Source organism: Sinohyriopsis cumingii, chromosome 10, assembly GCF_028554795.1.
Source record: "Sinohyriopsis cumingii isolate HCF-2022 chromosome 10, ASM2855479v2, whole genome shotgun sequence".
Lineage (NCBI taxonomy): Eukaryota > Metazoa > Mollusca > Bivalvia > Unionida > Unionidae > Sinohyriopsis > Sinohyriopsis cumingii.
In genome coordinates this window covers 88,345,232-88,457,748 of record NC_142970.1, presented here as the reverse complement: position 1 = coordinate 88,457,748, position 112,517 = coordinate 88,345,232, and the positions used below count along the sequence as shown (strand labels likewise).

General features: G+C 36.3%; 1 protein-coding gene and 1 non-coding gene across 4 annotated transcripts; both read right to left on the bottom strand.

Moving 5' to 3' along the window:
- Positions 1-11,332: 11,332 nt before the first annotated feature.
- LOC149790553 (interphotoreceptor matrix proteoglycan 2-like) lies at positions 11,333-80,787 on the bottom strand. Of its 3 annotated transcripts, none has more exons than XM_089972617.1 (11): positions 80,681-80,787; positions 48,773-48,866; positions 45,906-46,976; positions 40,358-40,473; positions 38,841-38,899; positions 35,560-35,729; positions 34,513-34,690; positions 29,452-29,631; positions 26,822-26,981; positions 25,871-25,975; positions 11,333-15,413 (listed from the first exon to the last, which is right to left on the bottom strand). In XM_089972617.1, exons 2-11 carry the CDS (start codon positions 48,813-48,815, stop codon positions 15,384-15,386), a joined length of 2,112 nt encoding a protein of 703 aa, XP_089828743.1. In that variant the 5' UTR covers positions 48,816-48,866; positions 80,681-80,787; the 3' UTR covers positions 11,333-15,383. The 3 variants fall into 3 exon arrangements, with proteins under 3 accessions (XP_089828743.1, XP_089828744.1, XP_089828745.1); XM_089972618.1 differs by having other exon boundaries at positions 25,928-25,975; XM_089972619.1 differs by lacking the exon at positions 45,906-46,976.
- Positions 76,766-76,881, bottom strand: LOC149790554 (U5 spliceosomal RNA). Its single transcript, XR_016424054.1, has one exon. It is a non-coding gene; the product is annotated as a U5 spliceosomal RNA (small nuclear RNA).
- Positions 80,788-112,517: the final 31,730 nt, after the last annotated feature.

The window sequence follows — 112,517 nt, the reverse complement described above, 5'->3', positions numbered from 1 at the left end:
TTATTTTGCTTCTTTGAATTAAAGTCCCACGAATTTTCAGGGGTCGTGGAGACCCAGACTCCATTAGCCAGGGCTTCCATACAACCTATAAAGTTGACGAATGTTTAAACTGGAATAGAAAACTTAAAAAGCCGACCATGTGTGATCTGTTTTCTTACACAAAATCTTCGAGGCTGCAAGATAAATTGTTAAAATGCATTCTTCTGGACGTCGATTGTGTACATCTACTGTATTTAACCATTGTATGGGGCTGCGATTGCTCTTGATCTGCCGATATAACTTTTTCAGCGTTCATGAGATTCTCACACGGAAACCATCGGCCATGATCGGTGGAGAAATAGCCCATTTAAGCACAGTCATCAGCATTTCTGAGAAACAGTGCATGTCTCACGCGCTTTTAAAGTAATTGCATGTAGTTACACAGATTCTAAGGCGTATTTGGTCTCGATTGCTATTTAGAAATACATTGAGATCATATTGGAGCGGATGAGTTCGAAATTCACGTTGCTATAATCGGTATTGCTTTTGCTAGAGTAAATAGGATACACCGGGAGAAGACCTAAACTTATTATTTCTCTCTAGGGTGTATTTCTCGGTTTTTCTATGACTGGAAAAAGTAACATGATTGTATTGCTTAACCCCAATGAACACGAGATATGAGATGCAGAGCCATTGTTTTTGCTTTCAGCACTAAAAGGGATATGTGAAAGAATGCACCTGGACGTCAACGGAAATTGGATGTGAGGACAATAGTCACCCGTACCAAAGAGCTTTGATGCACACTCATTTTTATTTGACAAATAGCAGGTAGCGACAGATGGCGATAAACAGTTTGGTATATAAATGAAAGATAATAACATTAGAAACATATTCATATAGTATAAGGTGAAATTATTCGGCACACAATTCCAGGTCGCACGCTTTATTGACCTTCTTTACAATCCTTACATCGGCATAGTCAAGCATTCTAGCGATGTAGCTGTCGAAAAACGTTTATATCCAATTCCAAGAAAGCCATACCCGTATCTGATATTGACTTGGATCGCATTACATATCTTCAAAATCGAGTGACGAGCCGATTTGCAAGAATATACTGTTCGAAACACTTATATTTAACACCATTTGGCAAATAGGAATTCCACATTATATTAGACCGATCTGATGGTGGATCTGGTGGTTCAGAAAACAAAGACTTCCATTGACCTTAGGTAACTGCATACCCTTACTCATGTCGGGGATTAAATTATTTTATTTCCATTTTCGATTTCAATGTCTTTTCATAATTCAATTAACCGCTTTTTTCTTCTGTTTTGTTCTTTTAATACATCCTAGTCGATGTAAGAAAGATATATGTCTGCTTTTAGTTCTGACGAATAACATCAGACGCTTTATATTGACATAAATATAGTTTCTTTGCAGACAGAAGGATTTATTTGTTTCCTTGTCCTACTTTAAAGCAAAACAGACTTTAAAGTGTCTTCAGCGCCTCCCGCCCAAAAATCACCAACCCAGTGTGTAAAATGTAACAATGCTTGTTAGTGTAAGGGAATAATTGACCGTTTAACAAATACAAAAGCTGACGATATCCGACCGATTTGACTGGTTTCAATCTTTACTCCTTAGAAATATTAAATTGTGCGACTAGTTACAAAACAGTCTAATAGCTTTGAATAAACAACAAATCGCTATTTTGCCTTCAGAAATGTACAGATATCGAGACAGATCAAGATATTAATTGTACATTCACAGTGCACGTTTTAATGTTGACATACGTTGTATCAAAAGCCCGCCTGACTCTCTCTCTCTCTCTCTCTCTCTCTCTCTCACACACACACACACACACACACACACACACACACACACACACACAGAGGAGCAGCAGCAACTAGAGATCACTAGCCATCCATTTTTAATATTTGTATAAATCATATTTAGAATTGCTACCTTTTTTCCCTTGCAAAAGTAAGTCTTTGGATTTATTCATATTTTCTCTAATTTATTTGGATGATATATATTTTTCGTTGGATGTGAGATGATTCTACTGATGCTCGAGCAACTGTAGTCAGGTAGAAAGATTTACATTCGTTCTCTTTCGGCGTCTAGTGGTCATTAGATTTCTGACATGGCCGTGTGTGTGTGTGTGTGTGTGTGTGTGTGTGTAATTTGTATTGTGTGAATTACTTTCGTCCGTAATTGACAGTAGGAGCTATGCCCTGGCTGACTAAAGTCTTATTTTATAAACAAATTTTTACGGAGCTACGTTTTGTTTATGTTGTTGTTCTAGGATTTAACGCAATTTTTCAGCACAAGATAGGCTATAAATGGCGGCCAGTATAACTGGTGGAGGAAGAACTCTGGAAAACCCAGAGAAGAACCTTCGACCCACGAGAAGCTACTGGCAGGCTTTCCCACGTACCCACGCTAGCAGATCCTTGGACTCGAACCCACGCAGACAGAGGTGAGATGGCAGTGATCCGGAACGGTGAGCGCTTTAGACCACTCGGCCACTCGGGGCCCCTGTTTTGTTTATGATTGTCGATTATATATTAAGATTGTTCGAACTGTAGGTAAACATGTTTATTTGGATTTGATTTCAGGAACGTCTGGCGTACCTGCTGTTTGCCATGTTCTTTACTTAAGTTTTAGGAATAGACCTGATAATTGGTATGTATATGTAATTTAATCAATAGTTTGTTAGTTTTGAATAATTTTTATTACACGCTATTGTAATGTAATATTGTTTACTGGATTGAACATTGTTTGAAATTAAGTTCAGTTCTGTTTAATTTTTTTTTATATATATTGATAAACACTTAATAATAAAAACACTCTAGTTTTTTACCTTGATTCATAATCAGTGACAGCATTGGAAAACAATGTTTTTCATTCTTTCACAGAGTAAGAATTATAAAGTTAAGTCAAAGCCATACCTGGACGACGTGATAATTGTCATTATAAAAACTTGTATTCCATCCAGGAAACTGTTTTGCGTTTTATTTTGTCTTGTAACTGATGTTATGATCAGAATTAAGTCAGCCGTGCCTTAACACTTGAAAGGTCAAGTTGTTCTATGGTGTGTCCAGTTTGGGCTAATTATTTTATTGTCTTCAAATTATTTGAATTTCATTTGATTCTTTTCCCTGGAAATACATAAGTGCTCCTAAACAATTATTGGACAAAGACATTCACTGACAGCTATACGGAATTCAAAACTGAAATAATATTGTCTGTGATTCAACAAGAAACTGTTGACATAAAAGCACTTCTCAGGTTATAGCCGACGTCATTGTTTTCCATTTTGTATTTCATCGGGATTCGAACTCAGTTTCATTCAGGACGTTTTGTTACTAGGACTTCTATTTTTTAATTCTTGGATTATTTTGGAAATTTGATTAGTAAAACCAAGTTCTTTTTTCTCGTTTTTTACTTGATATTCTAAGAAAATAAAATATTTGTTAAATTTTATAAAGCTTGTTGTCTTCACTCTCTCTTGTTACTTCTTTGACGAGCATAGATTCGTAACAATAATATTGACAACTTTGAGTACTCTAGAAATTAACATTGGCCTTCATCCTTGTCCTCATATTGTGACTTAGGTTTTTATATAAAGCAAAAGTAACAAGACATTATCTAATCCTATCTTAACATCCGATGTATAACCAGTCTTTTAGTTGTGTTCAGTTGTTAATTGGAATTGCAGTGTCCATTAGTACTTTCGTACTAAATCACTATTTTGGGATTAGTGTGAATTCATTCACAAATAGTGCATATTATATCCTTATGATACATCAAGAATGTCAGTACATAAACATTATTCCAGGTTATTGGTACATCAGCACTTTGAAGATTGGAATTCGTTCGGAACACCACTGGAATTCATTTGAATTCTCTTTACTTTTAGATTGGTGATAAAGCTTTCGGGATTATTTGGGACTTAATTCACAATGCTGTAATTTATTTTAAAATTTTCACCTGGAATCGCCGGGAAATAAATTATTTGTTGAATTTTACCCTCCTTTCTGTTACTTAGTCTAAGACCAAAGAGTCGTACCGATGTATGAACGTTGCAATATGGGTCAACAATTCAAGCAGTTTCATGTACGAGAGAAAACTTTAAAACTTTAAATTAAACTAAAACCCTCACGAAAAACAAATAAAAATATTCACCTTTTAAACAAGCAATAAGATAATAATACATGACCGTAGTTCATTTGTGTTTTGGAGTGGTACCATTTCACTGAAGTGAACTCTTCAAATCGTGTCGTCACACAAATATAACATTAATATCACTTGCGTCCGATCCCAAGGATTTATATTAAAAAAATCTGAAATATGATAACAGCAAAGAAAAGAATAAAAACTAAACTTTTATTTAGTACAGCTTACAAAACGTCCGCCGTAAATAGCACCCTTTGTGTATATCTGCACGCATAGTTTCCTAGTTAGCTCCACTCCTAGAAGAGATTAATTTGTAAGCTCTTTGTATTACAAACAGTATATAGCAACTTTAATAATCGTGGTTGACAATCGGTGAATCAGTAATTTAAATAAAAGGCAGGTAGGGAAAACAATGAATTACAGACCTTTAATGCCAGGAACCTGAGACTTACATATGCTTAATTCTTCATTAGTTTAGAGGGGAAAGGGATGAAAGAAAAGATGAAACAGTGGAGTTTGAAATGTATTACTTCACATTATTGAGAAATCAAAATGAATTATGCCGAGGTTTAATCCGCTTTTCAATAAAATGTTTCAGTGTGTCTATATAAACTTTATGATTCTATATATATTGCCCTCCTTAACCCTCGGATATGTATCTACCCGACGTCCATAGGAAGGAAGACTTTAAAACTTAATTTAACTACTAATGCTCTGCTATATTTCTCTACCTGTTTAATCATCAGTTAAGGGAGAGAATCCGCAGTTAAGGGAGAGCAGTGACAATAAATATATAGCGTTTATGCAAAGCAATCGATATTCCTATCATTTGCATGGTATTCTCCCATAATTCAACATGCAGATTGTAATATCTTTAATAGCTGAAGATAATGTGCAACTTCTAATAAACAGGCAGCACAAGAAATCGAACGAAATGGTTAGATTTGTACAAACCTTTTATTTATTAAAAAAATATCTAACTATTCATGACTTCGCATCTATGTCTTGCAAAATATTAATATTTCGGAACATTCCTTGCAAGTGGTCAGTAATACTTCATTTTTCATTGTAAGAATCATTTATGTAACATCTGATCTCGGCTACAATATAATTAAACACAATGGTTTTTTTTTTTTTTTTTTTTTTTTTTTTTTTTTTTTTTTTTTACATGGATGAATAAGCAAAATATCTGTAATTTCAAAATAAATTGTATCTAATGGCACCTACTACATTGTAGCTAGGGTCTATCCTATAAGGAGGCAATGAGCTGAGCTGACGGTTCCATCACCTATTACACGCCCCCCCCCCCCCATCCCACCTCAGAAAAATATAGCGCAAATAAACGGAACGTTTCAAGCAATTAGCTTTCTTTACAGTTAGATGATTCAGGCCTATGTGTGTTTGTAAGAAAACTGTCATTGGCTTCCTGTCGGTCTGTGGTTCTTACCGGGATTTTCCCGGGTTCTTTCTTCCTCCGCCAGTTATACTGGCCCCCATGTATAACCTATCGTGTGCTGACAGATGGCATTACACCAAAACCAATAACATCTAAAACAATTAGATGATGAAAACGCTTAAAATGCTTAAGTTTCCGGGAGCTTCTCTCCTTGGACACACAAGATGGATTCCATCCCACTGACCTCTTACATATGTAATGGCAGCTATATAGCATCATTTATAAATGTTACAAGAGAGCTTGCACAAAGTATATAAGCAATGAATATTAAACATTTATACAACATAGTATTTATTACAAGACTTAATTTGCCTACTAATAAGAACAAACAAACAATACCAGTTTTTGTCACAGTTGTAATGTGGGGGGGGGTCTCAATCGACGATTTACCATTTAATAAACACATACAGAAAATATGAATCATCTTTAAAATTTACAAAACTCTGAAATTAAATTGTGCAAAAAACAACTGATTATAAAGTATGCCACATCAGAAAGCTTCCATATCTAACATAAAACGAGGCCATGTACTCTTATGGATTAATTTTTTTCTTCTTCGTTTTCGTTTTTAGACATTTTGTACTGATTCATTCTACTTCTTTGTATAACAGATGATGATGTTTAGCCCATTCATCGTAACAGTCGTTAAAGTGTCATTCCCATAAAGTGATATTCATCGCATTATATACTGCGTTTTGCCTCGGTGCAACTTATGAAAGATACCAAAAATTAATTTAACGCTATCACTAACATTCATAAACTATCTTATTACGGTCAATGAAGTTATATTTAAGCTCTTGCAAGGACATAACAGAAACTGTGTAGTTGATTTTGATTATAAGAAAAGTTTCCAGTTTTGATTTGCAACAACAGAAAGGAAAAGTATAGTCCTTTGTTTCGTTGGTTTGCTTTGTTCAGTTTTGTTTTGTCCTGTTCTCTTCAGTTATTTTCTGTTTTGTGTTGCTTTTCTTTTGTCGTGTTATATTTGTTTTTAAATAGGTTTGAATGTATGACTTTCGGTTTGTATCAATAAACATAATTCATTTAAATTCTAAAAGAGCGAAAAAGCTAACAAAAAATGATTTTAATTCAAGATAATGATTTTGAAATAATAATAATAATAATAATAATAATAATAATAACAATAATAATAATAATTAATAATAATAATATTAACTATATAATTACATCATCAATAACATCAAGAAACGAAATAGAAACAAACTTGCAAATAACATGAAATATCGTTGTTTAGAAATTGGGACATCCTGAATTTCATAATATGCTTAAAAGATAGCAAGGAATTGACATTGCAAATTATGAAAGACATAGTGAAATAAGAAAATTCATACGTTCAATTATTGTTTTGCATTGCAACATACGGCGATCAATTTTTCTGTGACACTGATACCACATATTATATAGGTAACAAACAAAGCTGCCGATGAATAAAAAGACCCTTCATTGGAAGGCGTTGTACCAGATCCTTTAGACTTGTACTATGCTTTAGACCAAGGGTCTCAAACTCAAACCACCCAGAGGGCCGCATAAGAGCATTTTCGATGGCCCAAGGGCTGCACCACTTTTTTAATCTCTCATGACATAGTGTGACGCCAATCATTCTGCGGGCAACATGATACGGCTTAGCGGGACACGTGCGGGCCGCGTGTTTGAGACCCCTGCTTTAGACATATACAACCTTTTAGATATGTGTAATTATTTTTTGTCTAAGATTCTTTTAAAAAAACACAGTTTATGACTGCATTTGAAACACAGCGTTTAAATACATGACAGATTTAAAATTTCGAAACTTTGTCAAGTATCTTTTCTTTTAAGGAATGATTTGTAAGCATTAGCTTTAATTTTCATAGTAGTATTTTTTTCTCAGTACCGTCAATCGATACTCGTCAATTAATAACTGATACCTGATAATTAATGGCTACTTAAAAGCAAATTACTTTATTTATGTTTAAATTATAATTATATGATTTTCTTTTTCAATACGGTTATATAACGTTGTTGATGTGCATATGAAATTTGTCAGAAATCGAGTAATTTTGTACGATGTACTGAACAAGCGATCAATCCGCTATAGATTCAGAATAAACAGAGTACGTGGTGTAAGTGTATTAACCGAAAATGGTCCTGACAACTAAGTCGGGGGGGGGGGGAGATTCGTCATTTTGCATTAACTAAAGTATTAACGAATAAACATTCTTAATTAATCAATGTGCCATAAGCTACGTGTCGGTTCTTGTGAATTCGGGATTACAAATCAATCAATATCATCGCACCAATGTACAAATTCCCAAAAGCCGTGGCAAAATGGGAAGGGAACAGTGGGGCAAATTACCCCGACACGGTACCTGGTAAGGTCAAACACGGTTGAGTGCATTTGAGTTTAATTCCAGATATAAGAAAAATTCAAGACCTAAGAATTGTTAGATTCATTAATTCACACACAATGGGTCTCTGATCATAGTTACGTTGGGTACATTTGTTGTTGAGTTTAATTATAGTAGCGTTCGCACAATTGTGCATGTGCCACTTTTTTCTGACTGCACCGCAGCCTGCTAGTCGTTCCTGGGGAAGGGGATGGTGCCACCTCCCCCAGGCTTTTATGGATTCAAGGAACCCTGATAGTTTGGCCTCAATCTGTGGGTCCATAAAGGTCCCTACAGTTAAATGGTTGGCTGTCATTAGTGGGAGGGAGAGCTCGGGAACGGTCCTGCTTGCTTTACATCGCTGGTTTCTTGTTGCATTTGCTTTTTTTTTTTTTTTTCTTCTTCAAAATGTTCTAAAAGGAGGGGGGATGTTCTATGCTGTTTATAGAGGTTCTTAGTAGATATCATGTATGAAGAGAGATTTTCAAGATTATTATGGTATTACTAGTTGAGGTGTTTAGGGTGTGTTTCCTACGTTATGTTATTTATAAGTTTTTAGATATTACCTCTTTAAGTTATTTATTAATTGATGTTTTTAGAGATTGAATGTTATTTATACTTTATTTAGCAAGAGACCGGAGTCCTAGCCGATTACACGGTTCGTTAAGGACATTTAGGACAGGAATCCTAGCTGATTACTCGGTTCGTTAAGGACATATAGGACATCCGATTTTGCGGTTTCCTTAGTTTTTTATAGGTGCTTCGTAAGTGAATTATTTATTAATACTTTTATAAAATTGAATGATATGTTATGGTTTTTTATGTGGTGGCTTCTACATTTATTTAGCTAGTTACTGGGTCTTTTGGTTTTGTGGGGATAGTAATTATATTTTGTTCCTAAGTCCTGCTGAGTCTATGAATTGATTTATATTTTTATATGCTGATTGTTTATTTTTATTAGAGTCCATAAGTAACTCTGGGTATGTGTGTGGTAATCCAATCTCTTTTTGGTTTTTGATAAATATTTTCCGAGCGGGTTGATATTTTGGGCATATATTGAATACGTGGTGTAGATCTTCGGTGGTGTGGCAGTTAAAGCAGTTAATGGTTGCTGGTTTGGGTCCTATAAACCATCCAAAACTGCTTGCTAGTTTACTTTTTCCAGTTATTATCCTGTTTATCGTTTTCTGTTCTAAATAGGTACCCTTAGGTAGCTGTATGTTCCTATCTACGTTTTTTGGGTTTCATGGTGATTTTTCCCTTTTGTGGAGGAGTTCCAAAAATCTTGCCATGTTTGGTCTATATATGTTTGTGCGAAGCTTATCGCTTCTGTAGAGCTATAGTTAAGCTTGATAGAGTTTTGATCTCCTAGTTTTGTTTTTGCAACTTTGTCTGCTGTTTCGTTGCCAGAGATTCCAATATGCGACGGTATCCACATGAGCTCGACTAATTGATGTGCTGTGGTGATATCGTCGATTAATTGGCATGCTCTGTCGAGGAATTGTTCCCTAGAGTGTGTATTGCGATTTTGGATTGATTTGATAACGCTTAGGGAATCGCTTATAATGACTGCTTTAGGTATTTAGTTGTCTTTGATCCATTGTAGTGATTCAAGTATAGCCCAGAATTCAGTGGTGTAAATGGAGCAATAGTCAGGTAATCTGGATCCCGTTTGTATATTGAATTCAGGGATGACTATTGCTGCTGTTGTTCTTGGTGGGTTGTTTGTTTTTGATCCATCGGTATATATTTTAACATAGTCCGGGTATTTTTGGTTGATTTCGTTTACCAGTACAGGTTTTAGTAAGTTTTCTTGTCCTTCTTTATTGCCTAATTTGGTAGCTTCAATGTTAATCCTTGGTGGTTTTTGTAACCATGGTGATTTGTTCTGGTCTGTATTGTTTGGTACCTGTTTTTTTAGTAGAGGTATCTTTTCTCTTAGTTCAAGGATTACTTTGCCACTTGGTGTGATGGGTATGATTTTGGGTTTGAAGACAACTTTACACTTATTTATAGCTATTTTGGTGGGATGGTTGCCTGGGTGGGTATCTAATCGAATCGAGTATCGGAGGAGTAGTTCTTGCCTACGTAATTTTAAGGGTAGTTCTCCTGTTAGTGTTTGTAGTTCTTCTAATGATTTTGAGGGGAGTGTTCCTGTGCATAATAGCAAGGCTTTTCTCTGGATAGTGTCAAGTTTTTGTAGTACAGGCTGCTTAGCCGAGTTATATGCTTGGCAACCGAAATCCAGTTTTGATCTAATTAGGCTTTTATATATTGTGAGGAGGGTTTCCTGGTTGGATCCCCAGTCAGTCCCTGTGATGTTCCTGAGTAAATTGAGATCTTTGTTACAATTCTGGGTGAGTTGTTCAATGTGCTGTTTCCATGTGAGGTGGTTGTCAAAGAACATTCCTAGGAATTTTACTACTGTTACGTATTTGATTAATTGATTTTGTACATAGAAGTTTGGATAGACTAGGTTGTTATTTCGTTTGGGGGTGAATATGATTGCCACAGTTTTTTCATGAGATATTTTGAAACCCCATTTGTCCGCCCATCTCCCTATGTTGTCTAGGCTCTGCTGGATTTCTTTAACTACTGTGTTATTAGCAGGATTTCCATTCCTCCATATGCCACTATCATCTGCAAATTGTGACAAGTTTATTTTTGTGGAGGCTACATTGAGGTCAAGGTCGTTTACCATTAGGTTAAATAGTAACGGACTTATTACACTGCCTTGCGGTGTTCCATTTTCAAGTGAAAATTCTTCCGAATGGGTGTTGCCTATTCTTGTGGTAATTTTCCGGCCTGTGAGGAAATCGCTAATCCAGTTGAACAAGCGTCCAGTTATTCCAAACTGGTTTAATTTGGCCATTAGTCCATTGGTCCATACTAGGTCGAACGCTTTTTCTAGGTCTAAAAAAACCGCTATGAGGTTGCGATCGGTTTTCCTATGTGCGTTAAAAGCGAGTTTGATGTCTGTTTCCAACCTGAGAAGTTGGTCAGTTGTGGAACGTTGGGTACAGGAGTGGAAGAACATATGAAGACGACGCTCCAGTCCGGCAACCCGAACCCCGCTCGCCTCCCCATCAGACTGTGAGTAAGGCATGATTGAACTATAGCTACTTGCAGCTTTTTCGATAGACCGACAGACATACAAACATACAGACAGACTGATAGATAGATATATAGATAGATAGATAGATACTTTACGAGACTGTCCGTCTCAGGAACTCTTAGCCAAGCTGTTTCCATAACCCGATAGGGAGAGAGAAAAAGGAAGAAGAAGAAGTTCAAGCTCCCTTGAAAGAGGTGTCACTTTGACAAATTTCGTTGCTACTGAATTCAGTCACGTTTTATTAACGCACACCAACAGACACTCATCGTATAAAACGATGTTACTGTTCTCTTCAAAGACATTATTGCTGTAAAATTTATCATTTTTAATAAAGGTAGCACACTTGAAAATCAATCGGGTTGAAGGCTAAACAAACAAAAAAAACCTGCATAGCTATTACGTGAAATTAATTTTCATGAGCCAATAATTATCTGTAGATTATAATGTACGACACTGAGATCTTCTCATGGTACAAAATTCGCTTGTGTGGCCAATATTGAGAATGTAATACAGCATGGTAAGTATTGAGTCAAAGACCTTATTTGTCATTAAGCTGCTTTCTGTCGCTATTACATCAAATGCAATGAAATAAATCGCACTATACATTGAACATATTAACCATTCAAGTAATTTCCATTAAACTGAATATCATAAAACATCACCTTTCATTTTTGAGAGTTGAAAAAGTTATATACAATTTCGAATTCAATCTAAGCAATGTACATGTTCATCTTCAAAAATGGGGCCCCGAGTGGCCGAGTGGTCTAAAGCGCTCTCCGTTACGGATCACTGCCATCTCACCTCTGTCTGCGTAGGTTCGAGTCTCGGATTCGGCCAATGCGGGTATGTGAGAAAGCTTGCCAGTAGCTTCTCGTGGGTCGGTGGTTCTTTCCGGGGTTTTCCCGGGTTCTTCCTCCACCATTAATACTGGCCGCCATGAATAGCCAATCGTGTGCTGAAAATTGGCGTTAAACCCCACAACAACAACAACAACATCTTCAAAATAAAGACCGTATAACCGTTAGCATTAAAAGTTTACCAAACTTTGGCAAAAACTATTTCATAAAAGGTTTTAGAACACTGCCATGTTTTATGGCTATTCCATAAAATCAAATTTCATAGTAATCATCTGATTTTTACTGGCGAAATATTGTCACTTATTTATTAACTTATTAATGAAATGTGTGTGTGTCCAAGGACTTACAAGCGGGACTAAAGGAATTGAATACAGAGACCATATTGAGATGACAGGGTGGCCATAATGGTGTTGTGTTTCCTTTTCGGGGAGGGGAGGGGGTGTTTGTATTTTTTTCTTATTCACTTTTTGGAGGGGACGCCTTACGACAAATAGGTTTCAGTACCAGTACGCTTTACTATTCCATATCCATTAGGTATATATTACATATTGACAATTGGAGAAAAAATGTCAACGCTAAATAAGCATACTAACATCTACTTGAATATCACATGAATGTTATCCTGTAAAACAGATCTTCTAAATTGTCATGGTTTGTTCCAGGTCAGCTTATGTTAGGACAGCCACGTTCCCTTAAAAATTCCTAAGTTTTGAGTTTATTTTAAAATAGTTGTGACCACCTTGTAGAAACATGTCAGCGAAATAGTGTTAAACATATTCCTTACTGAACGGAATTTATGGGCACGTTAGGTAACCTTAGCTATAGGTCCTTTTTACAGATGGTATAAACTTTTGATTCAATTCAAATACATGGGTCATTACATCGCACGATACACAAATATTATTTTCAAAAATCCATATGAATTACAAGTCGCTTAATTTTAACCTTTTTTTCAATGCAGAACGAAGTTGTTGTTGTTGCTGAGTTTAATTATAGTGGCGTGCGCACAAATGTGCATGTGCCACTTTTTCTGACTGCACCGCAGCCTGTTAGTCGTTCCTGGGGAATTGGATGGTGCCACCTACCCCAGGCTTTTATGGATTTAAGGAACCCTGATAGTTTGACCTCAATCTGTGGGTCCATAAAGGTCCCGTACAGTTGAATGGTTGGCTGTCATTAGTGGGAAGGAGACCTCGGGAATGGTCCTGCTTGCTTTACAACGCTGGTTTCTTGTTGCATTTGCCTGGTGTTTCTTGCGATTTTATTTTATTTTTTCAATTTTTATTTCTTTTTTTACCTTTAAAATGTTCTAAAAGGAGGAGGGGATATTCTATGCTGTTTATAGAGGTTCTTAGTAAAAAATCAAATATGAAGAGAGATTTTCAAGGTTATTATGGTATCACTAGTCGAGGTGTTTAGGGTGTGTTTCCTACATTAAGTTATTTATAAGTTTTTAGATACTGCCTCTTTAAGTTATTTATTAATTAATGTTTTTAGAGATTGAATGTTATTTATAATTTATTTAGCAAGTGACCGGAGTCCTAGCCGATTACACGGTTCGTTAAGGACATCTAGGACCGGAATCCTAGCTGATTACTCGGTTCGTTAAGGACATCTAGGTCATCCGATTTTGCGGTTTCCTTAGTTTTTTTATAGGTGCTTTTGTAAGTGAATTATTTATTAATACTTTTATAAAATTGAATGATATGTTATGGGTTTTTATGTTGTTGCTTCTAAATTTATTTAGCTAGTTACTGGGTCTTTTGGTTTTGTGGGGATAGTAATTATATTTTTTTCCTAAGTCCTGTTGAGTCTATGAAGTGATTTATATTTCTATATGCTGATTGTTTATTTTTATTAGAGTTCATAAGTAACTCTGGGTATATGTGTGGTGATCCAATCTCTTTTTGGTTTTTGATAAATATTTTCCGAGCGGGTTGATATTTTGGGCATATATTGAATACGTGGTGTAGATCTTCGGTGGTGTGGCAGTTAAAGCAGTTAATGAATGCTGGTTTGGATCCTATAAACCTTCCAAAACTGCTTGCTAGTTTACTTTTTCCAGTTATTATCCTGTTTATCGTTTTCTGTTCTAAATACGTACCCTTAGGTAGCTGTATGTTCCTATCTACGTTTTTGTGGGTTTCATGGTGATTTTTACCTTTTGTGGAGGAGTTCCAAAAATCTTGCCATGTTTGGTCTATATATGTTTGTGCGAAGCTTATTGCTTCTGTAGAGCTATAGTTAAGCTTGATAGAGTTTTGATCTCCTAGTTTTGTTTTTGCAACTTTGTCTGCTGTTTCGTTGCCAGAGATTCTAATGTGCGACGGTATCCACATGAGCTCGACTAATTGATGTGCTGTGGTGATATCGTCGATTAATTGGCATGCTCTGTCGAGGAATTGTTCCCTAGAGTGTGTATTGCGATTTTGGATCGATTTGATAACGCTTAGGGAATCGCTTATAATGACTGCTTTAGGTATTTGGTTGTCTTTGATCCATTGTAGTGATTCAAGTATAGCCCAGAATTCAGTGGTGTAAATGGAGCAATAGTCAGGTAATCTGGATCCCGTTTGTATATTGAATTCACGGATGACTATTGCTGCTGCTGTTCTTGGTGGGTTGTTTGTTTTTGATCCATCGGTATATATTTTAACATAGTCCGGGTATTTTTGCTTGATTTCGTTTACCAGTACAGGTTTTATTAAGTTTTCTTGTCCTTCTTTATTGCCTAATTTGGTAGCTTCAGTGTTAATCCTTGGTGGTTTTTGTAACCATGGTGATTTGTTCTGGTCTGTATTGTTTGGTACCTGTTTTTTTAGTAGAGGTATCTTTTCTCTTAGTTCAAGGATTACTTTGCCACTTGGTGTGATGGGTATGATTTTGGGTTTGAAGACAACTTTACACTTATTTATAGCTATTTTGGTGGGATGGTTGTCTGGGTGGGTATCTAATCGAATCGAGTATCGGAGGAGTAGTTCTTGCCTACGTAATTTTAAGGGTAGTTCTCCTGTTAGTGTTTGTAGTTCTTCTAATGATGTTGAGGGAAGTGTTCCTGTGCATAATAGTAAGGCTTTTCTCTGGATAGTGTCAAGTTTTTGTAGTACAGGTTGCTTAGCCGAGTTATATATCTAATTAGGGTTTTATATATAGTGGTTAGTTTATTGATTTCACATTAGCCTTGTCAAATAGATTTTTTTTAAAAGCAATATAATATTATTCCAAGTATTGCTCATTAACGCTGCAAAAATGTAATCACAAGGCAAGGTTATGCAATAATAATAATGTTGCAATATCAATACATGTTCTTAACAGGAACCTTCTTGGTCTCCATAATGCCAAATTCACACACATAAGCATGGAATCATATCTGTCTGTCGCAGCGAAATAATGTAAAGGACACATATCACCGTTTACCGGAATTGCGGTCTCGTGATCTCAAACTGAAAGAAAAAAAGGAATATAAGACTTTATTACACCGAAAATAGTTCTAAATTCATTTCCATAATTTTCTTTTTAATTTCTTCTTCATTCGTAAAGATTTTCATTTGATTTTATCAGATAATTCTGTATATCAATATCAACAATAATAAAAACACAATTAACAACAATATTAACAGCGATATAATTGTAATAACAACAAAAGTAATGTTGATATATGTAATGTAATATACACTACATCTGATGTGGAAGGTTTGATATCAAATGATTTCGATACGTTTGAACAAAAAGAATCCTGCTGAAGGTTGAAATCAAGCATGCGAGAAAAAAACAAAGCGAATACAAATTATATCAAAGGTGTGGAGATTGAGGAAACAAACTCCGACAAAGATATTTACAATTTTATATTTATTATTGACATCTGTGACTCACTTCACATATATTTGATTTTCGTATTCAAATTAAAATTTTCGAAACCAAAACAGGTCAAGTCAACATCTTTAAGAATTTTTACTTGGTCGGTAAGCAAGAGGCGAACGCTTACAAACACAACTGCAAAGATAACATAGCGTGTTAACGTTTCGTCAACATGTCAGGAGGACCTTCCCAAGAATAAAGTTTTTAGAGTTTTAATCTTCCAGCGTTACCAATGTAACTTAAATCATTATAATAATAATACTACAAAGAATTTTGTGCTTCATATTATAGACAGATCCAGTTTTTATAAGAACAATACAAAATTAAATATACCAGTTCCAAATAGTCTCCAATAAAACTAGAAGAAGGAAACTTTAAAAAAGAACTGCATCATATTTATTTCAAAAGAATTATATATTTTTTCTTACACTTTCAGAATTCAATGGCATCAACATATTTGAAACGTCGTTTTTGTCAGTCTGTTTAGCGTGTAACAAATGTGAAATATTCACATGTTTTATTAATCCGCTACGGATTAGTGCAAATTTAGTATAATCCATTTTCAATTAATACATCGCATGAATGTCTAGTATATACTTTATCATTTAATACAAGGCAAGAATGTCAAGTATATACTTTGTCATTTCATACAAGGCATGAATGTCAAGTATATACTTTGTCATTTAATAAAAGGTATGAATGTCTAGTATATACTTTGTCATTTAATACAAGGCATGAATGTCTAGTATATACTTTGTCATTTAATACAAGGCATGAATGTCAAGTATATACTTTGTCATTTAATACAAGCCATGAATGTCTAGTATATACCTTGTCATTTAATACAAGGCAAGAATGTCAAGTATATACTTTGTCATTTAATACAAGGCATGAATGTCTAGTATATACTTTGTCATTTAATAAAAGGTACGAATGTCTAGTATATACTTTGTCATTTAATTCAAGGCATGAATGTCTAGTATATACTTTGTCATTTAATACAAGGCAGGAATGTCTAGTGTATACTTTGTCATTTAATACAAGGCATGAATGTCTAGTATATACTTTGTCATTTAATACAAGCCATGAATGTCTATTATATACCTAGTCATTCAATACACGGCAATAATGTCAAGTATCTACTTTGTCATTTAATAAAAGGTATGAATGTCTAGTATATGCTTTGTCAATACAAGGCATGAATGTCTAGTATACACTTTGTCATTTAATACAAGGCATGAATGTCAAGTATATACTTTGTCATTTAATACAAGGCATGAATGTCAAGTATATACTTTGTCATTTAATACAAGGTATGACTGTCTAGTATATACTTTGTAATTTAATGCAAGGCATGAATGTCTAGTATATACTTTGTCATTTAAAACAAGGCATGAATGTCTAGTATATACTTTGTCATTTAATACAAGGCATGAATGTCTAGTATATACTTTGTCATTTAATACAAGGCATGAATGTCTAGCATATACTTTATCATTTAATACAAGGCATGAATATCTAGTATATACTTTGTCATTTAATACAAAGCATGAATTTATAGTATATACTTTGTCGTTTAATACAAGGCATAAATTTCTACCATATACTTTGTCATTTAATACAAAGCATGAATTTCTAGTATATACTTTCTCGTTTAATACAAGGCAAAAACGTTCAGCATATACTTTGTCATTTAATACAAGGCATGAATTTCTAGTATATACTTTGTCGTTTAATACAAGGCAAAAACGTCGAACATATACTTTGTCATTTAATGCAAGGCATGACTGTCTGGTATATATTTTGCCATTTAAAACAAGGCATGATTGCCTAGCATATACCTTGTCATTTAATACAAGGCATGAATGTCTAGTATATACTTTGTCATTTAATAAAAGGTATGAATGTCTAGTATATACTTTGTCATTTAATACAAGGCATGAATGTCTAGCATATACTTTGTCATTTAATAAAAGATATGAATGTCTAGTATATACTTTGTCATTTAATACAAGGCATGATTGTCTAGTATATACTTTGTCATTTAATACAAGGTATGAATATCTAGTATATGCTTTGTCATTTAATACAAGGCATGAATGTCTGGTATATACTTTGTCATTTAATACAAGGTATATACTTTGTCAATTAATACAAGACATGAATGTCTAGTATACACTTTGTCATTTAATAAAAGGCATGAATGTCTAGTATATACTTTGGCATTTAATACAAGGCATGAGTGTCTAATATATACTTTCTCGTTTAATAAAGGCATGAATGTCGAGCATATACTTTGTCATTTAATACAAGACATGAATATCTAGTATATACTTTGTCGTTTAATACAAGGCATGATTGTCTAGTATATACTTTGTCATTTAATACAAGGCATGAATATCTAGTATATACTTTGTCAATTAATACAAGGGATGAATGTCTACTATCTACTTTGTCATTTAATACAAGGTATGAATTTCTAGTATATACTTTGTCACTTAATACAAAGTATGAATTTCTAGTATACACTTTGTCGTTTAATACAAGGCAAAAATGTCGAGCATATACGTTATCATTTAATACAAGCCATGAATATCTAGTATATACTTTGTCATTTAATACAAAACACTAATGTCTAGTATATACTTTGTCATTTAATTAAAGGTATGAATGTCTAGTATATACTTTGTCATTTAATACAAGGCATGATTGTCTAGTGTATACTTTGTCATTAACACAAGGCGTGAATGTCTATTTTATACTTTGTCATTTAATACAAGGCATAAATGTCTAGTATATACTTTGTCATTTAACACAAGGCATGAATGTCTAATATATACTTTTGTCGTTTAATACAAGGCATGAATATTTATTATATACTTTGTCATTTAATACAAGGTATGAATTTCTAGTATATACTTTGTCATTTAATACAAAGCACGAATGTCTAGTATATACTTTGTCGTTTATTACAAGGCAAAAATGTCGAGCATATACTTTGTCATTTAATACAAGGCATGATTGTCTTGTACTTACTTTTTCATTTAATACAAGGCATGAATGTCTAGTATATACTTTGTCATTTGATAAAAGGTATGAATGTCTAGTATATACTTTGTCATTTAATACAAGGCATGAATGTCTAGTATATACTTTGTCATTTAATACAAGGCATGAATGTCAAGCATATACATTGTAATTTAATACAAGGCATGAATGTGTACTATATACTTTGTCATTTAATACAAGGCATGAATGCCTAGTATATACTTTGTCATTTGATAAAAGATATGAATGTCTAGTATATACTTTGTCATTTAATACAAGGCATGAATGTGTACTATATACTTCGTCATTTAAAACAAGGCATGAATGTCTAGTATATACTTTGTCATTTGATAAAAGATATGAATGTCTAGTATATACTTTGTCATTTAATACAAGGCATGAATGTGTACTATATACTTCGTCATTTAAAACAAGGCATGAATGTCTAGTATATACTTTGTCATTTGATAAAAGATATGAATGTCTAGTATATACTTTGTCATTTAATACAAGGCATGAATGTCTAGTATATAAGTTGTCATTTAATACAAGGCATGAATGTCAAGCATATACATTGTAATTTAATACAAGGCATGAATGTGTACTATATACTTCGTCATTTAAAACAAGGCATGAATATCTAGTATATACTTTGTCATTTAATACAAAGCATAAATTTCTAGTATATACTTTGTCATTTAATACAAAGCACGAATGTCTAGTATATACTTTGTCGTTTATTACAAGGCAAAAATGTCGAGCATATACTTTGTCATTTAATACAAGGCATGAATGTCTAGTATATACTTTGTCATTTAATACAAGGCATGAATATCTAGTATATACTTTGTCATTTAATACAAAGCACGAATGTCTAGTATATACTTTGTCGTTTATTACAAGGCACAAATGTCGAGGATATACTTTGTCATTTAATACAAGGAATGATTGTCTTGTGCTTACTTTGTCATTTAATAGAAGGCATGAATGTCTAGTATATACTTTGTGAATACAAGGCATGAATGTCTAGTATATACTTTGTCATTTAATACAAGGCATGAATGTCTAGTATATACTTTGTCATTTAATAGAAGACACGAATGTCTACAATATACTTTGTCGTTTAATACAAGGCATGAATATCTAGTATACACTTTGACATTTAATACAAGGCATCAATGTCAAGTATATACTTTGTCATTTAACAAGAGGTATGAATGTCTAGTATATACTTTGTCATTTAATGCAAGGCATGATTGTCTAGTAGATACTTTGTCATTTAATACAAAGCATGATTGTCTAGTATATACTTTGTCATTTAATACAAGGCATGAATGTCTACAATATACTTTGTCGTTTAATACAAGGCATCAATATCTAGTATACACTTGGACATTTGATACAAGGGATCAATGTCAAGTATATACTTTCTCATTTAAAAAAAGGTATGATTGTCTTGTAGATACCTTGTCATTTAATACAAGCATTATTGTCTAGTACATACTTTGTCATTTAATACAAGGCACGAATGTCTGGTATATATTTTGTCATTTAATACAAGGCATATATGTCTAGTATATACCTTGTCATTTAATACAAGGCATAAAAGTCTAGTATATACTTTGTCAATTAATACAAGGCACGAATGTCTAGTATATCCTTTGTCACTGAATACAAGTCATAAATGTCTAGATATACTTTGTCATTTAATACAAGGCACGAATGTCTAGATATACTTTGTCATTTAATACAAGGCACGAATGTCTAGATATACTTTGTCATTTAATACAAGGCACGAATGTCTAGTATATACTTTGTCATTGGATACAAGGCATGAATGTCTAGATATACTTTGTCATTTAATACAAGGCACGAATGTCTAGATATACTTTGTCATTTAATACAAGGCACGAATGTCTAGATATACTTTGTCATTTAATACAAGGCACGAATGTCTAGATATACGTTGTCATTTAATACAAGGTACGAATGTCTAGTATATACTTTGTCAATTAACACAAGGCATAAATGTCTAGTATATACTTTGTCAATTAATACAAGGCATGAATGTCTAGATATACTTTGTCATTTAATACAAGGCATGAATGTCGAGCATATACTTTGTCAATTAATACAAGGCATGAATGTCTAGTATACACTTTTTCATTTAATACAAGGCATGAATGTCTAGTATATACTTTGTCAATACAAGGCATGAATAGCTAGTATATACTTTGTCATTTAATACAAGGCATGAATATCTAGTATATACTTTGTCATTTAATACAAGGAATGAATGTCGAGCATATACTTTGTCATTTAATACAAGGCATGAATGTATAGATATACTTTGTCATTTAATACAAGGCATGAATGTCGAGCATATACTTTGTCAATTAATACAAGGCATGAATGTCTAGCATATAATTTGTCATTTAATACAAGGCATAAATATCTAGTATATACTTTTTTCATTGAATACAAGGTATGAATGTCTAGATATACTTTGTCATTTAATACAAGGCACGAATGTCTAGATATGCTTTGTCATTTACTACAAGACACGAACGTCTAGATATACTTTGTCATTTAATACAAGGCATCAATGTCTAGTATATAATTTGTCAATACAGGGCATGAATAGCTAGTATATACTTTGTCATTTGATACAAGGTATGAATATCTAGTATATACTTTGTCAATACAAGGCATGAATATCTGGTATATACTTTGTCATTTGATACAAGGCATGAATACCTAGTATATACTTTGTCAATACAAGGCATGAATATCTAGTATATACTTTGTCATTTAATTAAAGGCATGAATGTCTAGTATATACTTTGTCATTTAATAAAAGGCATGAATGTCTAGTATATACTTTCTCGTTTCATAAAAGGTTTGAATGTCTAGTACATACTTTGTCATTTAATACAAGCCATGAATGTCTAGTATATACCTTGTCATTTAATACAAGGCAAGAATGTCAAGGATATACTTTATCATTTAATAAAAGGTATGAATGTCTAGTATATACTTTGTCAATACAAGGCATGAATGTCTAGTTTATACTTTGTCATTTAATAAAAGGCATGAATGTCTAGTATATACTTTGTCATTTAATACAAGGCATGAGTGTCTAGTATATACTTTGTCGTTTAATAAAGGCATGAATGTCTAGTATATACTTTGCCATTTAATACAAGGCATGAATGTCTAGTATATACTTTGTCATTTAATAAAAGGTATGAATGTCTAGTATATACTTTGTCGTTTAATATAAGGCATGATTGTCTGGTAGACACTTTGTCATTTAATACAATGCATGAATGTCTAGTATATACTTTGTCATTTAATAAAAGGCATGAATGTCTAGTATATACTTTGTCATTTAATACAAGGCATGAGTGTCTAGTATATACTTTGTCGTTTAATAAAGGCATGAATGTCTAGTATATACTTTGCCATTTAATACAAGGCATGAATGTCTAGTATATACTTTGTCGTTTAATAAAAGGTATGAATTTCTAGTATATACTTTTGTCGTTTAATATAAGGCATGATTGTCTAGTAGATACTTTGTCATTTAATACAAGGCATGAATATCTAGTATATACTTTGTCAATTAATACAAGGCATGAATGTCTAGTATATACTTTGTCGTTTATTACAAGGCAAAAATGTCGAGCATATACTTTGTCATTTAATACAAGGCATGATTGTCTTGTACTTACTTTGTCATTTAATACAAGGCATGAATGTCTAGTATATACTTTGTCATTTGGTAAAAGGTATGAATGTCTAGTATATACTTTGTCATTTAATACAAGGCATGAATGTCTACTATATACTTTGTCATTTGATAAAAGGTATGAATGTCTAGTATATACTTTGTCATTTAATACAAGGCATGAATGTCTAGTATATACTTTGTCATTTAATACAAGGCATGAATGTCAAGCATATACATTGTAATTTAATACAAGGCATGAATGAGTAGTATATACTTCGTCATTTAAAACAAGGCATGAATGTCTAGTATATAATTTGTCATTTAATACAAGGCATGAATATCTAGTATATACTTTGTCATTTAATACAAAGCATGAATTTCTAGTATATACTTTGTCGTTTATTACAAGGCAAAAATGTCGAGCATATTCTTTGTCATTTAATACAAGGCATGAATGTCTAGTATATACTTCGTCATTTAAAACAAGGCATGAATGTCTAGTATATACTTTGTCATTTAATACAAGGCATGAATATCTAGTATATACTTTGTCATTTAATACAAAGCACGAATGTCTAGTATATACTTTGTCGTTTATTACAAGGAAAAAATGTCGAGCATATACTTTGTCATTTAATACAAGGCATGATTGTCTTGTACTTACTTTGTCATTTAATACAAGGCATGAATGTCTAGTATATACTTTGTCAATACAAGGCATGAATGTCTAGTATATACTTTGTCATTTAAGACAAGGCATGAATGTCTAGTATATACTTTGTCATTTAATACAAGACACGAATGTCTACAATATACTTTGTCGTTTAATACAAGGCATGAATATCTAGTATACACTTTGACATTTAATACAAGGCATCAATGTCAAGTATATACTTTGTCATTTAACAAAAGGTATGAATGTCTAGTATATACTTTGTCATTTAATGCAAGGCATGATTGTCTAGTGGATACTTTGTCATTTAATACAAAGCATGATTGTCTAGTATATACTTTGTCATTTAATACAAGGCATGAATGTCTACAATATACTTTGTCGTTTAATACAAGGCACGAATATCTAGTATACACTTGGACATTTAATACAAGGCATCAATGTCAAGTATATACTTTGTCATTTATCAAAGGTATGATTGTCTTGTAGATACTTTGTCATTTAATACAAGCATGATTGTCTAGTACATACTTTGGCATTTAATACAAGGCACGAATGTCTAGTATATATTTTGTCATTTAATACAAGGCATATATGTCTAGTATATACTTTGTTATTTAATACAAGGCATAAAAGTCTAGTATATACTTTGTCAATTGATACAAGGCACGAATGTCTAGTATATCCTTTGTCACTGAATAAAAGGCATGAATGTCTAGATATACTTTGTCATTTAATACAAGGCATGAATGTCTAGTATATACTTTGTCATTGAATACAAGGCATGAATGTCTAGATATACTTTGTCATTTAATACAAGGCACGAATGTCTAGATATACTTTGTCATTTAATACAAGGCACGAATGTCTAGATATACTTTGTCATTTAATACAAGGCACGAATGTCTAGATATACTTTGTCATTTAATACAAGGCACGAATGTCTAGATATACTTTGTCATTTAATGCAATGCACGAATGTCTAGATATACGTTGTCATTTAATACAAGGTACGAATGTCTAGTATATACTTTTTCAATTAACACAAGGCATAAATGTCTAGTATATACTTTGTCAATTTATACAAGGCATGAATGTCTAGATATACTTTGTCATTTAATACAAGGCATGACTGTCGAGCATATACTTTGTCAATTAATACAAGGCATGAATGTCTAGTATATACTTTTTCATTTAATACAAGGCATGAATGTCTAGTATATACTTTGTCAATACAAGGCATGAATAGCTTCTATATACTTTGTCATTTAATACAAGGCATGAATATCTAGTATATACTTTGTCATTTAATACAAGGAATGAATGTCGAGCATATACTTTGTCATTTAATACAAGGCATGAATGTCTAGATATACTTTGTCATTTAATACAAGGCATGAATGTCGAGCATATACTTTGTCAATTAATACAAGGCATGAATGTCTAGTATATACTTTGTCATTTAATACAAGGCATAAATGTCTAGTATATACTTTTTTCATTGAATACAAGGTATGAATGTCTAGATATACTTTGTCATTTAATACAAGGCACGAATGTCTAGATATACTTTGTCATTTAATACAAGGCACGAATGTCTAGATATACTTTGTCATTTAATACAAGGCATACATGTCTAGTATATAATTTGTCAATACAAGGCATGAATAGCTAATATATACTTTGTCATTTAATACAAGGTATGAATGTCTAGTATATACTTTGTCAATAAAAGGCATGAATATCTAGTATATACCTTGTCATTTAATACACGGCATGAATATCTAGTATATACTTTGTCAATACAAGGCATGAATATCTAGTATATACTTTGTCATTTAATACAAGGCATGAATGTCTAGTATATACTTTGTCATTTAATACAAGGCATGAATGTCTAGTATATACTTTGTCATTTAATACAAGGCATAAATGTCTAGTATATACTTTGTCATTGAACACAAGGCATGAATGTCTAGATATACTTTGTCATTTAATGCAAGACATGAATGTCGAGCATATACTTTGTGAATTAATACAAGGCTTGAATGTCTAGTATATACTTTGTCATTTAATACAAGGCATAAATGTCTAGTATATACTTTGTCATTGAACACAAGGCATGAATGTCTAGATATACTTTGTCATTTAATGCAAGACATGAATGTCGAGCATATACTTTGTGAATTAATACAAGGCATGAATGTCTAGTATATACTTTGTCATTTAATCCATGGCATAAATGTCTAGTATATACTTTCTCATTTAATACAAGGCATGAATGTCTAGATATACTTTGTCATTTTATACAAGGCACGAATGTCTAGTATATACTTTATCAATTAATACAACGCATGAGTGTCGAGCATATACTTTGTCATTTAATACATGGCATGATTGTCTAGTATATACTTTGTCATTTAATACAAGACAAAAATGTCGAGCATATACTTTGTCATTTAATACAAGGCATGATTGTCTAGTATATACTTTGTCATTTAATACAAGGTATGAATGTCTAGTATATACTTTGTCATTACTTTCAATATTCAATTTCTCCAAAAGAGATTATTGATTTCCTGTTTTACCTTGGTATTTACTCCTATGTAATCATATGTGTGTTTTTGTCCGATTGGATCACTCACATAATCCCCAGACGGAGTATCAATTTCCTGGTAAAAGAAACCCGTGTTCTGAAATAAATAAATAATTAAACAAATTTATAAATAATTTTCTTGACAAAATTAAATTACAGTCAAAATTACCTGCTAGACATTTCTTTCTTGCAAAATAGAAACAACAAATCCTAAACTGCCAAAGGGTGTGTATGTGTGTGTGTGTGTGTGTGTGTGTGTGTGTGTTTAATGATGTAAATGTATCCCTATGATTCCTTAGAAAAAATATACATAATTTTGTTTGATCAATAGGTACTTACTGTTTGTTAAGTGTTACTAATAATTACGTCAATGAAGAGGAAGTTCCACAGTGTGATTTATTTGAGGATATAATATGTATGTCAGCTGTGCGTTTCCAAATAATTAAATTGCAGTACAAATTATATGGTATTTCAGTTTGAGTAAATTACCTAATCACTTGGATTTATATATGCTAATACGTTAAAATAACAAAGGATATCAATGATCAAATTTGATTTTGTTACTGCTATTTTTTTAAATCTTTAAAACATTAAGGAAAATCAAATATTTAATATCGTGTCACTCTGCTACTACCGTGTAGAAAACAAGACAAAAGCAAGCGCAGGTGAAAATACAAAGGTATTACTGTTAAGAAATCGGAATTTGATATAAAATTGCCTGAGAAAAAAACAAAAGCATCTACTAATATATCATGTAATTCATAATAATTTAACATTCGTCCATGAAATATATAGTTGGAAATTTCTAATACGTTACGACTTCCAAGGAGCAATTAAAATGTAGGAAATCAAAACCATCTGCCCTTCAATTTCTACTTAGGAACGGCCATTTTGAAAGATGATTCCTACATTAGACAAATAAGAATGATAAAAATAAATATACTTCTTGTCCGTGGTCGCTGTCAGGAATGTATCTGGGTGTTGCCACTAAGTCACGTGATTCTATGCTGTTTCCTCTACCCATGGGAAGGCCATAACCGTACTGTGGCTGGTAAGTACTGTCACGAGGGAAATACTTGCTGTAGTTTGGCAGGTTGTCCAATCTAGTGAATGTAAGATTGCAATTTAAGAATAAACGTATACGTCCTCTCTCTCTCTCTCTCTCTCTCTCGCACACACACACACACACACACACACACACACACACATATAGCAAGTGGCGAAAATAAGTGCACCCAAACAAATCCTTCACAGTAAATTCCAGGTAAACGACGTATTTACTAACTTAACATCCACTGAGATACTAATAAGTACGTATGTATACATTTGCATACAAATATAGGAAATATAGCTTTGATGGTTCTTTGCATACACACCTTAAAGACGTCTACGCCATTTCCGTCTTAATATGGATGCGTATGCAAGGCCATCTGATAAGCCGAAAAGACATGAACACAAATGACACAAAGTTTTGTTAACCTTAAGGCTTTTTCTTGAAATATTTACGTATTTTCAAGGTGAAAATAAGTTTTAATTTATTTTTTGTTTATTATTTATTTTCTATTTCGTTCCAGGAAAGGGATGGATGTGGGCTGGTGTACACCAAATGCATTATTATGCAGACTGGTGGAATTACTTTTTAATTCTTCATAAACGTGATGTATTTGTAATAGCTCATAAACAAAGCTAGTTTTATCTTAAAACTAGAATACGAACTCTTCATAAATACAAGTGAAAGTGTCAAAACTATATATATATATATATATATATATATATATATATATATATATATATATATATATATATATATATATATATATATATCACATACATTAAAAATAGCATGGTATTTAAAGTGTTGGTATACAGCAAACTGATATACTAATATTATTGGTATATCAAAGAGATTGTGATCCGCCCATGGCGGCAATAATACGAATATATAAACACTCTTTCAACTGCAGGCCTAAAGATCAATGATGAATTTCTACTCATTCATAAATCATAAATGACATATAAAAATATTGATAAAATGTATTAACAGTCCCTGTTTTCTAACTGAAATTGAAATGGTACACAATTCCATCGGAATCCTTTCCTTTTTTTCTCCATTTCCCTCTCCCCTCTCGTGCGTAAGGGACAAAAACAAAAAGCATAAATCAGGAGTGAGAAAAACGAAAACATTAAAACTGCACTTGTGCCAAGTAACCTACAGTAATCAGGTTTGTCGTAACGGTATGTTTACGCTTTCCTTGGGATTTTTATACAGTGTTCATAGTATCAATGATACATAGTTGCTATCGTCAGTCGACACTAGGCCTACATGTTAAATTTGTCGGTTACGAGATACACATACTATAGCGTATTTAATGCTTTGTTGTTGTAGTTTCTTAAACCTATTATAATGTTCTAAAACTCGATTATTAATTATTAAATATAAAAATATCCAAATGGTCGCGCCGTCACTACTAGAGTGCTGACCACACCGGGTGACATTATCAGAGGGGGTGACACCAAAATGATTGTCTATAACGTTTCTGAAGTTTTGTCAGGGAGGAGGTCAATGTGGGTGACACCATGAATTACCGCACTGGGTGATACCAACCCTAGTGACGCCACTGAGCGAGAGAGAGAGAGAGAGAGAGAGAGAGAGAGAGAGAGAAAGAGAGAGTTGTATAGTCTTTAAAAATGTTAATTAAGCAGAATTATGACTTAGATAACTGTCAATATATTAAAATATTTTAATTACCTCTTGTTGCTTCGTCATTTCGTTTAGTTTCTATTCCACTTTAATTTCCATACGCCACTAGGTAAATGCCTGAGAGTTCAGGTTCAGTGTACAAGAAGCTAAGTGTTTTTAGCGCACTACTTTCTTCATGAAAACAATAATTCTTGTTTAAATCAAGAGTTTGTCTTATATTGATTTAATAAATGTAAATAAAATTAAAAACTCAAAAAGAAAACAATCAACTTATTAATTTGCATATGTGACTCTGAACAACAAGAAAAATCATAAAACTACATTTTGTAGCGGACACACTTGCAGGGATGTGAGGAGTTCATTCACTCTGTCAATACACATTTACCCGGAACATATCGTAACGCCGTTCAGAGTGCAGATATGTGTATTTGTATGTGATATGAATAACATATATGTATAGTATGTAGGCTGTATCAATGATACAGAACTCGTTTTATAAAAATGTATACATCTCGTGATATATCATTGATACAGCGTACATTATATATATATATATATATATATATATATATATATATATATATATATATATATATATATATGCCTGGCTATATCAATTGAAAATGCATAGAAAATCCTCAGGAGCATACCAAGCTATGCATCTTGAGATCTTGAGTAGGCCTACCCATATCCCTTGATCATGCCTGACTACGCCTCTTGGGTACGCATAAGCTGAGGATGCATAGCTTTGTTCCTTTAATATCCCTGGCTAAGCCCTTTGAGTAAACATAGCTACGCCTCTCAAGTATGACAGATTGCAAGATACTGACTGATTGAAAATGAACCTATCATTCTTTATATATTATACTTACGGAACATTATCTAGCTGTTCTCTATTTCTCCTCATCTTGATACAGATGAGACAGACGATAAAAACTGCTGCAATAAGCACACCTCCACCAACAGCTGATGTTATTATAATTAATGTGGATAAAGATTTGTGCTCACATCTGTCACCACTGTACACATAGCCATCATCGTTCATTGGACACCTGAAATGCATTAATCAGTAGATAATGAACGAAAAAATGGATGAATTTATTGTTGTTTTTGTAGGGTTTAACGCCATTTTTCAGCGCAAGATAGGCTATACATGGCGGCCAGTATTAATGGTAGAGGAAGAACCCGGGAAAACACTGGAAAGAACCACCGACCCACGAGAAGCTACTGGCAAGATTTCTCACATACACACATTAGCCGAATCCGAGACTCGAACGCACACAGACAGAGGTGAGATGGCAGTGATCCGTAACGAAGAGCGCTTTAGACCACTCGGCCACTCGGGGCCCCAATAAATGGAGGAAGAAAGGAAGGAGTGGAATTATAGGCATGTACGATTAATGATTCAACGTGTATGCATGGGCACACGCACATGTGTGTGTGTGTGTGTGCGTGTGTGTGTGTGTGTGTGTGTGTGTGTGTGTGTGTGTGCTGTACAACCACATGAACATTACCAGCAGTGACATCTACGCTGATATGGGTGACACATCATCGAGTACCTGAAAAGCAATCAATTATTCAGCTATTGAGCAAAAAAGCTTTGAGTAAATTCAAGAATGAGTGTTCGGGAACAGCAAAATAAACCTACAATGTACAATGTATTCGTTATAAAATGCCAACAAAAGCATTAAGAAAGTCAGAGAGATCCACCGCGATGTTGTGGAAAAATGATCTCAACATGTACCGGGAATATCTTCGCGGAAAATCTTGTCCAGTCGATGAAATATCGCCGCTCGTTTGTCAGAGACAATTGAAGGTTCCATCGCCGAACAGTAGCGCATTGATTGTCCTGGAATATTAATCCAGTCTGAGGTCGTATTTGCATCGATGGATCATACAGGGTCAGTAGCATGGCTTTGTCCCCTTTCAAGATCCCCGATGACATATATCTCTAACGCTGGTGGTTGCGTAAGTAAAGCAACTCGTGTGAACACAACGGTTTTCTGCCAATCGCGTTAGCTGATTTTAACCCATCGTACGTGTGGTTTCATTAGTCAACGCTGCTGCGATTTATCTAAGCCGCTTAACCCACATGAGAGACCCTTTGTGGTTGCATTATTAATTCTTGATGCCCAGATAATTGTTCTGCAAGCGTGCGGTGGAATTGTTCCACGATGCATTGATCGCTATGTACATTAACATGTCCAAGACAAACCCGCACATTGTGTTTTATGAACAACGCATCAACAGCTACTAGAAATTCTTTGCCTGGGTCTAACTCGAGAAGCCGCCGCCATGTTAGCGTTCCATGTATATGCATACATTTGATTGCCTTTGCGCCTATTGGGGAATCTTTGGACGTCAGCTCGTCTTAATTGTACCTGCTAACACATGTACGAAGGATAACGCGTATTTGTGTGCAGAAGAAACAAACTACTGGCTTTGGTTAACTTCGTTGTGGGTCATTAAATCCAACCACCTGCGGGAAATCTATCTCATGGAGCGTAACAAAATTTATCAGAACGCTTATTTTGCAGCGTTAGCTAAGTTTTCAACGAGGCTTCGCCTTTCCAGTACTGGCACGGATTTTGGTTTATCACGGAAATTGTTTGATCGGAGGCTACATTTTGGCGGGCTTGTTTAGTTTTTGCTTTATTTTATTGTATTATTTTTATTTTATTTTTTGTATGAAGACATCATCTCCTATTAAGGGCTTTGTCCAACGAGTGCAGTCTTAGTCGTTTTGACTCCTTTGGTGAGCATCTAACTAGTCTTTCTCTGATGGCCGGTCCCAAAATTGCGTTGATGTCGTGGACGAGATCTACGTGAGCACGCTGATGCTCACGGATATCGTTTGATGTTTAGTTCACGAGATCGTGTCACAGCATGCAGCAGCGACGTGGTTTACATGTTCTTCTCCGAGCGCTTGTTGTCATTGCAATTTCGTCATAGATCCAGCTATGCTCCAGGATCGTAACTATATCCAGAAATGGGCCTGTCACCATGATATATAACCAAGGTGTTTCGTCATCCCGGAAGTGATATCACAGTCAAGTTAATTTTGTTTGGACCCGGCTTTCTTCATGAAACTGAAAGTTCCCACGAAAGTCGTAAATAATACTGCGGATGCTTGTGATAACCCCTTCGCGGACCACATGATCGCTCTTGTTCCTGTTCATGCACTTCAATGCTGTAGTTGCTTGTACTCGCCACAGGTTATTACGACGGTACTGTTCAATAGTTATCATGGCAACTAACTACTCAACAAGGTATAGGCTCACCATGACATGTCTGAGTTGTGTTTCAAGCCAGGGAACGGGTGCGTGGAGGACAAACAAGTGACACTATGATACTGACCTGTCATGAATGCTTGAGGTTTCTCTGTGGTTCATATGTCGTCAGGAACCCTCGGGAGAAATTTTCCTTGACTGGGATGCCAATCACGTCTTCCGTGCTATATCACAAGTTGTGGTCTTTCGTGTGATGTGACCAAAATGTTTGCACGTGTGTGCATGTTTCCTTATAAAACTTTACTACATTATAACCGTTTTATTACTTTTCCCTGTACAAGCAGTCTGTGGCCGATATTTACTTCAAACCACATATAACCGAGTACCACTTCTCTTATTATAGATACATATCTGAGATTCTCTTATACACGACTCAGTTGTTTGAGGATTCAGAATGCCGAATGAGTGTCATTTACGCGTCATTTGGAAGCCCATAATTATTTTCAAAACATGCTATTGAACTTGTTTAATTTCCAGATAATAATGTCATACCAAGAAGTTAGGGTCATCTTTGTGATAAGCAGCTTGCAGTAATATAAAGCGCTATAAGAAATGATTTTATGGTCAATCGGAAAATTTATCCGAAAAATCATACTGGAAACTCAAATACAACGTGTTCAACGCAATGCTGCTAACAAAAGATAGTCCAGGTAACACTAAATGTGTCAACGTCACATGTGAAGCAAATACAAAAAAATGGCAGAACATTTGTATTCCTCGCGGTGACTCCAACGTTGTTGGTTAATGCGGATCCCATGATTGCAAGAGCGGCTGAGTTATGTGACTTTTCAAATTGCAACCTGGATGGTTCTGATTAAGACCTTCCCTAGATGGTCCTAGAAAAAAAGGAAATGGCCATTGATTACTAGAGCAGACTTTGGGCTATTTTCGTCGGTTTTGGACTCTCCTTTGATGATTGCGGTGGGTCCACTGATGAGTTTTAAATTGCTGATGATTACGAAGTAAGTCAAGCGCTTCAGATGCATTTCTACGTGTTAATGATACGCCGACGCGTAACATATATGATGCCAACTGGCGCGTAAGGGCAGTATCCAGACACAAGTCAGTTTTGGATCTGACCAGATTTGCTACCAAATGGACATAACCTCGTTTATCAGCCGGGCTGTTGATGGTGTTGACCCGGGATAGCTTGTGATTTTTCAAGACAACTGGAAAATTACAACACGAAATCATCAAGTGATTGTTTGTTCAACAACAAAGTAGAACTCTTCGACAAATCCACGGCGACAAAACTCCCCGTCGTTTATTTCACATCACCAACATTAACTCGCCTCGCAAAAGAAAACACCAGACTGATATTCAACAAAGATGCACTTGTGGATGTAACATTTCTTGAACAAATGCGTGAATGATCGTTGGCAACCCCAAGCAGAGGCGTACTCCATGTAGTTCTAGGTAAAACTGAAACTTGTACAGGTTAAGAAAATGCTTGGTTGAAAGTGGGTGTGCTGTAGTAATAGACGAGGAACAACAATTGCGAGATGAAATCACCAAGAAACCGATTTACTTGCAAAGTACAAACGCGTGTATGTTGTCGTTATTTCTGGAATCTCCGCCGCAATCACCGTTGACATAGGGTTGTTGGAATAGCGACTACACCAATGATCATAGGTACGCCTCTCGCATTTGCTGTCGTGTCTATGTAAACTTTTACGAGATTGACTGGCAACGCAGGCGAAATGAATTTGCTACAGTTATATTCACGAATACGTTTGTATTCAGAAATGATCGCTGTGCTGCAAAGTAGTATAGCTACAACTAGTAAATCAAGGATAACACCATTACGACCGCGGAGTTCGAGACGGTACTAGCCGAAAAGGAAAGCTTTCCGCGATTTCGTGCGTCGATACTAATAGCTAACAGCGGAGAATAATTGAAACGGGCCATTGATTTGCATGCTGTACGAATCAAAGTAAATAGACTCGCGTACATGGTTTTGAAAGGAAACCACGAGTGTAGTATTGTTAGTAATCTTTTCTAAAGAATACTATGATAATCATACTATGATAATCCACAACTGAAGTAGTTATCACCTATGCGTTTGTGTGCCTGCGAGGCTTCACCGCGGCAGCATCCACATCTGTAGTAGGGAAACATTCATGAGCTTTAGATGGGATTTACCATAAACAGTAACAACAATCTATAAACCCCATATCTTTTGAAACAGACATCAAAACTGACTATGTGAGTTTTGTCTGTGATTTTGTCTTGTTTTTTTTTTTTTTTAATGTATCCATTGGTATATTGGATGTTAGAAGGCAGTTCTTATATGAAATTCCAAACTTGATAATCAACCAATTCAACTAAAAATATTTTTGGAATGGTTGTTTCAGGAAATGATTGGCCTACCCCGATCTTTTGTATATAATAGGGTGAAAATGCAATCTTCTTGGTTTACGGTTAAACAGTAAGAGGTAAGTCGGTGTTTGTCATCACTGGGTCCATGTCTTTTTTATTATCTGAAATGATTGGAAATATTTCACTATTGGGAAATAATTTGCGAGATGTAAAGAAACTTCAATCACGAACATTATCAAATGACCCCAACTACTTTTTATCAAAAACAATACATCTAAAGTGTTGTGGCCGAGGACATAAGTAAGTACAAAATAAGATTTGTACCTGCATTTCGGAATGATCTCATTTTGGTGGTCTATATAGCAGGTACCGTGCACACAAACCTGGCTGTCACATCTGTCTGAACAAAGAACGCTGCCTGAACTCCAGCAACTGCATTTAAATCCATAAGGACAAGGTGGAGGAGTTGAGTGTTGGCATATACTAAGACTCATCAGGGCATCTGCAATATTGAGAAAGAGAAGTACTTATTCTTTCTAATTACAGATTACTCGGGTTATACAACTGAAATCAGTAACATGTACCATTTTTCTGTTCTCAATTACAATGATCAATATGACCAAAAAGCAAAATTTGCGTGATACACATGTCAAACGTGTGCCATACAATATGGAATGTCCTTGCCACGAACTCGCTTAGTTTAAACTACCTTTTACGCCCTGGTCACAATCTTTGTAATTTATACTTGTAACAGGTCTGGATGACACGAGTAACATACAATCGATCTCTCTCAAACCACGGAACTCCAAAGGTCCAGTGGCTTGATAATTAGTAGGATTTAATAGCTCCAGTCTCGAACCATCTAGTCAACTCATCAAGAAAATGTCAAACCTTGGGTGACATATTAGCGATATCGAATCAAACTACATGTAAATGGTAATAGTAAAACAAGCGGAAAGAAGACTACCTTATGAGATTTCACTGCATTTCTGTCCTGGACAGCGGAGCAACTTTTCTTCTTGTTACATTACTGCATGTCACACGATACATTACTGCATGTCACACGATACATTACTACATGTCACACGATACATTTGCTTCGTTCTCCGTAAGATATTTCCGAATCAAAATGTAATTTATTAGCCAAGATCACACATTAGTTACCATGAGATCAAATAAATGTTGGAAAAGACTATACACAAAATGAAGCAACGATTTGTTTTAGTTTGATTATTAATAAGTAGATGTGGGTAGTATCATTTAATCAATTTATGTATACGGCGTTATGACAGACAGTCTATCTTTATCTGTTTTATATTTTCTGTTGTTATTCTGGCATAAAGATATTTTAGTTTCCTCTCTCTTTCTTACCTAGCTCTTCTTGCATTGTCATTTCTATGTACGTGACGTTAACGTAACCTCCACTTATTGACAGGCTCTTGAGCTGATCAATCACAGAATCATTGATATAAGCCATGGCTTCTGCAAGATTGCTCGCGGCAGAAATAATAACAGAATAATTAGCATCGACCGACCCATTTCTGTAAAGATAATTATCACATTTCAGTTCAATAATAATAATAATAATAATAATAATAATAATAATAATGATAATAATAATAATAATAGCAATCTTATGACAGAATTGTATAAAATGTCCGATTGCTTCGGGAGTTTCAGCACGTAATAAATTCGAAAGGATATGATGTTATATATTTATAATGTTTGATGCATTTGGCAATTCACTGAAGGTCACACACTTTAATTTGTATGTTAATCGGAATGTTATTTTAAAAAATCGGATAAAGAAAATTAAAATAGAATAATGAAATTCAAAGATGACCAAATAAACGCAAATGGTCATTAGGTGTCCAAATGTTCGAAGGTATACATATAGAGGTCGCGACACAATCAATAGTTGAATTTCACAGGACGGAATCTCTCCATAAAGGACTGAAAATATATTTGGATTACAACATAATATGCAGATTTATTTAGGTTTTGTTCCATATTTTAATCCTGGATGGCAGCAATTATGTCAAAGTAACAGAATCATGGAGACATGTTACATTTTAAAATTCCTCGGGGAAAGTTAAATTATGCACACGAGCCTTAATTCGATATGAGCGTTCCTATTTATTTATATAATGCAAATCAAACGGGTCATGTAGGCATTCAACACCGATTATTTCAGTAATAATAATAATAATAATAATGAGGACTTTGTATAGCGCCTAATCTTTACAAGCTCTAAGCACTTTACAACATTAGACAACACCTATAAGATAAAAAAAACATATAATTATATGATTACAAAAACAAACACCATGAAATTAGAAAACATTAAAAAAACATGCTGAGAATATTTAAGGTAGGAAACATTATTAGGTCTTTAAGTTTGTTCTTGCAGTCGAAATAAGAGAGTTTTGAGAGCTTTCTTGAATGTGATCATTTTGTATTTGAGTTCAATGGGTAATTCATTCCACGCTGCTGTGCCCTGGTATGCAAAAGAACGCTGTTCATATGACTTTGTTTTCATAGTGGGAATAATGAGTATACGATTGTCAGAAGAGGAGCGTAAGTATTTTGCTGGTGTGTACACATGGGTGAGGTCGGATAGATATGTTGGACTAGAGTCCGACAGTCAAACGTAGCACAGAGAACAAATTTTGTGTTTAATTCTGGATCGAATGGATAACCAGTGTAGTGTACATAGCAGCGGAGAGGTGTGCTCTGATCGTGGTACTCTAAGTATGATCCGAGCAGCTGTGTTTTGAACTATTTGAAGTTTCTGGAGCAGATATTGAGATGAACCTGACAGAACTGAGTTACAATAGTCCAGTCTTGAAAGTACTAATGAACACACAAGTGTTTTAGTGGCATCAACTGAAAGATATTTGCGAATTGAGCTGATGCGTCTCAGCTCAAGATATGCAGCCTTGTATATGTTCATGACATGTTGGTACAATGTGAGAGTACTGCCCAGAGTAACACCTATGTCTGGTACTGATTGTGTGAATTTAATGTTGGTGTTGCTGATATTTATTGTTTGAGGTAAAGTATTTGAATGAGAAAGTCTTTGTGTTGTGATCAGAATGTTCTCAGTTTTATCATCATTCATCTGCACCTTGTTACATATCATCCATGATTTCACATCAGAAATGCACTTCTCTACACCTTGGATGGTAGCATCAACTTCAGTTGGGTGGCTAGATTTGTATATTTGGGTGTTATCAGCGTAGAATTGGTGAGACACTGGATGATGATCTATGACACTTGAGAGCGACTGAGTGTACAGAATGAAGAGAACAGGTCCAAGAACAGACCCCTGTGGAACACCACAACATAGATCAAATGGGTTGGAGTGTATTCCATCTGCAGATACAATTTGTGTCCTGTTGATCAAGTAGGTCTTGAACCACAGTAAGGCTGTATCGTGAATGCCAAATACATGCTGGAGACGGTGAAGTAATATATCATGGTCTATTGTGTCAAATGCTGCAGACAAATCAAGGAGGGTGAGGACTGTAATCTTTCCGCTATCCAACGTAGACAGAATGTCATTGACTACTTTTAGAAGAGTAGTTTCAGTACTGTGGCAAGGGCGATATGCAGATTGTACATTGCTAAAATGACTGTTTGAATTTACATGAGATACAAGCTGGGATAGAACAACCTTTTCTTTAAAAACAATTATATGAAGTGTTGGTTTCTTCAGCAGAAGCTTTACATTTTTTAGAATTTGATTATACATACCTATTAGTGGCAAGTATTCACTTTATTTGGATTCGTATATATCCGTATTCGTTTGGAAAGTCATTATCTAGACGCTCCCGAGAGCTGTATACGGTAAAATCAGTTTAAAGTACGTATACATTTTTGGACGAATTGAACCTAAAGGTGTTTTCAAGTATAATCCGGATCGAATGCCGCGCTGTCTGATGTCACAATGAAAGCTACGCATATTGATAAGCAAATTCGTTCTACCCTCAATTGTGACGATTCTACTCGACTCGCACTTATTTTGACCCAAGTTTAGTACATGGCCACCATTGTAAAATACCGTAGAGATCGATAATTTTTCGTCGGGATGTTTCTTGATGACAGTTAAGATGCAGACCATTCAAAAATCAGGAATTAATAGAATTTGGCTAAATTGTATAAAAAAAAACAAGTTATATCTAACTTAAAATGAGTAAATGCGCATACATGACCCATGTGACTTGTACTCTAAGTTTAAATTTATTCTAATATTCATTCGCTTTTTAAATGCCGTTAAAATCTTTCCTCTGTAATGGAAAGACAGATTATGACCGGAATATATTTATTTCTCATTAGGAAGATACTCAATCTCAAATCGGTCTTTGACCTCAGTCTGAGCAAACTACTCTTGAGAAAAACACATACAATTCTCCCCTACCCATAACATTTCCGCTCCACCTAGTTCCAGGGCTGACTGTAACCTCGGTTATTTTTAAACCGATCCTGCTTTAACGTTGATCAGGGAAGTAAAGCCTATGTTGCAGATTATAGGTTCGTTACTATTATCCATTATCGAGTACTATATACATTTATTGTGAGAATGGAATAAATAGGTTTGATATAAATCAGTTCAAGCTTAATATCTTTTCGCAATCGGATATAATACTTACCTGAATTCATTGATTTGAATATACTTGAACCCTGATGTGTTCTTGTAAATTGGTGTCAACTGAAAGCATAATGTTCATACATTTATCATTATTATTATTATTATTATTAGTATTATTATTTCTCTTGTTGTTGTATGTATTTGCACAAACGACACGGATACCACTTAAGCATAATTCAAACCTAAGTGGAACAAACTCCATCCAGTGACCTTTACTCAGCTAAAAAATTATAAAGAAAATTAGAATTGTGTTTAGGTTGTCATGGTATTTTGAATCCTATTAGATTTGTTTTTGAAGTATCTTGCAGTCCTACAAACCCTATTTAGCGGTGACAAAATAAATGATGCAAGATTAAATATCCATGTCCAAGACGGGTAAAACACTTTCAATATTACAGGAAAAAATGTGAAAATCGACCTTGACCGAGTATATTTTGCATCATACCTATTTTTGGCCTACATGTCTTCAGCGCTTACTGAGCCGAAAAGCTTGTGCAACAAGGTTATTTTTTGTTTGTTTTTGTCACAGAGTATTATGCCCATTCAAATGACGATGGAGGAACAAAGAATAAAATACATGACCTGTTTATAATTCTAAGCGCCATACTAAAGTTAGGTTTCCATCACAAAGTCTTTTAAAAGATATAAATCGCAAACGGAAGTTCATGTACGGACTGACATGAGTAACGGTTTATTTGTCGAATTTGGGATATCTCAGCGCTTGTGATATATAGAAATCGAATCCTCTCTCTCTCTCTCTCTCTCTCTCTGTATATCTGTCTGTCTCTCTCTCTCTCTATCCCTCATATGTGCAAAACATAAGACATACTATTCCGAACATTCGTTATGTTGTTTCTATTCAAAGGAGGAACTTGCACTTAGTGTCAACATATTCGGAAATGTAGTAAAATCAGTCATTATGCGTTATTAAAGCATTATGTACAGCAAATTTGGCTATTCACTTCGCCAAAGAAGACCTTTATTTCCTCATATGTTATTAGCGTTTTAATTTATACGTTCTTTTTGTCATTTCCTGATGAAAGTTTGAAGTATGATAATGTTCATAACTATGCGTTTAACCTATAAATTCCATGAATTTTGGACCTTACTTTTTTAGATACATATTTTCAAAGTTACTGTGTAAGCCAATTGTTTTATTATTTAATGTGTGTAACAGTTACTAATCAGCAATTACAGCTGAAATGTAATAGGCAATTTCCTAGGTGTGGCAGACGGATAGATGGAATGTCATCAAAGTAAAGTAACAATAAATGTTGGCGTGTAATGTAGTGTCGCGAATGTCGTAATACACATTTACGCATCACACGTACCTTATGGAATCGGAACCATGATGGATTCTAAGTTTCGTTAATCTTTTAAATGTAATGTGTAGCAGACATTTGGAAGTTCGTTGCCGAATCAAGTATGTCTTATTTACAACAAAATAAATTGCATAAAGTTATGAGATCTAACAAATATGCAAAACGAGGGAGAGATAGAATCTGTAAAAAACAATACCTGCTCTGTGAAATCTGCAGATAATTTTGCGAAGCCTGGAGACGTTTTGTTGATGTACTCATCACTGAATGTTAAATTTACTCTAATAGAGAAATTCAAACCCAAAGTACGGCTACCTGCAAATGAAAAACATTTTGATTTAATTTTAAATCAAATGGTATGTATGTATGTATGTATGTATGTATGTATGTATGTATGTATGTATCTATGTATGTATCTATGTATGTGTGTATGTGTGTGTATGTATGTATGTATGTATGTGTGATGTATGTATGCATGATGTATGTATGTATGTGTGTGCGTCTGTGCATACGTGTGTGCGTGCGTATCTGTATGTATGCATGTATTTATGTATGTATGTATGTGTGTATGTATGTATATGTGTGTATATGTGTGTGTACGTATGTATGTATGTATGCATGCATGCATGCATGCATGTATGTATGTATGTATGTATGTATGTATGTATGTGTTTTTGTATGTATGTATATATGTATGTATGTATGTATGTATGTATGTATGTGTTTGTGTGTGTATGTATGTATGTATGTATGTATGTGTGTATGTGTGCATTCATGTGCGTATATATTTATAAGAAGTACACTACTTTTATTATCTACAGACAAGGTTATTATCTAACTGAAGGCCCAACACGAACTGAACATGAATGTTTGGGAACCAATATATAATAAATGAAGTAAACTATGATCATTCTACAGCTAATTTTAAGTCTAATTAGACTTAGCTAGGTCTTACTGGTTTTAATGTTGTCAGCCGTGATCAAATTCAAATTACAGATGGCTGTGCCTCATTAACTGATACTATAGTAAGCATGCATGTGCGATAGCTTTCGATAATCAGAAGAACATCGAAAATGCTCGCCTTGCAGAGTCCACTTTTCGTCCAACGTCCCACTCCACTAAGCACCACATCAGAGGTACAATATGAACACATTATAGCATGATGGGGTAAGCAGATGTAAAATATAAGTTCTAAGACACTTTCTTTCTTCTTTCGGATCTCTTTCATTGTGTTCCTTTGTTTGGATGGCATTTTCATTCTCTATTTAAAGATATTGCTAAATCTGAAACACTGAGTAATGATAAGCAATTAGTTTTATGGATGGGATGACGGACCATTTTTTACCTACTGTCAATGTTACTTTGGGTTTGAATATCTCAATTAAAGTAGATAAATGAAGAACTATTATACATGGATAGAACACGACTCGAATGGCAACTAGCAGTAAAACAGTATTTTGTCTGCACAGAGCATGGTCCCATGACAGCAAAAGCAGTCCTGTTTGAGCGTTTAGATCGGAAACGGGTGTAGGCATTTAATATATTAATAACTCTTAAGGATAAACTACTTTCAAAAGAAGGTTTCATGTCCATGTAGTATGGAAACAATACAATATAAAAAGGTGACTACCATGCTATCTATCACAAGACCAATGCGCTGCTGCTCGCATATATGTTTGAAAGTTTTACAGAAGTATCAATCAATCTGCTGCCCCAGGTGGATTTGAAAATTTAGTAACGTATCGATTAAGTTTACATGCATGGTGCCCCTTTAAAAATGACGGGCGTTAAACTGCTGCTAATTTCTAATAATGTTATCCATTGTGTGCAATGGGAAAGAAATAAGTGAACTCGTTGGGATTGGGCCACAATATGTTATGGTCATAGAAGTTAAAACAATAACAACAACAAGCTTCTTATAGAGGACCTCCGTATTGAAAACTGCCAACACTTTGATGTAACATCAATATCGCTGGTATTGGTTATTATTTTTATTATACTTTTTCTTCCGGTTTTGTAATATCAGAAATAAACATGTTACATGTCGCTGCAAAATCTAAAATATTTATGTTCGCACCATTGCGTGTTTGTGTGTTTTGGTTTTTTAACGTACTTTTAACAACTTTTCAGTCATATCGCTAATCACACCATTGCCAATGTATTTGTAATTAGTAAGTATCTCTTGAAATATAAAATAGGTTATTCGCTATTTTCTATTTGGTTCCGTAAAGCTGCAGTGTAATGTCCACTCGGGACAAAAAAATTAGGAAGAGCGATTTTAAAAGAAAGTCTGAACCTAAAAATAAAAAAATGTAAACAAAAAATTGTGATGCTGCGACGAGTTTTAAACTCACGACCTCTTGAATACTTTTAATTCTAACAAAAATTGGTCTTTAATCTGCATGATCAAATATTATAGTGCTTTCTTCTTGCTAATTATTACAATTTGCAACCAGAAATGTTATAAACACGTCTTAACAATTGTTCAGATCAGAGAAATAATAACATTTTATTTCCAATCGATAACCTTCTTTTTCCAATAAAACAATTTTAACTATATTATTAAACTTTTAATATCCATAATTGAAGCTGATTTTATGTGCATAAATTGTGTATCTCGCCAAAGACATGTTATGCATTATTATGACGAAATGCACAAGCAAAAATTAAGCTAAGAAAGCGTTTATGGTAATAAAAATTAGTAAAACATTTAGTAATTATAAAAGAAGCAATAAAAATCAAATTGTTAATGAAACTAGAACATACGTATTAAACACGTATTTCAATGTGGTTAAGTACATTAAAACTGAATAACCAATTAAGAAAACATTTGTGTCTGGTTACCAAAGATTATTTGATATTTTGCAAAAAAACGATATTGTTATATAAACTTTAAATCACACCGCTGTTCTCTAATTCTTCAATGTAAGAATTACTCAACAGAACATTATCATTGCCAGCTCTTGTCAGATGTAATTTTACAGTATGGCCTTTATTTGGATCGACATATAACATTTCCATTATATTAATAGTTTGGTTCTTTTTTTTTTCGTAGTTTACCTTTGTGTAAAATGAATATTTGTTCGGTCTATGTTATCTAATGGGCTATATATTTTTTGAATAGCAACGAATAGTACTAGTTACACACTGGATAGTACCAAATATGAAAAAAGAAATGAAGTTCTAAACATTAGAATCAATTTGGTGAGTACTTTAGTTCACTGGGGAAATATGCAACCTGGTTCTTTGGAACTGAAGCACAATCAGAAAATGAACAGTGAGATTATAACATTAGAATGGTCTGTTAGTTCAAGTCATGTGGTAATAAAACTGTGTCTAAATATTAATGTCAAGACTCTCGCATCAAATATCGTTGAAAACCAATACCAGTCGAAGAACAATTACAGAAATTAAATGATATTTGTTTGATAAAGGTAGTAATGTAATGATCGATAACTTGGATAGAAGCATAGAAAAGGAGGAAGTTAGACATTGGTTGTACTGATACTGCAAATGTATAGTCAAGCTTGGTAATAATAACAAATGTTGTAAGTCATAATGAACATACATATCCAGTCAATAGTTTAGATTCTAATGGTTTGATGATCCCATCTAAATAGAAGTATAGAATTATGTAATTATGTGACTGTGAAGATCTTACAGTCGTGCTTTAAGATCTAGCACTCTGAAGTTTTATTATATGTTGAGTCCAGTTGGGCTGAATTTTATTTCTTCAAAATATTGAATTCAAGTGATTATTTTATCTGGAAATGCAAAAGTGCTCTGTTAAAATTCTTGGATAGAGACATTCACTGAAATTTATTGTGAATTCAAACCTGGAATTATGTTACTGTGATTCAAAAAAAAACTGTAGACACATCAACACCCTATAAGCTATCACACATACATAATCACCTTCAATTTTTGGATTTGTTCTGGACTTATACTGAATTTTATTCAGGACGTTACATTATTAGGACTTGTGTCTGTAATTCTTTGATTATTTTGGGTTTAATTCGCAATACCGAAAGTTCTTTTCTTTCTTCTCATTTTTACCTTGTATTCTAGAAATATAAATTATTTGTTGAATTTTATAAAGCTTGTTGCTTTTCACTCTTTTCTGTAACTTATTTGAAACGCATAGACTTGTAACAATACCAATAATCGAAATTAAAGCAGTACAACTTTTGCAATCAAATCTGGTTTTGCGGAAACAATATTTGACGTCAAGCGCACAAAAATCAGAGATATTGAATTTCAAAAATCAACACTGCCTATATTAGAAAATGAAAACTAAATTATTCTTTCAATTAATTATTACCTAGCATATACACTATACCGTTCGTTTGAAGTTACCTAAATATGCCTGAACGTCTTTCGTATGTATTTGTTTTAAATATGATGAATGGAATTTCAGTACTTGTCCGATCTATAAAATAGATATACACTATACCGTTCGTTTGAAGTTACCTAAATATGCCTGAACGTCTTTCGTATGTATTTGTTTTAAATATGATGAATGGAATTTCAGTACTTGTCCGATCTATAAAATAGATATATATGGAATCCTATGCAATAAATAATATATGGATTGGCAGTTTTCATGCCATAAATATAAACTATAATAATAACTACATTGGTGGGTGGTATGGTATGCCTACTGGTAATATCACCAAAACCAGTTTATATGTAACATTGAGCATTATTCCTGCGATAAGACATTAATAAACAGTGCATGAAATCGGACGATAGTAGATCAAAGAAAAAGACAACCAGCGACTGTTTCAGGGATTATTGGCGAATGTTAAATATTGTTTCGGTAGTGGTAGTGAAGCATCCAGTCAAGTCTGTCTTCGGAGAAATAATAGAATTTAAAATTCTAACGAGTGAAAATAATGCAAAACTCTTACAAAAATATTTCGAACCGTACACGCGCAAAGACTATGATGAGAAATCATACTTATTTTATATAACTATGTATTATAATGTAGTTAATTAGTTTTAATATTGATTAAAATAATCCAAAGATACCAAACTCTATACTTCTTAGTGTTATGTTGGTCGGCACAAAATACAAATGGTAATTTCACAAACATATAACAAAATTTATTATGAAAAGATTAATGACACAATAAGAGTTAATACGCTCAGTCTTCACCAACAAAAGTATGATACGCTAAGATAAACTGTTTGATGTTAGAAAAAGAGGCTGGTAACAAACTTTTTAATCTCATCTCTCCAGAAATTGTTTTAGCGATTGAAGAAGTAGATAATGATACAAAATAATTATATGTGATGATATAAAAAATCTATAGCAATAATATGAATGTAAATCAATGTATTGGACAAAATATTAAATGTTTTGCTTTATTTAATGGGTTGGGTAATAAGGATAGTTGGAAAATAGCTGATGATGATTGTTCAGAGGATGTTAGCCAAACATACCTTCCTATATGTATGTTAAATGCACAAATAAGCAATTTAGTTTCATAATCTGTGGTTAAACAATTATGCAAAGACCACAACGCTAGAGGCATGAACTTGATGGGTTATTTATGCCTACGGTTATCTACTGGCCTGTTATATATATATATATATATATATATATATATATATATATATATATATATATATATATATATATATATATATATATATATATATATTCAGCTATTTTAAAGAAAAATTGCATTAAGCTATTGCATTCCTTAAACAAAATGTGTTGGTTTTTTTTTCGTTCAACTTACCTAGATCTACCACGATGCTATTCGGAGGCATAGACATAGTTGTGGATTGAAACCTCGACGGAGAAATTGTTGTGGATTTAAACGTCGATGTTGCGGTTGTTGCAATTGAAGTGGGCGATGAAAGTGTTGTTATTTCAGATGTAGGAGAAGAACTTGTTGTGGTTTCTGACGTCGAAGATGCTGTTGTTGTAGTTGATGCAGACAGAGAAAATGTTGTTGATTCAGACATCGATGGTGAAGTTGTTGTTAGTGATGCAGACGAAGAAAGTGCTGTTGTATCAGACGTCGATGTTGTAGTTGTTGGCGGTGATGAAGGCGAAGAAAGTTTTGTGGTTTCCGACGTTGAATATGCTGTTGTTGTAGTTGATGCAGACAGAGATAATGTTGTTGATTCAGACAGCGATGTTGAAGTTGTTGTCAGTGATATAGACGAAGAAAGTGCTGTTGTATCAGACGTCGATGTTGTAGTTGTTGGCGGCGATGAAAGCGAAGAAAGTTTTGTGGTTTCGGACGTCGACGATGCTGTTGTTGTAGTTGATGCAGACAGAGATAATGTTGTTGATTCAGACGTCGATGTTGAAGCTGTTGTAAGTGATGTAGATGAAGATAATGCCGTTGTATCAGACGACGACGTTGCAGTTGGTGTAAATATATGCAATGAAGTCTTTGTGGTTTCTGACGTTGAAGATATTTTAGTTGATGTTGTTGGTTCAGATGTCGGTGTTGTAGTTGTTGTAGGTGCCGTGGACCATGAAGGTCCATTTGTTCCATACGTCGATGTTGCAGTTGGTGGTGATGATGTAGGCGATGATGTTGGTGTTGTTGATACTGACGGAGATAATGCTGTGGATACAGACGTTGATGTTGCAGTTGATGTAAGTGATGTAGACGGAGTAATTGATGTTGCATCAGGCGTCGATGTTGCAGCTATTGGTGAAGATGTAGGCGAATAAATCGTTGTGGTTTCTGACGTTGAAGATGCAGTTGATTGAGTTGACACAGTAGATATTGTTGTGAATTCAGACGTCGAGGATGCTGTACTTGTTATCGAGTGCTTGCATGAAATCATGGCTGCATTCAGAGTAACATAATGAGACAGCTAACTTTCAAATGGCTAAACTGTAAGGTATTTCATAAAGGTATAACTTCTTAATCGTGTGGCTATCTACTATTGAATGCCTGATTTTGCTACAAAGTAAGAAAAATTATCTGTTTTTGGAACTAATAGAGAAATAACTTTAGATGATTACGGTATCGTAAAAATAATCATTATGTTTGACCAAACGCGGGGAACCGCTCTGGTGGCCTAATGCTTATAGCGTCCGCCTCGGATGCGAGAGATCGCGGGTCAAAACCCCGGACGAGTCATACCAAAGACATATAAAAGTGGTACTATCAGCTGCCTCGCTAGGTGCTAAGCATTAAGAGGTTAGTGATAGGACTGGTCGACCTGGCAGATAATTTAACTGGATGGGACATGATGCTACATTTCTGCGGCATGATGCCCAAGTGCTAGATATCACTATAAACTGCCACACTGCAGACATCATAGCGATATGACTGAAAAAATTGTAAGGCTACGTTAAAACTCCAAACCACACACACACACACACACACACACTCCATACGTGGAATAAACAGCGTCTTCAACAACTTTGCTCTTTGTAACATAAAAACAATCAGAAATATGTACCACTATGTCCAATCAGTGTGATGCACACTGACGACCACCAAATTTTAAACGTGTGAAATGTACTGGACTAACGCAAAAAGAGCTTAAAGAAGCACTACTGCATAATATGACAATATATTAAATTTCAGGATCCTTAACAGGAATTTTGTCCTTGTATCAACACACCTTCATCCCCATAAAATACATGTCAAATATTTTGGACCGGCATATAAAATTTAAGTCAAACTTAAAGAATTCAAACATGCCGACTTTGATGTTCAGTTTAGTAGATAGCGCACAGCAATACTGTTTACATATTCGAAAAGCTACGGCTGTTACCCTAAAAGCTCATGATTCCATGTAGCATTAATATTGTCAAAGAGCACATCCAAGAATGTTGGCAAAGAGGACAATTTGATTTATTCCCCTCAGATTATATTTAAATTAATATAATGTTTACATGGCCGACACTCCTTATGAGTTTTCTGGAATTTTATATTTCTTTTTCTTATTAAGTAGTAGTTTCCCTATAAGCCCATACGTATCGAAACAAACAACTAGTTGTCCAAAGTGTATGAACAAGCAATCACATGGAGCATGCAGTCTAATAATAGCAAACACGTGCTTTGAGTAGCTTAATTGGTACAATGGCGAGGATCTAAAATCCATTGCATTTCATGTCAAGTTAACCTCTGATGATAGCCAGTCACATATCGTCCATGTGCTAATAAATCAACAAACACCTTCATTAAAGTTCTCCAAAAGAGTTTCTTTGTGATTTAGAAATGGCAAACAGTTTAGCCACACCTTACAATGCCCTGGAAGGATTACACATCAGCAAGTCCAAAAATACCTTAGCATCGAATAAACTTATAACTGTATAGATATTAAGAAGTGCAAATAAATATTTAACTGCATGGCCTCCAAATGTTGAGCAAACGTACAATACAACCATCTATCTCTTCGCATGTCAATTTATCCTTCAAGGTGTCCGTTTATCTATCTATCTATCTATCTCTCTCTCTCTCTCTCTCTCTCTCTCTCTCTCTCTCTATATATATATATATATATATATATATATATATATATATATATATATATATATATATATATATATATATGTGTGTGTGTGTGTGTGTGTGTGTGTGTGTGTGTGTGTTTGTGTGTGTGTTGTTATAGGTGAGGATCTACTTACCATAGAAGAAAAACATAAGCTTGAAGTTATAGCAATAAGCCATCCTGATATTCCCTGGATCAAAAATTGTGTACTAGAATGACGGAATCGGTTTCTGTTAAAGTAAAACAATTATGGTTATGCTGAAGTACAAGGGAGGAATGATGGCTGGATTGATAGGCTGAAAAGCTATAACCTTAGGCATGGGAATAAAAGGGACGAATGTTACATAACTGCTGTGACTTACCAGGGGCCTTTAAGCAATCACAAATACAGTGGAGGGGGTGAACAGACCACTTGCTTTAAAGTCCATTTATGAACATAAAATCGCATACGAAAAGAAGAATGGGAACAAAATAGGTCAATAACGTTAAACCGAAGCTTCTAACCAAAACCGAGAGTTTCTTTAACTGGGTTAGTTTATTTTCTTACTTCATTTTTGTCGTTCGTGTTTTTCAAAATTTGTGTTTATCTGTCGGGACACTAATTTGTGGTCGCACCCACTCTATTGCTATACGTGTGTGAGTAAATAAATCATTATTATATCAGTCTCTCAACCAAATATTTTATCAAGACCTAGACGATATCGCGATCGAGGATCATGTAAATGTATTGTTATAAATCCGTGTGGAGCAAATTGTGCTTTTGAAAAGAAGCTTTTGAACTTAATCATGTCCATATCCCCACTACACCAGGTCTGATGAATATTTCACAAAGTATGTGTATCGACTCCATTAAACACTACTAAAATATTACAATTATCTCTGATCACTTTAGGTATTTGTGTATATCGCTGAGTAACACAAATCAGATCAGTATTTTTATGTCTGCCTCGAGAAAATATTCTAGGTGGATTTTATTGTTTGTCCAACATGACGTTGTAATATACTACGAGATTATTGATAAATTCATCGAGGTCATCTACAGATGGGGCTTCATCAATATCGGTGATAAAATCAATAATATCATTGCCGTCCTCGTCCAACAGTTTTGCATTTTCATTAAAAATCTTTAAGTACATCATAACATATCTGATCATCAACTGATGGAGCTACTAAATACAACTTATCCCATTTAAGTCGTATCATTATCAGATTAAGTAACAATTGCGTTTTACCAGACCCAGATGGACCTATGATAATTGCTCTAATATAATTTTGTAGCGCTGGATGATGTTTTACTGGCTCTTGCTTTCGTGTCGCTGAGAAATCAATGACATCTATGTTATACAAATATAATAAATAATATGAATCTATATTGTGTTCGATACAGAGCATCCACCCCTACAAATGGATTATCAACATTGATAATTAATCGCTACTTCATTAGAAAAATTAACAGGAACTCCTAAATACCCAGGAGAAAAACATATTCCACGATATAATTATTCTGGTCCTGGAACTCGACTTGATATCCTATTTGACAAGAACGATCGACCAAGACCTGGAGAGTATCCAATAAATGCAATTGATCAAGCATGTCACGTTCATGATGTAACTTATAAAAATCCAGATCTGCAACAACGACATATTGCAGATGTGAAATTGATTCACTTGTTAAATATCATAACAAATAAATCTTTCAGAGAATCATTAGCTATTTAGTTGGTAAGATCTGCGATGAAAGGTAAACTAATATTAGGAACCGGTAATTAATCAACCGATTATTATAAAATAATAGAATCGATTTATTATAGCCCAAAAGGATATTGGAGGGGTAGAGCAGCGATTAATAAACTCGCTGATGCAGCAAATGTTACACGTTCTGTTGCTTCAAATTGGTTAGCACGACAGGCAATATGGCAATATATATATTTACCACCACCTAAACAGATTCAACATGCACATGTTGATATCAGTACTCATAATGAAGTTCATCAAGCAGATATTTTATTTTTACCACACGATACTATTAAAATTGGTAAATACGTGTTGACTCTCGTTGACGTTGCAAGTAAATATAAGGAAGCAGAATCACTATCAACTAAAACAACCGCTGGAGTTGTATCTGCTTTGAAAGAATTTATCAACGAGGACCCTTGCGGTGGCCACAGCTACTACAGGTTGATCCTGGCAAAGAATTTCTTGATGCAGTATCATCTCTGATGTAAAAACATAACGTCAAAATCAGACGAGGACATGGTGCAATTCATTGTGATCAGGCAAATGTTGAGCGATTTAATCGAACACTTGCTGAGCGGTTATTCGGATATCAATATGCGAAGGAAGTAATTCAGAAAGATATGAGAACTGGCGAATGGGTTGCAAGATTACCAAGCGTGATAGCTGCGTTAAATAATGACATTTCTCGTGTAATTTCTCTGAAACCTATTACACAAAAAAAACATATATAAATACAACGACATGATGTTTCAAAACAACCAGTATTAGGTAATGTTACTGTAAGATATTTATATGAACCTGGTGAACCTGAAGGTGGTGAAAAAGAGCGACTGATCCAATTTAGAGTGTGACGACACATACAATTTCTAGCGTGGTAAGATCTACGGATAGACCTGCAATCTACGGATTAGATTCAACTGCTCCTCAACTTGGATTTGTACGTGAACCGTTACAAGTAATTCTGAAGACACACACTTACCAGCGCATTCACTTTTGTAAAAGCACCTCGACGTCGATTAATTCAAGATAGATCAGCATCAAATTTTCACGTGTGTGATCTAGACTACTATTAATTCTATCTACAGTAAATTGTCTTGTATTATTATTTGAATACTGCCACAACATTACTGTCTTACAGCTCGCACAATGATTATTTTGCTGTTGTTTCAGTGTCATGATAAATTCAGCATTGAGATCAAAGTCACGCTAATATTTTTTTGTCACACTGCTTATAACCAACCAAATTTTTCTTACTACATCATTATCAACAGATTCGTTTTTGCCGTCTTCCTGGGGTTTAAAATTTATGATAATTCTCCGCAATTGAGATATTCTTCTGACTCGAGACACTGCGAGATAAACTAAGTTTGACCATTCCATACGATCATCGACGATCCAAACATTCGTATGAGAGATGGTTAAACCATGTGATGAATGAATTGTAATTGCGTATACTAGCTCCATGGAGTTTTGTCCATAGTTAACGCCCTCTCAACAACACTGGCAGGAACTAAAACAATACCATTTAACACAAGATGCTGCTTCTCTGACGATCCTGGTATATCAACGTCGATATTTTGTCGTTGGGTATCGGCTGGTTGATAACACAATGGTACGAGTAGATTTTAAAAACTTTCTATATGTAACAAACATGATTCTTGTTGAAGTGTATCGAGAACTATCTTTCTACTTACAACTATCAAATCATTTGGTCTCCATAAATTCCAAAAATTGTTTATAGAAGTTTCTCAAATTATCTCGCGCATTATTTCACACTAAACTTTATTCGGTTGTAGTCTGACTAATTTCTTAAACTCTCTTGATTCTGGATCAAGCGCTCTGTGATCATCAGTTATTGCTTCATAATAATCTACAAATTTCCTCAGCCGTTTATGTGGAGACAATCTAACAAAAGGTAGTGGTTGACCATGATCGCCACACATTATCACAGCAGTATTTTGTTTTTGTCAATAAGTAATCAAAAAATATTTTTGACGTTTCTAATGAAACGGTGCATATTTCATCCCAAACAATAATATTTGGATTATATTTCTATCCCATTTGTTAATGATGTCCAAACCGCTCAAAATACTTAGAACACTCTCACATACCAAGAAAACTACCGGGATAACATGCAACCATATCAGCCTAGATAACATTCTTATAATCGTATCTGGTATGCCATGTTCTACCGTGACCGCATTCGACACAACTCGATAGTATATCATTGAGAAAATCAAACCTCGTAGGCTTCTACGAATTTTTCTCTCTAACAAAATGAGCCGCGAATGGAATCGTAAAACAATTACTGAACACTTTTCGTGCATGACATCTCATGGGTGTATTCAAACAAAGAATAAATGCAAATGTCTAATGATACGTTATACAACCCCTTGTAACAAAACTTGTGTAAACGAATGCTGCAGACTTCACTTACAAAGTGTACGGAGAGGGAGTTAAGAACATAAACCGTGTTTGAAATGTGGTGTTCGGATTAGAGGAAAAACGCAGTTGTGTGTGCAATGTGGTGGTGAAAGATACAGAGAACATAAAAGATATTATGATTAAAAAGCAACAATGATAATAATGACAGTCATGAAAAGCGCTAATGATTATCTAGCCAGGTTTTCAAAATAATCATTTGACACATAATCATTTAAACAAATAATATCATTATATAAATGGAGCAAAAAAAATTTGTAAGACATCCTATCATCAAGAATTATGAAGCATCTCGTGATGTGTAGTCAGGAACTGTCGACTAAAAAAACCAGTTGGTAATGTCTCTAATGCTGGTAATCTCATGATCAATACTAAGGGGAATAAACATGATTTCAGTCATAGGTTTGCCTACGAATTTTTTCGGGGCTAATTGAAGATGGTCTTGTGATCGATCATATTAACAGCAGATTTGTAAAAACCGGTAAAAATTCAAAACTTACAAAACCGTTAAGTCTGCAAATACAGAAACTGGCGAAGAAATAATATTTCAATCAACAAACACAGCTGGAAAATATTTTGATATTTCAATGCGCTCGGTAAAATATGTTGCCTATAATATTACCAGATCGACATTTCGAAAAAATACATTTAAAAAAACTAACTTTTCATTTTTGTTGAAGGGAGATAACTCTGTCAATCTAAGATCTCTCAGGTAGAGTAAATAAGTAGTTATCTCGCTTGTTACTGTACAATTGACCGCATTTTTTGTCATCGTAACTAATTCTATACAAATATTCAGTAATTTAACCATCCGTATGATAATTAGTATCGGTGAAGTAATATAATTTTGTAATAGTTCAAATTAGTGAAAGGATATTTACATTTTAATTTCCTCTCGCTTGACGAAGTCAAGGTAGACAATCAAACGCCCGCTTTGAAATGCAGTAGTTATTTTTTTAGTTCTGTTGTACATAAATACTTGTATTTTAAACCTGACCTAGTCAAATTCAGAAATATATACAATATATGATTATTTTAATACGATGTGTTCGGGAAAATGGAAAATAAATCTACGCTGTAGTTATTATAATAATCATTTGTAAGAAATCCAGCATAAGTAACACCATAATAATTTTTAAAACATATATCTGTAAGGTAATAACATAGCGCAGTGGTAACGTATCTGATTATCATACTCAAAAGTTGGCGTTCTAAACCTGTGACTAGTGAACGATCGATGGTGTCGATATTTCGCGATTTTTCATTAAAACGTGGGTGCTCCAAGCCCGAAACGGATTTCATGTACACCTCCTCACCACGTCAAACAATGTGGTGAGTGCGTTTTGCACTCTCCCCGGGGTTTGATATTGGCGGGGGGGGGGGGTGTGTGCATGAAATTGAAAGGCCTAGACAACCTCTGAATCTCTAAAATTTCGTTTCGTTGGGGGGGGGGGGGGTCTCCGCTGTTGGGGCCTCCAAAAATAAACCGTAACCAGGTGTGAGCTCTCAGTCTCACTGAAGGGTACCCCACACAAAAACATTCAGGAGGAATGTCAGCCAAAAAGAAAGGCCTCGTTGGGTGACAAGAAGACTATAAGAAAGATCTCACAAAAGGACCCTATGATAAGGCACAAAGGCAAATTTGAAGGACCTTATGAATAATAACCGCTCATCATGCTTCAGTTTATTTTTTGTTAAACATTACATTTTAAATTACATTAGATATATTTATTATATAATGAACTATAAAAATATAAATGTTATTATTTATGCAGTTAAAAAATTAAAATATGACGGTATCAAAATTGAACTTGATCCAGAAAAAAATTATTTGTGATTTTAAATCATTACAAACATGAAAATTCGAAGATAAATATACACTACTAGCAGAGAATATATTTATTAAGCTCATCCAGCAGTCTATGTTCCAATCTTTGCTTATGGTTAAAGATACAGAAGTTAAAAACTTCGTATCTCTCCTTGATTGCTTAGATTTGCTGACTACACGTCTTCGATATTTTTACTTTTACTGTATATTCATCACCGATATATGTTAGGGTTTATTTGCCATTCGTATAATTAGCTGACGAATATGAGAGAAAAAAGATTATTAACACGCGGGTGAAAAAGTTGGAAAAGTATATGCATGTACATTATTTTGCAAAAATATTAAGAAGGCCAGCAATTGTTGTTGCAGCTGAAACACAGATTGTTACAACTACTGGTGATGTCATTGTTATTGTTGATACTAATAAGCCAGTTCCATCAAAAACGGCAGACACCGAATACAAAATTATGTCAACAACAACTACACGTCTTCAATATTTTTACTTTTACTGTATATTCATCACCGATATCTGTTAGGGTTTATTTGCCATTTAGATTATACCCAATACGTTGAACGTTGATCGGAATGTTCATTATATTTTAATTAGATGGGAATTTGGCGACTAATTCAAGACACAAATAGTAAATCAAGCCGAGTGTCTTTCTTTGGATTCCACAGTAAATGTTTCCTCGTCGTTTTGCTCCAACATCAATAGCATAAATCCAGGAGATGCACCTGACAAAGTCAGGAGTGGATAAATCGTGAAATCCGTGAAACTTCTTGTTTTGTTTGCTTCCTTCACCCTTTTTCCTGAGACTAATTTCCATTTTGCTTCTTTCTTACTTGGTGAAGAATGTAATTCCTTCCTTTCTCTAATTTCTCTAAATTCCAAATCTTTTTCTCTTTGTTTCCGTTCTTGTTCAATCTCTTTAAGTCTCGACTTCATTTCTTTTTTTCTTTGTTTCCTTGATTGCTTAGATTCTTCAAGTTGCAACTTCATTTCTTCTTTTTGTCTCATATCCAGAATTGATTGTCTAATACGCTCATCTACTGTCTGGTTAAAAAGGTTAAAATTATTAACATCTTCCTTAGATCTGATTTGCTGACAAATAGAGACACGATATACATCCTTAATCCAATCGGGAGCTGTTAAAGTTTTAACATACCCGGGTTTTACATAGTTATCTCTATCACAATGTCCAAACGCGGCAATATCAAGTTATTTTGTTTGGGTTTTGGATATCGGCAATACCTTCAGGCGTAAATTTATCCATAATGTTAGTTTTAACTTTTGGCAGAGGTTGTGGGTGAATTTCAGGTTGTGGTTGAGGAGGTTGCTGGGGTGGTGATTGAACTATTTGAAGACGGTCAGCAATGTCAACAGGCAATATCGCAAGAGTTTTTTTGAACCGCCTGAGTTGCTGTAACATTTTTTTGGGTTGGTTCGATAATTGGTTTAAAACATTGTTCTTTATCTTCTGCATATTCGACTCGTGCTTCTTGGCGTTCTTGCAGTTTTCGTTTGAGATCATCAGTGAAACGGAAGATATCTGCTAATCGCTTCTAATCTTTCTCTAGATAATCTACTTGTGTAAGATTCCATTATTGATATAATAATGACTTAATTACTCACACAATTATAGCAGAAGAGAGGGTGCGACCACAAATTAGTGTCCCGACAGATAAACACAAATTTTAAAACCACGAACGACACAAATAATGTAACAAAATAAAATACCCCATTAAGAGAAACTCCAGGCTTTAGTTAGAGGCACTGGTTTGACGTTCTTTACCTTTTTTTCTCATTTTTTTTTCTTATGAGGTTTTATGTTCATAAATGGACTTTAAGGCAAGTGGTCTGTTCACCCTCTCTGCTGCTACAAATATTCCTCTCTATGTTCGACTGAACTTATTGTGTAACAGCTCTATTAAAAGTAATTCTACAATTCAATAACATTTCCCGTTTTATATCAGATTATTATCGGTAGAGTATCAACCATCAACCAATAAAATCACCAGAAGAGTCAGGCACATATGCTGATGAAAATTACCCAGATCTCTAATAAAACTTCTCAGAACAGCAAGGCAAGATTTCATTTGTTTCAAATGGTGAAACAGGTCTTACTCCCTGAACTTTACACTAAATATGCAGGTAATGTCAACGTCTCTGGTATAACTTGTCAAATCTGGAAAAGAAAACGATTCAAACGCACAAGAATTGGACCATGTTCTTTCACAAATTACATGACAGTTGTACAGCAAGTTATGTTTCTTTGTAAACCTGAATATTCAATTATATTCAGTCCATCTACTTGTTCTATGAAATGACTTAAAGTATGCATATCATTACTTACAAGCTCACATCAGTGAAGTGACTTTAAAATATCTGTTCCGCTTTGTCATTTTGCTGTCAACGTCAACTCGTACCGCCATGTTAAGATAGCGATATACTACTGAGTAATTTCAGACCCATAATCAAGGTCAAGTCATTATGTCAATATTACTGACACGCCCGTGATTAAACGAACAAAACACATTGCTTATCAAGACAAGAAACGAATATAGCGAACAAATACAACAGTTATCGATTATGAAAAGAGTAATAAAATGGTCCAACAATGACAAAAGCTGAGAACCGTACATTTGTACAGATTTTAGTGACTATATATATATTGGTGAAATCTATATAATAAAAATAATGTGATAGAACTAGTTTTGCACTGCTCATTGTCAGTTTGTTGCATTTATCCTACACATGCGATCCTTTACTGGATCTAGAGCCAATATTTGCAAGGGAAGACTGGAGGGGAACATTTGACATTGGGGAGTTTACACCATACCAGTGGGTAGGCGTCATCGCTGACATTAATATGAAATGGCAACATGGAACAGGATGCCTTTATATCAAAAGCACCGAATTCCATCCATAAATAAAATTCATGGTAGAAGTCTCTAATTCTAGACACAAAATGCAGATTTGTAGAAAATATACTTCACGCGGACATCAAAGTCATCATGATAAATATCAATATCTTGCCCCATACTTTTATCATCAAAACATTGCTTTCAGAACATCCCGTACAGGCAGGCACTGAGATAAGCAGAATTTTCTCCCGTGATGAAATATTTCATAGACGCTCTGAAAATATTTTATGAACGGAGGCTGATGCAAAAAGAACATGATAGCGGAGACAAGACAGAAGGTCGAACAAAATATAGGACTTCTTAAACTACAGAGAAAGGTAAAACGTTGGTCAGTTACGATCTAGCCTGACAAAGCAGCGAGGCCAACAAAAAAGAGAGTCACATCATTCAGAAACCCTAACCCATCGTGGAATTTGTGTGATACAATAAAATTAATCCTCTCGAACAAACCAGAAATAGCCTACCGCAAACCGAAAAGCCTCTGAAGCATCCGCGTAAAAGCAAAGGTAACGCCAATCACAATCGCATGCAGGCATATTTGGTGACTGTGACGATAAAAGGTGCAAAGCATGTCCAGTGTGAAAGAGACAACACGCTCTCTAGCACAAAGACGAGAGAGTAATTGAATACACATGGACCAAGCAAAACATGCAAAACAGAGCATGTAAATGATTTCATCGCATGCACCATTAACGGTCTTTAATATTACGGAACAGCCGAAAAAATGCACAAAACGATCCATGTTTAAAGATCTGATTAGACGGCAAAGAAGTTGGATATAACTCAGCAGAACACTTCTCTTCATCTAGCCATGCTTTCAGTGAAATTAGAAAAAACTTGCCATTGCCTATAGCCTCACACTGAATTCAAAAACCAGGAAAGAAAAGGACTCTTGTACAATACGCTGGCTATGATCATCGAAACCATGCGGTTTAAATCAAGAAAACTCCCAACGTTCACCCACACTCACTCAAAAAAAATAAACTAAAATTTAGAGCCCATTTGGTTCATTTATTTCATTACTTATTCATTCATTTACCTATCATTACAATTTCTTTTTGTTTTTCTTTTTGGTATAGTTTCCTATATTGCTGTTGTTGTTGTGAGTAAAGAGATAGTAAAGTCATCGAGATATAATCTATTGCTTCATCACTTTATATTGTTATGTATGTCCATTTCATGGATATATTTTTTATGACATAATAGTTTTTATAAGAGTCATTTAGTTAATGATATTGTATTGCCAATGACTTTCGAATAGGTTCAACTTTAAAGAAGATTAACATGTATAAAGCGAAATACTATTTTCATTCATAAATCTCAAGGTCGATTTTCAATTAAAGAACATTTCGCAATCCAAGGACTGTGGAAAGGTCAGACAATTCTAGTATGTGGACTGAAAATGAGACATTTATAAATAACCAAATTATTCAATGAAATCCTGGAATCGTATTCTAGTAAAAGCGCATTTAGCTTCTTAGTTTGGATTTTAAACAATGATTCGCATGTGGAGTTAGCACATAAGCACATTATATTTATTATTCGGAATACCTTTGGAAAGTATTCAGATTACCCGAAATCGACAGAATATTTTAGGAAATGTGGGAATTCATACCATAATGTAAGTTATTTTTAATTATTTCACTTTGTAGTTTAGGGGAATAAATTTATATTTTAAATCATACAATACATGTTGGTTTTGATCCTTTTTGTTACGTAGTTTATGCCCCTAGGATAATATGAAAAAATATACGGTGCTCTTGCTCTTCCTTTAGTAGGTCAATACCACTTAGGTTCCCTTTTATCATTAGATTTCAAACCAATAATGTGCGATATCCACAGTTTAAAAAAGAAGAATCTTTTCATTACATACATAACCATGTACGTTTTGTAATTTCAACGTTTTTGTGTGCTTTTCTGCCTGTCATGTTTGTGTGTTATATGGGTTTGCATAAACAAAAACTAAATGTTAGTAAAGAAAAGAGCTATTGCTATAAAAGACAAAAACTAGCTTTGTACTTCTGTTCTTTTTCAATGTTCTTAAGAATTACATTGGTCAGTCACTAACACGGAGTCCCTTGTTGCATTTTATGCTATCACGGTACTAATTGTTTTTCCATATACCTCAATGCTAATGTATTGTGAAATAAATTATACTTTATATCCTACCTCAGCATGCATGTCACACACTGTGAACAATGCTAGATTGTCAATTTGTCAAGGACAAAACTAGGCACTCCATTGCATTTAAGAGAGATAACTCTGCTGTAACTAGACAGGGGTAAGAGTTATCTAGTCACAACATACATTTTGTTGTTGTTGTGGGGTTTAACGCCATTTTTCAGCACACGATAGGCTATACATGGCGGCCAGTATTAATGGTGGAGGAAGAACCCGGGAAAACCCCGGAAAGAACCACCGACCCACGAGAAGCTACTGGCAAGCTTTCTCACATACCCACATTGGCCAAATCCAAGACTCGAACCCACGCAGACAGAGGTGAGATGGCAGTGATCAGTAACGGAGAGCGCTTTAAACCACTCGGCCATTCGGGGCCCCTCAACAAACATTTTTTTTTAAACAACATGTGATATTATGTTAATTCATATCTAGATCATATTTTGTATTTTTTATGATTTTTTTTTACAACATACAGTTTTAAAAGAATCATAAAAAATACAAAATATGATCTAGATATGAATTAACATAATCTCACATGTTGCCAAGAAGCACAACTTTGTTTATGCTTAAGAGAAAGGACAACTCTTACATAATGCACCCATCACAGCTAGTGTTGTTCTTTATTTCTGAATGCAATGTACCCTACACACTTTAAGCTCCACCTACCTGGACTTGCGCAAATGGTACCGTTATACCTTATCGGCACTTATGAGACGTACGCTAGTTTAATTGCATGAAATAAAGATGTTGTTGTGTTTCCCTTTCAGGCAATATATAACGCTTGACACGTTCTCTTTAATGACGATTATAATTGATAAAACTAGGAAGATCCGTGCTTAAATTGAAGCAACTGGTTTTGTCACGCTGGGCTCCGTTTCTCGCTTTTACATACTTCAAACGCTTGACATATTTACATTAATCAGAAACGTAGGTCATTGCGAGTATACGTTAATATACGTGGGTGCTAACATAAACGTCAAAGGTGAATAAATTTATCAACTCTTATGACCATAAAAACAATATTTTCCATATGCCCGTATTGATATCAAATGTGAACGCACCCATCATATATTTCTTGACTCTATATACAAATTTGTCTGTGTGCGCTATGACCTACACTTGCCGATAGTTTGTAGCACCCTCTAAGGTCAAGATACCCTTTATCGATAACTCGATAGGATTGGTCAGCGCTGACTCAGAATTTTGTACGTGTGATAATGAGTACTATGCAACAGCTGGGCTCGTAATAATGATAGATAAATGCAACTAGTACATGGTTTAAAATTGCTTCGCACGCGTATCGCCTCTAAATCTAGCTGCCACATAAATAATAATATAAATGATAATAAAAATAATAAGCACTCCCCCACCCCTAATAAATCTGCCGTCAATGATTCAATGAGGTCAAGGAGCGGAGAAGATAAATTATTTGAAACAAACTATTGTGATCGGTTATTTGTTTGGTTTGCTTGTTTTTTTTTTTGTTGTTTTTTTTTTGGGGGGGGGCATTTTAAATCACGTAATTTGGATAAAAATGTTGTTTTGCATGACTCGGTCGCATCTCCTAAACTGAGCATGCAGAGAAAGCGGAAAGAGATTAGGAAATCATAGAGAAAAAATCCTTTTATGGTACACAGTCATCTGTACAGCGATCGTGATAGGTAAATCATTATTATATTTGTCAGCCGTTCCCTTCGTCATATGACATAGACAGTCCGATATTGTACACACTGTTTTATCTGCATCTCGCCATACCATTTTCACACTAGAGTAAACCTGATAGGACTCAGGTCAGTTATTAGTTCCGAGTTAGTACCCACAAATGGCCCCAATTGTATTTCAGAATATTTTTCCTCTCGTCTTTTGGTTTTGATTATTTGCATATATTAGGCATTTCCGGTACTGATTTAAAGGATTGTTTTATGCTTTAAAATATGAGCATTATGGTGCGATTGTCTGTGAATAGGGACAGTGAATAATGAGTAATTAGATATTTATAGGTTACTGCATTTGTATGGGAAAATATGAACGAGTTTTGGGATGGAATACTGCACGAACTTGTGAGTGCGGTATATCCTTCCGACAAAACGAGTTCATATTTTTCCCATAGAAATGCAGTAACCTTTTTATTATTTGCTCATTTTTTTATTCTACCTAAGGTTTAATTATATAAACAAAATACACTACAAGAAACAACGTAAATGAATGAACGCCTTATTCCAAACTAAATACACAAGCGCAGATTTGTCATTACACAATGACATCATTATTAATACGCACATAACTCCGCCCAAATAAATTTGAACTTAGTCGCGCTCGACATAACTTTCGAAAGAAAATGGCGTGTCGAGTTAAAATTGAAAATTGCAGTCATATTGTGAATGAATGCGCATTGCAACAACTTTTCCATTTGATCTTAAATGAATATATTTTGTATTTTGTTTCGATTCGACGAAAGTTTGTGATTTTGTACTGGATTCATCTGTGCAAATTATACATGAAATAAATTGGATTGAAGTGTTTACGTCTGCAAATGTGTTTCTGTTTCTGTCATTGAATGTTTGAAATCATAACGTGGGAAAAATATGAAGTCTTTCAATTGCAATTATCAAAAGAACGCTATGGAATTTAATGCTTATTTCATTTTGAGTGCAGTAAGGAGGATGCAATTGAACTTATCATCGAAATTACAGCACAATTTCGAAATGTGTAATCCAGATTGAAAACCTATGACATGGCTCATGTATTTCGGATTTGCAGAATTAAGAAAAAACATTTTGAGGAAATTTAGGATGTAAAACTGTAAGTATATTTTATTTTGCCATTCTTATCTCCAGATGAAGAAGACAGTATATGCCTTGTTACTTGTATGTTATTTGTAAGGACCTAATCTTCCGTCTTTTATATAATGTAGCTAGCCTAAATACGTAACACTTTATCAACGCGGAATTGCCCAAAACAGCTTGGTTTTTTTGCAGTCCAAGAAACATGTTTTAGTTCATTCAGACACAAATTTAAACAACCACAACGTAAAGAGCCTCTTACGCGTGTGTATATGATTTGTTTACAATTCAAAAGTGCGTCTGCGTCATTGTTTGTTTACAATAGAAAGTAGTTCCTTTATTCAAGTGAATGCTATATGTGTATTGTCGCGCGCGTTCATTATCGGGAAATATTGAACGATTCTGACAATGTAAAGTTAACGGTGGAAAACATTAGCATATAATAATGATACTTACAGTTCAGACTCCCAAACAAACACCTGACAGCTTATAACAAGAACATCACTGTCAATTCATCTTTGATGATAATTTAGATTAATACATAATTTACATCGACAGTTCAGTCTGACAAATAATTATAAAGACTATAAAAGGAAAATAATTGAGATCCGAATCCTGTTAGTGTGTTAACCTTCAAATATACTGACTTTGAAAGTAGAACCTATAAATATAAGTCGTTTAAACTATGTATCCATGGTTCCTCTTCATTCAACGTTTCTGAAATATACATCTTTCATGGTGATATCTCAAATTACTTTAGGAACATTAGTTATTTAGCAAAGTATAGATAACAAAAGACAATGATATGTTCCTTTGTACTCTTCTTAACGAGCTTTCATCCAGAAGACCCCTTGTCTTAAAGATCATGTATAACGTCACCTATTTTGATGCCACTCACATCAGGCTATTTCGTATTGGTAAATACGCGCCAGAAAAGATAATATATTGCATAGCAATATCGATAGTACATATAAGACACAGGTTTTTTAAAATGAAAATACATTTAAACAGTCATTAAGCATTCCTAAAGTTTTTATATATTTTATTATACTCTTCATTTGAAGGAGATTTTGTCTCAGAAGCTAAAATAACCAAAATTGGGGAAATCGTGTTCGATTCATGAAAAAAATGCTTACTTACATTTTTTTTTAAAAATTGATTTTGTGTATGATGACTTTCAATACTTAATTGGGATTGTGAATATACAGAACTTCATTTTCAAATGTAATGTTTTTGGAACATTAAAACTGGTTTGCATCCTACATAACTCATGTCTCGAAAGTTCAAATAACCAGACAGAAGACATAATGTTAAAGGTGAGGACTTTTATCTGGAATAGCTCAAATAATCAGACAGAAGACATAATGTAAAAGGTGAGGACTTTTGTCTGGAATAGCTCAAATAATCAGACAGAAGACATAGTGTTAAAGGTGATGACTTTTGTCTGGAATAGCTCAAATAATCAGACAGAAAACATAATGTTAAAGGTGAGGACTTTTGTCTGGAATAGCTCAAATAATCAGATAGAAGACATAATGTTAAAGGTGAGGACTTTTGTCTGGAATAGCTCAAATAATCAGACAGAAGACATAATGTAAAAGGTGAGGACTTTTGTCTGGAATAGGCCAAATAATCAGACAGAAGACATAGTGTTAAAGGTGAGGACTTTTGTCTGGAATAGCTCAAATAATCAGACAGAAAACATAATGTAAAAGGTGAGGACTTTTGTCTGGATTAGCTCAAAAAATCAGACAGAAAACATAATGTAAAAGGTGATGACTTTTGTCTGGAATAGCTCAAATAATCAGACAGAAGACATAATGTTAAAGGTGAGGACTTTTGTCTGGAATAGCTCAAATAATCAGACAGACGACATAATGTTAAAGGTGAGGACTTTTGTCTGGAAGAGCTCAAATAATCAGACAGAAAACATAATGTTAAAAGGTGAGGACTTTTGTCTGGAATAGCTCAAATAATCAGACAGAAGACATAATGTAAAAGGTGACAACTTAATTTTGATTTATTGTAATTTTTACCATTATCAAACAAATGTAAACATACTGAATTGGTCAAAACAATCGAAATATTGAGACTCTTGAAGGCTGATTGAAATTGTTATATTAAGGATAATATTTGTTTATCATATAGATAGTAAAAATGCTACAATTTGTATGAAACAAAAGAAATAACTAGGAGAATGCTGATTTAGTTAAGAAATAGATCATAACGTTATGTTTCATGTACGTTTCCATAAATTGTAATAACAACAGAAGCACTACACAATATCACTAAGGACAGTTCCATATAAAACTGTACAAGGATGTACACCATTCCATACAGTGTTACTGATGCAGTATCAGCTGCGAGTCACGTTGCTATCACATCCTGAGTAGCATACAGGATGTCTATTACGGCACTAACTTGATTTCCCCCCTCACAATAGTTACTAAAAATTTGTATGAGGACTTACTGACCGGATAAAAGAGCATTAGTGAAAAAAAAAAAAAAAAGATTTTGCATGGCATGTGTGTTTATAAAATATTTACCTCAATTGTTTCTTTTATATTTCTAAAAGCTTAAAATACCTGTATTTTAATCCAGGACAACAAGGATGTGTATCATGCTGTTTCTGCACAACGATCCCTTTACTTACTAAAATGTTCTCTGATTGAAAATTGTTGTTTTTTGTCATGATGGAAATTGATCTCTAAATCAATATCATGAGTCAGCAAACGAACGGAAGTAAATAAATAAACAGCGTGTGTGTGTGTGTGTGTGGGTGTGTGTGTGGGTGTGTGGGTGTGGGTGTGGGTGTGGGTGTGTGTGATTAACATGTTACTGTGTGAGATACATAATCATCCATTAAGAATAAAAACCAGTTTAAAATATAATTCCTTTAATTTTTTAAAATCCTCCAAACAATGACTTTTCTATCGATGTCATCATATCCATAACTTATAAATCCACCTCTCTATTACCTACGTATGACTGTATGGTGAGATGAATGGTTTGGTTTGATGTTTTACGTCACAGTAACACAAGTTATTCAGTGCTACATTTTTTGGACGTAAGTGCCTTGACCAAGGACACATCACAGTAGCCGACTCCAACTGATCCGAAACGACATCGCACATATTAGATGTAAGTCGTGCACGGAAATCACTGGAGTACCGCGGCTCCTATATGTATGTATGTATGTATGAGTAGCAGAGAGGATGAACAGACCTTTTTGCTGGAACGTCATTTTTGGAAAAATAATGCTCCCTACGAAAACGAAAAAATAAGGTCAATAACGCGAAACCGAAGTCTCTAACTTACCGACAGTTTCTCTAATTGGTTTATTTTTTTTTCTTTTGTTACTTTATTGTTGTCGTTATTGTTTTTTAAAAAGTATGCATGCACATTTACCACCGTGACGCTGATATATCAATAATGGCACCAGCTATGGAGTTTTATACTGCTAGATTATTAGCTCAAGAGAGAGAGAGAGATATGGAGCAATTAAATAATTTCTTCCCGTTCGTGATTTTGTTGGACAAAACTACAAAAACGTCAAGAATTGCAAGTTTAATTTGCAATAAGATTACCAGGAACTCTTTATAGATACGCAAAAGGTCTGAGACTTCCAGGAACACTTCGTTAATTTTTGTAATGTCAAATTTTGATTTAATTGATGCTGCTAAGAAATTAAATATCAAACTTTTTTATGCGTGATCGGTTACCTTTCAAACCTAATAATATTAAAACAGGTATCATTCATCTCGATAATAGTACCTGCGCGGGCACTCATTGGGTAGCATACCCGATTGATCCACGTGGAATTGTATTATTTTATTCGTATGGGTTTTCTCTACCAAAAAAAATTATGAATTACGTGAAATCAATAAAAACTCCAGTCTGGTATTCAACATTACCAACACAGACAATAACCGATCCTCCAATATGCGGGAGTGAAGCAATTGCTTTACTCGATGCTATATCAAAATCAACATTATCACCTCATAAAGTCATGCATGATTCTCTGAATGATTTTATCTAAAGTAGATCTAAGGACAGCACAACCCCCATGTGATCTCCTAGACATTCTTGTAAGTTCAGAGGCACGAAATATTTACACAACACAAATCCCACGTGAACTCCTAGATTGCCAAGTGACATCCTAGCAAGTTCAGAGGGCACGAAATATTTACACAACACAACTCCCATGTGAACTCCTAGATTGCTAGACAACATTCTAGCAAGTTCAGAGGGTGAAATATTTACAGTAAATCTTAGATCAAAGGACGGCACAACCCCAATGTGAAGCCCTAGATTGCCAAAAGACATTCTAGCAAGTTCAAAGTGCAGTACATATAGTATCATATTTACAGTATATACAATCATAATTCTAAGGACGGCACAACATACAATCTTAACTAACTTAATTCAAAGGACGGCACAGTGCATATACGTTCAAAATTTCTGCACACACCCACCCCCCCTCCAAATCAAGCCCGGGAGAGTGCAAAAGATCACCTTCCACGTGGTGACTTGGTGGTGGGGGTGTTTTTGTCTGTTTAAGTTCGTACTTGGGGTTGGACCCCCAAATGTTTTAATGAAAAAAAAACCGCGGTTATCGCCACCTTTGACAGTTGTCAGTCACGGGATTTGAACTCCAAATGTCGAGCATGAGAGTTCTGCGCACCAGCAAGTACGTTCCAATGTTACAGAAATACGTTTCGGAAATTATCATAAAATTACCTATGCTGGATTGCTGCAAATCATTAATATGAATAAAAAACACAGCTTGGATTTGTTTATGTTCCTAAACACACTGTATAAAATAATTATAAAATTAATTCTGTCCTGACAAACTCACAGTTGAAAGACAATCATTTAAACTATAGACGTTTTCGCCCATAAGGAAATGTACGTCTGTTATTTTCTGCATAACAAATAGATCTAAAATTAGTTCAGGTAATGGTGTAGCTTTATTAGCTGTTTGTTTTTCTTAATTATAATCGCTGAAAAATAGAGATGAAGCAAGAGACCTAACAGATTCAGAACAATAAGGATATTGTTTCTTAAAAAGCAAACAAAAAACACCATTCGTCAGTAAATAATAGATTATAGACTCTACCTTCGCTGATAGTCAAGGGAAATAATCAGGGCACTTTGTCATCGACGAGGTCATAAAACATTAAATTACTCTGAAGTCAGATATTTTTGTTTGTATTTTATTGAAAATACCGATTGTTTATATTATTTGTAACGCCGATTTTCTTGTTGTACCATAGAAGAAGAGAAAATTAACCAGAATTGTTTTGAAATTTATTTAGAAGCGAATACTGTTATAACATATAGGTGATTACTGTTTAGTGCTCTACGTAAGCATGACAGAGTTATCTCTCTTCGTCTGTTTCGGTCTAACAATCTGAAGATAATAAAATAATACTTTTTGCTAATACTTTATTGAATACGCCGATTTGTATATTTTCTCGCGACTGTACTGAAGGCATGCAGATATCAAAATACTTACTACCTGCATTCATTGATTGTAATACTATTTCTTCACCAGTCTCTGTATTTACGGATTTAACGACCCAGGGAAATATTTTATATTTTCCAGTATTTCCAAATTTGCAGTACTCACTCTTTGTGATAGCTCGCAAATCATCTAAAGAGTTATTGAGTTTTCCTCCATCAATATGATCGATCACAAGACCATCTTCGATCACCCCCGGAAAAATTCGTATATAAATTTATGAGAGTAATACTTTATCTTCCCAACAGTAAATCTTAGATAACCATAATTACTAACTGTACCTACTGGGGTTTTAGTCGACAATTTCTACTTTCACCATCACGGGATGCTTCATAATTCTTGATGATAGGATGTCTCATAAATTCATTTTGCTCCATTTACATATAATATTATTTGTCTAAATAAATATTTTGCAAATCTACATAAATAGCCTTCAGTGTAACTTATAACTTTATTATTGTCGGTGTTATTTTTAATCATAATATCGTTTCAGCTCTCTGTATTTTTTACAAGCACATTGCACACACCACACAACTGCGTTTCTCCCTTACCTCCAACACCACACTGTAAGCACGGTTTTAGTCCTAAACTTCCACGACGCAAGCTTTGTAAATGATTTCCACAGAATTCATTTACACAGACTTTTGTTAAAGAGAGTTGGTGTGCCTATCATTATCCACTTTACATTTGTTCATTGTTTGAATCATTATTTAAATACTTGTCTTAATTATAATATGAAGACATCATCAGCGATTAAGATTAAACCCTCTTAAAATAGATTCAATCTTGACAGAAGAACCCCTGACTTACCAATGCGAGCTCTGGTTGATCCGACGAAAACTCTGATTAATATTATTCGAAATGCTAAAAACAAATTTCGCAACGATGATGCATCTCACGTGTGGTCAACATTTAAAATCATGCGTAACACTGATGGTGTCGCCGAAGGTGTTATCGATGCTACAATGAACAATGATCTAGCGAAAACGAGTATTAATTATCTCAACGATCAAATATAATTTTTCAGAATAAAGATTTTTGCATTAGCAGAAACAGACAATGATACTTGGATTATCCGTGACAAACGTGACTATGTCCTTTATAATGAAAAAATCGCCGTACTAAGTAAAAATTAGGAATGTTGACTGGTATTGACAAACCGTATTATGAACCAGCGTATAATGTGACCGCGGTTATTTATGGTACTTATTAGCTGAATGATAAAACCATGGTTGATTATCTTGCGCCGATAAAATTATCAAAATTAAATTGCGTAGCCGAACGAGTAACGGAACATTTTAGAAACGCGATACGTGGAAATGATTTAACGGATCAGCGACGTGAAATAAAATATAAAAGATGGGCTTAATTAGTCAAGGATACCGGAGCTAAGATAAATGATGTTGCTGAATTTAGGAAAGATATTATAATTCCCAATAAAAGTAAAAACGACAACCGGAGAGATTTTTTACAAATCAAACAATAAATCGAAGGGAGCTTGAATTGAAATTATTGATCACAATGCCCATGCATGGACTAATACAGTGTCAATATTTCTACGAAATCGAACTGTTAAATTTTACCAAGGAGATATGTTCGATTTTATTAAAGAAAAAGGTAAGAGCGATCTTGCATCAGTATGGTTATTTCAGAGTTCTGAAAACGACGATGAATTGATTAGACCAAATGGAAGTATCTGTATCAAAGAAAAAAAATAAGTTTGATCAGTTTGAAGGACCTAGCGGCAAAATATATCGTAAAGAATCTTTTCACCAAAAAATGAAAATCTTGCGCGGCGACATTTATCGCTGAATATTCATCATTACCCTGACGATGTTAGGTCTGAACAATTACTGATTAATAGTTTTACCATTCCGTCAGTCACGGCTCATTTTGCTCAGAAGAAAAATTCGTGGAAACCAACTTGGTTTGATTTTCTTGAAGAAATACAATGTAGTTGTACAGAATATGGACACGGTGGATTGTGGAATACTAAATACGATTATAGGTATGTTATCTTGGTTGATATGGCTGCATGTTATCCAGGAAGTTGTCTTGGTATATGAGAATGCTCTGAGTATATTAAGAGATTTGGATATCCCATACACAAGATGACCAGAGCTGTGATAAATAGAAGTTTAGATCTTGACTTGACTGGATTCGTCTGTATCGAGGCATTCGAGTTTGCTAAAGGTCTTCATCCGATTTGTTATGTCTGGTTTGGTAAATGCTTTTCAGAAAAAAAGTTGGGTACCACTAGTTTTATTACGATATATGCTCGATGTAAAATACTGATCGTTGACACTAAGGAAGCAATTATATCATATCGTTCTCAGAAAGAAGTTTGGTTACCGCCACAAAAGAAATGTTCAGATGAAAATCATAAAAGTACTGATTTTAAAATAGAATAGCAAAAACTCTTGGTAGAAAAATAATCGTTAAATTCACCCAAAGAGGATCATATGATCATAACCGATATTGTACAAGATTAATTATAGATGATGCTGAGTTAGATTTTATAATTACTGATACAACTAATAGAAATACATTTATAAGTCGAGAAATAGTTTTCTTTTTTTTTTTGGGGGGGGTCACCAGACAGATGCCTCCCCCACCCCCCATCCTAGCCAAAGCTTTAAATGGTTTTTATGTGTTGTAATCCCCCAGGATATGTTGCTTGTTGTTTTAAGTTAATTTGAAAGAAGTTTTATGTTATTTAGAAATTTGGAATGAGGTATTTTTAGAGGTCCCTAGTGTGTCTATAGGGTTGTTATTCCGAGAGCGATTTTAATTATTCTCTCCGAATTCCTTCCCTAGTAATTTAGTTGACCTTGCTAGGGTCGCCTATGTCCCGTGTGTGCTATGTGTGTGTGCTATATGTTATGATGCTATTTTGTTTTCATGTTGGGACAGCATACTGTGCCAAATTTATAGTAAACCCAGTTGTCTTATCTGCTCCCGTGTTTATATATACATCGGGAGTATTCATACAATTTTGAATTTCTGCGGCGAGCGTTATTTAATGTGTTAATTTTAAACCATATGGGTTTATATGAGTGCATTAAGGATGATCACTCCCGCATATAAAGATTTGATGAGACTGTGTCCGAGGTGGGGTTCACACTTTCTATAATTATTGTACGTCTCCCATCTCGGGCAGGTCTATCTTTAATTGAGTCCAAAATTCCGAAATATTTATAAATAGTACACCCTTTCGGGGTTTGCACAGACAAGAGCTGTGTGATTGTTAGTAATATAAGGGGAAGGAAGTAGGGGCCTATATGTATTGAAAGTGGTCCAGGCGGGTTACATAGATAAAGATATACTATTGTTATAGTTATGTCCATTTCATGAGGGTTCCTTTTCCAGACTCTTTTATGGGCCTGTTCACTTCGCGTAGCGCCATGTGACATAGCCCCATAACCTCCTTATCCGTACTTTCCTCATGAAGGATTCCTAGCGTTTGTCTATGACTATAATTTGGCCACACGCTTTCATGGTGTTAACTATGTATTCTGTTCTTTGATAAAGTGTGTTTTTATTGAAATTCCCATCTAAAAATAGAATATTTTGTGGTTTATATGCCTCATATTTCCTAATCTCAGCTATGACATTTTCTCTGTTAATTTTAGTTTGGGTACATTGTAGTATTGTATGTGCTTTGCTAAAAGGCCCTCTTTTACACAGCCGACATTTAGGCGGTACTCGGACCATATGCCGTCTCGCTGCAGCCTCACCTGTCAACCATGCATCATGCATGTATTTGAAGGCGAGGCTTTGAATTTTAAGGGAGCCTAGCTTAGACCAGTGCCCCCATGCCCTTTTCCAATTAACATATAGATGTTCTTTCTCTATTCTGCATAGAATTTTTCCTGTTATATCATTCCTGATCCAGTTATATGTTAATTTTTCATCCGTATCCCACAAATCTTTTTTATCCCTGTACTTAAAAAGTAGCTCTTTTATACCTCTAAATTTAATTGGACATTCTAATAATTTAGTGAGTCTATTGTTTTTGTAGATATCAGCCCTGTTCCTTAATATAAAGCCAAACCAGTATGTATAAATACCCTCCCATGGATGTTTGGGATCTGCACTTAATTTTTTAAATCTATTTATAATATTGGTTATTTTTAAAAGTACAGGGCTAGGTAACCCAATCCCTCCCATTTCCTTAGCCCTATATAATGTTTCTCTTTTAATATAATGTATTTTAAAATTCCATATGTATTTAATGATCTGTTTATCTATGTTATTTAGGTCAAGGTTACTTATATCAATAGATTTAATAATGTAATTAATGTGAACATACATATATGTTTTTGCCACTTGGGCCCGTTCCATTATGCATAGTGGCGTCAGTGCCCAGATATCAATATTTTTTTTAATTTCATTTTCCATTTTTTTAGTTTTCTTTTTCCTCATTTACTCCAAAATGTACTCCTGAGGCTTTGACTGTCTTTTTAAATAATTGCGTTGGTATACTTGAGTGTTTACCACGCCAGTTGCCTATGTCTAAGATTTCTGTTTTGTCCTGGTTAATTTTCGATCCAGATGCTTGACCGAATTTTTCAAATTCCTTTATTAAGTGATTAAAGGATTTTGGATCGTCTATAAAGTTCGTACAATCGTCTGCATGCTGCAACATTTTCACTTCATCATTTAAGTTGGGAACTTTTATACCTACTATTTCTTTGTTGAGTTTTATGCTGATGCTTAGCATTTCGATTGCTATTACGTATAATAGCATAGACAGTGGGCATCCTTGCCTCACTGATCTTTGGATTTCATATTTACCTGTCGTTGCTCCATTAACCTGTACTCTGGAAGTTATATTATTGTACAGTATTTTAATTTATTTTCGGAAATTTTCTCCGAAGCCAAATTTTTCTAATACTTTTTGTATATAGTTGTGTTCTAATCTGTCAAATGCTTTTTCTTGATCAAAAAGTACCATGGCAGATTTTTTACCATTTCCTTGTAAGTAGTCTATAATAGTTCTGATATTTAATATGTTATTTTGGATATCTCTCTTTTTAGGTCCACATGTCTGATGTATATTAATGATTCGTTCCATACCTTTTTTAATTCTATTTGCTAAAATTTTGCTTAAAATCTTGTAATCCATATTTAGGAGGGAGATGAGCCTCCATTTTTTAAGGTCATCTCTTTCTCCTTTACCTTTATAGATTAAAATAATTATTCCCTCCCTCATGGTTTCAGGCATTTTGTTGTTTTTAAGTAATATATTATTGTATAACCATTCAAGTATGGGCAACAACTCCCCACAGAATTTCGTATAGAACTCTGCGGAGAGTCCATCTCCTCCTGGTGCTTTCCCTTTATTGGAAGATTGAATACTATCTCTTATTTCTTCCTGCGAGATGAAACCATCACATAAGTCTTTATGTTCTGATGTTATCATCTCGCAGGGGATGTTTTGTAAATATTCATCAATTATTTTACCTGTGATATTTTGTGATTGATATAATTTAGAGTAGAAGTTTTCAATATATACCATGATTTCCCCTTTATCTGTTGATATTCTATTCACTCCTATCATTAGTTGATCTAAAACTTTATCTCCCCCTTTCCTTCTCTCTTCTCTTTTGTATAGCCCCTCTGCCTTTCTATATAAATTGGTAAATTTCCCGGCTCTAATTTCCCTCCCTCTCATTTCTTCCCCTTTAATTTCCTCTAATCTATTTTTTAACTTTGTTTCCAAATCCTTATTGTTTAAATTTGGTAGCTGCATTTTTATTTCCTCTTTTTCCATTTTCGTTTTCCTACTTTTAATATTAGAGAATTTTATTGCAATGTCTTTAAATTTCTTTTTTAACATTTCCCATTATGTTATGATGTCCATATTCCCTATTTGTTTGAAATTTTCTATTTCCTGTTTGATTTCATTGACAAATTTTTTATCTTTAAGTAGTGAGTTATTAAACATCCACCTCCCATTGCCCCATTTTTTTCTATTTCTAATTTCCATTGTCATATATATCAATTTATGGTCCGAAATTTTAAAGTTAATTATTCCAGATTCTTTGTATATTTTATCATCATAGTTAGTGCAAAGAAATTTGTCCAATCTGCTCCCTTTGTTAGTTTTATAGTCATATGTATACTCTTTCCTTAAAATATTTAGTCTTCTATAAATGTCTACTAATTTATGTTTATTTATAAAGGCTTCCATTTCCGGTTTTATTGTGATATCAATAGGTGCTAAATCCCTTTCTCTATCAATATTATCTCCTATCTAGTTAAAATCCCCCCTATGATTACATTTTCCATGGTATATTTTTCTAGATATTTTTCCAATTTTTCTAAAAAGGTTTTTTTTCATATTCCTATTAGCAGGCATATATAGATTAATGAAATGATTTTTCCCAATCACTATGTGCAGTAGCCTTCCTCTAAAATATTGTCCTTCTTCTATTCTTTCCCAATTTAAGTCCCCTTTATTTTTAATTAGTATCGCTACCCCTCCTCTAATGTCAGATTCTTCATAATCGTTAGTTAATAATATACCATCTACATGACTTTCATATAGCTTCTTATTCTCGTTACTAAATCCATTATGAGTTTCTTGAATGAACATTATGTCGTAATTAATATCTTTTGGAAATTTAAATAGTTTGCTTTTATTAATTCCGTTCACATTAATAGACAGGATCTGTAAGTTCATTCCTTCCATTCCTGTCTCTTCCCAGGGTGTCGCATGATGGCTATACAACGTAATGTATATTCATTTAAGAACTATATTTAATTTCTAGTCATTTGTAAAATTTGGATCAAGTTAGATGGGGACACTGGTTTCCCCACCCCCTCTGGAGAGTTGGGTGTGGTTTCATTAGTGTTTATTGAAGGATTGGTTCCATGTAGCGTGCTATCTGGTTCATATGATATTTCCGTTTCATACTCAGTTCCCGTTCCGGCCTCAGTTTCCGTTACGGTTATCATTCCCGTTACTTCTTCGTTATCTTCCGATTCAGTTTCTTCTTTCCCATTCTCAGTTTCAGTCTCCGTCTCCATTCCTGCGTCTTCTGCATCTCCATTTTCTTTTATCTTTTTAGGTATGGTTTTCGTAGGGTCCATTTTCTCAGTCATGGGTGCTGCGTCCTTGTCCTGGGGGGAGACAACTTCCGCTTTCCTTTTTTGTTGGTTCCTTTTTGGTAAAGGTGTTGACGTCCTTGGTTTTGTTTGAGGTTCTTCTTCTTCTTCAGGCAGTGGTTCTACTTCCAATCCTTCGTACCTGTTTGTTGATTGGATGTCTTGGTTTTTAGCCGGTGTTTTTCCTTTTCCCGTCTTATTTGGGCTAAGAAATTACTCCCATTCTGGCGTTTCCTGCCCTTCACTGATGTTGGTTATGTCCATTTCTGGCAGGGTATTGGTTGAGTAATCTTCCCCTGCTTCTTTCCCTCCTCGTATTTGTCTGATCAAGTCCAGTATTTGTTCCCTTTGTTGTTGTTGTTGTTGTTGTTGTAGTTTGGGGGGGGGGGGCGGGGATCCTGGTCCATTAGGTTGCCAGACATCACTTTACTTGCGTAAGTTGATGTATGTACTTCAGCCTCTATTCTGACTCTGTTCTCAGGGCAGTCCCGGGGGCCATGCCCTGTTTGCTGGCATTTTGGGCACACTCTATCCCTCTCACATCCCTTGTACCAACATTTTAGGCGGAATCCTAGCACATAGAAGAATGTTGGTATTTTCTTGGCATCGTCTCTTGAAACATAGACCAGTCGTATCCCAGAGTTTATAGGTCCATAGCCCCAAACCGTCGCCATTTTGTGGGTGATAATTTTGGCTCCAAATTTTTTTTCTAATTTGTCTACCAGTTCGATATTATCCACTTCCATCGGTAGGCCCATCACGTGAAGCTCTGTTGCCTTGGGTTCAATATCCCTGACGAAGGGTGGGGTTGGAGAGACCATTTCTGTCATTCCTTTGACTTGAATGGAACTCCCTTCTATCAGGGGCTTCCTTTGCTTTGGGTACAAAACAAATCTATTAATTCCTCCGTTTTGTAGTGCATCTATCTTCCCCAGATATATTCCTATGGTATTCAAAGCCATCAAAACTTTGCTTTGCCTGGGCATATTTGACACAATTCCAAAGTCAAGGGTCTGGACCCCTCGGGGTGGCGGGCAATCAGTTTATTGTCCTCTACTATGGTATTGAAGTATTGTTTTAATCTGGATACCCTTGGCACAGATCTCGCTGGCACTGTTTCTGTTTCCGTCGCCATGTTGGCTAGGTGTATGAGTGAACTATGTTCCAGGATTACAGATAGCACGCTACTATTAAGAACCTAGTATAGGAAAAAAACCTAATTTTGTTGGGAAAATAAGGCGGTCACAGGTGTAAAACAATTTTGAGGGAGCCTTGTAAATGTAATTGGATACAATCTATCCCTAGTCTTTGCTAATTTATTGAGGTATTATGCCTCTATGTTTAAACCACCGGTCTAAACAGCACTGAGTATATATCACCGTCTTGACGACCGCTTGCTAATCCCAGTCGGGATTAATACATGCGGTGAACAATGTTGGGATAACGAATTACTATAAGACCACTAGTGAAAAAGGTGTTAGTAAGCGAAAATACTCTCACCAAACCTCAGAACTTCAAACTCGACTTCTGGCTTTGATGAATACAAACCGCCTAGTTGATCACGGTACCACTTTCTTGCTATAATTGATCACGGTAAGAAAGAATGAGCTTGCATCAGAACGTATTGCTACTTAACACGCCATATTTCCTCTCCACGAAAATCTTTAGTAAAAGGCGAAAGATTAATACGATGTGAAGAGAAACCAGAGTTTTCTTGCTAAATGGAACTAAATTAGGTACAATTGTGAATTATACTGATGGTGAGTCACCGCAATATACTCATTTCAGATCTTCAATACTCGCGTACGTTTCGATGAATATATTATCGATGTTAAATAGAGTTTGCGTTTCCTGTCAGAGTCGCTACGGATTAATTTTATATCAATAAATAAATAAAAAAATTGCTAGAACAACTAAATATCAGCACTTATGTATGATGAGACGAATGGATAATAAAACAAGAAAATATACTCGATTATTTTTAATCCGCTGATGCTCGGATTAAAAATAATTATTGCCAAAAATGTCAAGTATCAAAATTGTCATCAGCACCATATGATCCACTAGCTAGACATAAAACAGTTTATCTCAATGTTTTAGTTTGTCATAAAACAAAACTCGTGTGATCGAATTATTCTTGAACGGTTGTATTAACACCTACACGCAGACTCGCAAGAGAAATGAGAGAAAGAAATATTAAATAGTGCACTTCTCATAAATTATTTCGTTGGAAGGGAGATAAATGGACTTCTGAATGAATGGGCCAGACATATTCCAAGGATTATTTTGGGACGAAATGTGTAGTCACTAGAAACGCTAAAAATATTTCTTCATTGGCTCTTATTGAAGAATACTGCTGTAATAGTGTGTGGCGATCATGGTCAACCAGCGCCTTTTGTTGGATTGTCTCCATACGAATGGTTAAAGAATTTTGTAGATTATTATAAAGAAATAAATGATGATCATAGAACGATTGATTCAGAATTAAGTGAGTTTAAGAAATTAATCAGACTACAACCGAATTAAATTTAGTGTGAAATAATGCGTGAAATAATTTCAGAAACTTCTATGAACGATTTTCTGCAAGTGTGGAGACCAGATGATTTGATAGTTGCAAGTAGAAAGATAGTGATACACTTCAACAGCGGTTATTTCAGTTACACAAGGAAACGTTTTCAAATCTACCTGTACTGTTGTGTTATCGACCTGCAGATACGCAACGACAAAATATCGACGTTGATATACCAGGATCGTCAGAAAAATAAAATCTTATTTTAAACTTTGTATTAAATTTTGTTTTAGTTCCTGTCAATCTTGTTGAGAGCGCGTTAACCATGGAATAAACTCCAAATAACCGCTCAGCAAGTGTTCGCTTAACTCGTTCAACAATTGCCTGATCACGATGAATTGCAGTATGCCCTCGTCTAATTGTGACGTTATGTTGATTCATCAAAGACGATACTGCACCAAGAAATTCTTTGCCAGGATCAACCTGTAGCAACTGTGGCCATCGCAAGGGTCCTCGTTGATACATTCGTTCAAGCGCAGAAGAAACTTTAGCTGATAACGGTTCTGCCTCTTTATACCTACTTGCAACGTCAACAACAGTCAATGCGTATTTGTATGTTGACGTCTACCAATTGTAATAGTATCATGTGACAGAAATGATATATCCACCTGATGAACTTCATTTAGCACGCTGACATCAAAATGTGCATGCTAAATGTTTTTAGCGGATGTAAATAAATTTGCCATATTGCCTGTCGTACTAACCAATTTGCAGCATTAGAACGTGTAACATTTGCTGCATCAGTGATTTTACTAATCGCGGCTCTATCCCTCCAATATCCTCTTGGGCTTTAATAAATCGATTCCATTATTTCAATACTCGGTTGATTAATTACCGGCTCCGAATAATAATGCACTTTTCATCGCAGATCTTACCAACAAATAAGCTAATGATTCTATGAAGATTTATTTTTTTATAGAATTTAACGAGTGAAATAACTTCACATCTGCAATATGTCGTTGCTGAAAATCATTAGTTTTATAAGCTACATCATGAGTATGACATGCTTTATCAATAGCGTTCATTGTATACTCTCCGGGCCTTGGTTGATCTTCGTTATCAAGTCGGATATCAAGTCTGGTTCCAGGACCACAATCATTATATCCAGGAAGATTTTGCTCTCCTGGGTATTTAGCCCATGGAGTTCCTGGTAATTTTTCTAATGAAATTGCCATATCACCAGCGATTGTATGTCCTGACTGTGTCAGGGAAATAAAAAAAAAAAGAATTTGGTACCACATCGTACACACTTGCCTATAACCGCTGCTTACTATTTTTTTTTTTTATTTTTTTGTTATCGTAGTTGTTAATCCACTTGTGGGGGTGGATGTTCCGCATTTTACACAATATAGATCCATATAATAATAATATAAACGTAATTGATTTCTCATCGACACGAAAGCAAGAACCAGTCAAACATCATCCAGCGTTACCAAATTATATCAGAGCAATTATCATAGGTCCATCTGGGTCTGGTAAAACACATTTGCTACTTAATTTGCTAATGAGATGGATCAAATGGGATAAGTTGTATTTAGTAGCTCCGTCAGTTAATGATCATCGATGCTACGAAGTACCTAATGATTTTATTGAAAATGCTAAATTATTAAATGAAGATGGCAATGATATTATTGAATTTATTACTGATGTTGATGAAGCTCCATCTGTAGATGACCTTGATGGATATATTTACAATTTAGAAGTTTATGATGATGTGATGGTGATAGTAAAATCCAGCTAGAATATTTTCCAGAGGCAGGCAAAAAAACACAGACATGATTTATGCTACTCAACGATATAAACAAATACCAAACGTGATCAGAGACAACTGTAATATTTTAGTTGTTTTTAATGGAGTTGATATACATACTCTGCGAAATATTCATCAGACTTGGTGTAGAGGCGAAATGGATATAATTAAATTTAAAATCGTCTTTTTGCGAGAACAGTCAACACCACACGGATTTATAACAATGCATTTACATGATCCTCGATCACGATATCGTATAGGCCTTGATAAAATCTTTGGACGAGAGACTGATTTAATTGCAGCAGAGAGAGTGCGACCTCAATGATGCGTCATGGTGTGTAAACGCGCGCGCATACTTGTTGAAAAACACTAACGACAACAATAAAGTAGCAAAAAAAAAAAACTAAACCAATTAGAAAAACTCTCGGTAAGTTCGAGGCTTCGGTCTGGTGTTATTGGCCTTACTTTTTTTCTCGTTTTCGTAGGAAGCCTTATTTTACACCAAAAAAAATGACGTTCTAGCAAAAGGTCTGTTTACTTTCTCTGCCGCTGTATACATGTATGTGGATTCATAGATACATTTGGAAGAGAAAATCGTTGGTATATATATATATATATATATATATATATATATATATATATATATATATATATATATACCAATGTGTGTGTGTGTGTGTGAGTGTTTTCTTGTTCATAGCGGTAGTTTTATTTGTGTACAAATTAACTAACATTCGAATCAATATACCGTAAAACTGAAGTTTTGCTGCTTCACCATTACCAGTTATAATAAGCTCCGATGTTGTGAGTATTATAATTGTGAGTTTATTTATCGATGAAAATATACATGTGTTTACATAATGTTCACTCTGTGTTCTCTCTCTCTCTCTCTCTCTCTTCGTGAGGCAACCGTTTCATCTGATTCAAGGTTTATTCTTATCATTGAGGTATTCTTTCAAAACGAACAAATAAAAAATAGATCAATTGCAATTCATTATATCTCTTCACTTATAAGACAAATACGCCACTGACATGTTTGAAAACTCTCTTGAAAATCTGAAGATACTAAGCACCAGTCGAGGACACTCGCACACTTTGTACCACCGACATAAGCGTACCTATTATTATCAAATGTTTGAATATATTAATAAATGAAATGAAATAACTAATTTTGAGTGAAATTTGCGCTTACCTCAACAGACCGCGAAACCTGTGAGTGTACGCACAACTGCTTCTGTTAAGGGATAATCCCTTGCGATTGTAAATTAAACTAAATCGTGTTGTAAAACTATAAATGACATACTTGAATAGAACCGTACCTAATGCATCCGGTCACGTGGTAGCATAAACTAAGAATAACACAACTGTAGCTCGTGTTTGAATATTCCTTGAGACTCTCCGAATACCTCAAGATCACTCGATATGATTTTCAGACATAAGATAATTTATTGTCACTGCAATTTTCAAGGGAAATTTGGCACTATATGAAAGTATCAAAACACTGCCACCCCAGCTCTCCCTTCATGTTAAAGATTTATTGTCCTACACCTGAATATCCTCTAAGGGTTTATGTTGGTTGGGTGGAGTAGGATGGGAGCAAGTGAAGTGACTTTTTACATTCAGAACGCCTCGACTGCAAGCTTGCGGATGACCCTTAACTGAATACATAAATTTGCACAAATAAAAATACCATACAGTATTGTATAAATTGACGTGGGGTAAATTTATGACTAAAAAAAGACATCAGTACACCATCGCAATATTACTGTATAGTTATTTACAGTGGTATGAGGTATGTAAGATTATCTTGTTGAATGTTATTTACAGTGGTCTAAGGCATATAAGATTCGCGCCCTGAATGTTATGTACAGTGGCATTAGGAATGTATGATGTATTGTTGTGTGTTATTTAAAATAGTAATGGGAATGCATGATTTCATTTCGTATGTTTATATATATATATATATATATATATATATATATATATATATATATATATATATATATATATATATATCCGTATGTATGATTTTATTTTGTATGTTCTATAGAATGGTGTCAGGAATTTACGATTTATTGTTGTATGTTATTTAATGTGTTGTCACGAATGTATTATCTACCGTTGTATGTTATTTACAGTGGTGGCCGGGATGTATTAGCTCATGTTATGTGTTATTTAAAGTAGTATCCGGAATGTATGATTTCATATTGTATACACAGAGGACAGTTCTAGTGCAGAGATACATTTGTGCAGGTCTGCTTCGATATAGTATTGGCCTACTGTATGCATGAGTGGCTACCCATTTTCACTTGTCCGGCTTGTATTTGTTTACCAACTTTTTATAATGAATTTGTCGGAATTTGGTCAGATCATGATCCACTTTCCTCTTCCGTATATTAATATATGTGATGCAACTGTTGCCGCCTTATGTACTAAACATATCTAACTATATTCGGTATAGATACTTGATTAGGTTGGAAATCGCGTGTTAGGAAAAGGAGGTTGGTATGACGCTAAGGGAGATAATCATGAAACGATTATCCTTGTCACGCCAATATCTTACTGATTTATTTTCTCTCTTCTCTCGCGATCTTGAAAATGTATACGCCATGATGGGTGAGAAACTTGAACTTGATAGTATATAGCTTTAAAGGTGAAAAGGTCCAAGAGCTGTTTAGAATTTCAGGGTATTAATTCAATTCCCATAGTAAACCTATGAAACCATAATAATATTAAAAATTCAGTAACTTAGAATTCTGAATGATCATGATAAAGCCTAATATAGATATGTCCTTGAGGACGACTTCTGTGTAGAGACAACCATATTACCCGAGGAATTTTCTGGAACTATATATGTTTGAAGCATGAGAGTAGTGAATAGGGATAGTATAGGGTCTATGGGACTTATCATTAAAAACACCCCTGGGACAATATAGGGTCTATGTAAATTTAACATGGACAAAAATCGTGGGACAATATAGGGTCTATGGGAATTAACATGGCCAAAAACCCATGGGACTGTATAGGGTCTATGTAAATTTAACATGGCCAAAAAAAACCTGGGACTGTATAGGGTCTATGTAAAATTGAAACAGGGAGGGTCTCTATTTTTAAAAAAAAAAATAAAAAATAAAAAACAAAATAAAAAAAGGGGTAGGCAATGGAAAGGCTATCTCTTTTCGAGAAATATGGGGGCCCTGAAAAGGGCCTTTGGGTTTTTTTCTTCTTCTTTTAACTTCTTAACTTTTTCCACCATCCTCTTATTTTGTCCATCATTCCTTTCTTCTTTTTCTTTTCTGTTTCCGGCATCCAGTCCGGGTGACCCATGGCTCGGAACTTGGCCTGTATTTTCATCCAGTTGTTATTCAGTTGGTCGAATTCTAATTTCTTCTTCTTATTCTGTTCTTCCTTTCTTTCTTTAGTCCACCTTTCCTTTATGTTCTCTACTTCTTGGGTTAGCACTCTTTTCATAAGTTCCTCGGCTTTTATAAGTTGGTCAACACCCCATTTCACAAAAGACCACTCACTCCAAACTAAGATATCTTGTAGGAAGCATCTTACTAATGTTGTATTATCTAGAGCTTCCTTCAAGCTACCTACTCTTACATAGGGAGGGTTAATTAATCCTCTTATTTTCTTCACTTCTTCTTGTAACATACCGTCAAGGAGATCCATAGCTAGTTTCAGACTCCTCACTTGTCTGGTCACAAAATCCCTTGTAACTGGATATTTCCATTCCTTTTCTACTCTTTCTACAACATATACTCCATCTACTATCCAGTAATAACAGTGTCTCAAGTTGTTGAACAGGTCAGATACAGCTACCATTTTCTTTCCGTTATTCCGTAGAATGGTGCGAACGACCAACACTGTGGGGTCTTATAGTGAAAGAGCGGACGTGAAGGAAAACATCCCCCTAATAACATAAAATTGATCTTACCTAGATCATGACCTAACATCGCGCGTACGTGAAGGAAAACATCCCCCTACTTTCTCATTTCATATAATATAACCACAACTATACTCTCTACATACGCTAAGAATCAATAAACCCATAATCTACTATTCACACAAACTTACTTCAGCATTTACAAACACAAACACACAAACACATACACTTCCACTATTAATAAAGAGTTAGTGTTTATATTCACACTACTCTACCTACACACATTGGCAAATCGATCGTTATTTCTTTTCTAGAGTATTGGGTAGCCCTTAAAAGGGCTGTTGGTTTTTTTTTTTAACTCCAGATGCACCTATCTAATGGTTGCACCTTCCAGGCCTGGCGCCGCACACGCATCTTTGACTCCAGTCTCTTTTTACTTTTTGTCTTGAGAGTGCAGAGGAGGGATGATTCGCTTCAGCACCCCAATCCTCTGTCTCGGGAATATTGTATGACATCCTCTCTTCTATTTTCTTTTCCTCTTCTTCCCTCTCTCTTCTCTCCTCCTCTTCCTTCTTTATTCTTGCTTCTTCTACGATAGCCTCCGCTGATAGTTCGTTTACTATGCGCCTGGCATATTCCAGGTGCATCTGGAGTTCTAACAGTTTCACTATTCTGTTATTCATTCTTGTGTTGATCAATCAACAAGGGTAGCTAGACTGCCCAGCGAGTTTCAATTTATAGTGAAAGCGCGGACGTGATGGAAAACATCCCCCTAAAAACATAAAATGGATCTTACCTAGATCATGACCAAAAAATAACAACAACGCGCGGACCTAAAAGAAACACTCACTCACTTTTTATGCTACCCATCACTATTTTAAAATTTTTTATAAATCACTTCAATAGACTATTTACATATGCAAAGCAATCCAATCTAACTCCAAATATACACCTCAAACACCAAAAAAAACATGATTTTAATCTACTATCCACACCATCTTACTTAAGCACTTACAAACACACAAACACATACCCTCACATTTTTTAAAAAAGAGTTAGTGTTTATTTTCACACTACTCTACCTACACATTGGCAAATCGATCGTTATTTCTTTTCTAGAGTATTGGGTAGCCCTGAAAAGGGCTGTTGTTTTTGTTTGCTATGGCATTCTTTTTTTAGTTTCTAAGAATGCGATGTCCTCTGAGGATAGACTTTCTGGCGATAGGTCTGCTTCTTCGGAAAGAGAAGAAGAACTCTTTTGGTGTCGATACGACAATCGACAAAGCCTCTGTCAGCTTCAGGTTGTTGCTGCTGTTGTTGTTGCTGTTGCTGCTGTCTCTGAAGTCTGTACTTCTCTGTCCATTCTTCTTTTTCCCTGTTCATTTCTTCTCTGAAGAGCTCTTCTATCAGGTCTTCAGTGATTTTTAACATTCTCACATTCTCTATTTCTTCTGGCTTCGGTATCAGACTGTGTCTGACCCTATGCAAATTCACGTAGGCTTCGTTGAGCTTAGCTAGTTTGGAGCACATCTTCGTAGGAGGATGAGTCGACAATGGATGGTTAGACTGGAAACAACCCCGGTTCTTAAAGTCAAAGCGCGGACGTGAAGGAAAACATCCTCACACGGTTTTTGAGTCGCAACGTTCAGTGAGTGTCATGAGAGGGATAGTAAGAAATGAAAGAGCATCAATCCAACATTCTTATAGCTAAACAAAAGACAAAGGCATTTTTTTCAAAACACAACATTTTTTATTCAAAAATCACTTAACACTAAACAACAACTCTAACATTTTTAACAATAATCCAACATGATAACATCTAACATTTTTCAAATCACAAACATTTTTTTCTCAATTAACCATCTACTTTAAACAGGGCTGACAACGTTGTGAATGAAATTGTGATTTCCACTGTTGGAAATCATTAGGCCATTGATGGACACTACGTTTCCTAGCTTGAGACAAAAGATAAGCATAATGGTCACAAAACCATCGATCTACTTTCACATCATTTCTAGCAGAAGAACGAGGATCGAAATGAGTCACTAAATGTTCTAAGGAATAGCCCAGGCTGCGATGATGCAGAAAATACACACAGTACTGTCCACACACCAAGGAATCTGTTCCTTGTAATTTCACGTTATTGAATCGGGTGGTTTGAGCATTTCTTCTCATAAAGTCGATGATATCGTCTTCCAAAGGGGGCAATCCGTACGAATCGAAATATTCCACACATCCTTCTTGAGGAAAGTAGACGGCTACCCAGTGGGTTCCTGGGAGATGACTGTCGTCCGTGTTGATCACGTAAGCTTGATGGTCTTTAGGTTTGCGATGAGGGAGTTCATCTTTAGCACAGACGACAGGATTCCAAGAAGCCGTATATGAACTGTGGTTCAAAAGGTAATAAAGTTCCCAGGTATCCATTGTTTTGTGTTTTTTCTTCTTCACAGGTAATAATAAGTCGTCAATTCGATCCTGACTTTTTGCTTGAAAATGTCTGACGAATAAACGGTTATTCGTTCTGTTTCCTCACTCTGATTCAGGAGAGCTTCGATACGATGGATCTCTTGAGTGGTTAATGGTGGACAAGAATGTTCACGCAAGTCTTTATACCACTGATGCAACACGTCTTTGTTCGAGATGAGACTCCAAGCTTCGTCCAGATACTCGTCCAATTTTTCTTCTTGACTCAACATCAGGCATTTATCGTGCTGAATTTGACTGGGATGATCGTTTTGACATCCATAGCAATTTTTTTGATCAATTCCGTCATTTTGTCGACCAAGTGTTTGGCAAAACAGGAGACTAAATGGGCTTCTTGTTCTGACCATCTCGATTTCATCATGATCACTTCTTCTTTTTCCACGGTCTCCTCACATTCCATCTTTAAAGTTTCTCCACTAGGTAAAGAGGGATAACAGTCTTCCATGGCTTCTAATAATCTAGAATGACTTCTCTCAAACTGTTGATTTCTATGGTATTATCGAATTCGGCATACAGGATGACGTTCACTGTCTGTTTCAGTGCTTCTGTAAACTGAAGTTCCACACGAATCTGGCCAGATTTTATAGGGTGGAAATGTCCCTCGTCGCTGCCTTGGTCTGGAGTGAAATCGAAAGCCCACAAAGCATAGCCTCCTGCATAATCTTCGTACTCAATGCCGTGACTGGTGTTGGTTCCTAACTGGCCGGTGGCTTCGTACAGGGACAAGTACGATCTCAAGTAATTCATTTTTTTGGGATCAAAGTCAGGTTCGAAAGGTCGGGTACACAAGGTCTTGCCATCGCGACTGACTTCGATTTTCTTCACGTTGAAGTGTTGAAAGTTGAAAGGATTTTCTTTGAAGGCTCCGTTGAAGGCTGAATTCAGGACCATACCAAGGATTAAACGCTTGGGTAACTGTCCTTGAAACAGATGATCTTCGGTTATGGAATGCTGGTTAGCGGGAATGGTGAACGTTTTCACTTCCACACGTCGTATGGGATACTTGGCGGTCGTTCTGCTCAACGTTTGACTGATGTCGTTACCTACTTTGGGTAACACTTCTACGCGTCGTACGTAGAGTTTGGCCTCCTCGATTTTGCTTTTAGGAGCCTTAGCAGGATCAGCAGCCTGCAAATGGAAAGTGGTACTGCTGCGATTCAGTCTCAAGCGGACATTCACCCCGTTCAGTAAATACTTTTCTTGCAACCACATGTCCAAATGCAAACGATCCATCAGTTCTAAACTCTTCTTATTTAAGATTTTGTCTTCTCTTGCCTCAAAGCCGGAATTTGTTCCATCCAATGTGTCGAACTTGTTCGCTACGTTAGGTACCCACAACACACAGGCATTGAGATGAGTATCCTTGGCATCTGTTCCGTACGTCAAGAGATTTTCCAGGTAGGCACGGTAAGGGTATGTATCCATGCTGCTGCTAACTAGTTTGTTGTTCAAGTACAAATCCACTGAGCTGAACAAGGAATGCATGAAATTGTTGACGGGAGCTATATTATCAGCGTCTTCTACTGGGCCATCATCTTTTTCTAGAACTTGGACTTTCAAGTACAAGTAACTGCTATTCAGATCGATGTAATCTTCGGGCTGTCCTTTGATTTCAAATTCGATGGGAGCGGAATCGGTCAATGAGGAGAATGGGTGAAATTCCACCCACTGGGATTCTTTCATCGTCATCATGGTGGGGGGCATGGCAAACAGATCTAGTTCCGTCTTGGAACAAGCGCAAGACTCTCGGTGCATCATTTTGTTCTGTTCTTTCTCAATAATCGAAAACGTCTAAGTCTCGAACGGTTCTTCTTTTCTTGGCCTTTCTCGCTTGAAGTCTGGTGAAAGGGTGTTTTCTTCGTCTTCGTCTCTTTCTGCCTTGTCCTTGCTGAATGCCTGACTCGGTAGCGTGCAGGGCATTTATAGGTGTGTCTCGTCGGCTCAAAATGTCTTTGCCAGTTTGCAGCAAGACATTTTTACCAGCCCTCATGAAGGCTTCTTTAGGGTTTTGTTTGTCGATGATGACATTTTGGAGAAATTCTTTGCCTTGCGTCAGTGCCGCATCTTTCAAGGCGTGCAATCCGCGTGTCACCATCGGTTTCAACACCGGGGCCACCGAACGAAAGGCCGATTTTGACATGTCTCCTAAACCGTGTCCTCGCTGTCGTGCAACCCCTCGGTACACTGGATACATGACTTACTTACTTACGAGTCGTGAGAGAACCGTTTTCGAAAATGGAGTTTCACCGTGACTTTTCCTTTGGTGAATGGAATATTTTGTCCCAAATCTCCTTTTATAGTAATGTTGACCGTGTCCAAATACGACTTGCTGACGGGCAAATAGTGAGGATGGACAAATTCGCGGTGGACGTGGTAAGTGTTTCCACCTTCCTCGTCAGCGTTTGCGGCAGAATCCACTTTGAAAGGAATGACACGCAGTAACGGCACGGAGGTGTGTCCCACCACGTTGTATTCCACCACATCGGAATACACAATCATCAAATTCAGTCCTTGGTTCAGTTCTACCGGGGTACGAAAATACTGGCCAAAAGTCTCTTGTCGTAAATGATTGGTAATTCGGGTGGTACTTTCTGTTTTAATTTCCTACTCATCTCCATGTCTCCGCCCAACATGTCAAACAATTCAGAACAAAATACAATGGAGACGATTTTACTTCACTCAAATTTCATCAAGAAACGACGAGCTACTTTGTGGTACTCCATGGTGACACTTTTGTTCTTGACATTCTTAAAAGCTTCCCCAAACACACCATTAAACTTGGAGCTTATGGCGCTGACCAAATGATGACCACTTAAATAATAGCCTGGGAGAATCAGCAAGTTGTAGGTCCACGTTTTAGTTTTGTCATTATAGGTTTTATTGGTATATGTGCCAATCTTATCCAACTCATCTTGCAATTGTTGGTCATGAATTTCCACCTTAAAATAATTTTGATTGTTAAGGACATTGAGGACTTGGGTCGGGTGAATCATTTCTACTAAAGCCACTTCCCAATGGGCTTCGTGATCTAAGGGGATGGCTTGAGGTAATTTGGCCGTGTAACAGCACAACGTGTTGTTGGGGAACACCTCCATGGAACTGTCACTGGGTAAGGTTAAGTAAAATTGGTTTTGGTGACTCATAATTCCAGAGTTCTGTGGCTGTCCGAGGGGTTAGTGGATGTCAGAGGTGTGTCTCCGCCCAAAATGGGGTTCTGGTTGTGGTTGTTGTTGTTGGAGTGGTGACTGGCACTGGCACTGGACACAACGTTCCCGTTCGAGGAGAATTTCAGGGAGGTATTGGGAAGCAGGTAACCGATGCAACTGCTCAATAAAATGGTCCACAATTGCTTGTCTCCTTGTTGCAAACTCAAATTGGCGATGGCTGCCCCGATGACACAATGCACCACGAAGATTTGGCAGAAAAAGACGATTTGCGTTTTAGGCACACGTTCTCCACACCACACCCACAAGGGTTGTTTTTGTAAATCTTGCACAGAAGAACTAGGTGAAGAAGGAGTGGTCGACGTAGCTGCGTCTGCTGTGTGAAAAGGCATGATGGTCACTTCTTCTTTTTATAGTCGATGACTTGCGAAGCGTCGATCCAAGAATCGAAACTGGGTGGATATCCTTTCCAACGTACTTTGACTTCTTTGATACGTCGTTTGCCCACTTTACGGGTTCTGCGTTCGAGAATGCTTTCGATGTCGTACACGTCGTCTTCTTTTTATGTGACACATTGTAACTCGGGCAAATAAAACGTTCCTTTGAGTACTTCTCCGTTCATGTCTTCCAATTTATAGACGACAGGATGACGGCCATGCACTCGTCCAGTGACGCGAAACAATTCGGTCGTCCAGTTAGGTAAGTAACCTTTCTCGAAAGTGCGTTTGGTTTTGCCAATGCGCACCCAATTTCCTACGGCCAACTCTCCACTTTTCTTGGGGACAGCCCTCGTCGGGGACGTACCAAACAGGCGCTCAAACACCAGCACTTCGTTGTCGGAAGTCACGTCTTGCGGGGCACGTCCGATGCTTCGATGGTAAGATTGGTTGTACGCTTGCACCAGTTGCGGTAAGATGTCGATGTACTTCAGAGTGTGGTGATGCGTAAAATATTTCCACATGCGTTCTTTCAAAGTGCGTTGAAAACGTTCCACGATGCTGGCTTTGGTTTCGGGATTCTCGGTGGTAAAAAAATGAATGTCACGTTTCTTTAATTCTTTTTGGAAAGCTTGGTTCAGAAATTCGGTGCCTTTGTCCGTTTGCCATCGAAGAGGGTGACGACCGCTTTGTTTCAACACCCGTTGCAGGGCTCGCACTAACTCGCTGCTCGATTTGGAAGTCAAGGGCACGACCCAGGCAAATTTGGAAAAGACGTCGATGACACAAAACAAATATTTGTAGCCACGATTGTAGCTGGCCAAATGAGAGACATCGGCTAAATCGGCTTGCCATTGATGATCGATGCCTTCCACTCGGGTGCGACTTCTGGCAAACTTGCGTCGAATGGGTTTGTGTAAAGTGTAGGTAGCTTGTTCTTGTAACCATCGTTGCACTTGAGGTAAACGGAGACTTTTCAGTCGCGTTTTGGCAGCACGATACAATTTTTGAACTCCTGCGTAACCTGCAGGATGCGAGGGATCGTAGTAAATGCTGGCTAAGACTTTTTCCATTTTTTTATTTTGTGTTGGTGTGTTAATAAGTCACCCACTCTTCGGTGATGCTACTTTGGGTGGGTCGAAAGGGTGGTTTGGAAACGGATTTACGTGTCCGATGGGCTACGGGAGTAGAAGTCGAAGGTAGTGGTAGTGGTGGTGGTGGAGGTGGCAATGGAATGGCTTTGGTTTTCTTTTCATTTTTCGCTTCTGGTTTCCCATCTTTCTTTTTCACTTCTGTCGAAGGAGGCGTGGACATCATCTTTTTAACCCAAGCTTTCATTTCTTCTCGTTGGGGTGTGGGGGACGGGGTCAACAAGGATGCTGCAATCTTACTCGAAATGGGAGCTGCTGACGGTGTTTGAAACACTTCGCGCATCTCTTCTTCCTCAGGTCTTTGTGGGGTAGCATCTCTGGTGACCCTTGGGGATGGTAGTGGTGGTGGTGGTAATGATGATGATGGTGCTGGACTTTTCATCAAGGTCTTAAAATCTTTTAGAGTGGGTAAAGCTGTTTCGTCTAAAGCTTTCTGGTGAAAGAGTTGCAGTCTTTGCAAGAGTTGACCGTACTTTTGTGATTTTTCTGTTTCGGACAAATCTTGGCGATCCATCAAGGACTGCAATTCGTGTTGTAACTGGGACATCTCGCTCAAATTGGGATTGGGAGGTAAATGCGGGGTGCGTTGTTCTTGCCACCGATGGTATTCCATCCATCGTTTGTAAGGCACTAAAGCTAGTTTTCCTCCTTCCATGGGGTTGTCAGGGGTGAATTCTGAGATCTTGGGACTTCCGAGGGCCTTTTTATCTTGCTCCCACCAGTCCTCCCAACATGGTTCCCAAGACTCCTTTCAGTATGGGGCCTGACAAGAGAGGTAAAATGCCTCCACGTTGGACCAACATCTTCTTTTTTTGACGAATGGGAATTTTCTTTTGAACCATTTTCCGAAGAACCTGACGATGTTTGCCTAAGCATTGTTTCTGGTGTTTGGACAAAGGGATCGTGCCTTTCAAAACGTTCAAACAACATTCGCACACGGTATCGATGACCTCTTTTGAGGCCGTTTGAATGAGTTTTTTTCGTAGGGGTGGAGAAGCTTTGGACAGGACAGATAACATGTCCCCATGTTTGGCTAAACGTGGTGGTAGTCCTTTCCTTTTCTTTCCTTGGGGTTTTCTGGAGGGTGACATCTTTGCTTGTGGGTTCCGGGACATTCACCAAACAGACACTAATGTCGATGACTTAACACACACCCTTTTATCTTTTTTTTTTGGGACTATCGCTTTGTCATAAAGGTGACAATGTTTTTCCCAAAATCGCCAAGGAATCCTCCCCTTTGTTGACGCCTCTTTTTCTTGGAACGACTGTGTCTTTTCTTAGGGTAACGTCGATGCTTGGCTCAGCGCTTTGTCGGATGACGCGTCTGCCTTTGTCTCTTTCTTTTGTGGCTTCTTGGAGGTGACATCTTTTACAAGTTCACTGATACCCCGACTTGGTCACAGGTCTTTTTATACTGGTACGCGTCGCCACTGATTGTCTTTACGTCGTATCAGTTTGAGGACAGGCATGACACGTCGTGCAGGAGTACGCAACGGACTAAATCGAGCCAGTTCTTGCTTGGACAAATCCAGTAAACTTTGTAACATACCCGATCTTTCATGGACTTTGATTTTGGGAGAAGGTACTTTGTGAGCAGCAGCCACTGCCGCTAAATTGGAGGGTCCTGCCACTGGGGAAGTTCTTTTGGGGGTCATCAACGGAGAAGTTCTTGGTGTGATCAACGTCTCCAAGTACTCTTCAGTTCTGGGTGTCATTAACGGAGAAGTGGACAAACGTGAGGCTGCCGGAGACGTAGTCACCGCTGTGGCAGGTCGTGGTTTGCGAGTGTAAGGTTGCGTAATGGCCGAAGTACCTCTCTTGCAACTAGTTTTCTTCTGTGGACTTTTCTTTTTCTGGGGACTTTTTTTCTGTTTCTTTTTCTGGGGGCTTCTTTTCTTTTTCCGGGGTGGTGTCTGGTAAGAGGAGGGTCCTGCCACTGGAGAAGTTATTCTTCTTGGGGACCTGGTCTTTTTCTTTTTCTTCTTGGGGCTTCGTTGGACTTTTGTCTTGGGGATAACTTTGGGGGCATTAGGATCCCATCTTAAGAGTGAGCGAATGATGACCCCTCCTAGAGTACCGCTCCCTCCAGGTTTCAAAATGATTTGTTTTTTGGTTTGAGTATCGATGCGGGGATCGGCCAGTTGGACCAAAGCGACTTTGTTTCGATCGAAAAAGCGTTGGGTTTGATGAGGAATCTGAATGATTCCTTGGAGTAATTGACGTGCCGTCACCGTGAACCATCGTAAGACTTCTTTGAGACTAGCTTCTAAAACACGAGCTCGTGTTTGTGGATCTTTTTCTCGACTGATGCCATACAAGGCACGAATCAATTTGACGGGAAGATGCGACTGAAGGGACGTCATGTTCACACTGTGTGAGACAGACGAAAAAGGGTCTGAGGTTTTTATAGATTTTTTTATGGGGAGTGAAATGAAGTCGAGGACGGAGACGTGTACAGGACAGGCCCTCCGTCTTGGCACCAGTGGTGAAACAAGTGGGTACGAAATCGCAAATCCTCGGGAGTCGTAGGTTTCAAATCGACGAGTAAATAGGCGTGTGGCGTTTGAGTGGCATCGTCGTACGCCTGAGTCAGCCAAGGCGTTCCTAACTGTTTGGCTAAGACTTGCACTTGCGATTTATCTCGAGGGCTTTTAAACAAGACCACGTAATGCGCATTGAGACTGATGGTGCGATGGGCTTTACTTTGTTGAAACAAATTTTGGGTGATGTAAACGACACTGGCATTACGGTGATGCCCTTTGCGCGTAAACCACAATTTAATTTCTTCTTCGTCTTCTCCTAACATGTCGTCGAAAATGACCAAATGGGTTTGACGGGAGTCAGAGACGATGCCGTCGTCTTCTTTAGGAATGCCTTCCACAAACACGATGGAATCGCCTTGACTTTCTCGAAAGAGGCTGTACGCCGATTGCCACTCTTTGTAACACCACACGATCCGTTGAGGTGGCCGATCGATCAAATGATGTTTATGTTCGATCAAACGTTTGACGAATTCGGTTTTGCCTGAACCGCTAGGTCCAGCAATGAGCATGTTAAAGGGATGGCGAAGATACAAAGCCTCCCAACTGGCACGATCTAAGTGTTCGTCGATGACTTTGACAGTAGAGGAAAAGGGAGCAGAGACAGCAGAGGTAGCCATGGTGTGAGAAATGTCACTTGTGACACGAAAAACAAACAAGACAAGAGTTTATATACTTTTTCAGAACACGTTTATTGAATGTTTTTTTTCAAACATGAATACGAAAGACAAAAATACATAAAAGCCAAAGGCTTAAGTACAAGGATAAAAGGCACATGATAACCATGAACGTGGAATAAACACAAGTGTCTGTACAACCACATGTTTTGGGTAATGTTCTAACCAGTTCTATAGTAGGGGGTAAGGTCACACAAGTGTCCTCCCGAAAGGGTCTTTGAGGTCTGTCCACGACAGTCCTGTCCTGGGTGACGGGTTCTTCTGGCACCGTCACTAACACGGGTTGAAAAGTAACTTTTTTCCTTGAACAACTCTCGTGCATACTGGGCCACTTCTTGGGTCCAAGCCTCAAAACCCCATTCTTTCCAGGCACGGACATCTGTCCAATGGGGATGTAAGTCACAAGCTACACACACATCGTCATACACGTCTTGGGTAGCTAAAAGTTGACGAATCTTTTTTTCCTGTTGAGGTCGAGAAGTATCCAGATGAAATCGCAAGGCTTTGAGCAAAAGGAGTTTTTCGTGACCATTTAAGGCCATGGAGGTGGTAAATACTGATCGTAAAGAGTCCACAAAGAATCGGCTGGTAAACGAAATCCCAGAAAACAAGTCACTAAGACACACACCACTTGTCGACCCAAATTGAACGGATACAGTTCTTGTAATAATCGATGGTAATGATCCACGGTTTGAATATGGTCATTGAGTTCCTTCCACGGAATCTGTTGGATTACATACGACGTAAGTCGTGGCATAGCAGCCTGTTTTTATAGTCTCTTTGTTTCGGAAGCAATACACGTACTTTCTAGCCAGTGATGTTCGTTTTCCAGTTGGGAATGTAAATCTTGCATACTGTAACCTGAACTTCAGATTTCGATTAGAAGTTTCCTCTTCCGCTAAGTAGATTCCACGTAACAAATGTTGGTTATCCTTTACCTCGTCTTCCTCAATGCGTTGCTCTAGGTGAATCTCGAAGTAACCAAAATGATCAACACGTGGATCATCGGGGGCCTGGAAGTATTGAACAAGGTCTGACCACTGAAACAATTTCTGACGAATCAGTTCTCTTATACCATTCAGGTACCAGTGCTTAAAGATCTGGTGACGTAACGGATGCAATTGTTCTTTACGTTTCACTTGTATTTTGATCAGTTCTCGGTAAATGCGTTCTCTCAACTCCACAGGCAAAGCACGAATGTTCTCTAGCAAAGTATCCATGAATAGGTCATACTAAATCCTCTTTGGTCTGACACAAGAAATGTACTCTTTGCACAAACATGGTTTTACTTCAGTGTCGAATTTAAATCGTTGAGTCACTAATCTACACATTACAATTCGTTCAGAAGTTTCCTCTTTCACCAAGTTGACATTGCGTTCAAGATGTTGGTAATTCGTTAACTCTTCCTCTGGAATTCGATGCAGTACGTTTACAATGATGTAGGTAGAATCGTCCATACCAAACCAATCCTTTTTAAAACTAGAGGATCGTTGATCAATGTCTGTCCGATGGAACACTTTCAATTGAATCAATCCTTGTATAGCCTTCAGGTACCAGTGGTTCAAACACCGGTGACGTAACGGATGCAATTGTTCTTTACGTTTCACTTGTATTTTGACCAGTTCTCGGTAAATGCGTTCTCTCAACTCCACAGGCAAAGCACGAATGTTCTCTTGTAAAGTATCCATCAATAGGTCAGTCCGTACAATTCACAAAAGTAATCCACATAGTGAGTAATTTCTGACCACTGCCATTCAGGGTAACGTCCAAGAATGTCACTGAACTCTTTTGATGTAAACGGTCTAAAGCGATATAATAGGATGAATGCACCCTTGACCCAAAGAAATCTAACACACTGGTTGACTTTTTTCACTTTCCTCTTATGAATTTCTCGACACAAAAGTTCTACAGTCACCCATTGAGATTTCACTCTGGCAAACCCCTGCCGAACTTCCTTGTAAATCTTCTTTTGCAGTTCTTTAGGTAATGATTCAATATCGTTTTTGAAATGAAGTTTAAATACTGGTTTCGGTGATGTCCAACATTTGACTCCTAACCAATCTGGTTTCTTCTGCGTCAACGACATGGTAAGTTACTTCAATGTCTCGGTCCCACTAATGGTAAGTAATGACAATTCGGTGACCATCGAGCATGTTCTACGTAGGCCGAATCTTGCGGTTCCCAGTTGTGAAGTGACACACCGCAACTGAAGCACTTGACTTTATCTCCTTCGCCCAAGTAGAAAAATCCGGCTCTGGCTAATTCTTCGGGGGTCGGTCCTCCCAGATACTTAGGCCATTTTCCTTTGAACGATTGAAGACGATTTTCAAAGTCGCAGTATTCCGACAAACGCACAGGAAACGAATATTCGTCTTTCACAGGTTCGTTTCGATGAGGGTTGGGTGACAGGAACAGGAGTTTGCTCAGGGCTGGATGACATCCGTAGGGAGGTGAACGTGAAGGTCGACATTCCCCTTTAAACCCGGTAAAATGTCCAAGAGGACGAGCGGCATCGCTTTTGCATCCCTCAGGTTTGACACGCACAGCATCACTTTCCATGATAGGGGCAGTGAGAACAAAGTTCCCATGATGCTTTACGGCATCGCTCAGGTCACAAGGTACAGCATCGTATCCATCGCAAGGCTCACAATCGCACTCGTCTGCAAACTCCGTTACGCAATTACAATGGTAACCACATGGACAATCGCAGTTTCCTTCCGGACATTTTCCGTCGCAATGTCTGGGTCTTATCCATCCAATATTAGTCACATTAGAGGAAGATACAACTTTTTTACAATCCCCAAACTGGAACGATGTCTCTTTCAAAGTATTCATCTTGTTCGCTCGGTCTTGGTAGTCACAATGAACAATCGATCTTGCCTAGGGTTCCTTTTTTATATACAGACCAATACCGACGTGACCGTACGGCAACGTAAAGTGATTGGGAAGTCTCACTCGCTTCTGGTATACAATTTGATAGACTTTTTCCAAGGGTCGACTGACGATGTGGTGAGTGGGTAAACGTACAATCTTGTTCGGTTGATAGGTGGTCACTTTAAAGTTTCCATCCTCTCCCGATTGCAAGGCTTCTTTCAATACCCCAAAGTTGACCACTCGACTGGTACGATAATTCAGAGTCAGTCCTTTCACTTTGCACGTCGTGTGCACTTCTTGTTTGTCAAGGTATTCGTAGCCGTAATTTTTGGGACCGCCACTGACGAAATTTAGAATCTTGTCGTCGGGATGCTCGTCTGTCCAGTCTCCTAAACGGTCTCCTTCGATGTCAGGGTGATGTTGAATCGGGTGATGGATGTAAATGCAACTGTCCGTGTCAAAGTACAGTACGCGTTCCCCTAACAGTTCAAAAGCTTCGTACAATTTTAAGCGAGCATGGGCTGTCACGTAAGCTGCAATGATGACATTTCCAAAAGGGTCGTCTTGTACAAAGTCCAGATCTTCTTCGTAATTGACCAAGATCAAATTCTCTCGAACGACGTCCACGTGTTTCATGTATTTGGTTTTGTCGTGAATCATCTGGAAGTAGCGGGAAGGTTCTGTCAAATATTCCGTCTTGGGTAAACACGGTCGTTGTGCCATTTTACCCCACAAGCAATTTAACATCACTTTGGCAAACGATCGCCTGCCTTCGTTTTTCTCGATGTGGTCTAAAGTGATGCCTTCTTGTTCGTAGTATTTCTCTTTGAATTTTATTTGGTCTTCGGGAGTGTGACACAAGGAAGGATAGCCGCTAGCTTCTTGCTTCAGTTTCAAAAAGGCATCCACGTAGTCGGCGAAAATGCCTTTCTGACTGGGATCACCCTTGTGGTATTGTTGTGTCTTGGGAAAGTGACAAATTTCGTACACTTCTAACAGTTGGTATCCCATGTCCAGAGCTTTGAACAATTCCACGCTGACCCAGGTTCCCGTCAAGGCACGTTCTTCCTGGCTGTGATGGCAAGGTTGGTCCTGGTTGCACGTTTCGGCACAAGTACGGCACAAGGGAAACATGAGTTTGCCTTGACAATGGTGAGGTAAGACGGGATGGTATAGGTTCGTGGGAGGCAAAACTTTGCACTTGATCAAGCCTTCGTATTGTCGAATGTTTTTCAGGTCAATGTGTTCCGTCAGCAATCGCGGGTGCCCTACAGGAAAGCGACAATATTTGCACACGTAGGGATACAGCGAACACACATCCAAGTATTTGATTTCTTCTCCTTTCTCTTCGTCGGCTTGGTACAGCAAACAGGTGGCATTGGTCCTTCCTCCGTACAAACTATCCCTCGGGTTCAACGGGTCCATGAACTGGTAACTTTCCACGAGGCGTTTAAACTCGGGATCGGTTTTCATACGGTGATCGTACTCGTGTTCCCACATTTCCACCACTTGGTATCCTTGCTGTTCTAACTTTAGGCGTCGCTGACAAGTGTCCTGGTACAAGTCTTCCATGGTTCGTTGTAAAAACTGATTTTTAGTGCTACGGTCAGGGTAACAGACGGGACATCCGTGAAATAAGCAGCCGTTAAACTCGTACACGATCTTGGGGTTTTCTAAGTCCCAGCCATCGACCGAATACGTTCCGATGGTCTTTTCACCCCCTCCGTTGCGGGCATGCTGAATCCATTTGTCTTCCTTGTCGCACAAGTAATGTAACCAACGTAGGGCTTTGACCGAGTATTGACGCTTGACATAGTGGGTCGTTTGAGGGCTGATGACAGCTACGGTGTTTTCAGGCATGAATCGTTGTCGATACACTAAGGAACACGCTTTGGCAATGGTGCAAGCTTCTTTCAAAGGATCGACCCCTCCGTGTTCCATGAACAGTTCTCGAAATTTTCCACAGCAACGTCGTAAAATGTCCACGTCGGAACGACAATACTTTAGCATTTCTTCCTGAAAGTCGAAAGGGTCCGAGGCGTGAGCCTGGTACTAAGCGTAGAAAGCTTCTCGTTGTTCCGTACGCATGTTGTCGGGGTCGTAATAGTGAGCCTCAGGCAAATGGGGTAGAACGGCGTGTTAATTGGCTTCCGTATTGAAAAAGTGTGGAAAGTACCCTTTAGCCATTTCTGTCATTCCAAACGTTTTAGGCATTCGACTCAAAGGCATGGCCAAGTAACTCATCGAATCTTTAAACTGTACTTGTCCCACTTGCATGAAAATGATTTTGGCTCCGTTCAAAGTGACTTTAGGACGTTCGGTGCCTTGTTCCGTATAGTACCTCAAAAGAAACTGTCCATCGTATCCGGAGAAATTGTGAGCCATCACTGTGGCATGACGATGACAATCTCCGTAACGTTCTATGTCCTCTTGGCTCCACGTCTTGTCGACGGGGTCTAAGACCCATTGGGCAAAATCGTCTAGCGTCTTTGGCCCCGAAAGATTTTTTCACGTCCTCCAGGAATCTTGCTGCATTGAGGGCAATGACTGAAGATAGGTTCTTGAATGCACTTCTCGCACGCTTTAAGACCCATTGGGCAAAATCGTCTAGCGTCTTTGGCCCCGAAAGATTTTTTCACGTCCTCCAGGAATCTTGCTGCATTGAGGGCAATGACTGAAGATAGGTTCTTGAATGCACTTCTCGCACGCTTTAACGGTTTCTTGCATGCATTCGAAATCGAAAAAGATGAAATTGCCTTTCTTCTTGTGACCGTCCTCTTTCTCTGGTGGGGGTTGGTATTTTTGCACGTAACATTGGTGTTCCAAGTCCACGATGTGGTGACAAATGTGACATTTTTTCTTTCCTCGACATACGTGTGCCTTGGCAGCATTAGTACATATGACTTGTTCACACGTAGGGCACAATCTCAGGAGTTGACAAGCACATTTCTTCTGTGAACCTTGCGTTTTCAGATGTTGTTGGTAACAGGTAGGGCTGACAAACGTGCGCAGACAAGTTGAACAAGGCACTGGTTCTTCGCTCAGACAGGGTGAAGAGGCCAAACATCCTGAGCATTTCAATCCACAATGCTTGTGTTGCTCTCGATTATTATAACCATGGTCACATTTCTCACAGTAATAACCGTATCCCAGGAATCCGGTGATACTGGTAATGGTATCGAAATGTTCATCGTGATGATAAACGTGAATGTATTTTCCGTCCTTAAAATCTTGCCCTCGAAACAACAAAGACCCGCGCACTTCTTGAGGGTGCACTTTCAAGGTGTATCGTGGAGCTAGGGCATCTTGCAATTTTTGCATCTCAGGAATGCCACAGGGTGTGTCTTTGGACATGCCAGCTTGTCGTAACAGGAGTTCTGCTTCACTTCGTTGTTTGGCTCGGTCCGATTGTCGAATGTTCTCCCAGTCTCTTTTCCATTCTACCGTGTCGTTCTTGTTGACATAGGTTCGTCCCACCACGATGGCACGGGCTAAACACATCTGGTCATGAGGATTGTGAATTTGGACAAGGCTACGCTTAATGCTGCGAAGGTCGTTCACCAATAACATCTTTTTGCGTCCGGTCCCTTGAGGAGGAGAGACGTGGGTCATGTCCAATGTGGCTTTTCCATCAGTGATGTCAAACTGGTCATTAGATTGTTGCACGTGTTGAATCTTGTCCATGACTTTGGAAGCGGTCAATTCTGCAGGGGTGCTAAACTCGATCCAAACAGGGGATTTCAAACCGTCGTGTTGTATGGAAAGTCTCAAGCGATCGTCTTCTTTGGGTTGACATTGTCGCTTGAGTGCAGTGAGCAGAGAATCCCACACTCCGGTGATGAACCCTTCTGCTTTCTTTAACGGTACTTCGGACTTGAAATCTTTAAACTTCACCGTGTATTTGTAAGCCGTGGTTCTAAATTTTCTAGAGGAGCGCTTTTCCGTCTCTCGAATGGAATAGTATTTTTCAGGGTTGACTAAGGGTGGTGAACTTGGTTTAGAGGTTTCAAATTCTGGTTCACTCATGTCCTCTTCAAAATCACTGGCATGAATTTGTGCCAAGATTTCAGCCCTGGTTCGAGGCGATAGATCACGTTTCTGCCTCTTACTTTCTTCTTCTTCTTCTTTCTTCTCGAATGAATGGGATCGTTTCATCTTGAAAGCAAAAAGTCAAATGACTCAAGTTCAAACACCATGAGCTACTTTATAGCATAGCAGACCAGCGTATATAAAAGGGTGTGTGTCTTATCCTTTCACTATTCATTTCACTCTCAAGCCGAGCACAACGATGGAAGAGACTAACCAGATGGAACGTTTCGTCAGAGCTTTGCGAGGGGTCATTAGAAAATTCTCTTCAGACCAGCCTACGGACTACTCTCCTTCCTTTCGAGATAAAAGTCAAGATACTTGCTATATCTGTCAGAAGAAAGGGCTTTGGTCTTCAGAGTGTCCAGACCGTCAAAAAAGAACAAAAACAGGGACTAAAAAGACAAAAGTCAAGATACCTGTTATTATTGTAAAGAAAAAGGACATTGGTCTCCAGATTGCCCAAAAAAGAAACAAGAGGAGTCAGAAGAAAAGAAGGATTCTTCAGAAGAAGAGAGGGATTCTTCGGAAGAAGAGAGGGATTCTTCAGAGGAAGAAGAGGAAGAAAAAAGACAAGAGGCAAAGAAACAGGAGAAGAAGAAAAGAAGAAGGGAAGAAAATGAGGAAAAGACAGTGAAGAAATTCAAAAAACAGAGAGACTAAACAAGGAGAAAGAAGAAGTCAATGAACTTTTTATTAAAGTGTTGTGTTGTGAATTGTGAATTGGATTGTAAAAAATGGATAAAAGAATAAATGAATGATATAAGGTAAGAGTCTTTTAGTTCTGATTTTAAAATAAGAACGTACACTCACGCACTCATACACAGACACGTACTATAAGGGTAAAATGGGTGGGGATTTTTTTGAGTTATTGGCAAATTGAAATTGTATTTCTTTTCGAGAAATGTGGGTGGCCCTGAAAAGGGCCTTTTTCTCTTTATGATGTAGGGGTGAGTTTAAGCAATCAACTTTAACTGCCTTATGCCTTTGCCACGGCCAAGGCCTACTTCTGGACTGCGTAATGTTGATGATGATTGGGTTGAAATCACTAAGGGTGGTACGGTAGGCTTAGTCACAGGGTTGACGTGTTTGGCTCGGGAAGGTCGTATTCTCTTCGGTCGTGATAAAGAAGTCTGATACATTTGTTTCAGACTTCTTAACTCCGCTAAAATGTCCAACAGTACCGTGACCGTTTGATTTTCACCCTCTTGTTTCTTTGCTGCTACTTCTTGCTGTTGTTTTTTTCTTACCTCTTCTTCTTGTTGCTGTTGCTGTAGGAGAAAAGCCTGTTCCGCTTCCTTTTGTCGTTGTATAAATTTCTCCAATTCTTCTTTCTGTCTCTGTCTAAAATTCTCCACTTGCGGTAATGAAGAAGGTAACGAAGGTTCCGGAACAAATTCTTGCGAGGAGAGAAAATCCACAAAATCCCAATTCACCTCTTCTGAAAGTAAGTCCGGGTTCCCTTGGGCGGTCTCCCCTGCTGGTGCACCCCATTGAATCGTTTTCTGAGTTTCCGTCATGTTGAATCACTGTCGCATAGATTGACTGCACACAAGCGCTAGCGAATCTATATAGACTACGTGACGTCACAGACTGCTCTCTTCGGATTGGATGCGGGCTGACTGAATTCTGTAACGCGTGTTAGGATTGGTGAATGAACTCAATCCGTTTCAATCCTACCTCTGCCTATAAATAAGCGCAGTTCAGTGCATTGATTCACCTGTTCTCGTCGCTTCAAGATGTGGACCACAGTTGAGTCATCCACCCTTGTGTCTTCCATGATGTTTAGGACAGACATGCTCATGTATGTCCGATCCAAGTGGACCGTTGTCCACAGGACAAACACCAGCCTGTGGATACGTAGGATCTACGTCGAAAGACAAGGATGCCTAAAAAGAGTGCTAATTTACGGGCCAACAGTGAGACGCAGCCTAAGGACAAGAAGAAGACCAATGCGGTGCCCTTTATGTTAATGAATACATTAACATAAACCCAAAGGCCCTTTTCAGGGCCAGCCATATTTCTCGAAAAGAGATAGCCTTTCCATTGCCTACCCCTTTTTTTATTTTGTTTTTTATTTTTTTTTTAAAAATAGAGACCCTCCCTGTTTCAATTTTACATAGACCCTATACAGTCCCAGGTTTTTTTTGGCCATGTTAAATTTACATAGACCCTATACAGTCCCATGGGTTTTTGGCCATGTTAATTCCCATAGACCCTATATTGTCCCACGATTTTTGTCCATGTTAAATTTACATAGACCCTATATTGTCCCAGGGGTGTTTTTAATGATAAGTCCCATAGACCCTATACTATCCCTATTCACTACTCATGAGTTTTCATCTCTGTGCCAATGAGGTAGGTGCCAAGTGTCAATAATCAGTTTTCCTTACTCAAGTCAGCAAATTGATTGATATTCCATGAACAAAACATTGTCTCTTTTCAGTCACAACAAGGATACGCCCCCAAAAGAGTTTTACTAAAATCTTACTTTCCTTATCAACCAACTCTGGCCACCTAAACCCATATATACTCTATTTTATGTCCACTCATCTCTAGTCTGGTTACAGTTCTTCCATATAATTAGTACCGTGAGTCCTTTAGTGCTAGAGAAGAGCGATAATAAGTAGCTTGTATTGAACAACAAGGAAGAGGCTGAATGTTCAAAATGTTTGCTTTCGATGGCATTTTAACGTGAATTCAATGTTTGGTTTTGGAGGACAAGTGCTCTTTGATTTTCGGCTAGGTTCGTGCCACACTCATACTATGTCAACTAACTTTGTTATTCATATTATACTTACAGCAAAACACAGAAGGATGAGTCGCCCAGTTATTTACATGGGTTTGATATAATTATTAGGACATAATTTTTCAGTACAAGTAACAAGATTGAAAATTCCTTTAAATTGTGTTAAGAGTAAGTTTTGATTAAATTGTATTAGAAGTAAATTGATAAATCATATTGGAAGTAATCTTCTACTAAAATATATTGAGATTTAATCCATTTATTCGTATCCTACTATTCAACAATTATTGCGCTATTATGATCAAGTACGAACCGTCTATACATACATTTCCCTTGTATCCTAAAGTCGGCACACAAAGAAAAATTACATGTAAGTACCGCATTGCGGAAACCTAAAAAAAAAATCATAAGCTATTACTAATCGCGCTGACGTTGTAGAATTGTCTGTCTAATGACGTACATAGATCTAGACAATAATCTGTAAGAGACTACGAAGCCTCACTTGAGATTCTGGCCTTCGCAAGGAGCTAGGAGCGCGCCATATTTGGCGTTGTCTTCAGAAACTGGTATAAAAACCCCAGCTGCGGGTCGACACCAGTTTTGCTGGTCAGAAGCTCAAATAGACTTTTGTCTTTACAGCTCGATCCGAGTACCTTCAATTCCCCAAGAATGTAGTCACGTCTTCATCATCTAGTGACACTACATCAAATGACTTGAGCTTCCTTCCTTTCTTCTCTCTCTCTCTCTCTCGGAATTGAGAAACGGATTGACTTAGAGTTTACGAAGTAAAACTCTTCGTAAAATAATTTCCTGGCTGCATCAAACAAAAATGTCTCGTATTTATAAGGTGATCTTATATGTCCAGCTTATATTGGTCCATCAATATATATATATATATATATATATATATATATATATATATATATATATATATATATTTCTTTGGTCTGTCGGCGCTTGTTTATGTATGTATGTATGTATGTATGTACCATCATTTTTAGGGTCATTTTTTTGTTAATGAAATTCATTTCTTAGTGTTAGCTTCATTTAGTTTTATAAGGTTTTGCAGCCAGGTTACGTACTAATTGTCCAAACTAGTCCGCAACTCGTGTTAGGGTCTCGTTGCTGCAATCACGCATTGCAGCGTCTATCTAGAGAATGAGAAATATGTAACACAGCATTGATGTTTGCTATGATGTCCATCTCGCTTTCTGGGAAGCGTGCTTTGAGACTTCAGTAAGCATCTGAAAGAAGTCCATTCTTATTAGCTCGTACGGTTTGAACTATTTTATGGTCGACCAGCGCCGATCGTAGACAGTTTTTAGATCCTTTTGTAAACTCTTTCACTTTCTTTGCTTTTTCAAATTCTGTACAGAGTAATTCTGCTATTGCTTCAGACTCCTTTTGTGCCATCGAAAGTCTTCTACGCAAGTTTCATTTTACTCCTCTGTTAATTTATTTACAGTCTTTCTTGGTTTCTCCGCCCTTGAATTTGAAATATGTGCCACAGAAGGCAAAAACGCCTTTGAACTTTGTCTTCATCTGACGCACTGGTACTTCGAACTAGAATAGATATATAATTAGTACTTTTTTTAAAAAAATAAGAACTTATCGATAGCTGTGCCATGATTATGATTCTTCAGCGCAAAAGGAATGTAGCATAAATTGACTGCTTGGATTAACGTCTATGAAACATGAGCCCTTGTATTTGTATTGTTTCATCCTGAATCAAATATCAAATCCACAATCCATCCAAAAGATAAGTCAACTCTCCTTCTTGTGCTTTGTTGTTGTCGACAGTCATATTGGGAATACAACTGTACGAAAAGAATAAGTCGGCTTTTTACAGACTTTGATATTAAAACAGTTAACTTGCAAGACTTAAAACATGTTTTACAGTTTGTCGGTATATCAGAAAGAGCTTCACCCATAACAATGTTATACTCTCACCAACTCTGCTATTACACCATACAAAACGTAGAAAGATACAGACGCGCACGAGATGTCGAGCTATCATAAAACCCCAAATTAATACAGCTATCAGTGCCGATAGCATAAACTGTTAGAATCATCGCTATAAGACACCATCAACTTTAATGAGTACTTTATGGCTTACAAATATATTACACTTTGACGTACGAAGAGGGGGTGATGAGCACATGAACATCAATTTGGGGGATATCTCTTTCAAGCAAGATTTTTAATTAAATTTATAATATTTTGAACTTAATGAGAGTCAGAAAGAGAACATTGACATGTGCGGATGTAACAGCACAAGGAATGAAACATCAAGAATGTGTACTAACATCAAGTCTCCATATAGGCGTCGTGTATCTACAAATATTATAAGAACACGCATCCCAATGATTTTGTGACATAACCATGCATTCTACCACGCCCATGTTACTCATGTGGATGCACCTGTGCCAAATGAGGAATGGATTTTTACCGGCACCAGCTGGAGCAAGAAATCTGAGTATGTTTATTTTTTTCTTTTCTTGGTTTTCTTTAGTTTCTTCCCAACCCGTTTATTCTTGCATATTTATAAATGAATGCATTTTTATCAACAGATTGGTCCCTATTCATGTGTTACAGTATCAACTTTGTCTTCCTTTTTCTTGCCTTGCATAGTACACTGCTTTTAGATGGCTCGTATTGCCGCCCTGTTCCATTTCCTACAGGTGGCCACTGGGGCCCCCAGTATTATATTCCTTAAAGGACACAATAAAACGATACATTCTTAACGGGCGATAGTGGTCCCAGCGTGGTTAGATCATCCCAGTTAACTAAACGTTTGAATCTTCTACTTTTCCGTTGATGGAGACATTACGATTTTCTAAATGAACTTGTTCCGATGTCAAAAAATAAATAAAGGGTTTATATATTATCAAAACATGTATAATACTAAAGTGGAACCTTTCGCTATTTTTCAGTTTATAATGAGCTTAATGACAGGTGAAGCCCTCTGTATGCGTATTTTCATTATAGGTATGTAAGTTGTAGCCTAAATGATCAGAAACGTCCACATAATACGGTTGTTGAGGTAACCAAAACAGATCATCTAAAATCACCATATGTTGATGACATCTCACTAGTTTTAGAAATGATTCTTACATCTCCTTTAAGTCTCCTACATCAATTTGTAAATTTTGTCTGGAATGGGTGCAAAACACTGGAAAGACTCTTGCAAATTGCTTTGGGGATAGGACCATATTAAGCTGAAGATAATCCTAATCCGTATGTCATTTTCGACATAATATTTTCAATGAAGTTAGATTATATAATACTGCTAAATTATGATTATAGAATTTGAGCAATCAAACGTGTACGGATTCATAAGCTTAGGTGATCATTTAGACTCTTTGGGAAAATAATATAATATAGCCAGTCATGTACTGAAAAATGACGTTAAACCACACAAAAGAATACCTACTGAAAAGCTCCCTACTCCACCTCGCCACCTAAAAAAATTTAAAGCACCAACGGCCGTGGATACACCATTTGTAAAGATGACAGAGAGAAAGAGAGGGAGAGAGAAAATTAAGTTGTTCGTGTCGGATGTTTCGTCGTTTCCCTTTTTAATGTCAGTTAGAAATTACACACCCTGATCTCAAAGACACATGGTAGGTCCGATACATTCACTTTCTTTATTCAGTTTTCATCTTCAACCATTCTGTTAACACATTACCTCCTGGCGAAGACTGAACGGGGCAAGAGGTAGTAGCCTGCTCCCGAGCTCTGTAGCGTCATGGTCATGCATGATACACTAAAGTGGGTGGTATTATGGAAAGGTAGACAGATGTAGCTCTACAATGATACCAAATAATCTGGAATGTCCAGTTGCACTACAAAATACAGATTTAAAAAATCATTTTTTGGACCTGACTTTTTTCTACCCAAATTTTGCCCGTGGTGGGAATCCGATTTTGTGTTCGGATTTTATACCTTTTGGTCTTGATGTAAGGCAAACCGGTATGAACTGCAAACAGACAGATGAACCTTTGCAAAAAGTAGGATAAGATGGGCATTTGGAATAAAGAGTGGTTTTGGAGAAGAAAACAGAATCAAACTTTTACCCTTATGCTCATGCGCGAGGCAAATAGCCCATAAAAAACGATGTTTCTAAAACAACTAGGCAGTATGTTTTTGAAAGATCACCGGGGATTTGGTGCTTTCGGATCAATTCAGAAATAGCTTTAAAAATGTGTTTCCTACTCGATTTTCAGGCAAAAATGACACAAACCTGCAGGGGTTTATGTGTTAAGAGCACTCTGGCTTAAAGAAAATTCCATGCTCCTTAAGCATGTATTCCTGAGAACGTATCCTGGAGAGTTTTCACTGCATTTTAAATTCATTTGAACTCGATTCATCAAAATCCGACAGTATTTGCAGAGACACATCCTGTACTTATTATCCCATTTGATACCACATTAGCTCATAATGATTTCTGATGTAAGTATCGAAATAGCGTCTATAGTATTTATCTGGCAGTAGTCAACGAAATAGATGCATATCATTTATTTTATGGTATTATATATTATTATATATTATATTTTGACAGAAGAATGTGTGCCCGTTGTTGACACTTTTCAGCCCCTTCACTATACCGCTTGGGTGGCCAAGTGGTTAGTGCGTCCGCCTCGGATGCGGGAGGTCGTGGGTTCGATTCCGACCGAGTCATACCAAAGACTTACAAAAATGATACTAACAGCTTCCTCTCCTGGCGCTCAGCATTAAGTGGTTAGTGTTAGGACTGGTCGGCCTGGTGTAAGGATAATGTGACTGGGTGGAACATCATGCTACATGTCTGCGGCATGATGCCCCAGTGCTAGACATCACTTTAAACTGCCACACTACAGACGTCATAGCGATATGACTGGAAAATTGTTAAAGCTACGTTAAAAATAAAAATCACACACACACACACACACAGAGTAACTTTACAAGCCTTTTTCAGCTTGATTCATTAAGTCACATTGTTTAGTTTAGACACGTTTTGTACTTAGTGTCTTTTCATACCTTACTTGCTGGAAATGGTTGCTCACGATGCTCCTGTGCCTCGAATTTCTTCAGCGCATGCAGGTAACTACTGCCACAATGTGACAAAATAAAGAGGTAGAGTTTTTCTTTTCCTGTTTCTCCTTCCTACCAGGAAATATGTTTCTCAGTTCGCTCTTTTTCAAAAAGCTTAAAATACCCGTGTTTTAATACAAGACTACAAGTATTGCAGGACTACAAGGAAATCTACCTAGACTCTGCACAACTTTATTAAAATGTTCTATAACTGAAAATGAGTTGTGATTTGTCAAACTGAAAATGCATGGAAACACATCTTAACGCAATAGAATGAAACGACCATCGTACGGAAGCAAAATAAGCAGTAATAAATTATTGATAAATATAAAAATCAACGACTAAGGTCAGGTACAAAATCAAAATATAATTCCATACATTTTCAGCTGAATGACTTTCTTATCGACATCATCATATCCATGACTTGTGTACTCCACCTGTAATAAAAATGACACACTACAATACTCCTATGTGGGTGGGTGGGTGGATGGATGGATTGATGGTTCAATTTGATTATTACGGCACAATAAGTTTTTCAGTGCCACGGTCATTGGACTTACTTGCCTTGACCAGGGACACATCACAGAAGCCAACCAGGGCTTATCAATTTTACGATTCGAAATCGCACCAGTTTAGCAGGGAATCGTGCATGCCAATCACTGTAGCAGCGCGGCTCCTTTGTATTTATCTGTGTATGCATGAATGCATGTATGTATGCATTTATCTATGTATGTATCTACGTATGTATGAGTTTATATTTAAATTACATTTTTTGTTAGCTTTTTCATTTAATTTTTATTTCAATATATGCTATTGTAACATTTTATGTAGGGCTTAACCTTGTCCAAAATCAAGTTCGTCTTCTACCTGAATTATTGACTCTTTTTAATTTGTAAACAACTAATGCATATCACAAATATTCTGTATGTGTATGTGTTTTATATTAGGATTATCATTAATGGACTTAAACATGTTTATTTTTCTCTTGGTCTAGGTTATTGTAATTCAACATGCCTACCTGACATATTCCACATACTATATTATAATAATAGTAATAAATTATAACTAAGATTTCATTTTGTAATCATTATGCACCTTCTGGAATATTTCTAGTAGAGGACTATATAACATTGTTACAGGAAAAAAGAATTCATTCGTGATTTAACATGTCTTCTAGGGAAGTTAATTATTTGTTGAATTTTATAAAGATTGTTGCTTCTCTTTTTTTATACTATTTACCTTAAAATCATTTAGTTGTGATAACATATGTTTGTGGAATGATAGATACGTAGGCAGCGGGTATAATTGGATAATTAGCACACACACACACACAGAGAGGCAGACGCGCACCGACATACGTACACAGTTTTATATATATATATATATATATATATATATATATATATATATATATACGTTTGCTCTTATCATTATGGTACTCATTCAAAACAAGCAATATATACATAAGAACTATGTGTATCACCTCACTTAGGACACAAATATACCATTAATATATTGCAAAATTATCTTAACAATGTCGAGGTACAAAGCAATGATACATTGATAACTCTTCCTTGTTATGGGCTGGAGAGGCCTTACCTGTGCAGGTGTGCTAGTAATGATTTGGGCAACCTATTGAGCTGTGCTAAGATTAGTTATTTATGCTAGGTGTAATATTTCGTTAATATCCACTTTCGCTCGCAGAGAAGTTACATCCCTTAGTAGAACTGAAATAATCCACTAAAATAACAAGTACTGATTTATAATCTTTCATATATATGTCGCATGGTAGTTCGTAATTGTTGTATCTATAAACATGGTGTATTTTTCATTATATATTTAATAATTGATCCTAAATAATATAATCAATCCTGATTCCGCAAAATCTAGTTTTATATTCTGTTGTACGTCTATAATGTGGAAATCATTTCAACGGATTATTTTAGCATTTAAATAGTCAACTTAAGTGGTCCAGCAAATCAAACACTTAGTGACGTTAAACTTGGCAATGTCAGAGGGGACAGTAGTGTAAAATAACGGTGGAATATTTCTTTTTTCTCAGTAATTGTTAGCGGATGCGGTTACATCGGTTACAAAAGCTATTGCCTTGGGTACCGTCACAAATGCATCAAGGAACTATTTGAAAAATTATTTTGGAGGAATTATAAAATTTTGCAAACGAATAAAACAGGACAAGGCATTTGACTATCCCTGACGATTCGCAAATACTCTCAGACTGAGGTCGTTGTCTACCTGGTACGACTGGCATCTGGTTTCAACATTGACCAGTTGTGATTTACTTGTTATGACAAAGTCATTCAACAATTTCGGAAGTATATTTATTTGTGATGAAGACGTATCTATGGTAACACATGAACATCTTATTCTAATTCTACTCACACAGGCTTGAGCTGCCAGTTAAATTTTTTGATTATTTATCCCGGGAAGATGGACGACAACCACTGTTGTATTCCACGCTGCTATTGCAAACTCTGGTACATGTCCCAAAATTTTAACTTTTTGCACTATAACGTTAACCAACACCAAGAGTGTTTCTTAACAGTACACGAAAAGCCTGTTAACATTTACTAATATGATGTCTCAGCGACCAGGCACCGCGTTGATGTTTATCTAACCAGGTTTGTTAGCTAGGAGTTATTCTTGACATCGACCAGTCGAGCTTGTGATTTCCAAGATCAAACTGAAAAAGCCAAACGTCTTGTGGACATTCAACATGTTGTTTTGATGCTAGGATTGCCGTTTAGAAAAACTGGCCGAAACAATGCAATCGGAGGAATTAGTGATGCCGGAGTGTTGGCTGGTTATCGATATTGATAATGCAGAGACTAAGCTATACGTGTATGTAATAATGATCGCAGTGGTGCTTGACCACCACGTGTAATAACTTCATGACGCGGAATTATCGGTATATTAACCAATTGACCAAAACAAAATGAAGCCTTAACAGCAGCATATGCCCGACTTGTGTTCGATTCTATTGGCAGTTGTTTTAATTGACCTGAACGCCACATCTTAAAAATGCGCGAGTCCCTATCATATTATTTTTTGATCAACGGAAAATAATTTCACGTCGGGTAAAAATAGCGATGTTAATAAATGGTCAGCGTTAGTATGATTTTCTAGCTAATATGCCACATATCAATAAAAAGCAGTGGTACAGAATTAGAATATCTTCGGTATTTGTATCATCAATCGCCACAGATGAAATTCATTTTGAAGGAATGAACGTCTATCTGGGCGGGTTTTTAACCGTCTTTACCGTTTGTGTTTAAGACTGGGTATTAAATATATTTAATTATTTGACGATGTTACGAAATTTGAGGACTGAGTATTGAATCAGCTAACGTTAGATCCTACCATTGATAACAATTTCCTTCCAATTATCGACGAATATCTGGTTCAAGATGGTGGTAACAGACATCAGATCCGGTCAAATATAATCTAAGCGATGGTGAGATGGAACGTAACCGTTGGAACCACTCTGATGTGCTTCTACCATCTGGAATCCTGCTCGGAGTCATAGCATTAACACGCGGAAACACCACGGAAAAAGAGACATCACCATTAGACATATAATTAGACAAAAACTGTTTACACAATGATGATGCTATTCACCGCTGAATCCGCCCGTGTTACATTCCCTAGCTAATGTTAAACAGTTCTTGGACGAAAACGATTGTTAAAGGTACGAAGTTTAATCTCCAGCTGTGTGCTTCGAAATGAACGTGGTAGAAAAAGGTCGTGTAAATTCCTTTAAAAACATAAAACCTATATGAATGGCAAGAAAACAAGCAGACCTTTCACCACTGATTATCTCGGAAATACAACCCCTGCATGGCTCGATTCCTAACAAAGACGTACAAGACATGTAGGGAATCAGCTGCACT

What these genes read in the sequence shown, in the direction of transcription:
- LOC149790553 (XM_089972617.1), bottom strand. Translation starts at nt 48,815, where the DNA reads ATGGCTTATTGCTATAACTTCAAGCTTATGTTTTTCTTCTATG. An exon ending in GACAATGCAAGAAGAGCTAG is followed by an intron (nt 34,691 to 35,559) that starts GTAAGAAAGAGA and finishes TCAATATTGCAG; the next exon opens with ATGCCCTGATGAGTCTTAGT. An exon ending in GAGATCATTCCGAAATGCAG is followed by an intron (nt 29,632 to 34,512) that starts GTACAAATCTTA and finishes AATGCATTTCAG; the next exon opens with GTGTCCAATGAACGATGATG.